Source organism: Homo sapiens, chromosome 11 (genome assembly GCF_000001405.40).
Source record: "Homo sapiens chromosome 11, GRCh38.p14 Primary Assembly".
Classification (NCBI taxonomy): domain Eukaryota; kingdom Metazoa; phylum Chordata; class Mammalia; order Primates; family Hominidae; genus Homo; species Homo sapiens.
Genome location: NC_000011.10, coordinates 130829992 through 130974170, shown reverse-complemented (window position 1 = coordinate 130974170; position 144179 = coordinate 130829992). Strand labels below are relative to the sequence as shown.

General features: G+C 41.4%; 1 protein-coding gene and 1 long non-coding RNA gene across 18 annotated transcripts, besides 6 other annotated features; both read left to right on the top strand.

Annotated features, from left to right (window-relative positions):
* Positions 57500–57779: a silencer, noted in NCBI's record as "silent region_4082". NCBI's record gives its function as "represses an Ori minimal core promoter by ATAC-STARR-seq in GM12878 lymphoblastoid cells {active_cell/tissue: GM12878}" and the evidence as "EXISTENCE:reporter gene assay evidence [ECO:0000049][PMID:35858748]".
* SNX19 (sorting nexin 19) lies at positions 57692–107921 on the top strand. 17 transcript variants are annotated; one of them, NR_144939.2, is made up of 12 exons: positions 57692–59905; positions 62400–62538; positions 63801–63901; positions 64034–64153; positions 65726–65810; positions 66088–66218; positions 67450–67546; positions 68038–68218; positions 70787–70916; positions 93365–93549; positions 94460–94547; positions 95617–107921. NR_144939.2 is itself a non-coding variant. In NM_001347925.2 (12 exons), the coding sequence occupies exons 6-12, from the start codon at positions 66088–66090 to the stop codon at positions 95747–95749; spliced, it is 945 nt and encodes a 314-aa protein (NP_001334854.1). In that variant the 5' UTR covers positions 57692–57891; positions 62400–62720; positions 63801–63901; positions 64034–64153; positions 65726–65810; the 3' UTR covers positions 95750–107921. The 17 variants fall into 17 exon arrangements, 16 of the variants coding, with proteins under 16 accessions (NP_001334854.1, NP_001334851.2, NP_001288018.1 ...); NM_001347925.2 differs by having other exon boundaries at positions 57692–57891; positions 62400–62720; NM_001347922.2 differs by lacking the exon at positions 65726–65810 and having other exon boundaries at positions 57692–57891; positions 59422–59477.
* Positions 57900–57949: an enhancer, noted in NCBI's record as "active region_5756". NCBI's record gives its function as "activates an Ori minimal core promoter by ATAC-STARR-seq in GM12878 lymphoblastoid cells {active_cell/tissue: GM12878}" and the evidence as "EXISTENCE:reporter gene assay evidence [ECO:0000049][PMID:35858748]".
* Positions 101649–102848: an enhancer, noted in NCBI's record as "BRD4-independent group 4 enhancer chr11:130741218-130742417 (GRCh37/hg19 assembly coordinates)". NCBI's record gives its function as "activates an origin of replication core promoter dependent on BRD2, P300/CBP, MED14 and CDK7 cofactors, and independent of BRD4, by STARR-seq in HCT116 cells {active_cell/tissue: HCT116}" and the evidence as "EXISTENCE:reporter gene assay evidence [ECO:0000049][PMID:35650434]".
* Positions 108166–108665: an enhancer, noted in NCBI's record as "H3K4me1 hESC enhancer chr11:130735401-130735900 (GRCh37/hg19 assembly coordinates)". NCBI's record gives its function as "activates a minimal SCP1, AML or CMV promoter by ChIP-STARR-seq in naive H9 embryonic stem cells {active_cell/tissue: H9 hESC(naive)}" and the evidence as "EXISTENCE:reporter gene assay evidence [ECO:0000049][PMID:30033119]".
* Positions 111699–112199: an enhancer, noted in NCBI's record as "H3K4me1 hESC enhancer chr11:130731867-130732367 (GRCh37/hg19 assembly coordinates)". NCBI's record gives its function as "activates a minimal SCP1, AML or CMV promoter by ChIP-STARR-seq in naive H9 embryonic stem cells {active_cell/tissue: H9 hESC(naive)}" and the evidence as "EXISTENCE:reporter gene assay evidence [ECO:0000049][PMID:30033119]".
* LINC02551 (long intergenic non-protein coding RNA 2551) lies at positions 112061–129978 on the top strand. The gene is made up of 6 exons (NR_125383.1): positions 112061–112205; positions 112343–112395; positions 119279–119444; positions 127129–127308; positions 127980–128044; positions 129135–129978. It is a non-coding gene; the product is annotated as a long intergenic non-protein coding RNA 2551 (long non-coding RNA).
* Positions 112200–112700: an enhancer, noted in NCBI's record as "H3K4me1 hESC enhancer chr11:130731366-130731866 (GRCh37/hg19 assembly coordinates)". NCBI's record gives its function as "activates a minimal SCP1, AML or CMV promoter by ChIP-STARR-seq in naive H9 embryonic stem cells {active_cell/tissue: H9 hESC(naive)}" and the evidence as "EXISTENCE:reporter gene assay evidence [ECO:0000049][PMID:30033119]".
* Positions 129979–144179: the final 14201 nt, after the last annotated feature.

Below are 144179 nucleotides of genomic sequence, written 5' to 3'. Positions count from 1 at the left end.
AATTAAAAGAACTAGAGAAGCAAGAGCAAACAAATTCAAAAGCTAGCAGAAGACAAGAAATAACTAAGATCAGAGCAGAACTGAAGGAGACACAAAAAACCCTTAAAAAAAATCAATGAATCCAGGAGCTGGTTTTTTGAAAAGATTAGCAAAATAGACAGACCACTAGCCAGAATAATAAATAATAATAAAGAAGAATAAAAAAGAATCAAATAGATTCAATAAGAAATGATAAAGGGGATATCACCACTTATCCCACAGAAATACAAACTACCATCATAGAATACTAAAAACCACCCCCTCTCAAATAAACTAGAAAATCTAGAAGAAATGGATAAATTCCTGGACATATACAGCCTCCCAAGACTAAACCAGGAAGAAGTCAAATCCCTGAATAGACCAATAACAAGTTCTGAAATTGAGGCAGCAATTAACAGCCTACCAACCAAAACAAAAAAGCCCAGGACCACACAGAGTCACAGCCGAATTCTACCAAAGGTATGAAGAGGAGTTAGTACCATTCCTTCTGAAACTATTCCAAACAATAGAAAAAGAGGGACTCCTCCCTAACTCATTTTATGAGGCCAGCATCATCCTGATAAGAAAACCGGGCAGAGACAAACACACACAAAAATTTCAGGCTAATATCCCTCATGAACATCAATGTGAAAATCCTCAACAAAATACTGGCAAAACAAATCCAACAGAACATCAAAAACTTATCCACCACGATCAAGTCAGCTTCATCCCTGGGTTGCAAGGCTGGCTCAACATATGCAAATCAGTAATTGTAATCCATCACATAAACACAACCAATGAAAAAAACCACATGATTATCTCAATAGATGCGGAAAAGGCCTTCAATAAAATTCACCACCTCTTCATTCTAAAAACTCTCAATAAACTAGGTAGTGATGGAACATATTTCTTTTCTTTCTTTTTTTTTTTTTTTTTTTTTTGAGACAAAGTCTCACTCTATCGCCCAGGCTGGAGTGCAGTGGCGCATACTCGGCTCACTGCAAGTACCGCCTTCTGGGTTCACACCGTTCTCCTGCCTCAGCCTCCTGAGTAGCTGGGACTACATGCGCCTGCCACCACAACCAGCTAATTTTTTGTATTTTTTTAGTAGAGATGGGGTTTTACCGTGTCAGCCAGGATGGTCTTGATCTCCTGACCTCGTGATCTGCCCACCTCGGCCTCCCAAAGTGCTGGGATTACAGGCATGAGCCACCACGCCCGGCCACTAGAACGTATTTCAACATAACAAGAGCTGTTTATGACAAACCTGCAGCCAATATCATACTGAATGGGCAAAAGCTGGAAGCATTCCCTTTGAAAACTGGCACAAGACAAGGATGCCCTCTCTCACCATTCTTATTCAACATAGAATTGGAAGTTCTGTCCATGGCAATCTGGCAAGAGAAAGAAAAAAAGGTATTCAAATAGTAAGAGAGAAAGTTAAATTGTTTCCATTTGCAGATGACATGATTGTATATTTAGAGAACCCCATTGTCTCAGCCCAAAATCTCCTTAAGCTGATAAGCAACTCCAGCAAAGTCTCAGGACACAAAATCAATGTGCAAAAATCACAAGCACTCTTATATACTAATAATAGACAAACAGAGAGACAAATCATCAATGAACTCCCATTCACAGTTGCTATAAAGAGAATAAAATACCTAGGAATACAAGTTACAAGGGATGTGAAGGACCTCTTCAAGGAGAACGACAAACCACTGCTCAAGGAAATAAGAGAGGACACAAACAAATGGAAAAACATTCCATGCTCATGGATAGGAAGAATCAATATCATGAAAATGGCCATACTGCCCAAAGTAATTTATAGATTCAATGCTATCCCCATCAAGCTACCATTGACTTTCTTCACAGAATTAGAAAAAACTACTTTTAATTTCATATGGAACCAATAAATGGCCCATATGGCCAAGACAATCCTAAGCAAAAAGAACAAAGCTGATGGCATCACGCTACCTGACTTCAAACTATACTACAAGGCTACAGTAACCAAAACGGTAAGGTACTGGTACCAAAACAGATATATAGACCAATGAAACAGAACAGAGGCCTCAGAAATAATGCCACACATTTACAGCCACCTGATCTTTGGCAAACCTGACAAAAACAAGCAATGGGGAAAGGATTCCCTACTGAATAAATGGTGTTGGGAAAATTGGCTAGCCATATGCAGAAAACTGGAACTGGAACCCTTCATTATACCTTATAGAAAAATTAACTCAAGATGGACTGAAGACCTAAACGTAAGACCTAAAACCACAAAAACCTCAGAAGAAAACCTAGGCAATACCATTCAGGACATAAGCATGGGCAAAGACTTCATGACTAAAACACAAAAAGCAATGGCAACAAAAGCCAAAATTGACAAATAGGATCTAATTAAACTAATGAGCTTCTGCACAGCAAAAGAAGCTATCATCAGAGTGAACAGGCAACCTACACAATGGGAGAAAAATTTTGCAATCTGTCCATCTGACAAAGGGCTAATATCCAGAATCTACAAGGAACTTAAACAAATTTACAAGAAAAAAACAAACAACCCCATCAAAAAGTGGGCAAAGGATATGAACAGACACTTCTCAAAAGAAGACATTTAAGCAACCAACAAACATATGAAAAAAAAGCTCATCATCACTGGTCATTAGAGAAATGCAAATCAAAACCACGATGAGATACCATCTCACACCAGTTAGAATGGCAATCATTCAAAAGTCAGGAAACAACAGATGCTGGAGAGGATGTGGAGAAATAGGAAAGCTTTTACATCATTGGTGGGAATGTAGATTAGTTCAACCATTGTGGAAGACACTGTGGCAATTCCTCAAGGATCTAGAACCAGAAATACCATTTGATCCAGCAATCCCATTACTGGGTATATACCCAAAGGATTATAAATCATGCTACTATAAAGACACATGCAGACATATGTTTATTGCAGCACTGTTCACAATAGCAAAGACTTGAAACCAACCCAAATGCCCATCAATGATTGACTGGATAAAGAAAATGTGGCACATATACACCATGGAATACTATGCAGCCATAAAAAAGGTGACTTCATGTCCTTTGCAGGGACATGGATGAATCTGGAAACAATCATTCTCAGCAAACTAACACAGGAACAGAAAACCAAACACCACATGTTCTTACTCATAAGTGGGCATTGAACAATGAGAACACATGGACACAGGGAGGGGAAGATCACACACCAGGGCCTGTAGGGGGCATGGGGGCTAGGGGAGGGATAGCATTAGGAGAAATAGCTAATTTAGATAACAGGTTAATGGGTGCAGCAAACCAACAAGTCGCATGTATACCTATGTAACAAACCTGTACGTTCTGTGCATGTATCCTAGAACTTAAAGTATAATAAAAAAGAGAAAAATTAATCAATAAAAACTGACAAAGTAATTAGAAATATAATAGAATTAGCAGACCCGAACATTAAAGTAGGTTTTGTGTGTGTGTGTGTGTGTGTGTGTGTGTGTGTTTAGTGTATCCCATGTTTAAGAAATTAGATAAAAAATTGATATGTTATGTAGAGACATGCAGATATTTTTAAAAACTTAAATTGAACTTCTGGCAATAAAAACCACAATGTCTGAAATGGAAAAGTCACAGAATGAATTCGTGATAAATTAGACATTGTATAAAGATTACTGAACTCGGCCAGGCACAGTGGCTCACACCTGTAATCCCAGCACTTTGGGAGGCCAAGGCGGGTGGATCACCTGAGGTCAGGAGTTCCATACCAGCCTGGCCAATATGGTGAAACTCCATCTCTACTACATTTACAAAAATTAGCCGGGAGTAGTGACGAGTGCCTATAGTCCCAGCTATTTGGGAGGCTGAGGCAGGAGAATCGCTTGAACCTGGGAGGCAGAGGTTGCAGTGGGACGAGATCACACCACTACACTCCAACCTGGATGACAGAGCAAGACTCTCTCAAAAAAAAAAAAAAAAAAAGTGAACTTGAATAAATTCAATAAATCTATGCCAAATGTAAAACAAAGAGAGAAAAAACTGGGGAAAATGAACATCAGTGAGCTGTGGAAACTTTTCAAGTGTTCTGATATATGTGTAATTGGAGGGGAGAAGAAATGGGAGAGACAGAAAAATATTTCTTAAAAATAATGGTGAAATATTTTCCAGAATTTATGAAAACTATAATTCTATAGATCCAAGAATTTCAACAAATCTCAAGCATTAAAAAAAAAACTATACCAACTCATATTGCTTAAAACCAGTGACAAAAAAGCCTAAAAGCACCCAGAAAGAAATAGACATTATATAAAGGATCAAAGTTAAGAATGGCAGCAGATTTTTTTAATTAAAAATAATGAAAGCAATAAGTATTTTAAAGCACTGGAAAAAACTATCTGACTAAAATTCTTTACCCAGTAAACATTTCTTTCAAAAATGAATGTAAAGTAAAAATATTTTCAGACATAAAAAAGAATTAATTAGCAGAAGACCTGCTCTGTCAGAAACAAATAAATTTCTTTCAGCAGTAAAAAAATATAAAAATAAAAAATATTCTAGATTCTATTCTCAAATTTACAAAAGAATAAAGAACACCAGAAATAAAAACTATGTAGGTATATGTCAATATTTTTTCTTATTAATCAAATATATTTAAGAGATAATTATCTATTTAAAGCAAAATAATATATTGTGGGTTTCATAACATAAAAAAGTAGAAAGTAAGTCAAAATTGCACAAAGACAGAGAGGGAAATGGAAATATATTGTTGTAAGATTCGTATACTATACACAAAGTAATATACTATTGCTGGAAAGTAGACTATGACTAGTTAAAGATTCATATTACCATACAACTAAAATCACACAACAAAGATATAGAGCTAATAAGTAACAAACAGATAAAATGGTATTGTAAGAAATAATCCAAAGGAAAATAGAAAAATATGAAAAAGGGGAACGAAGAACAGATAGGACAAATAGAAAACAAATAGTAAGATGGCAGACATAAACCCAGCCATTAATAATAATGCTAAATTTAAATAGTCTAAATACCCCAACTAAAAGGCAGTGGTTCGCAAACTGTAATTTGACAAAAAAAAAAAAACAAACAAACAAGAAATAACATACATACTATACTGTCTACAAGAAACCCATATTAAATATAAAAACAAAAATTCATTAAAATTAAAAGAATGAGAAAAGACATGACATTAATCAAAAGAAATTTGGATCAGCAATATTAACGTAAGATAAAGTAGATTTCAGAGACAAATCCACAATTATACTTAGAGATTCATTGCTTTCTTTCAGCAATTGATAAAACAAAAAAGAAAATAGTAAGGATAAAGAAGACATGAAAAACATTGTCAACGAATTTGACCTAATTGACATTTATAGAACACTCCACCAAACAACAGCAGAATAAACATTTCTTTTAAATACACACAGAACACAAGCCAAGATAGTCTATAGTCTGGGTCACAATATAGTATATTTGAAATATTTAAGTCATACAAAATATATGCTCTGACCACAATGAAAGTAATTAGAAATGAATCATATTGATCAAAGAAGAAATCAATAGCAAAATTAGAAAGTATTCTGAACTGAATATATATATATACACATATCTAGACACTATTACATTATATATAATAGTACACATATGTGAAATTATTACACATATATGGGGCATTGTGGAAGATAGATGTTAGATATCAAAATATATTGAAATTTGAAGGACATAGCTAATACAGTAGTAAAAAGGAAAATTATACCGCTAAATATCCAACTCAGTAAAAAAAGAAAGTTCTCAAATAATGACTTCGGCTCCCACCTTAAGAAAAAGAGCAAATAAATTGCCATGTAAGCAGAGAAAAGAAAATAATGAATATTAGAATGGAAATCAGTAAAACAGAAAATAGAGAAGCAATAAAGAAAATCAATGAAATCAAAATCTTATTTTATTGAAAAGATCAGTTGAATTCTATGGAATTTAAATGATAATAAGGCAATATTATGAACAACTTTGTGTAAATAAATTCAACATCCTAGACGAAATGGAAAAAAATCTTTAAATACACAAACTATCAAAGTTCACTCACGAAAAACAGATAATCAGGATAACCCTATATCTATTAAGGAACTGAATGCATAATTTCAAATCTTCCCACAAACCTTCCCACTTCAGGCCCAGATAGCTACACTGGAGAATTCTATCAAATGTTTAAGGAATAAATATTATAAATTGTAAAAACTCTTCTAGAATATTGAAAGGAGAAAACACTTCCCAACCTCATTCTAAGTTCAGCATTGCTCTGATACTAAAGCAAACATAGACATGACAAGAAAATAAACCTACAGATCAATATTCCTCAGGAACACTTAACAAAATGTTAGTAAACTCTTAACAATATTTTAGCCAAGAATCCAAAATTCTATTTTAAAAAGATTAATAAATCATAGACACGTGGGGTTAGTTAAACATCAATTAATTTAATTGACTATATTAACAGATGTTTTTCAAAATAGATCATCCTGGAAGTCCTACTCAGAACACTCAGGCAAGAGAAAGAAATAAACAGCATCCAAATTGAAAAACAAATCAAATTATCTCTCTTCACTGACAATATGATTCTATATGGAGAAAAACCCTAAAAACTCTTCCAAAAGACTCTACACCTGAATAAACAACTTTTGTAAATTTCAGAATACAAAATTCATGTATAAAAATCAGTAGCATTTCTTGTCTTTTCTTTTTTTTTTTTTTTTTTAATACAGGGTCTTGCTCTATCTCTGTTGCCCAGTCTGGAGTGCAGTGGTGGGATCATAGCTCACTGCAGTCTCCATTTCCTGGTCTCAAGTGATCTCCTGCCTCAGCCACCCGAGTATCTGGGACTACAGATGGCTGCCACCGTGCTGGGCTAATTTTTTAAAATATATTGTTAATATTTTTTAGTAGTGAGCTATGTTGCCCAGGCTGGTCTTGAACTCCTAAGCTCAAGAGATCCCTGCATCTAGCCTCCAAAGTGCTGAGATTACAGGCATGAGCCACTGAACCTGGCCACAAATCAGTAGCATTTTTATACACCAATAACATTCAAGCTGAGAGCCAAATGAAGAATAAATTCTCATTTACAATAGCCACAAAAAATAAAAGTAAACTAAAATACCTAGGAGTATATCTAATTAAGGAGGTGAAAGATCTCTACAAGGATACCAACAAAACACTACTGAAAGGAATCAGAGATGACACAAGCAAATGGGCAAAACATTCCATGCTCATGGATTGGAAGAAATAGTATCATGAAAATGGCCATACTGCCCAATGCAATCTACAGATTCAATGCTATTCCTATGAAACTACCAACATCATTTTTCACAGAATTAGAAAAAATATTGTAAAATTCATATGGAACCAAAAAAAAAAAAAAAAAGCTGGATAACCAAAGCAATTCTAAGCAAAAACAATAAAGCCAGGGCATCACATTACCTGACTTTAAACTATACTATAAGGCTATAATAATTAAAACAGCATGGTACTGGTACAAAAACAGACACATGCCAGTGGAACAGAATAGAGAGCCCAGAAGTAAAGCTGCACACCTACAACCATCTGATCATCAACAAAGTCAACAAAAATAAGCAATGGGGAAAGGACTATCTATTTAATAAATGGTGCTGGGATAACTGGCTAGCCATATGCAGGAGAATAAAATTGGACCCCTACCTTTCACCATATACAAAAATTAACTTAGGATGAATTAAAAATTTAAATGTAATACCTCAAGCTTTAAATATCCTAGAAGAAAGCCTAGAAAATACCACTTGGGACATTGGCCTTTGCAAATAATTTATGACTACGTTTTCAAAAGCAATTGCAACAAAAACAAAAATTAATAAATGGGACCTAATTAAGTGAAAGACTTTTTGCACAGTAAAAGAAACTATCAACACAGTAAACTGACAACCTAAGAGGGAGAAAATATTTGCAAACTATGTATCTGACAAAGGTCTAATATCCAGACTCTATAAGGAACTAGAATAAATCAACAAGCCTAAAATAAATAGTCCCATTAAAAAGTGGACAAAGGACATGAACAGACACTTCTCAAAAGAAGACACACAAGCAGCCAACAAACATATGAAAAAATGTTTATTATCACTAACCATCAGAGAAATGCAAATCAAAACCACAATGAGATATCATCTCATACCAGTCAGAATGGCTATTATTAAAAAGACAAAAAAATAAAATGCTGGAAAATTCGCAGAGAAAATGGAACCCTCATACACTATTATGGAAATATAAATTATTTCTGCCACTTTGGAAAACAGTTTGGAGATTTCTCAAAGAACTTAAAACAGAACTACCATTTGACTCAGCAATCCCATTACTAGATATATACCCAAAGAAAAATAAATTGTTCTACCAAAAAGGCACATGCGCTAATATGTGCATCACAGCACTATTCACAATAGCCAAGACATGGAATCAACTTAGGTGCCCATCAGTGGTGGACTGGATAACGAAAATGTGGTAAATATACACCATGGAATACTATGCCAGCCACAAAAAAGAATGAAATTATGTCCTTTGAAGCAACGTGCATGCAGCTGAAGGCCATCATCCTAAGGGAATTAACACAGGAACAGAAAACCAAATGTTGCATGTTCACTTATAAGTGAGAGCTAAACATTAGGTACATATAGACATAAAGATGGGAACAGTAGACACAGGGGACCACTAGAGAGGGAAGAGAAGGAGGAGTGAAGAGCTGATTGGGTACTGTGCTCACACCTGGGTGATGGGATCATTCATACCACAAACCTCAGTATCACACAATATACCCATGTAACAAACTTGCACATATACCCCCCTGAATCTAAAATAAAAGTTGAGGTGGATCATGGCAGATGGGACGCAGGACTAAATTGCAGCTCTGACTCAGATGGACAGAGCACCGTGTGGAGGTTCGCATAATGAATTTTTTGCTCCTGATTTTTTTGCAGGAATAAATCAGGAAACCTGAGAGGACCCACAGACCCTCTGAAGGAAGTGGATTGCTCCTGCAGGACCCAGGAGACACCCCAAATACTGGGAGTGCCCAAACTGTGGAAGTGGGAAAGGGAGATTGTCGGCTCCTGAAAACACACCCCCACTGGGGAAACTAAAGGTCTAGATTACAAGAGAAGATTCTGACCTTACCTGGAACTGAGGCAATTTAGAGAGCCGAGCGAAATACAGGGGTAGAGGAAGCAGCAGGAAAAGCCCTCTGAGTTTGCTGTGTCCCCTAGCAAACCATTTCTGCTTGGTCTCACAAAGGTCTTTTGGGAGGGTGGCCAGAGGCACTGGGAAAAGGTCACAGGGAGAAGAAAATCTCCAGCTGAACTTTGTAACAATTTGAACTAATCGAGAAGTCTCCTGGCCAGAACTCAGGGAAGTTCATGAATCTGTTGAGCAGACTCCACAGGCAGGGAAGTATAAAAGCCCTACTTGCTTTCACAGCTGGGAAGCTGGTAGCCTGGGGCAAGTTCTCAGCCCTGCTCACCCAGTGCCTGAAAACAGACTCAGCGCTGTTGGGTAGGGCACTGTGGGAGTGAGATTGCCTCTTCAGCTTCTGTGGGAGATGGGTGAGGCCTGTGACTACCAGCTTTCCCGTGCTTCCCTGACAACCTGCATGACACAGTAGAGACAGCCATAATCCTCCTAAGAACATAAATCCACAGACCTGGGAACCTCACCCCCATCTCCCACAGCAGCCGCAGCAAGACCCTCCCAAAGAGAGTCTGAGCTCAGATATGCCTAGCCCTGCCCCCACCCAGTGGTTCTTCCCTACCCACCCTGGTAGCTGAAGACAAAGAGCATATACTCTTGGGAGTTCTAGGGCCCCACCCACTGCCTGATCCCTCCCATACTACCACAGCTGATGCTCTCTGGAAAGTGCCACCTCCCTGCAGGAGGCCAACCAGCTCAAAAATAGTGTTATTAAATCACGAAAACTAAGGACCCTCACAGAGTCCATTTCACATCCACGCCCCCCACCCTCCCTGGCCACCTCACCATCTGTGGTTCACATCACAGGACTCTGTGCAGACAACCTCCAGTACCAGCCTGGAGCCTGGTAGACTTGCTGGGTAGCTAGATCCAGAAGAGGGATAACAGTCACTACAGCTCAGCTCTCAGGAAGGCATATCCATAGGAAAAGGGGGAGAGTACTACATCAAGGGAATGCCTTGTGGGTCAAAAGAATCAGAACAAGAGCCTTCAGCCCTAGACCTTCCCTCTGATAGAGACTACCTAAATGAGAAGGAACCAGAAAACCAACTCTGGTAATATGACAAAACAAGGTTGTGTAACTCCCTCAAAAAACCACACTAGCTCACCAGCAATGAATCCAAACCAAAAAGAAATGGCTGATTTACCCAAAAAACAATTCAGAAGATTAGTTATTAAATTAATCAGGGAGGCACCAGAGAAAGGCAAAGCCCAGTGTAAGGAAATAAAAATAAAAGATACAGTAAGTGAATGGAGACATATCCAATGAAATGGATAGCATAAATAAAAAAAAAAAATCAAAACTTCAGGAAACAATGGACACACATAAAAATGTAAAATGTTCTGGGAAGTCTCAGCAATAGAATCGAACAAGTAGAAGAAAGAAATTCAGAGCCCAAAGACCAGGTCTTTGAATTAACCAAATCCAACAAAGACAAAGAAAAAAAATAAGAAAATATGAACAAAGCCCCCAAGAAGTCTGGAATTATGTTAAATGACCAAACCTAAGAATAATTGGCGTTCCTGAGGAAGAAGAGAAATCCAAAAGTTTGGAAAACGTATTTGGGGGAATAATCCAGGAAAACTTCCCCAGCCTTGCTAGAAACCCAGGCATCCAAACACAAGAAGCATAAAGAACACCTGGGAAATGATCTCAAAAAGATCATCACCTGGGCACATTGTCATCAGGCTATCTAAAGTTAAGATGAAGGAAAGAACCTTAAGAGCTGTGAGACAAAAGCATGAGGTAACCTAAAAAGGAAAATCTATCAGATTAACAGCAGATTTCTCAGCAGAAACCCTGCAAGCTAGAAGGGATTTGGAGCCCTATCTTCAGCCTCCTCAAACAAAACAATTATCAGCCAAGAATTTTGTATCCTGAGAAACTAAGCTTCACATATGAAAGAAAGATACAGTCTTTTTCAGACAAACAAATTCTGAGAGAATTTGCCACTACCAAGCCACTACTACAAGAACTGCTAAAAGGAGCTCTAAATCTTGAAACAAATCCTGGTAACACATCAAAACAGAACCTATTTAAAGCATAAATCTCACAGGACCTATAAAACAAAAATACAATTTAAAAAACAAAAAGCAAAAATCCAACATGTACAGGCAACAAATAGCACGATGAATGGAATGGTACCTCACATCTCAATACCAACATTGAATGTAAATGGTCTAAATGCTCCACTTAAATGATACAGAATTGCAGAATGGATAAGAATTCACCAACCAACTATCTGCTGCCTTCAGGAGGCTCACCTAACACATAAGGACTCACATAAACTTACAATAAAGGGGTGGAAAAAGACATTTCATGCAAATGGACACAAAAAGCAAGCAGGAGTAGCTATTTTTATATCAGACAAAACAAACTTTAAAGCAACAGCAGTTTAAAAAGACAAAGAGGGTATTACATGATGATAAAAGGCCTTGTCCAACAGGAAAATATCACAGTCCTAAACATATACACATCTAACACTGGAGCTTCCAGATTTATAAAACAATTACTAGTAGACCTAAGGAATGAGATACACAGCAACACAATATTAGTGGGAGAATTTAATACTCCATTGACAGCACTAGACAAGTCATCAAGACAAAAAGTCAACAAAAAAACAATGGATTTAAACTATACCCTGGAACAAATGAACTTAACAGTTGTATATAGAACATTCCATCCAACAACTGCAGAATATACATTCTATTCAACAGTGCATGGAACTTTCTCCAAGATACACCATATGATAGGCCACAAAATGAGTATCAATAAATTTAAGAAAATTGAAATTATATCAAGCACTCTCTCAGACCACAGTAGTATAAAATTGGAAATCAAATCTAAAAGGAACCTTCAAATCCAAAAGGAACCTTCAAATCCAAAAGGAAACTTCATAACCTTCATATAAAATTGGAAATCAAATCCAAAAGGAACCTTCATTAAATAACCTGCTCCGAATGATCATTGAGTCAAAAATCAAATCAAAATGGAAATATAAAAATTATTCTAACTGAATGACACCAGTGACACAACCTATCAAAACATGTGGAATACACCAAAGGCAGTGCTAAGAGGAAAGTTCATAGCCCTAAATGTCTGCATCAAAAAGTCTGAAAGAGCACAAACAGACAATCTAACGTCACACCTCAGGGAACTAGAGAAACAAGAACAAACCAAACCCAAACCCAGCAGAAGAAAGGACATAACCAAGATCAGAGCAAAACTAAGTGAAATTGAAACAAAAAAATACAAAGATAAATGAAGCAAAAACCTGGTTCTTTGAAAAGATAAATAAAATTGATAGACCATTAGGAAGATTAACCAAGAAGAGAAGACAGAAAATCCAAATAAGCTCAATAAGCAACGAAATGGAAGATATTACAACTGACACCACAGAAATACAAAAGATCATTCAAGGTTACTATGAACACCTTTATGCACATAACCTAGAAAACCTAGAAGAAATGCATAAACTCCTGGAAAGATACAACCCTCCTAGCTTAAATTAGGAAGAATTAGATACCATGAACAAAGCAATAACAAGAATCAAGATGCAAGATTTAAATGGTAATTTAAAAATTATCAACAAAAAATGTTCGGGACCAGATGGATTCACAGCAGAATTCTACCAGCCATTCAAAGAAGAATTGGTACCAATCTTATTAACACTATTCCACAAGATAGAGAAAGAGAGAACCCTCCTTAAATAATTCTATGAAGCCAGTATCATCCTAATACCAAAACCAGGAAAGGACATAACCAAAAAAGAAAACTACAGACCAATATCCCTAATGAACATAGATGCTAAAATCCTTAACAAAATACTAGCTAACTGAATCCAACAACATGTTAAAAGGATAAATCACCATGATCAAGTGGGTTTCATACCAGGGATGCAGGGATGGTTTAACATACACAAGTCAATAAATGTGATACCCCACATAAACAGAATTTAAAACAAAAATCACATGATCCTCTCAATAGATGCAGAAAAAGCACTCAATGAAATCCAGCATGACTTTATGATTACAATTCTCAGCAAAATAGGCATACAAGGGACATATCTCAAGGTAATAAAAGCCATCTACGACAAACCCACAGCCAATATAATACTGAATGGGGAAAAGTTGAAAGCATTCCCTCTGAAAACTGGAAGAAGACAAGGATGCCCATTCTCAACACTCCTCTTCAACATAGTACTGGAAGTCCTAGCCAGAGCAATCAGACAAGAAAACGAAATAAAGGGCATCCAAATTGGTAAAGAGGAAGTCATACTCTTGCTGTTTGCTGATGATATTATTGTTTACCTAGAAAACCCCAAAGACTCCTCCAGAAAGCTCCCAGAACTGACAAAAGAATTCAGTGAAGTTTCCAGATACAAAATTAATGTACACAAATCAATAGCTCTTCTATACACCAACAGTGACCAAGCTGAAAATCAAATAAAAAAGTCAACCCCTTTTACAACAGCTGCAAAAAAAAAAAAAAAAAAAACTTAGAACTTTCCTAACTAAGGAGGTGAAAGACTTCTACAAGGAAAACTACAAAACACTGCTGAAAGAAATCATAGGCGACACAAACAAATGGAAACACATCCCACGCTCATGGATGGGTAGGATCAATATTGTGAAAATGACCATACTGGCAAAAGCAATCTACAAATTTAATGCAATTCCCATCAAAATACCACCATCATTCTTCACAGAATTAGAAACAAACAATTCTAAAATTCATATGGAACTGAAAAAGAGCCCACATAGCTAAAGCAAGACTAAGCAAAAAGAACAAATCTGGAGACATCACAGTACCTGACTTCAAACTATACTATAAGGCCATAGTCACCAAAACAGCATGGTACTTGTATAAAAATAGGCACTTAGACCAACGGAATAGAATAAAGTACCCAGAAATAAACCCAAATACTTACAGCCAACTGATCTTTGATGGAGCAAACAAAAACATAAAGTGGGGAAAGGACACCCTTTTCAAGAAATGGTGCTGGGATAGTTGGCTAGCCACATGTAGGAGAATGAAATTGGATCATCATCTCTCACCTTACACAAAAATCAACTCAAGATGGATTAAGGACTTAAATCTAAGACCTGAAACTATAAAAATTCTAGAAGATAACATTGGAAAAACCCTTCTAGATCTTGGCTTAGGCAAGGATTTCATGACCAAGAACACAAAAGCAAATGCAATAAATACAAAGATAAATAGCTGGGACTTAAGTAAAATCAAGAGCTTTTGCACAGCAAAAAGAACAATCAGCAGAGTAAACAGACAACCCACAGAGGAGGAGAAAGTCTTCACAATCTATACATCAGACAAAGGACTAATATCCAGAATCTACAACGAACCGAAACAAATCAGCAAGAAAAAACAAACAGTCCCATAAAAAAATGGGCTAAGGACACGAGTAGACAATTCTCTAAAGAAGATATACAAATAGCCAACAAACATGAAACAATGCTCAGCATCACTAATGATCAAGGAAATGCAAATCAAAACCACAATGTGACACCACCTTCCTCCTGCAAGAATGACCATAACTGAAAAATCAAAAAATAGTAGATGTTGGCGTGGATGTGTTGAACAGGGAACACTTCTACACTGCTGGTTGGAATGTAAACTAGTACAAGCACTATGGAAAACAGTGTGGAAATTCCTTAAAGAACTAAAAGTACCATTTGATCCAGCAATCCCACTACTGGATATCTACCCAGAGGAAAATAAATCATTATATGAAAAAAATACTTGCACATGGATGTTTACAGCAGCGCAAGTTGCAATTGCAAAAACGTGGAACCAACCCAAATGTCCATCATTCAATGAGTGGATAAAGAAACTGTGAGACACATATATAGATATACGTATATTATATATATATATTCCTATATTTTTTATATATATATATAATGGAATACTACTCAGCCATAAAAAGGAATGAATTAATGGTATTTGCAGTGACCTGGATGAGATTGGAGACTATTATTCTAAGCGAAGTAACTCAGGAATGGAAAACCAAACGTCGTATGTTCTCTCTCATAAGTGGGAGCTAAGCTGTGAGGATACAAACGCATAAGAATGACACAATGGACTTTGAAGACTCAGGGAAAAGGGTGGGAAGGGAAGGGAATTAAGGATAAAAGACTACAAATAGGGTGTGGTGTATACTGCTCGGGTGATGGGTGCACCAAAATCTCACAAATCACCACTAAAGAACTTACCCATGTAACCAAACACCACCTATTCCCCAATAACTTATAGAAATATAAATAAAATAAAAGTTGAAATTATTTTTAAAAAATAGATCATCCTGGCTGGGTATGGTGGCTCATGCCTGTAATCCCAGCACTTTGGGAGCCCGAGGTGGGAGGATCACTTAAGCCCAGGAGTTAGAGGCCACCCTGGGCAACGTAGTGAGAACTCGTCTCTACAAAACAAAATTTAAAAATTAGCTGAGCATGGTAGCATGTGCCTATAGTCCCAGCTATGCAGGAGGCTGAGGTGGGAGGATAACTTGAGCCTGGGACGTTGAGGCCGATCACACCTCTGCACTCCAGCCTGGGTAACTAAGTGAGACCCTGTCTTAAAAAAAAAAAAATCATCCTAATAGAGTTAGAAAAAAAGTTGGAGAAAATACAATATCTCTTTCTGAGAAAAAAAAAAAACGTAGTAGTAACATAGTAGGGAGAAACTTTCTCGACATGATATAGGGATCCACAATAAAACTAAAGCCCACATTGTGTTTAAAGATGAAAACCTGAATGTTCTTCCCCTAAGATTAGGAACAAGGCAAGGATTTTTACTCTCACCACTTATATTCAACATCAAACCAGAAGTACAATGAGTCAGGAAAAAGAAAAAGAAGATATCCATGTTTAAAATGGAAGAAGTGAAATTGTCTTTATATGCAGAAACCTGATTGTCTACCTATACAATCTGATGGAGTCTACGAAAAAAACTTATTAGAACTAGTAAAAGCAATAATTTATCAATGCTGCAAGATACAAGGTTAATACACAAAAACCAACTGTACATAAGCAACAAAAAAATTAAAACTACAAAAAATACCATTTATAATGGCATCAAAAATAAGAAATACCTAGAGACAAATCTGCTAAAAGATGTGCAAAACCCAAACACTGACAAATGCAAAATATTTCTGGCAGAAATTAAAGAAAACCTAAATAAATTGATAGGTACAAACTAAGTTCACGAATCAGAAGATGAAATATTGTTGAGATGTCAATTCTTCCAAAATTAATCTACAAATTTATTGCAATCTCGATCAAAATCCCACCAGGCATTACTTTGAAGAAATTGACAAGCTAATTCCAAAATTCATATGGAAATGCAAAGATTCTTTTTTTTTTCTTTTTTTATTATTATTATACTTTAAGTTTTAGGGTACATGTGCACAATGTGCAGGTTAGTTACATATGTATACATGTGCCATGCTGGTGTGCTGCACCCATTAACTCATCATTTAGCATTAGGTATATCTCCTAATGCTATCCCTCCCCCCTCACCCCCACCCCACAACCGTCCCCAGAGTGTGATGTTCCCCTTCCTGTGTCCACGTGTTCTCATTGTTCAATTCCCATCTATGAGTGAGAACATGCAGTGTTTGGTTTTTTGTCCTTGCGATAGTTTACTGAGAATGATGATTTCCAGTTTCATCCATGTCCCTACAAAGGACATGAACTCATCATTTTTTATGGCTGCATAGTATTCCATGGTGTATATGTGCCACAGTTTCTTAATCCAGTCTATCATTGTTGGACATTTGGGTTGGTTCCAAGTCTTTGCTATTGTGAATAGTGCCACAATAAACATATGTGTGCATGTGTCTTTATAGCAGCATGATTTATAGTCCTTTGGGTATATACCCAGTAATGGGATGGCTGGGTCAAATGGTATTTCTAGTTCTAGATCCCTGAGGAATTGCCACACTGACTTCCACAATGGTTGAACTAGTTTACAGTCCCACCAACAGTGTAAAAGTGTTCCTATTTGTCCACATCCTCTCCATCACCTGTTGTTTCCTGACTTTTTAATGATCACCATTCTAACTGGTGTGAGATGGTATCTCATTGTGGTTTTGATTTGCAAGAAATGCAAAGATTCTAGTATAGCCAAAACAGCATTGAAAAAGAACAAAGTTGGGCCAAGTGTGGCAGCTCACACATGTGATCCCGGCACTTTGGAAGGCCAAGGTGGGTGGATAACTTGAGGCCAACAGTTCAAGACTGTTGGCCAACATGGTGAGACTCCGTCTCTACTAAAAACTGCAAAAATTAGCCAGGTATGGTGGCACACTCCTGTAATCCCAGCTACTCAGGAGGCTGAGGTACGAGAATTGCTTGAACCCAGGTGGTGGAGGTTGCCGTGAGCCGAGATCGCACCACTGCACTCCAGCCTGGGCAACAGAGCAAGACTGTCTCAAAAAAAAAAAAATTTTTTTTTAAGTAAAAGAGCAAAGTTGGAAAGCTCATACTACCTGACCTCAGGAGTTATTTCGAAGCCGTAGTAACCAAGAGAATGTGATATTGACATCAAGAGAGACAGATCAATAGAACAGAATAACATGTATAGAAATAAATCCATGCATATCTTATTTGTTGATTTTTACAAAGGTGCAAAGGCAGTTTAGTAGACAAAAAATATATTTTTGCAAGATATGGTGAAACAGTTGAATAACTGTATACAAGAAAAAATTAAAAATAAACTTCAGTACATATCTTGCACCTTATACAAATTAACTAAAAACGGATACTACACGTAAGTGTAAAACTAGAACTATAAAACTTCTAGAAGAAAACATAAGAGAAAATTTTTGTGACCTCGGTTTGGGCAAAGGTTTCTTATACACAATACCAAGAGCATGATCCACACAAAATTAAAAATTAAAAAACTAAATTGAACTGCATCAAAATTAAGAACTTTTGCTCTGCAAAAGCTACTGTTAAGAGAATGAAGACAAGGTAAGCTATATACTAGGAGAAAATATTTGCAAATTACATTTCTGACAAAGAATGTGTATCCAGAATATATGTACAAAGAACCCTTAAAGCTAAATAATAAATGAAGTAAAAACAAATAAACAAACAACCCAATAAAAAATGGGCAAAGTACTTGAACAGATACATCAAAGATGGCTTTTGAATAGCAAATAAGCATGGGAAAGAATGTTGACTGAATTAGTCAATAGGAAAATGCAAATTAGAATCACAAGATATCACTACACATCTATTGGAATGTCTAAAATTAAGTGATTGACCATATCAAGTGCAAGGAAAGTTTTGGGGTGATGGACATGTTCTTTATCTCTATCGTGATGATAGTTTCACAGGTATAATCTCAAATTGAAATGTGCAATTTATTGTATGTCAATTATATCTCAGTAAAGCTGTTTAAAAGTAATAATAATGCTGCAAAGTGGTCTGGGGCTATGTGGCAAGAGAGCCTCCACTTCCATTTTGGAGTAGACTTGATCAGAGTGATATCAAAGCCCTGCTGCTTTCTTCATAGTTTTGGAAGACTGTAAGGAGGTGGCTCTTTCTATTTTTACTACTGTACACTCACTTGTCTTCCAAGAGCCCAGAACAGGAATTGGAGGTGAGGAGGGGCTGCTCTGTGCACACACAAACCTGAATGGCAGTCACCACATTGTACCCAGAATCCTTCTCCTTTCAGGCCCCACAGCTCTATTTTAATATAGGTCAAGCTGGTAGGCCTGGCTTCCTTTGCCTAAAGACAAGCATCCTCCTGGGAGTCTCCGTGTTTTTCTTACTCCATGCTAAACCTTGTAGATTTTTTACTAGCTTGCCAAACATCAAGTGACTTGTCTGAACCCAGCATAAGATGTCTACCCTCCATAGTTAAAGGGAAATGCAATTAAAGCAAAATTTTTTAAAAATAGAAATAATTACCCACTTAATTTATCAATCATTGCTTAATCTACCTCTGGTTTCCCCTGCAGACTCCAGTTGAATGATTTCTTCAGTTCAGCTAAATTTGTATACCTCTGTTAAAAGCCCCTTTGTGGATAAATGCACAATTCCGAATCTTCAGCATTTTCATCAGTTTTCTCTCTGCAGTCTTTCTTCTATAAAGCCTTTAATTCTCCCAACAAAAGTGTATAATTTTCAAAGGCTTTTGTTGAGGATCCTTTCCTAAGCACTCTGAGACCCAGTGTGTAGAAGGCTGGAATGGAATTCTGATACAGAATGAGGATGGCCCTTTGGGTGTGAAGGGAAGAGGTCAAGAGGACAGGCCACAAGGAATTATTGTCTTCAAATGCTGCTCTTTTCTCCCAAAGTCCTGATAAAATGAATAAAGATATATGCACTCCCATGGGAAATCTGCCTTACCTCAAAAACTATGGGGTATATGTAGCTAGCAGACAGCAAATATTCTTTGCTCCAGTTAACCACTTACTACATCTCTATTTCCATCTGAGGTTCTTTTTGGAACCCCCAAAAGACGCAGTAAGTTAACCACTTACTACGTCTCTATTTCCACCTGTTCACCACTTACTATGTCTCTATTTCCACCTCACTTTAGATTCAGGGGGAACATGTGTGGATTTGTTACATGGACACATTGCTTGAGGCTGAGGTTTAGGGTATGATTGATCCTGTCACCCAGGTAGTGAGCATAGTACCCATATCCAATAGCTAGCTTTTCAATCCTTCTCCTTTCCCTCCCTCCTTCTTTCTCAAGACCCCTTAGTCTTTTGCCATGGGCTGTTGACTTGCTCCGTTGTTAGCAAAGTTACCAAGTCTGTGTAATACCGTGGTGTGAACATGGCTGCATTTAGCTAGTTCAGACAAAGTTGAGAGACAATTCCCACGTGGGAAATGGAAACTGCTTCATAACCTCTGAAAGTCAGAAACACTTTAATGGAATTTTCCGTGGAAGCTCACTTCAATTAGTGCCTAAGCCTTTGACACACTGCATTTATCACTGCAGTTCGACAGACTGCACATACTCCCTTAGGTCTTCGAGATGTGTGAGTCTCTATAATGCATGTCACCTGATCTCAGGTGATCCTGAGGCAGCCTGCATTAAAGAGCTCTACCCAGAAGCAGTGACAGCAATTAAGAGAACCGATCAGACTTTCACTAAAGTTCACACTAGAGAATATGGAGAGCTTTAGTTGATAGCAGTGTGAGTCCAAAAGAAAAGCAGATTCTTTTCTCTTTTGAGAAAATGGCTGAGAGACCATGGAGCCCATGGAGCCCATGAGATCAGGTTGAAGAGAGCAGCCAGTTTCCTCCCCATCCCAACGCCTTCTCAATGCCTGTTCCCTTGCACCATGCAATTCTCTTTTTCTTACAGTAACCTAATTGAGCCTCTTTTAATTACAGTATGAACATGAAAAGATACTGATAGCATCATTATGATAGTTGATGTTTACTGAGAGCTTACTACCTGCCAAGCAAAATCTAAGTTATTTCTTCACAATAACTTATTGTTAACATCAACCATGTGACATAAGTACTTAAACATCAACCCTATTTGCAGGTGAGGAAATTGAGGCACAAAGAAGTTAAGGGGTTTTCCACGGTTATCTAGACATTAAATGAAGAAGCTGGGATTTAAGCCCAGATGCTTGTAAACTGGGATTGGAAGCCCACCACTTGCATATGTAATCTGTATGCTGAACTGCTTCTAGCAATGTGATGACCAAATTGTTCATGGTAAAGACATGAATCCAATGAAGAGAAAACATGAAGGAAAAAAAGAAAGGAAAAGACAGAAGGAGGAAGGAGGTCTAAGTTGGGGTTGAAAGGCTTCACAGATTAGGAATGATTTGTAAGGCCAGGAGTGGAAATCAGAAGTTATATATGAAGGACCAAGACCATTCAGGGTAACAATGCACAAAGACATAGAAGAAAATTCTGTAGAAGACATATCCCAGGGACAGAAGCAAAACCATCAAATTGGAGTGGAGCCTTCACTTAGAGTGAAGCTTGGCCTTGCCCATCAGGCTGAAGTATTCATGCTTCATCTTATCTTGTCCCCTCTACTCACCCACCATGCCCTAGAAATGTACACACCTCATTTCCCATGGGAGCTGCCCCACTGTGTTCACAGCTCACTGGTAATGAGAAGATTGCAAATAGCTAGTAAAGTGTAAGTTTAGGCCAGAAAGGTCCAACAGAGAATGGAGGCTAACTCATAACTCTCTGCTTCCACTTTAGCAAAAAAGCTGGATTCTGTCTCCCGTGTTATTGGCTAAGTGGTAGAGCTTAAATTTCTTTTCCATCTTCTGAATGTCCTGGGGCCTAGATTGTTGTTGACTTTTAATCTGGAACTGACAGTCAACAACCCTGGCTGCCATGTCATCACTGGGTCTAGGACAAGTATAACCAATGTTGTAAGAGAATGGGATTGACCTGGTCCACTCACTGAACGTGAGAGGGCAGAAAACTAACTGGTGAGAATTAAATAAAGTGAAATATTAAGTACTTGGTATAATTACTGGCACCTAGCAAGGGCTCAAAATTGGTAACTGCTATAATTAGCAATAGCAACAGTAGCTGAATAACTTGGTGCTATGTTCTAAATGTTTGTGTTTTCCCAAAATTTTTATGTTGAAATCCTATCCCTCAGAGGGATTTTGGAGGTGGGGACTCTGGGAGATGATTAGGCCATGGAGGTGAAGACCTTATAAGTGGGATTAGTGCCCTTTAAAAAAAGGTACTAGACAGCCCCTTCACTGTGTGCCATGTGAGGATGGAGTGAGAAGTGGGCCACCTGTGAACCAGAAAGCAGGCCCACGGCAACACCGAATTCGCTGGTGCCTTGATCTTAGACTTCCCAGCCTCCGGAACTATGAGAAATAAATTTCTCACAGTTCTTTGTTGCCAATAAGCCACTCATTTTATGGTATTTTTATAGTAGCCCAAATGGACTAAGACACTTGAGAAATTCAACTCATTAAATCAATGTCACCATATTATCGACATTTAACATCTAGGCCTAGAATGTTCATGTTCTTAAAGGAAAGTGACAGTCAGACCACTCTTAGAAGGAGACATAATTGCTCCTACCTTGGACACTCAATTCCTTTTCTTCTAGATCCTTTTTATGCCTACATTTGGAATGGCACTCATGACAGCAGCTTCCATGAACCCCTAAAGTTATATCTTGGTACTCTGGATCAACATCTCAGGACTATCTAGCACAGAGAGATGACTGTAAAAAAATCTATTTGATCCCCAGACCTGGGCAGTTCTCTCTTTCCTACCTGTTCCTTCTTTGACCATAGGATTCCTGATTTTCTTCTAATAAGAGACAGTGGAGAAAAGCATGAGCTTTCAAGTAAGGCAGATGTAAATAAGGAAATTACACCAAGGGGCATCAACATGAGCATGGGTGGGAGGGGCCAGTTTGCACCCAGCTGCTGCCATTGCTCACTTTATCAGCAATGTCATCACAGGAGGGGTTACCTGCTTCCATTTAAGATTCTAGAGCTTCAGAAAGAAACCAGCACTGCTTCTACTTCTAAAGCAATTAAGGGACTAAGGTGAGCTGACCTAAGAAACAGCTTTTGTTAGGCAAAATGGGCACACCCACAATCCTCTGATAGTGTTGTTTTTGGAATCCCAAGCCTGCAAAAGACTTCTCTCAAGTCTTCTGGAAGAGGGGGGCTCCAGAATCCCTAAGCTATGTTGTGCTGGCCTGGTCAGGGCCAAATTCCAGCTCCAACTTAGATTTTGGGCCCCAAGTTCTCTCTCTCTTCCTCAACCTCAAGACCAGCTCTCATAGTGCATAATTTGAAAGTGGCCAAATACCTACAACTGTCACACATAAGGCTGTGCTGACCACCACACATTCTATATTGAGGATTCCTGCCAGAAATCAGGTAATGAAAGGCAAATGATATTAAAGAAACATGAAGAAGAATCCCGTGATTTCCACATGGACAATGCAAGTGCTCAGCGGACACTTTCATCAGGACTTTATAAATCAGTCATCAGTATGAAGTCAGCAGACTTCGTGGGATGGCAAGTTATCATTCATGAAGTCTGTTAGATGCGCAGGCCTCTGACAGGTTAGAGAAGACAAGGTGAGATGGTGGGAAGATCAAGGACTATACAAGCAGGAAGGGATGGTGTATAGAAGACGAGCAGCTGCATCCCACTTCCTCCGAAGACAACATCAGAAGGTTCAGGCTGACTTTGCAACAGGAGTGGTCGGGTGAGTCCAGCCCAGCAACCCCACAAGCCTGCAGCTCCCATGTGCCTTGCTATGTTCACAGCTTCATTGGCTGCCACGCTCAATGCATCTCTCCTTGCAGTGAATCATGCTGGCAGGGGGATGAGAGGCATCCAGTACCAAGGATGTCAAGGAGAAATCTGCAATTTTCATATGAACAGTTTCCAGGGCTCTGGTGAAAGCATCCTCCAGATCCCATGAGTCCGTCCCAGCATGGATGGTTCCTCTTTGGAGATGCCCAGTCCCTGGTGGGCAGGGCTCAGTTGGAAGGTGCCTCAGCTCAACCCATCAGGATGATCAGTTCTCATGCATCCTCCACCACCGACCAGCCCTGCTCTACCTGAGAACTCCATGCTTAGGCCGTAATAACCAGCTGTCAGAGTGGATTTTATACTGGCTATAAATTAATCTGTTTTAATTGGTTTTATTCCCAGTCAAATATGGAGAATGGGGCAGGGATGGATTCCAGAAGGATTTCAGAAAAGCATTTTATTTCATTGTATCACAGCATCTACAAGAGTTACAGTAAAATAAAACTCAGATGCCCCCCTCCCTCAAACCCGCCTGTATCTCAGAGTAATAAGCTTTCCATTTCAGTGGGGAATGAAGCTATTTGTCAGTTCCAATGTCAAGAATGAATACAATTCGAATTCTCTAGCCATTTATTTCAACAATTCTCTATTCTTCAGCTAAAATAACTTAACATAAGAAATAGCTGTTCACTCAATGTAAAACTTGCAAACCTGGTTCCACAAGGCATATTTCTAAAAAAATAATGAATCTGGAGGGGCTGTTGGAAAAGAAGCTTCATCCATCTTGGTACAATGGTAATGCCCAAGCCCACTGGAGCACTTTCCTCCAGCAGCCTAGACTCAGGAGCAGCATCCCCACAGGCTGATCTTCTCGCTTCACTCTTCATTACCATCATTATAATTGCTACCATCTCCTCATAAACATTCACGATCCATCATCTTTCCTCTTTAAACCTGATGTTTTCATGACACCCAAATGGCCCTGAATGTGAAACTTTCAATGACTGAGACATCGAGAAAAATTAGAAATCATGATAAAATTTTTCATTTTACCCCTGACAAGTCCCTGTTGTAGACAGCTGCAGAAGACAACCCCAAGCTGCAGTCTGTAGCTGGAATTGGCTTTGCATGAATGCTGGAGGGGATGGAGACCCCTGGGAAACCTGTTGACATCAGCCCGAGCCTTCCATCTTCAATGTCTGTCCTGGGGCTGAACACAAAACCTCAAGGTTCAGTAGTATTTTGCCTTCTTCACCAAAGGTTCCTCCCATCATTTCCTGTCCCATTTCCTCCCTACCAAGGGAGAATTTATACATGTCAAAAGTCCCAAAGGCCTGAAAAATGTTGCCCAGTAAAAGCCCAAATGTTGAGCTTCTCATTAAAAATAACAAACATGTATATATTATGCAGCACTTACTGTGTATCAAACTCTATCATGCAGGTAAACATAAAATATTTTACATCTATTAACTTGGGTTAGCCCTTATAACAATCCTAGGAAGTAAACGCTGTCAGTGTTCCCATATGAGGAAACTGAAGCACAGAAAGTTTCGCTGGCCTGTCTGAAGGCACACAGTTTGCAAATCGTGGCCCTGGAATTGAATCTTGAGAACCTGCTCCAGAGTTTGTGCTCTTAACCACCACACTAAAAGTCCTCCCTCAAAATTGCATATTACTGAAATTTCTAAAGAATATTTTCTGAGAACTGGGTGTTCCTGGCAATGGTTTCAGTGAGTTTCTGCCTAAAGTTAGGAAATAATAAATTCACAAGACCTCTTCCAGCTTTAGTATACCTATACATGTTTAAAGCTGTTTTCCAAATACTACAAAGGAATAAAAGAATCATCTTTTTTTCTAGTATGCTTGTGTTCTTTAATTCCCTTCAGGTAAAATTAGGGAGGAACAAGCGGGACCAAGAGGGCTAAAGGCCGATGCAGAAGAAAGAGGCAGAAAGGGAAGGAAGGCATCATGCATGTCAGGAAGACAGAATGGAAGTCTCTGCAGGACAGGATGCATGCAGGGAAATAGAAGGAGATGTAGCTAGGTGGAAAGATTACTAGAACAAGATAGCTAGAGTCTTGGACTTCAGAATAAAGACTTAAAAGGCAAGGTTTATTTGCAGAACCAGTGGAGTGGGCAGGAAGAACGGACAGGAATCACACAAGAGCTATGTTCAGTCCTCCCTCCCTGATGCTTTGAAACTGTCCTCCCAAGGCCCTTTCTCTTTGCTCAATTAAGTGGCCTTTTCATTTCTTCCACTTCCCAAAGTAACCCAGAAGACATGCCTCAAGGCTCAGGGCTCCCCTCTTACAAGCTCGGGCAGCTCATTAAGGAAAATTCCCCGTAACTGTTTGCCTGGGCTCAGTCAGTGTACAGACCCAAACAGAGCCAAGGTCCACAGCCTCTTACCTGTCTGCCACCTAAGTTTCCTGTGCCCCTACAGGAAGAATTTACTTCAGTGGTTCTCCTCTCACATTTGAGGGAGCCCCGAGTGAAAATGCTAGGCACTTTCACATGACTCACTGGCTCACAGACTCACAGGCTCTCGCAATATCTTTCTCTCTCTCTCTCTCTCAATCCCTCTTTCTCTCTCTCTGTCTGTCTCTCTCTGTCTCTGTCTCTCTCTCTCTCCACTCCAAAGAAGTATTGTTTCCACCGTTCCACCAAATAATTACCTAAGAGACTGCCAAGGAGGAATATACGGTGCCTCTTGTCTCTGGTGATTCAAGCTCTGTCTCTATGTAGTTGTACACGTAGAAATCACCTTTTGGTGGTTATCAGTTGTTCAGAGAGCCTGGGGGATGTTGGGAGAGAGCAGAGGGCCTCATTGTCACTCTTACTCACCCAGGTGTTTGGATATCGGTGATTTGGCCGGATAAGGACAGATAGGGTGGGACCTGGCACAGAGATGGGGCGAGAGTGAGCGCATGACCATCTTTTTCTCTACCCACACTTAAGGGGTGGGGAAATAATGGGCATGTCGCTGCCTGCCAAAGCCAGAGATGAGAAAGCCTCAACCAATCAGAGCAATAGTAACCTAAATCCTCAACTAACTAGATTTTTTTTCTTTTCTTCCCTTTTGGCATGAAGAGGCAAATAATCAGATTTCAGATTTATAGCCAAGACTTTTTAAAACTATGTCAAGAGAATGAGAAGGGAAGCCATAGACTGAAAGAAAATATGTGCAAAAAACAAATTTAATAAAAGACTATTATTCAAAAATATACAAAAATAACCCTTAAAAAGTCAACAATTAAGAGAAACTAACAACCCAATTAAAAAATGGAAACCTGAACCAACACCTTACCAAAGAAGATATGCAGATGGCCAGTAAGCACGTGGACAGATGCTTCATATCACATGTCATCAGGGAAATGCAAATTAAAGCCACAGGGAGAGACTATGTACCTGTTAGAATAACCAAAATCCAGAAAATACACCACACCCCAGGCTCCCCTCTTACTGAGAGGAGCTCATTAAGGAGTTGCCTGGGCTCAGCCGGAGTACAAAAACAAACCAGTGCCCACGTCCACAGCCTCTTGCCTATCTGTCATCTAAGACTCCCATCCACCTATGTGAGAATTTACATCAGTGGGTCTCCTCTCACCTTCCAGGGAGCCCGAGGTGCAAATACAGAGCACTTTCACACAGCTCACTTGAAACACCAAATGCAGGCAAGGATGTGAAGCAACAGGAACTTTCATCCATTGCTGGTAAATATGCAAAATGGTACAGCCACTTTGAAAGAGTTTGGCAGTTTCTTACAAAACTAGACATATTCTTACTGCACAATTCAGCAATCATGCTTCTTTGTATTTACTCAAAGGGGCTGAAAGCATGTCCACAAGAAAAAACCCCAGCACACAAATGTTTATTTAAGCCTTATTCATAACTGCGAAAAGTTGGAAGCAACCGAGTTGTCCTTCAGTAGGTGAATGGATAAATAAACTGTAGTATATCTAGACAATAGAATATTATTCAATATTGAGAAGAAATAAGCTATCAAGCCATGAAAAGACATGAAGAAACCTTAAATGCATATTACCAGGTGAAATAATTCAATCTGGAAAGGCTACGTACTGTGTGATTCCAACTACAGTAAGTCCTCACTTAGTGTCATCGATAGGTTCTTGGAAATTGCAATTTTAAGCAAAATTCTGTACAATTAAACCAACTTTATATTGGTAATTGATATAAACAAGAGTTAAATTCCTATGGCTTATTTCTGGTTATAAAAACATCACCAAACTTCTAGGTAAAGACCAAAACACTTCTAAAATTTAACACTGAAATAAATGTGACCTATATGCACATTTAAGGAAGATTAGTAAAAACAAGTAAGATAATTATTTATCCAGTTATTTCAGTCAGGATAGTGGGTGGCTGGAGCCTGTCCCAGCAGCTCAAAGAGTCAGATGGAAGCCAGCCTTGGACAGGATGCTCTCCCACAGCAGGGTGACTCACACGCACGCCCACACTCACTCATTATGGGACCACGGAGACACACAAATCCACCTCACATGCACGGCTTTGGGATGTGGAAGGAAATCAGAGGACCCAGAGGAAACCCGCGAAGACATGGGGGAAAAGTACAAACTCAACATGGACACAGGCCAGGCAGGGAAACCACTTTTTTTTCCTTCTCCGCAGCATTATAACGAAACAATGTTGAACGTAAAAAACATTATTCAAGGGCTTGCTGTATATGACATTCTGGAAAAGACAAAACTATGGGAACAGTGGTTGCCAAGGTTGAGAGGATAGAAGCATGAATAGTTGGAGCACAGAGGATTTTTAGAGCCATGAAACTACTGTGTATGATGCTGTAATGGTAGACACAGGATATCATAGGTCTGTCAAAACCCTTAGACTGTGCAACATCAACAGTAAACTCGAACCAAAAAGATGGACTTTGGGTCATAAGGATGTGTCCACATAGGTTCACTGACTGTAACAAATGCATCACTCTGGTGGGAGGGTGTCAATAGTGGGGGGAGCTGTGTATGTGGGGAGCAGGGCACATTGTGGAACTCTGTATTTTCTGCTTAATTTTGCTGTGAAACTAAAACTTTTCTAATAAACAAAGTCCATTTAAAGAGAAAAATTATATGATGTATGTTGGGCTTACAACTAATTTAAGCCCATCTCTTCCCCTATGCATATCTGTAGAGCTTGAATGAGAGAACCTGTCTGCAGCCTGATGCTCTGGAAGTCCTGACTCCAGAAGGATCAAATTATGACCAGGGCTGAAGCAGCAAATGGTCATATCACACTGCAGAAAAGTTTCTGAAAATCATTTTGCCTACTGCTTTACTAAATAGTGATTGAGGCCCTGGGCTGAGTTCTGGGAGTCTAGGAGTAATACAACCTGACCCTGGCTTTGAGGAGCTCACAGCATTGCAGAGGACAGACCTGCAAATAAACGATTGCAATGAAAAGTAGCAGTGGCTTAATGGAGTCAATGTAAGCTGCTATGGGAGCCCAGAGGAGAGAGGGAAATTGGCCTGGAGGAGACATTTGGTTAATACTCAATGAGACAGTGCTCAGTCAACCAACATTCGTGGATACTTTCACATGTACATTAAGTGACAACCCTGCTGTGCATTGTACAAGATACCAGGGAAAAGTGAGCTATGCGATGTAGTCTCTATGGTCATGAAGATTATAGTTTGAAAACCCCTATCTTAATTACTAAAGGACATGATTTTAAGCTGAACCAGGAAACTCTTTTTAAGGAGTCCAGTTAATAAGAAAAAAAACATTGTGTATTCAATCACAGACTACTGGCATTAAGAGGGATGCAAGAGGTGCTATGTCATAGTGGTTCTCAAACCTCATTGCACATGACCACTGCATGGTGATCTTCTAGTGAGCACCAATATTCAGGTGTCAACTCAGAGAAATTAAATCAGAATATCTGCAGATTAGACGTAGGCACTGGTGTTTTTTAAAACTTTCTTAGGTGATTATGGTGCACAGTTAGAATTGAAAATGCCTACTAACCTCATCCTGTTTTGGTATAGATTATGAATCACTGTCAAAGGATGAGGTAGAGAATTGCAGGGCCAATTCACTTAATAAAAGAAAATTCATGATCCACCATACAATTTAAGAACAATAACACTACCAATAATTTGTATCAATCTAATAGAATGCACTCTCTCCCAGTCCCAATCCCCTGAATAGTAATGCCTATCCTGATTTTCTGATTGTCCTTTTTGTTAGTTTATGCCATATGTATTTACTGTACACCTAAATAACACCCTCTGTGGAGTAAATTGTTGTTGAGATCTATCAACACGGTATCTACCACTACCAGGTGTAACCTTTGGACTTGCTACTCAAAATGTGATCCGTCACCCAGCAGCAGAGGGTCATATCGGGAGATCTCCTTTTCAGATCACTTGAAAGCTTGCTAGGAATGCAGAATCTGAGGCATCAGCTCAGATCCCTTAATTGAAAATCTTTATTTTAACAGGATGCCCGTATACTAAAGTTTGAGACGCAAGACGCACTGTTCTAAATGTTTGTTTCATCACAGATTTATCCAAGTTGTTGTATGTAGGTGTAGTTCTGTGAATGAGTGTTTGATGTGTTTCCAGTTTTTTCTGATATTAGGAAAAATACCGCTCTGAACAATCTTATATGTCCCCTAGTGTACAGAGAAAGAGTTTTTGTAGGATATATAACTAGGAGTGGGATTGGTGGAAAATCAGTTACATAAACTTTGAATTTTGCAATGCCAAATTATTTTCTGAAGTGTTTTAAGATTCACATACCCCTAACTCATTTTATGAGGCCAGCATCATCCTGATACCAAAGCCGGGCAGAGACACAGCCAAAAAAGAGAATTTTAGAGCAATATCCTTGATGAATATTGATGCAAAAATCCTCAATAAAATACTGGCAAACCGAATCCAGCAGCACATCAAAAAGCTTATCCACCATGATCAAGTGGGCTTCATCCCTGGGATGCAAGGCTGGTTCAATAGACGCAAATCAATAAATGTAATCCAGCATATAAACAGAACCAAAGACAAAAACCACATCATTATCTCAATAGATGCAGAAAAGGCCTTTGACAAAATTCAACAACCCTTCATGCTAAAAACCCTCAATAAATTAGGTATTGATGGGACGTATCTCAAAATAATAAGAGCTATCTATGACAAACCCACAGCCAATATCATACTGAATGGGCAAAAACTGGAAGCATTCCCTTTGAAAACTGGCACAAGACAGGGATGCCCTCTCTCACCACTCCTATTCAACATAGTTTTGGAAGTTCTGGCCAGGGCAATTAGGCAGGAGAAGGAAATAAAGGGTATTCAATTAGGAAAAGAGGAAGTCAAATTGTCCCTGTTTGCAGATGACATGATTGTATATCTAGAAAACCCCATAGTCTCAGCCCAAAATCTCCTTAAGCTGATAAGCAACTTCAGCAAAGTCTCAGAATACAAAATCAATGTACAAAAATCACAAGCATTCTTATACACCAATAACAGAAAAACAGAGAGCCAAATCATGAGAGAACTTCCATTCACAATTGCTTCAAAGAGAATAAAATACCTAGGAATCCAACTTACAAGGGATGTGAAGGACCTCTTCAAGGAGAACTACAAACCACTGCTCAATGAAATAAAAGAGGATACAAACAAATGGAAGAACATTCCATGCTCATGGGTAGGAAGAATCAATATAATGAAAATGGCCATACTGCCCAAGGTAATTTATAGATTCAATGCCATCCCCATCAAGCTACCAATGACTTTCTTCACAGAATTGGAAAACACTAATTTAAAGTTCATATGGAACCAAAAAAGAGCCCGCATCGCCAAGTCAATCCTAAGCCAAAAGAACAAAGCTGGAGGCATCACGCTACCTGACTTCAAACTATACTACAAGGCTACAGTAACCAAAACAGCATGGTACTGGTACCAAAACAGAGATATAGATCAATGGAACAGAACAGAGCCCTCAGAAATAACGCCGCATATCTACAACTATCTGATCTTTGACAAACCTGAGAAAAACAAACAATGGGGAAAGGATTCCCTATTTAATAAATGGTGCTGGGAAAACTGGCTAGCCATATGTAGAAAGCTGAAACTGGATCCCTTCCTTACACCTTATACAAAAATTAATTCAAGATGGATTAAAGACTTAAACGTTAGACCTAAAACCATAAAAACCCTAGAAGAAAACCTAGGCATTACCATTCAGGACATAGGCATGGGCAAGGACTTCATGTCTAAATCACCAAAAACAATGGCAACAAAAGCCAAAATTGACAAATGGGATCTAATTAAACTGAAGAGCTTCTGCACAGCAAAATAAACTACCATCAGAATGAACAGGCAACCTACAAAATGGGAGAAAATTTTTGCAAGCTACTCATCTGACAAAGGGCTAATATCCAGAATCTACAATGAACTCAAACAAATTTACAAGAAAAAAACAAACAACCCCATCAAAAAGTGGGCAAAGGACGTGAACAGACACTTCTCAAAAGAAGACATTTATGCAGCCAAAAAACACATGAAAAAATGCTCACCATCACTGGCCATCAGAGAAATGCAAATCAAAACCACAATGGGATACCATCTCACACCAGTTAGAATGGCAATCATTAAAAAGTCAGGAAACAACAGGTGCTGGAGAGGATGTGGAGAAATAGGAACACTTTTACACTGTTGGTGGGACCGTAAACTAGTTCAACCATTGTGGAAGTCAGTGTGGCGATTCCTCAGGGATCTAGAACTAGAAATACCATTTGACCCAGCCATCCCATTACTGGGTATATACTCAAAGGACTATAAATCATGCTGCTATAAAGACACATGCACATGTATGTTTATTGTGGCACTATTCACAATAGCAAAGACTTGAAACCAACCCAAATGTCCATCAATGATAGACTGGATTAAGAAACTGTGGCACATATACACCATGGAATACTATGCAGCCATAGAAAATGATGAGTTCATGTCCTTTGTAGGGACATGGATGAAATTGGAAATCATCATTCTCAGTAAACTATCGCAAGGACAAAAAACCAAACACTCATAGGTGGGAACTGAACAATGAGAACACATGGACACAGGAAGGGGAACATCACACTCTGGGGACTGTTGTGGTGTGAGGGGAGGGGGGAGGGATAGCTTTAGGAGATATACCTAATGCTAGATGACGAGTTAATGGGTGCAGCACACCAGCATGGCACATGTATACATATGTAACTAACCTGCACATTGTGCACATGTACCCTAAATCTTAAAGTATAATAATAATAAAACAAAATAAAATAAAAAGATTCACATACCCACCTGCATGTGTGAGAGCTCCTATTCATTCACGTCTTCTCTAAAAGCCTTGTCAAACATCTTGTCTATTTAAGGGATGCATTTTTTTATTCTTGATTTACTTCATTCACGTCTTCTCTAAAAGCATTGTCAAACATCTTATCCATTTAAGGGATGCATTTTTTTATTCTTGATTTACTAATTATTTCCCTGATTTACTAATGAGCTTGGAAATAATTTTAAATGCTTATTCACTCTTCATATTTTTATTCTGTGGAATCCTATTCATTTATTTCATCAGTTTTCAAAATGGGTCATTTGAGTTTTTTTCTTATTGGCTAATTGTTATGTTTATAGATATAAATGTGTTTTCAATTATGTGTGTTGCAAATAACTTCTGCTGGCATGTAGCCTGTCTTTCTTTTTTCTTCATGGTGACTTACGATGCATAGAAATTATAAGCTCTACTGAGAACAAACTGTTAATCCTTCTATCTTGGTTAGTGATTTTTGCCTTTTTTGAGAGATAATTGTCTACCCTGAGGTTTGAAATATATTCTCTCACATTTCCTTCTAACAGTTTTAAAGTTTTGCTTTCACATTTACGTTCTTAATCCATTTAGAATTGATTTTTTTGCTCTTTGTACAGCAGGGATATAATGTCACTTTTTTAACGGAAAATCAGTTGTCCCAGAACTATTATTGAATAGTCTCTCCTTTTCTCCAGTAGCCCTGAAAGCCTTTCAGGTCATATGTATTCATCAGTGTGTTTTGGGCTCTCTGTCTTGTTTCATTGGGCAATTTGTCTATCCCAACCCCAATACCACATAGTTTTATTCATTACAACTTTAGCGTAAAACTTGATATCTAGTAGAGCAAGTCCTTCCACCTTGTTCTTCTCCTTTAGTATTTTGGCTATTCTTGACCCTTTTAGTTTCCATATAAATTACAAAATCAATGGGTCATTTTCTACTCAAAATGCTGTTGAAATTGTATTAGAATTGCATTATAAATCTATCTGGGGAAAATTGCTATCTTTATAGTATTGAGCATTTCTTTCCATGAACATTGAACATTAATATCTTTCAATCAAGTTTTATAATCTTCTCCACAAAGTTCTTATATATATTTGGTTAGATCTATACCTAAGTTATATATATTTGGTTAGATCTATACCTGTATTTTGCCATTTCATTGATAATATATAGAAATACAAATGATTTCTATTATTGTTCTGTAGCTAGTCATTTAGATAAATCCTATCAATATTTCTAATAATTTCTCAGTAAATTATAGACAAGTAATTGTATCTGAAAGAGATAAGAATGTTGTCTTTATTTGCAGTCTATATGTGTGGCAAAGACTGCTAACAATATGCAATATGTATTTTTCCAACTTTTTAATAATAGAACACTATCCATTTCAGCTGGAGTCATTGCTAACTTGCAGCAAGGTGTGACCAAATGGGTTAGTTGAGGACAGTAGGTTGTGAGTAGACATGATAGGTGAAACTTTCTCATGAGAACCTTAAAAATATGGTGAAATCTAATCTACTGAGACTAGGATTGGGGTCCGACAGTATTGGAAAAGCCAACAAATTCTGTAACCCCAAACAACAGGCAATGAGACTGATACTCAGAGGCATTTTCAAGAATACCCCATTAACTGTTCTCACCAACCGGAATGGAAGATAATTTAATGGCAAAGATCAGATCAAGAATGATGCCTTCACACCCCACAATATTTATGCAAATAGCCTCAATATAGCTATCATTAGCTGAGCGAGAGTTATGAGCTGAGCACAAAAGGTGTTAACTAAAAGAGATCTGACAGATGTAAAAACCAAAATATTAAGAGATCATTGGATGTTTATCTTACATGGAACTAATTACAAACACAGAGATCAAATGCTAGTTAGTTTGTGAAGCATTATATTAACACAAAAATCAAATTCCTGACACTTAGAAGCATGAGATTATTCAATGCCTGAAGCCACACTTGGGCCCCCCAAAACTGCACTAGCAGGAATTAGACTGTGAAGAGTGTGCAGCCCTGTAAGGCATATTTTCCCATTGACACATATACAGAGAATTGTGGAAAGAGGAAGAAAACTCAGAAGGACAAAAGTAACAATGGACAATGGATTTACTTCCAGAAAACAGGATTAAGGGTGGCCAGGTGTGCTAAGCAGAGAACCTGCTTTGCTGCCAGGGTATGGAGCCTTCGCAATTCATGCGCCCCAAGATTTGATGACTTTTCATGTTTCTCATTCTTTGCTTTCCAAGTGGTAGTTTTCTTTGTAATTATCTTTTTCATTGGTAAAGATATAGATAAAGCTGTTATAGCAAAAATATCCCAAAATGGAAGTTTATATTGTTCTGCATTAATTTTCCAAAGAAAGCAGATTCTAAGAGGCAACCCATGGCCTTATGGTGACAGGTCAGAGCTGTTATCCTTAATACATCACTGTTGCTTCTCTTTTTGTATCTGAGTTGTTGTCAATTCCAGCTTGCAAGTATCCTGTCCCCGAGGTGGTAACGGAAACTGTGCACACATTGCTTTTGCATATGTCGCATTGACCTAAATTTGTCACATGTCCACATCTAGCTGCAGGAAAGTTTAGATAATATGTTCTGTAGCTGAGTGCCCATGTGCTTGCCTAAAACTCTATTATTAAATGGAAGAGAGAACGAATTTCCAAAGACAATAGGCGGTCACATTAATCCACTATTTCATGATGAGTGTGAAGTATTGGGATGAATGTACTTTGCCATTTTTTATTAGTAAGCTATAAGAAGCTATAATAAGATATGATGGAAAGAAATAAGCATCATCCAAGTGACCTATATTTTGAACCAGATGCATTAGCTGAATGAGACTTTGAGTTATTAAAGAAGAGTTTTACTCTATGTGTGGGAAGAAGAGGACACTTAGATGCTATAAGAGTGAAACTGGCAGTTTTCTCACTCAGGTCTATAAGGGAAAGTGGACAAGGATATTAATCCCAATATTATTTTGTGATAGAATATTGAAGAAAAGCTGAGTGTTCGCTTCTAGGAGGAGAACTGCTTAGATATGGTAGATGCATACAATGGTTTACTGCATCAGAGAGCAGTGATAGACTACATGTATACATGGTAATATGAATGAACCTTAAAGACAGTGCTAAGTAATAAATCATTTTTAAAGAGTGATTACATATTAATGGCATTTTTATACATTTAAAATATACCCCGAAATCTGCAATATATATTTGTAAGACTCAATAAAAATATACATATAAACCCACTAAAATGATTACCTATGGTAAAGGAAAGAAATGAGAGTAGGGGTCAAAAGTAAAAACGGAAAATTAAAATGAGAGGATTTTTACATATGCCAAAGTTGACTAGCATGAACTGCAAAGAACGATTAACTCAATCCTGTACATCTGAGGCCTAACATACAGAAAGGGTGATTTATGCAAGAGTAGGAAGCAAACAGGACCTCCATGACTGATAAAAGTGGAGCAAGATCACCCTATTCTCATTCCTACAACAACCAGAAAATAATATACAAAACAATGCTTCCTGAGCCAATGGACATTAAACAACAAAACAAAATCATCCCTGTGGTACAAAAACAAACCAGGTGAATTCTAAAATTACCCTGCTAATGGCCTGAAGAGAGATTCCAGGTCACACTGCAAAGAGAAATAGGTAGTTTCCCTGAGTGAAGAAGATGGACTAAAGTCTGAAGGCCAAGATGGCTGCAGTTCACAGAGCACTGCAGAAGAGAAAGATTAACAGAAAGGACTCTGGATAGTTACAAATCTTCAACTGAGTACCAATCGGTGAATGCAAGAAAGAAACTACCATGCCCAGAGAGAAAAACACACTTGAAAGGATTATAGCTATAGGAAAACAGCCAATTGCATGGAAAGAGTCAAACCGTCTTGAAGTGAATTCACCATGATGAGCAATGTTAGACTGCTGCATTCCAAGGAATCCCCTAGGATAGAAAATCCCTCATGAAGAAACACTGCCTGAAGCATAGGTAACCCTTCATAAAGATATTTATCTAACCCCTCCAGTGGTCACAAGTTTTGCAAGAAAGTCTGAGGCATGACCAGCTGCAACATGTTTTACCCTAAAAGCTTACTGTAAAAAAAAAGATACTTTCTTCAGAGTGGGTGTGGGGACTCACCAACTCTCGGCTGTCTGAGAGGTAGTTTTTCTTTGTAAGTCCCTATGGAATGTTACTTCTTGAGAAGCTGGATTTGTCGGCCTCTTCCTTTGACCTCTCAGCTCCTTCCGTTGTTGGGGATAGGTTTGCGTCTACCTGCCCACCACAGAACAAAGGAAATGGTGCTGAGCCCTGACAGAAGGATGGGTATAGACAGAGTATCAGCGAGCTGCGTGGCAATGTCAAAGGCTCATATATGCATCTTTTGGAGTGTATGAAGGAGAGAATTTAGGGGACAGAAAAAGAGTTGAATAATAATGGTCCAAAAATTGCAAATCTGATAAAAACTCTAAAATCTCAGATCCAAGAAGCTTAATAAACCCTAAGCACAAGAAACAAGAAGAAAACTACATAAAGCCACATTATAATCAAATTACTAAAAACCAAATTTAAGAAAAAACTTAAAGCATATTTTATACAGAGTAATGAAGCTAAGGATGATAGCAGATTTCTAGTCAGAAACAATGAAAGCCAGAAGAATGTGAAGCAATATCTTTAAAGTACTAAGAGAGAAAACTTTCAACCTAGAATTCTACAGACAGAAAATATATATTTCACAGGTAAAGACTTTTTCAGGCATACAAAAGGTAAAAGTTTTTATTTCCAACAGAGCTGAGCTATAAAAAACATTCAGGAAGTCCTTTAGGCAGAAAGAAAATTATATCAGAAAGAAATGTGGATCCACACAAAGAAATTAAGAGCCTCTAGACATGGCAACCACATGGATAAATATAAAATCTATTTTTATTATTTGAATCTCTTTAAAGCAGAAAATAATAATAAATATATTCTAGGGCTCAGAAGATATGCTGACATTAAATGTAGAACGACAATATAACAACAGCCAAAAATAGAGAAATCCATAGATACTGTTATAATTCTCTTAAACTCTATGTAAAGTGGTATGACATTACATGATAGGAGATGTTATTTAGTTAAATATATATACTATAAACTCTAAAACTACACTAATAAATTATAGCAAATGAAGCAACACAGGAGACAATCTGGTATAGTTAAAATGCTCACAATCCAAGAAAATGAAACAGAAAACAAAGCATAGATGGAAAAAATGAAAAATAAATAGCAAGATGGCAGATTTAAAATCATCATATATGATTATAATAAATGTTAGTGGTTTAAACATCCTAATTAAAAGGCAGAGGTTGACATATTTGATTTAAAAAAGCAAGAACTAACTATAAACTACCTATGAAAACCCACTTTAGATATATTAACACAAATGTGTTAAGAGTAAATACATGGAACACTGCATAACATTCTAACACTAATCAAGAAAAAAAGCTGGAACACAATTTGAAAGGAGCACCATTAGGCAATTTTGGAGCAGGGCACCCAAGAGAATAATGGCACAAAATTGAAAATGAGGGACTTCTTCTCAACTCATTCTATAAGGATAGCATTACTCTGATTTCCAAACAAAAGACATTACAAGAAAAAAAAATAAAACACACACACACACACACACACACACACACACATATATACAATTGGTCTTCAACTTACAATGATTCAACTTACCATTTTTTTACTTTAAAATGGTGCCAATTTATGATGGGGTTATGTCCAGATAAACCAACCATAACCTGAAAACATCACATTGAAAATATACTTTTGAGGCCGGGTGCAGTGGCTCACGCCTGTAATCCCAGCACTTTGGGAGGCCGAGGTGGGTGGATCACAAGGTCAGGAGATCGAGACCATCCTGGCTAACACAGTGAAACCCCGTCTCTACTAAAAATACAAAAAATTAGCCAGATGTGGTGGTGGGCCCCTGTAGTCCCAGCTACTGGGGAGGCTGAGGCAGGAGAATAGTGTGAACCTGGGAGGCAGCGCTTGCAGTGAGCCGAGATCACGCCACTGCACTCCAGCCTGGGTGACAGAGCGAGATTCTGTCTCAAAAAAAAAATACACTTTTGACTTCATATTTTCAATTTATTATGGTTTTATTGGAACATAACCCCGTATCTTAAGTCAAGGAACGTGTGTGTGTGTGTGTGTGTGTGTCTGTGTGTGTATACACAAGATGAGGTATATACACACACACACATAATGAGGTTATAGCCATCCCTCATAAACACAAATGAAAGAAAATTATTTAAATTGTGGCCAATTAAATCTAGTAATATATTAAAAAAGGATAATACATTGTGACTGAAGGAGCCTTATCCCAAGAATCCAAGGTGGGGCTTGCACTGCAACATTAATCAATGTAATTCACCATATCAACAGACCATATGATTATCTCAATAGATGTAGAAAAAGTATTTAATGATGCTATGGTTAGTTTTATGCATCAATTTGGCTAGGTTATAGCACTCAGTTATTTAATCAAACACTAATCTAGGTGTCGCTGTGAAGGTATTTTGTAGATGCAGTTAGCATCTACAATCAACTGACTTTAGATAAAGGAGACTACCCTTGAAAATGCAGTTGCATCTCATCCACAGTCTTGAAAGACCTTAAGAACTTTGAAAGGTTTTCTGGAGAAGAAGAAATTCTGCCTCAAGACTGCAGCATCAACTCCTACCTAAGGCCTGCCCTACAGATTTCAAACTTGCCAGCCCCAAAACTCTGTGACATATTTCCTTCAATAAATCTCTAGACAGGTAGACAGATAATTTATATGTAAAAATATTTATCGACTTCTTTAGTCTCAACTACTCAAGAGGCTGAGATGGGAGGGAGGATCACTTGAGGCCAGCAGGTGGAGGTTGCAGTGAGCTGTGATACCACCACTGCACTCCATCCCGGATGACAGAGTGAGATTCTGTCTCAGATACATATACACACACACACACACATCAATTTTATATATTTATAGGTATTTTATATATTTGTTTTTATAAAAGTAATATTTTATATATAATATTACTGTCCTGTTTCATATATATAATAAAACATATATGTTTATATATGTGTATATATAAAAACATGTTTATATATGTTATATATATGACAGGACAGTAATATTTTATATATATAAACAGGATAGTAATATATATACATATATAAAACAGGACAGTAATATTATATATATAATATTATGTATGTATGTACATACATACTTACATCCTCCATCTCCTGGAGGCCTTTGACCTACCCAGTTCTCTTCCCCTTTTTTGCTTGTAGTTATCAAAAATGACTTTCAAGTGTGTTGAGAATGCAAGAACATGAGCTAAAAAAGAATTTGCCAGAACAGCCTGGGCTGTTCCTTTCCCTCCTAGAATAGGACGTCCTACAGTGATTTAGCCCAGCGTCTAATGTTGCCTCCAAGGTATGAAATCCATGTGGGCCCCAGGGTATAAACCCCAGAGTAGACTGCTTTCCAGGGTCCCTCAGCGGTGGTGCAAAGCTGAGCACACACAGAAAAGATTCCATCTTTTGGGCAGCTTTCTGAGGCATGGGAGAGCAGCGTGCCATAAATCCTAAGCTTCTGTGGCTTCATGCTGCCTACCGAAGAGTGATGAAGCTGCTTCACTGGGCTTGTTGTGTGATTTGTGCAAGCAGTAGAAACTGCAGGCCAGGATGCGGGGGGCTGAAGTCGTAACCAGTGCACAGGTTCCTGCTTTAATACAACTTTTGGTTCTGTTTCTGTGGAGAACCCTGACTGATATATATCTTAGTATCAAGAGTGAGTGGCTCTAGAGGAACGAAATCTTAATGGTGAGTTTTCTGAATTGTTCCTAGGGCTTCCGGAGTTGGTTGTCTTATCTAACACTATCTAAAGGCACTAATAACACTCCTATGGAAGAAGGGCACAGATAGTCCATGCCATGATGTGGCAACAGACAGATGCAAAATGCAAAATACCACCATTGGACACCTCAAATCACACACCTATAATAAAAGGTGAGATTCTGTGGGACCATGTATTAAAACCACGATTGCTTTTGCACCAACCTAATATTTGGTCCTTAGAACATTTTAGTTCAGCTAACTAGTATAATGAAGCTAGTTGTTTGCTCCTAACTGTGAGGAAAAGGATGAGCTTAATCTCAGGGCTCCAAATTCCCAGCTCAAGCTCAGCGTAAATGAACTTGAAGTGTTAATGTCAGTGGTCCCCAACATTTTTGGCACCAGAAACCTGTTTTGCAGAAGACAATTTTTCCCTGGACCCTTAGGGTGGGATGGTTTTGGGATGATTCAAGGGCATTACATTAATTAGGCACTTCATTTCTATTATTATTACATTGTGATATATAATGAAGTAATTACACAACTTACCATAATGTAGAAACAGTGGGAGCCCTGAGTGTGTTTTCCTGAAACCAGACAGTCCCACTGGGGATGACTGGAGACAGTCCCACTGGGGATGATTGGAGACAGTGACAGATCATCAGGCATTAGTTAGATTCTTATAAGAAGTGCTCAACCTGGATTCCTCACATGCGCAGTTCACAATGGGGTTCACACCCCTGTGAGAATCTAATGCCACTGACAGGAGGTGGAGCTCAGGCAGTAATGCAAGCAATGGGGAGCAGCTATAAATACAGATGAAGATTTGCTGGTTTGCCTACCACTCACCTCCTGCTGTGCAGCCTGGTTCCTAACAGGCCCATGAAGCTGGGGATATCTGACCCTTAAATTCCACTGAATCTTCTTTGCCAATAGAAGCAGCAGCCCTCCCACCTTTGTATGAGGAGGTTAGCCCTGCTTTTCCTGAGGGAGCTTAATGTCCTCCCCAGGCAATTGCCTTGTAAGACACTGCTGACTCTCCTCAGAACCGTCCCACCACCCTTCTTTGCTTCTAGGCCTTTAGCTAGATTCAAGTCCCAGCAGGCCTCAAAGGGTGCAATGCAAGGTATGACCCATGAGGTGGTATGCTACACTCCAAATGAAGCGGATGTGTTTTAAATTAATACACGCAGAAACCTGCAGAATACATGTGTGAATGAATACTAAACATGTGGGAAAATGGTAAAGGGAACATAAAGTTGCATCAGGCTAAATTTATTGATACGGGCTCTCTGAGCAGAATCTAGATTCAAAGCTATAGCTCAAGGGGTTAGACAAGGCTCTAAATGTTTGTTTGGTTGGTTGGCTGGAGCATGAGCCAAAAGTGGGCTAACACTAAGTGAAGGACTTCTTCCTTGCTATGCGGTACAGGAAGGTACCCAAAGGCTTGGGGAGATTAGAATTTCAGAGTGCATTTATCAAATAAGGCCTGCTTACCCACCCTGGGAAGGTCCAAGGGACATGATTTTCACAACTATGAGAAATAAATTGTGAAGGTAGCCCTAGCATCCTTCAAGAGGTCTGTAGTCACTCTTCTCTGCAGGCCAGAAATAACAGTAGGAACTGCTACCTCAGAGGCGGGATACTTACATGCAATGTAAGAGATTGCAAGATCCAGAGAGAACTGGATCACAGGGTAGAAGGGGCCAAGTGGTGGCACTTAATCACCAAAAATGAGGTCCATGTGGCTACCATTATGGATAGCAGAGTAAAAGCAGCAAGCAGAATAGTTTAACCCACAGAGACCTATGGTATCACTAGTTGATTGTTGTCCTTAAAAATAAAATAAAATAGATGGGCAGTCTACTAAATTAAGCAGAAGAGTTCTACAGCAAGTGAAGAGAAGTCTAATAACTTGAATCATGAGAACAGAGTTATGGCCCCTCAATCAATTCCCAAACTGACCCAGTTTTACCAGGGTAACTATGCATTGGGGAAAAGGAAATGATCAGACTTTTGGAGGATTACTAAACACTGGCTCTAAACTGTCACTAATTCCAGGAGACCCAAAATGTCACTGTGGCCCTTCAGTCAGAGTACAGGCTTATGGAGATCAGGTGATCAATGAAGTTTTAGCTAAGGTACATCTCACCATGGGTCCACACTGTAGTTATTTCTGCAGTCCGGGAATGCATACTTGGAATGGACATCTCAGCAGCTGGCAGGATCCCTGGGAAAATAGTCAAACAAAAGCAATACCACATCCCTTGAAGGATTTCAGAGATTGGTGCCACTTCAAGGACTTGAGTTTGGGGGCTGGGGGGTGATGTTCACCACATTCCCACTCTTCTGTTTGGAAAGTTGAAACAGACAGACCTTGGAGAATGCAGTGCGTTATTATAAACTCAGCCAGGTGCTGATCCCAATTGCACCTGCTATTCCAGATGTTATTTCCTTGCTTGAAAAAATTGACATAAACCCTGACACCTGGTATACAGTTATTAAGCTGGAAAATGTTTTTTTCTCCATACGTGTTACTAAAGACCACTAGCAGCCATTTACTTTCAACTTGCAATACACCTTCACTCTCTCATTTCAGGAGTGTATCAGCTCTCCAGTCCTACGTCATAATTTAGTCCACAGAGATCTTGATCACTTTTCCTTTCACCAAGACATTGCACAGGTCCCTTACATTGATGGCGTGATTATATTATGTTGATTGGATCTAGTAAGTTAGAAGTGGCAGCTACTGTGGATTAATTGCTAAGATACATTTGTATGTCAGAGGATGAGAAATAACTCTGATAAAAATTCAGATGTCTTCCCTATCCTTGAAATTTCTAGGAGTCTAGTTGTGTAACACATGTCAAAATATCCCTAAATATCTTATGCACAATGCCTAGTGACCCTCTAGATTTAGAAGAAAAAATATTTATCATATGGGTGTGTAACTCCAATCCATTTATTGAATCACCCAAACAGCTACTATTTCTTAGTGGGGCCTAGAACAAGAGAAGGCTCTGCGACAGGTCCAAACTGACATGAAAGCTGCCCTGCAAGTTAGGCCCAGTGATCCATCCGATCCAATGGTTGTTGGGGAGTCAATGTCAGACAAAGATGTTATCTGGAGTGTTTGGCTGGCATATCACAATGTTGACTCAGGACTTTATATTAAAGGTGTATCACAGTGTAGACTCGGGATTTTAAAGCAAAGCCCTGCCATCATATGCACATGAGTCTCCTTTTGAGGAACAGTTTTTGGCTTGAAACAGGTTTTTAGTAGAGACTGAATGCTCAGCCACGTTCACCTGCAATCTGAGTTGCCCATTATGAGCTGAGTATTTATGCTTTATGGCAGATGAACAAGCCATAAAGCTGGGTGTACAAAGTGGTACTCCATTACCAAATTGAAGTGGTATAAACATAATTGGGCCCAAGTAGACCCTGAAGTTGAAGGTATAAGTAAGTTACATGAAGAAGTGGCCCAAATGCCTATAGTTTCTCTCCTGCCACAGTGCCTTCTCTCTCCCAGCCTGTACTTATGGCCTCATGGGGAGTTACCCATAATCAGTTGATGGAGGAAGAGAAAACTCAGGCTTGGTTTACAGGCGATTCTGCCTGATACACAAGCACCATGCAGAATGGACAACTGCAGTACTAGAGCCCGTTTCTGAGACACCCCTGAAAATAGTGGTGAGGGGAAATCTTTCCATGGAGCAGAATTCAAGCTGTGCACGTAGTTGTTCATTTTGCTTGGAAGGTGTATTAATCAGAGTTTTCCAGAAAGACGGAACCAACAAGATATATATATAGAGTTGACACCCAAAATTAACCATCACAGAAGGAAAGTATCCAGACATGATTGTACATGAATAGGATAAAATCCATATGTATTCACACATATATATGTACGTATTACATATATACCCATATATGTGAGGGGCTTTATTTGGGGAACTGGCTCATGTGATTATGGAAACTGAGAAGTTTCATGAGAATTCATCTGCAAGCTGGAGACCCTGGGACTCTGAGAGCATGCCTCAATCCAAGTCCAAGAACCTCAGAACACAGGAAAGCCCATGGTGTAACTCTCAGTCCTAACAGAATGAAGGCCTGAGAACCTGGGAGGTGAGGGGTGCTGGTGTAAGTCCTAGAGTTCAAAGTCCAGAGAGCCTGGAGTTCTGATGTCCAAGGACAGGAGAAGAAAAGTGCACCCCAGCTCTAGCAGAGAGAAGAAACCACCGATTTGTTCTATTGGAGCCCCCAGCTGATTGGATGGTACCAGTCACATCGAGAGAGGACCTTCCCCACTCAGCTCATCGACTCATGTGCCAGTCTTCTCTGAGAACACCACCATGCACACACCCAGAAATCATGCATTACCAGTTCTCTACATAGTCCTTCATCCAGTCAAGTTGACAACCAAAATTAACCATCCCAGAAGGAAAGTGGCCAGTCGTGCAATTATATACCAACTCATGGGCTGTGGCCAATGGTGAGGCTAGATGGTCAGGGGCTTGGCTGGACCATGATTGGAAAGTTGGTGACAAAGAGGTGTGGGAAGAGGCGTGAAAAAGTGGGCTTCTTCAAAATTAAGAACTTTTGTTCTTCAAAAGATAATGTAAAGCAAGCCACAGGCTGGGAGAAGGTACTGGTAAAGCACTTGCATCTATAATATAAAAAGAACTTTTTCAACTCAGTAGTAATTTTAAAAATTCAATAAAAACAGGCAGAAGATTATAACACACATTTCATCAAAAATATATATACAGGTATCAATAAGCACATTGTAAGATGTTCAGCATTGTTATTCATTAGAATAATGCAAATAAAAACACAATTGCATATTAGAATGTTTAAAATAAAAAAGACCATATAAAAAAAGCCCCATACCAAGTGTGTGAAAGGCTGTGGAGTAACTGGGACCCTCATATACTCCTGGAGGGAATATAAAATGGTATAATTACTTTAGAAAACAGGTTATCAGCCTCTTAAATAGTTCAACATATGCCTATCACACAACCCTATCATATTACTGATAGGTACAGGTGAAGTATCCCTTATTCAAAATGCTTGAGACCAGAAGTGCTTCGGATTTTGAATTTTTTTGAATGTTTGAATATTTGCATATACATAATAAGAAATCTTTGGAGTAGGACTCAAATCTAAATACAAAATTCATTTATGTTTCATATACACCTTATACACATAGCCTAAAGTAATTTTACACAATATTTTCAATAATTATAAACAAAAACAAAATTTTGACTGTGTTATGACTAAGACCTGTCACGTGAGGTCACATATGGAATTTTCCACTTGTGGCATCATGTCAGTGCTTTGAAAGTTTTGGATTTGGGAGTATTTCAGATTTTGAATTTTTGGGTTAGGAATGCTTAACCTCTATTTTCCCAAGAGTAATGAAAGGACATCTCCAAAGGCTTGCACAGAAATGCTCACACCAGCTTTATTTGTAATAAACAAAAACAAAAAAGTGAGACAATATTCATCAACAGGTAAAGAATAAACTCATTATCATACATCCATACTATGGAATACTACTCAGCTATAAAAATATAAACTACTGATTCATACGACAACGTGGATGCACCTCAAAATAATTATGCATGCTGAGTGAGAGAAGTCAGACACGAAAAGGTACATTATATGTGATTTCATTTATGTAAAATTCTGGAAAAGACAAACTAGTCTAAAGTGACAGGAAGCAAATCAGTGGTTGCTTGGGAAAGGGGGCAGGGTGATGCTGGGAGAGCAGGAGGAAAGTTGAAGATGATGGATGTGTTAGTTACCTTTATTGTGGTGATGGTTTCATTGGCATATATTTATGTCAAAACTTATCAAAGTGTGCACTTTAAGTATTTGCAATTTATCTTATGTCAATTATACTTCAATAGAGCTGTTAAAATATTTAAATATAAGAAAATAACTGAACCGGGGAAACGCTTCTGATGTTTCCCATTCAGAATAATATTTTGAGGTAAGGAAATGCCTTCCTATAATTGTTACTTGAAATCATGAACGAATATTGAATATTGTCAAACGTTTCTACCACATCTACTGAGACAACGTGTAGATTTTCTCATTTAATGTAGGGGCTGATGATTACAGAGTTTTTTTGTTTTGTGGTTTTTGAGAGAGTCTCTCTCTGTCGCCCAGGCTGGAGCGCAGTGGCGTGATCTCGGCTCACTGCAGCCTCTGCCTCCTGGGTTCAAGCCATTCTCCCACCTCAGCCTCCCAAGCAGTTGGGATTACAGGCACCAGCCACCACACCTGACTAATTTTTATATTTTTGGTTGAGACGGGGTTTCACCATGTTCCCCAGCCTGGTCTCAAACTCCTGAGCTAAAGCCATCTGCCTGCCTCGGCCTCCTAAAGTGCTGGGATTACCGGAGTGAGTCACCATGCCTGGCCAATTACAGAGTTTTTAATGTTAAACCACCCTTGTGTTATCTTTTTTTTTTTTTTTTTTTTTTTTGAGACGGAGTCTCGTTCTGTCTCCCAGGCTGGAGTGCAGTGGCGCGATCTCGGCTCCCTGCAAGCTCCGCCTCCCGGGTTCACGCCATTCTCCTGCCTCGGCCTCCCGAGTAGCTGGGACTACAGGCGCCCGCCACCGCGCCCGGCTAATTTTTTGTATTTTTAGTAGAGACGGGGTTTCACCTAAGTACCCTGCTGGATTTAGTTGGCTAATATTTTGTTTAAGAAATGTTCGCATCTAGCTGGATGTGGTGGCTCACACATGTAATCCCAGCACTTCCGGAGGCTGAGGTGGGAGAATCGTTTGAGGCCAGGAGTTTGAGGCCAGCCTGGACAACATGGCGAGATCCCCTTCATCTCTACAAAAAAATTTAAAAATTAGTCCCTGGACATGGTGGTTTGTGCCTGTAGCCCCAGCTACTGAGGAGGTTGGGGTGGGAGGATCCCTTGAGCCTAGGAGGATGAGGAGGCAGCAGCGAGCTGAGATCGCGCCACCGCAATACAGCCTAGGTGACAGAGTAAGATTCTGTTTCAAAAAAAAAAAGAAAAAAAGAAAAGAAAAGAAAAAAGAAAGAAATGTTTACATTTAAAAGTTGATGAGAGAGGTTAACCCATACATTTTCTTTCTTTCTCTGTCTTGTCTAGTCTTGATTTCAAGGTTACACTATATTCGTGAGTTGCAAAGTATGTACTTTTAAGAAATCTTAAGGAGTTTATATAAGATTATATAAATTTGGAATGACCTATTCTATTTGGAATAGGTTGGGAGAATTGGCCTATAAAATTATCTGGTATTTGCTTTGAGAGAAACCTTAAAATGTTACTTAATTTCTCAATAGGCGTAGATTTATTCAAACATCCTATTTCTTCTTAGATTATTTTGTAATTTATATTTTTCTAAAACTTTTTCCATTTTGTTTTAGAGTTTAAATTTGCCGTCATTAAGTTATTCCTTTAATTCTACTGCATACATAATTATGTCTCCTTTATCAGGCTCCATATTATTTACTATTTATCTCTTTTTCATTCTCAATCAATTTACTTAAATTTTTTTCTTTTTTACTGGTCTTTTAAAACAATAAACTTTTGGCCTTTTGATCTACTTTATATTATTGATGCTTCCTGAATCTACGTTTTCATCCAGTTTTAGAACACTATCTGCCAAAATCTCTATAAATTTTTATCCTCCTCCATTCTCTTTATTATCTTCCTGGAACTCTTGATCATATAAATATTAGAATTTTTATTTTAGCATTCATTTCTCTTCATTTTTCTTTCATATATTCAGTTCCCTAGTTCTCTATGCTATAGCCTAAATAATTTCTTTCAACAAATACTGTAGGTCATTAATTTTTTCTTTGGCTATATATAATCAACTATTTAACACATACATTAAGTATTTTATTTCAGTAGTCCTATTTTTCATTTATAAAAGTTTCATTTGGCTATGTTTTGAAACTGTATGGGCATCTTTGACAATCTGTTATTGTTAGAACATACTTGTATTTCATTCATTTTGAGCTCATACATGGATCTTCTATCTTAAGCAGCAGACAATATTCATATCCACAGTCCTTGTGTTCTCAATCTGTTGTTTATTTTTTCTGATTCTCACTCATGTTAGCCTTCCTTCTCATAATTGATGGTCTTGGATTTAGAGTTCATAGTACTCTATATTAAATGTGTGCTTATTTCATGGTCTTACCATGAGAATATTTTCTTCCAGAATGGATTTCTTTTGTGTCTTCCAGAAGCTTGGAAATGCCACTGACCTGGAACTTCTTCAAACCTCTTCAAGGATTGTGGCTCCAAGTGGAGTCAGGGGCTCAGTTTCACCTCCTCCTGCTGGAACAAGGCTCAGAACCTGAATTACAGATCTGATAAGGACGTCTGTCCCTGGGGCCACCCTGCTCCTTTCATCTGCTCTCCACTGACAGTTCTATCCTCATCTCAGAGTTGTTTTCTGTTTCGTTTTGCTCTTATTTAATAGTTTTGTTTTTAGAGTGGGATGGGATAGTGTACCTTGGACTTCTCACCTATTTTGTGTCCTCATTTGAGCCCATTAACTCATCAATAACTGTTTCCTATTCAGTGTCTGGTTGTTCTGCAGAGGGAAGGGCTATTCGAGCATTTAGTATTGTATGCAGCCAGATGAGGAAGTTAAGCCTGGATCTCCTTAACTTGTAGTTCAGTGCTGTTTCCACTTTTGAATGAAATGAAAAAAAATATTGGGAACTATCAAGATTATTATCTTCCTTTTTAGTATCCTCATAATCAAAATATGACCATTCACATAACCCACAGATAGAAAAGAGGTAGTATGAACTGAACCCTGTCCCTTCAAAACTCATATGTTGAAGCCATAGCCCTCAGTATACCTCAGAATGTGGCTCTATTTGGAGATAGGCATGTAAAGAGGTAATTAGGATTAAATAAGGTCTTATGGGTGAGCCCTAATCGAATATGACTGTATCCCTATAAGAAGAGGAAGAGTCACCAGGGATGCGTGTGCACAGAGGGAAGACGCTGAAGAGGTGGCCTTCTGCTAGGCAAGAAGGGAGGCCTCAGGAGAAACCAAATCTGCCAACACCTTGATCTTAGACTTCCAGCCTCCAGAACTGTGAGAAATAAATTTCTGTTGTTTAAACCACCCAGCATGTAGTAGTTTGTTCTGAGCCGTAGCAAACAAGTATGGGAGCTTACTCAGTATTTCTCATGTCTCCCTTATTCCTAGTACGACCTGTTACTCTTGTCTTTTTTTTTTAACCTTTTTTTATTATTTATTTATTTATTTATTTATGTTTGAGACGGACTCTCACTCTGTCGCTATGCTGGAGTGCAGTGGCACGATCTCAGCTCACTGCAACTTCTGCCTCCCAGGTTCAAGCAATTCTCCTGCCTCAGCTTCCCGAGTAGCTGGGACTACAGGCGCGCCACCACACCCAGCTAATTTTTGTATTTTTAGTAGAGACGGGGTTTCACCATGTTGGCCAGGATGGTCTCGATCTCTTGACTTGGTGATCCACCCGCCTCGGCCTCCCAAAGTGCTGGGATTACAGGCGTGAGCCACCGCGCCGGGCCTGTTACTCTTGTCTTTATGGGAAATTCAACCCACCCTTTAAGGCCAGCTCAAAAGTCATCTCTTCTGTGCAACTGTTCCTAATTTTCTGCCTTCCCATATTTTGACATATTTTGATTATAGCACTTTTTACATTGTGTCAATATCCATCTCTTGCATTAGACTGTGAATTCTTTAAGAAGATAAACTATATAAAGACCATGTTTGAATTCCCAATATCTGGCTTAATCCTCGTGGGGTGAATGGATAGACATGGGACTGACAAATGAATAAGTAAGATGCAGTTTCTCCTTAAGATGCCATACTTTCTGCTGCCCTCTGGTGGCTATTTTGCTCCATCACCGCGCCTAAGGCAGGATGTGGAGATGCTCCTGCCAATATCCTAGTTCTTCATGGATGCTTTTAGATGATTCTTTCCCAAATTACACACAATTTCCTTCTTTTCTTTTGGTATCACCATACTTTCTTTACTCCTTGTATTACTCTGTTCTCATATTGCTATAAAGAACTACCTTAGACTGGGTAATTTAAGAAGAAAAGAGATTTAATTGACTCACAGTTCGGCATGGCTGGGGAGGCCTCAGGGAACTTAAAATCATGGCAGAAGGCAAAGGGGAAGGAAGCATATCTTCATAAGACAGCAGGAGAGAGAGAGTAAAGGGGGAGGCACTACACACTTTTAAACAACCAGATCCCACGAGAACTCTATCACGAAACAGCGCTAGGGTGACGGTGCTAACTCATTAGAAACCACCCCCATGATCCAATCACCTCCCACCAGGCCCCACCTCCAAAACTCAGGATCACAGTGCTACATGAGATTTGGGTGGGGACACAGAGCCAAACCATATCACTCCTCGTATTACATCACCTTCCAACTTCCTGGTCATTCTTCTCACTTACTGAGAACATTTGTACCAAGATCCTAGTCCTCTCTACCCTAACATTAGTGACTTCCTTGACCATGTAGATCATCCTTCTCCAAAACATAGACTCAAAATGTCTCCTTCAACCCTAGCCCTAGGTTATCCAGACCCTATTTCAGAAACTCATCTGGCCACACCCAGACTTTATTACCACAAAAACATTTTCATCTTTAGGCATGTAGCCTCTGTAGTAGGTCACATAATGCCCCCTTCCACCAAAATATGTTCACATCTGGACCCCCAGAACCTGTGGGTATGTTGTTTTACTTGGTAAAAGAAACAAAAGATAAGACTAAGTTAAGGGTCTTGAGATGGGAAGTTTCTCCTAGATAACTGCGGAGGCTCAAAGTAATCACAGGGCCATTTTAAGAAGAAGGCAGACCATCCTGGCCAACATGGTGAAACCCCATCTCTACTAAAAATGCAAAAATTAGCTGGGTGTGGTGGCACACGCCTGTAATCCCAGCTACTTGGGAGGCTGAGGCAGGAGAATCACTTGAACCCAGGAGGTGGAGGTTGCAGTGAGCCGAGATCGCCCCACTGCACTCCAGCCTGGTGACAGAGAGAGACTCCATCAAAAAAAAAAAAAAAAGGCAGGAGGGTCAAGGTGGGAGAAAGAGATGTGACCACAGAAGCAGAGGTTGGAGCATGTGGTGCCATAAGCCAAAGATCACAGGCAGCCTGTAGAAGCTGGAAAGGACAAAAAAGAGATTTTCCCTTAGAGCCTCCAACAGGAACAAGCCCTCTCAATCCATCTTAGACTCCTGACTTTCAGAAATGTAAGAGAATAAACATGTTTGCTGCAAGCTGCTAAGTTGATGGTCATTTGGTAGAGCAGCCATAAGAACAAACACAGGCTCTGATGGACCAATCTTGAGCCACAGGTCTTTTTCTTCTGGCTCTTACTCACTTGCTCCCAGTACAGCTCATCCTCTCCTCACAGCTGTTTGTCTCTCTCCTGGCTTCGTTTTCCTTCCCAGATACCTAGACTCCATGATTTTCCACTGTAACCACTCTCTTCCCAGGATGTGAAGGTCCTAATCTTTTCTCCTTTCACTTCATCTACCTTGATACCTCCTGCTTGCTTCTCTTTTATACCGAGGATACTTGATATGGCTTGGCTGGTTCCCCACCCAAATCTCATCTTGAATTCCCCCATGTTGTGGGAAGGACCCAGTGGGAGGCAATTGAATCATGGAGGTAAGTTTTTTTCCATGCTGTTCTCATGATAGTGAATAAGTCTCACAAGATCTGATGGTTTTATAAAGAAGAGTTCCCCTCCACAAGTTCATTTCTCTTTTTGCCTGCTGCCATCCATGGAAGACATGCTCTTCCTTGCCTTCCACCATGATTGTGAGGCTTCCCCAGCCACACGGAACTGTAAGTCCAATTAAACCTCTTTCTTCTGTAAATTGCCCAGTCTCAGGCATGTCTTTATTAGCAGCATGAAAAGGAACTAATACAGTAAATTGTTACCAGTAGAGTGGGGCTGCAGAAAAGATACCTGAAAATGTGGAAGCAGCTTTGGGACTGGGTAACTGGCAGAGGCTGGAACAGTTTGGAGGGCTCAGAAGAAGGCAGGGAAATGTGGAAAAGTTTGGAACTCCCTAGAGACTTGTAGAAAGGCTTTGGCCAAAATGCTGACAATGATATGGACAATGAAATCCAGACTGAGGTGGTCTCAGATGGAGATGAGGAACTTATTGGGAACTGGAGCAAAGGTGACTCTTGTTAAGTTTTAGTAAAGAGACTGGTGACATTTTGTCCCCGTTCTAGAGATTTTGGAACTTTGAACTTGAGAGAGATGATTTAGGATATCCGGCAGAAAAAAATTTCTAAGTAGCAAAGCGTTCAAGAAGTGATTTGGGTGCTGTTAAAAGCATTCAGTTTTATAAGGGAAGCATAGCATAAAAGTTTGGAAGATGTGCAGCCTGACAATGCAATAGAAAAGAAAATCCCATTTTCTGAGGAGAAATTCAAGCCCGCTGCAGAAATTTGCATAAGAAACGAGCAGCTGAATGTTAATCCCCAAGACAATGTGGAAAATGTCTCCAGGGCATGTCAGAGATCTTTCTTTGCGGCAGCCCATCCCATCACAGGCCTAGAGGTCTAGAAGGAAAATAGAGTTTCATAGGCCGGGTCCAGGGTCCTGGTGCTGTGTGTAGTCTAGGGACTTGGTGCCCTGCATCCCAGCTGCTCCAGCCATGGCTGAAAGGGCCCAACGTAGAGTTTAGGCTGTGGCTTCAGAGGGTGCAAGCCTCAAGGCTTGGCAGCTTCCACATGATGTTGAGCCTGTGGGTGCACAAAAGTCAAGAACTATGGTTTGGAAAACTCCATCTAGATTTCAAAGGATGTATGGAAATGCCTAGATGCCCGGGCAGAAGTTTGCTTCAGCAGCTTGGCCCTCATGAAGAACCTCTGCTGGTCAGTGAGGAAGGGAAATGTGGGGTGAAAGCCCCCACACAGAGTCCCTACTTGGGCACCACCTAGTGGATCTGTGAGAGGAGGGCCACTGTCCTCCAGACTGCAGAATGATAGATTGACCAACAGCTTGCACCATTCACCTTGAAAAGCCAGACACTCAATGCCAGCTCGTGAAAGTAGCTGGGAGAGAGGCTCTACCCTGCAAAGCCACAGGAGTGGAGCTGCCCAAGACCATGGGAACCCACTTTTTGAATCAATTTTGGAGTGTTAAGATTTGACTGCCCCACTGGATTTCGGACTTTCATGGGGCCTGCAGCCCCTTTGTTTTGGCCATTTATCCCATTTGAAATGGCTGTATTTACCCAATACCTGTACCCCCATAGTATCTAGGAAGTAACTAACTTGCTTTCGATTTTGGAAGCTCATGGGCAGAAGGGACTTGCCTTGTCTTGGATGAGACTTTGGACTGTGGAATTCTGAGATAATGCTGAAATGAGTTAAGACTTTGAGGGACTGTTGGGAAGGAATGATTGGTTTTGAAATGTGAGGATATGAAATTTGGGAGGGGCCAGGGGTGGAATGATATGGTTTGGTTCTGTGTCTCCACCCAAATCTCATCGTGAATTGTAACTCCCACAATTCCAATGTGTCATGGGAGGAACCCGGTAGGGGATAATTCAATCATGGGGGCAAGTCTTTCCCATTGTTCTCATGATAGTGAAGAAGTCTCATGAGACTGATGGTTTTATAAAGAAGAGTTCTCCCACACAAGTTCATTTCTCTTTTTGCCTGCTGCCATTCACGGAAGATGTGACTTGCTCCTCCTTGCCTTCTGCCATAATTGTGAGTCTTCTCCAGCCATGTGGAACTGCAAGTCCAATTAAGCCTCTTTCTTTTGTAAATTGCCCAGGCTCCGGTGTGTCTTTATCAGCAGCATGAAAATGGACTAATACAATACTAAACACCTCCAGAGAAAATAACTCAACCATATGTATTGGTGCCACTACAAAAAGGTCCCTCAGCCCCACCTTCTCTCTTTTTTTTTTTTTTTAGACGGAGTCTCGCACTGTTGCCCGGGCTACTGGAGTGCAATGGCACAATCTCGGATCACTGCAATCTCCACCTCCTGGATTCACGCGATTCTCCTGCCTCAGCCCTCCGAGTAGCTGGGATTACAGGAGCACACCATCACACCTGGCTAATTTTTTTGTATTTTTAGTAAAGACGGGGTTTCACTATGTTAGCCATACTGGTCTTGAACTCCTGATCTCGTGATCTGCCTGCCTCAGCTTCCCAAAGTGCTAGGATTACAGGCATGAGCCACTGCGCCCAGCCCCCACTTCATCTTTTTACCTGACCTTCGATAGCTCCCTTTCTATATCCCACAGCAATAATTCCATACCATCGCCTCTTCTCACTCACTTGCCCCATCACTGAGCTTCTCTTTAGGAAGCCTCCTGGTCTTCTATTTTGAGAGAAAATTCAAGTGGGGTGCGGGCTGGCTCTGGCAGGGCCTATGTCACGGGCCCCCCTGCTCTCATGGTCTCTGCCTGTTTCTTATGAGCAGGCCTCTGCCTGAAAGACCTTCCTTCTGTTTGCCCCTTGCTCTCGCTACCCAACATTTCCTAAAATACACTCAATTCTTTTTCATTTCCCAACTTAAGGGAAAACTGTCTATGAGCCACCCCCCTCCACAGCTGACCACCCGCTTTGTGTTTCGATTTTATTGTATGCACTTCTATTACAACACATCAGAACACATCACATTACACACGTGATCATGTTTCATTACGTTTATATATTTATGTGTCTCTCCTTTAACTAGACTGAGAGTCCCTTGAGGAGAATTATTGTATCTTATTTGTCTTGTTTTCTCCAACACTCTAGCACTATGCCTTTAATGTTTTGAGAAATAGGGAAAAGGAAAGAAGGAAGGACGTCTCCAGATGGTGAGTGGTGTGGCCAAGTCTCCCCACCCCACATACACACACCAGGGCACATCAGTCCTGACTCTCACCTCCTCCCAGTGATTAATCTGTTTGGAGACCAGGGTCTGCCCAGACCCCCAGGCAGGAGCTCACACCCGTCCAAATGACAAGTGCACGGGCATGTCCATCAAACCCGCTTCAGAATCAGGAAGGCACTCTTGGCTACCTTGATGCTCCAGACCATCTGGTCAGGTGGCATAGCGCCCACTTGCAAGGTCACTTCCTTACTGCCCTGAACACTCCAGATTATGCTGCCAAGTAAACTTTCTCTTTGAACTGCCACAGGAAGTCTTCAGCACCGTCGGTAGTCCCTTCATCATTCACATTTCTGTTTTAGCTCCCAACTAGGTGGCAGGGACTTTTCTCCAGAGCATTGTTGCCATTTTCTAAGTGCTCCTGAGGACATTAGAATGGTCTGGGAAGGTAGAGGGGCAGAGCCCACTTCTCGGGTTCCTTTTCTGCGGGAAGGCAGGCAGCAGTGAAAAGGTATGGACCGTGAAACCGTGGATTCACATTCTGCCATCTCACGGGAGTGCCCAGTCTGCTTAGTGGACACTGATCCTAAATCAAACCATTTGCTTTAGAAGTGATGAATCGTAAACTACGGGTCACATCTAAATGATGGCTTCTTTCGTATTCAAAGGAAGTCTCTGCCCCAACAGCAGCAATGGACGAGACAGGAAGCTGCAACGCACTTCTTGTTGGCAGAGTTTTGGGTTGGGATTTGTTTGAAGATTCCTTTAAACATCTAGGGAGTAGTCCATGATGATGAAAGACTGCTCACAGCACAGAGAAGGTGGACGAAGGGCAACCATGAGCAGCTCTGTGCAAACGATGCGAATCCTATGCCTAAATGGAAAGGAGACCCACCCTGCGGGCACAGCTCCTAGGGCCCAAGGTGGACATGGAAGCTGGCTTCACGCAAAACTGACACTAACACTTTTGACACCTGGTCAGTGCTTCCGGTATTTTGTCTTCCTATAGGTTCCTGTGTAGACAAGTGAAGTCTAATTTGCTAAAACCAAAAACAATCCAACATAGAGCATATTCCAAAGCAAATATATTACAGGATTATCTGAAAGGACACCTCTATCTCTGCTTTCCTTTTCTATGTTTTTGGGGAGGATAAGGCGAGAAGAGATAGAGGGAAATAGAAACCCTCATCCTTGAAGACTCAGCAGAAAGGCACCTTTTCTGTGAGCTTCTCCTTAACCATTGCAACCCACAGTGATCTCTCCTTCCCCTGAATTCCTATAAGATTTTGTATTTTACTATATCGCACGCTGACTGGCATTACTAGATAGCCAATCGCGTTCAAAGCGCTGGCATCCCCAGTTAGCAGGAGGTCCTGGAGGACAAGGTCTGCTTCTATTCGTCCACGCTGCCTCTCACATTGAAGACAGCAGATGCTCAAAATATTTGATTGTTTGTGTAATGCCACCAGCAAATAACCCTCAATCACAAATTTGATTTTGTGATACAGTATATGAAATGTACAACATAAATCTATCTCTGTATCGTTTCATGCCTTATATTCTGCAATTCCTGACAACAAATGAGGGTCTTTGTGCTGGGGACGCGGGGTACCGGCTCTAGGGGAAACCGGATAAATGTTAAGACACATCAGGCCAATGAAACTTCGCCTCCATGAAATTAAAATAAACCGGATTATTGACAGCGTGCCTAAGCAGTAAAGGACAGGCTTCATTTAATAACCAGAACTAGGACGCGTTTTAAAGCGCCTGGAAGTCTGGGTCTTAGCGGTGATTGCTGCGGCGGCTGTTTCGTGGCACTTCGGAAATCTGCGCCAGCTCTTGGCGAGCACGCGCCCCGTGCGCGCTCAGGCTCACGCTCAGGCTCAGAGACTACCTCGCGCAGGGCCGTCAGGGCGGCTCCTCGCCAGCAGAGGGCGCCGGGCAGCGCCGCTCCTCGGGGCGCGCGCGGACGCTCTCCCAGCATGCCTCGCTCCCGTCGACGTCGACCCGGAAGCTGTCGCCGGCGGCCGGCCGGCGGTCAGCCTTCACACAGGCCCGGCTGCGGAGCGCAGTCGCCCAGGTTTACGGCGGCAGAGGGCCGAGGCTCCCGGAGAGGACCGCGATGAGTCCACTTCAGGTCGGGGCTGAGTGTGGGCGCGCGGTTCCCGGCGGCGTGTGACCCAGTCTTCGCCGGCCGCTGCCCGCTGCGTGTGTAAGTGTCCGTGGGCCCCAGGGCCTTGCAGCGCCCGCCCCGAGGCCCCGAAGAGGCCTTCCGCCTGGGGCAGTGTGAAGGCCACAGAGTTTTCCTCCAAAGCCACACCTCAGCTGGAAGGGGCGAGTTGGAGGGCTCTGTTAGTGGTAGCCATGGGGAGACGCGGAGCTGCAGCTGTCGCTTTGCAGTGCCTGTAGGACTTTGAGGGCCTGGAGCCCCGGTTCCCTGAACAGCACCCAGATCGCCCCATATCTGAGACACAGTTCATGCCCCCCTTCCCTAACTCTGAAGTAAAATCTTGAGGGCTGTCATCTGGGGAAGCCACCTTGTCCGTTCAGCCATGAAGACAGAAACAGTGCCACCGTTCCAGGAAACTCCAGCTGGATCGAGCTGTCACCTCAATAACCTGTTGAGTAGCCGGAAGCTGATGGCTGTGGGGGTCTTGCTTGGCTGGCTCCTGGTCATACACCTTCTGGTCAACGTGTGGCTGCTGTGCCTTCTGTCGGCATTGCTAGTGGTGCTGGGAGGATGGCTGGGCTCCAGCCTCGCTGGAGTGGCTTCAGGTCGACTGCATCTGGAACGCTTCATCCCGTTGGCCACCTGTCCTCCATGCCCTGAGGCAGAAAGGCAGCTGGAACGGGAGATCAACCGCACCATCCAGATGATTATTCGAGATTTTGTGTTATCTTGGTACCGTTCCGTGAGCCAGGAGCCAGCCTTTGAGGAAGAAATGGAGGCAGCCATGAAAGGGTTGGTCCAGGAGCTTCGGAGAAGGATGAGCGTGATGGACAGTCATGCTGTTGCCCAGAGTGTTCTGACTCTCTGCGGTTGTCACCTGCAGAGCTACATTCAGGCAAAGGAGGCCACTGCAGGGAAGAATGGTCCAGTTGAGCCTTCCCACCTCTGGGAGGCTTACTGCCGGGCGACTGCCCCACATCCTGCTGTGCACAGCCCCAGTGCTGAAGTCACCTATACGCGTGGCGTTGTGAATTTGTTGCTTCAAGGGCTGGTGCCCAAGCCCCACTTGGAGACTCGTACCGGACGCCATGTAGTGGTCGAACTCATCACATGCAATGTAATCTTACCACTGATCAGCAGGCTGTCAGATCCTGACTGGATCCACCTTGTACTCGTGGGTATCTTTTCCAAGGCCAGAGATCCAGCACCCTGCCCAGCCAGTGCCCCCGAACAGCCCTCAGTGCCGACATCTCTGCCACTGATTGCTGAGGTAGAGCAGCTTCCAGAAGGGAGAGCTTCTCCAGTAGCAGCCCCAGTATTCCTAAGTTACAGTGAGCCAGAGGGTTCTGCAGGCCCCTCTCCAGAGGTTGAAGAAGGCCACGAAGCTGTAGAGGGAGATTTGGGTGGGATGTGTGAAGAAAGAAAAGTAGGAAACAACTCATCTCATTTCCTACAGCCAAATGTTCGAGGTCCCCTGTTCTTATGTGAAGACTCAGAGCTGGAGTCTCCGCTGTCTGAACTGGGCAAAGAAACCATCATGCTCATGACTCCAGGCAGCTTTCTCTCTGACAGGATTCAGGATGCCCTGTGTGCCCTAGAGAGTTCCCAGGCTCTGGAACCCAAAGATGGTGAGGCATCTGAAGGAGCAGAGGCTGAGGAGGGTCCAGGGACAGAAACAGAGACAGGCCTGCCGGTCTCCACACTGAATTCCTGCCCAGAGATCCATATTGACACAGCAGACAAGGAGATAGAACAAGGAGATGTTACCGCCTCTGTTACAGCTTTGCTGGAGGGGCCAGAAAAGACCTGCCCCTCACGGCCGTCATGCTTAGAGAAGGATCTCACCAATGATGTGAGCTCCCTTGATCCTACTCTGCCACCAGTTCTGCTTTCCTCCTCTCCACCTGGTCCTCTCAGCTCAGCCACCTTCAGCTTTGAGCCCCTAAGCAGTCCCGATGGTCCAGTTATCATCCAGAACCTTCGTATCACTGGCACCATTACAGCCCGAGAGCACAGTGGCACTGGATTCCACCCATACACACTCTATACTGTGAAGGTAACAGGATTAAAGCTGTGGGTGCTCACCCGGGCTAGGAGTGGGTTTGGAAAGCAGTCATGAAGCAAATGTTCTTGGGGGAGAGATGCTGTTAGTTTGAAGTGGTTCTTTCAATAGGCATCTATCTCTGTGAATGGTCTGAAGCTAATATGTAAGGCAGAGTAGCGTTTATCCTGTACTCACACAAGCAATCCTGGAACCTCAGGGCTGCTAGAATGCTGAGGGTTATATTTTCAGTGGTTCCCAAACTTGGCTGCACCTCAAAATCACTTGAGCTGCCTTTCAGATATACAGATTCTGACAGACTCTGTTGGATTCTGTATGAGAATTTCTAAGGAGGGGGTCCCTGGATTCTGTATTTTATTTATTTTCAAATAGAACTCTCCAGATAACATAGAGTCAGCCTGTCCTAAGGCCATCTTGGGGAATTGCCTCTCTAATCCAACCAACCCTCTTCATGTTATCTCTTGTCAAGTTGTTCCCAAGTCTGCTTACACACCTCCAAGAGTCAAAAACTTGCTATCTTCTGAGATAGACATAGGTAAATAACCTACCTTCCTAAAACAAAGTACAAAATGTACCAGTATTTTGAAAAAGAAATCAGCAGGGAAGAAGTTGAGAAAGAAAATTCTTGGACAAGATCCTACCCATTGGATTTTACTTGCCTTCCACACTTGAATTTCTCTCATTTGAGTCCACAAGCTACCACCAGGGACAGCCTGCTTGCTACACTCCTCCGAACTCCCAATCCAACTAAGAGGGAAAAGACCTTCCTTGATCTGCTCAACACAGCTGCATCATGACATAGCATTTTAGAAAGTAACATTATGACATTTTCAAGTAAGACGGAATGGAAGTAATTAGAAATGCATATGGGTGAACACACAGACACACACTCATTATAGGCAAATTGTAGAAGTACAGATGTCTGGTCATAAAATAACTGAGACTAGCCTCAAAGGACTGGTATAACTTTGTTAACATTTTCCTGCCTTTTTGTTCTAATTCTGGATGCCCCTATGCCATGCACCTTTCTCACATTTAAGTGTTGGCTTCTGGTTATTTCATCTTTTTTTAATGACTATTCCAATACTGACATAAAACAGCAGGTTTTTTCCCTCCTCATTAGCAGAAAAATTAAGTTGATGGATAGAATGTTTAAGTTCCCAGTCTTTCTCCCATTATTTGTTCTTTTTTGTTGTTGGCTAGATTTTGACATCTGCTACTGCTTCAATTAAGCATTAGAAAAGAGTAAAGTAAAAAATGAGAACGAAATAATATAGCCAATTATGAGTAGTTTGAAATTGGGTTTAGATTTTTATATGGACATATAACTGATTTTAAATTGTATATCAATATTATTATACTTTCTGATAGTAAATAGTTTTCGGTTTATGTGATGGAAGTAACCATAACGGTGTTGAAAATTGGCCCTCGAGGAGCAGCATATTCCACAGAAAGCCTCATAGTTCCAAATGCTCCAGGCTTGAGAGCCCCACCCTGAATGCCACCTGTTGCTCTTACTTGGTCTTTCCTTCTCAGTGCTGTTCTGAGGGACTGCTTTGCTCACATCAGCTCATAATGAATACCCTGTCTCCAGAAAATTGTAAAGCACCAGCCACAACTCCCACCAACGAGGAGGTAGTTTTTTCCACCTCTTGCCCACAGTATACCTCAACCGAAAAATAATAGCCCATTCCTAATGAGAAGGCGCACATATATACTTCTCCCACAGCGTTTCATTGTGTCTTAACTACCCTGTCAAGAAGTGTGCCCCCATGCTGAGTTGCAGATTCCATGCCATCCGTGGTATTCACTCTTTGGGGAACATGAGATATAAGTCGTCTTTTCCACATACCAGCCCTCTAAGCTTAGGAAGACAGTGGACTTTGACCCCTTATCACATCTCCAATTTTCATGTGACTTCTGTGATACAGATGATACGTACTTAGGAAAAATTCAGTTTAGCTCTAAGAATAACAATTAGGAAAATTAATCTGCGTGAAACAAAACAAATACCCTTTAATTTATTCCAGATAAACAAATGATTTATATCTGCTGTTTGGATTACTTCTTCTTCCCTTAACTAATATAAATAATCACGGGAGAGTATAATGGAAAAATGGTTTGCCCCTTATGATGTTTAGCCCTGTAATTTAAAGGTGATAGAGGCAGTATCATTTTTATGGATGTTATGCCTTCTATTCAAATATTCATTTGAAAAACAGTTATGTAGCCATTTTTATAAGTCAAGAAAGTATCTGGGAGAGGGAGCTTTCAGATGAAAGTAGTAGTGCGGAGGAGTGAAACTCATTTCTGACTTTCTAAGCAATTAGATATAGGAGGTTCTGGAACAGAATAGGAACATACTCCCTCCCTTTGTTCTTAGTTTCGTACTCTTGCTATGTGGCCATTGACCAAGTAGTCAGTAAAGCCAGAATAGAAGATTGCTGAAACCCGGCTGATTGAGTCAATCAATTTGTTCGTTGAACAGTACGAGACAGCCCTTGACGGTGAAAACAGCAGCGGCCTGCAGCAGCTGGCCTACCACACTGTGAATCGTCGCTATCGGGAGTTCTTGAATCTGCAGACCCGTCTGGAGGAGAAACCAGATCTACGAAAGTTCATCAAAAGTCAGGAGTTTCCCCAACCCCTACTGCCCGCTTGCTTCCCACGTCGAGCCACGCTGATTGGCCTGTTGGTTTATGGGAGGGATCGGGGAGGAGAATGCCGTTTCAAGGTTCTCTGCTCCCTGGATTTGCTTCAGGAGTTTTGAAGTTTAGTGCTGGACAGCAGCAATCACATTCTTTCAGAGGTAGTCCTTTACTGCCAACTGCTTTGTTCTGGAGCCCCATCTAGTTTAAGATTAAAAAATAAGTGTTCACATTTCCACCTGTGCCTGTAAGTTGGTGTGAGGAGTTAAATTAACTTTTCCAGATTCATAGATTGGTGGTTCTTAAATATTAAAATATTACACAGAAGTTGTTGCCACCTTCTTTCCTTAACACCCAGATCTTTTGTGTGCTGTTATGACAACTCTCAGGCATGGGGAACCTTTTTTTTTTTTTTTTGACATGGAGTCTCGCTCTGTCCCCCATGCTGGAGTGCAATGGTGCAATCTCGGCTCACTGCAACCTCCGCCTCCCAGGTTCAGGCGATTCTCCTGCCTCAGCCTCCAGAGTAGCTAGGATTACAGGCGCCCGCCACCACGCCTGGCTAATTTTTGTATTTTTAGTAGAGATGGGGTTTCACCATGTTGGTCAGGCTGGTCTTGAACTCCTGACCTCAAGCAATCTACCCACCTCGGCCTCCTAAAGTGCTGGGATTACAGATGTGAGCTACTACGCCCAGCCAAATATTTTTTAATGTAATAAAATTTCACTCTTAAGGATTAGTAACTGGTTACTTTGTTTTTTAAAAATGATTACCCAAATAGTTGAATAAGTTTGGGCATAAATTATGTATTTTCTTTCTTAACACAATAGCTAATACTGAGCCAAGCTTGAAAATATGCGCCAGGTTCTCTCCTAAGCACTTTACACGTATTAGCTCTTTTAATGCTCCCGTCAGCCTGTGAGATAGGTGCCCTCATTATCCTCATCTTGTAGAAGAGAAACAGAGTCAGAAAGATAACACAAATGGCCTAAGATCATCATTATAGTAGGGATTGAGCCCAGATTTAAACTTGGGTCTCTGGACTTCAGAGCCCTCTCTTGTAACAATTTAGTGTTATATGGATCATATGGATCGTATGTATATTTGGAAGTCCTGAAATTGTTTTTTTTAATCCAAGGAAATATATTCAATAGTTCTGTTTTCTTTATATGTTTTATATGGAATAGCTCTCTGTGAATGTTAAATGAGTGAATATTTTGATTTTTTTTTTTTTTGGAAGATGTGAAGGGTCCTAAAAAGCTCTTTCCAGATCTTCCATTGGGAAACATGGACAGTGACAGAGTAGAAGCCCGTAAGAGCCTCCTAGAATCATTCCTAAAGGTCAGCATCCTTCTCTTTTGGCCTTGTTCTCACTTTAACCTGGGTGTCTAACCCCAGAACACCCAAGCCAAGGTGGAGAGATTTGGGGACTGGAATTTCTCTTTAAAATGTGTGTGTGTTTTACTTTTGCAGCAACTCTGTGCCATTCCGGAGATCGCTAACAGTGAGGAGGTGCAGGAGTTCCTTGCTCTGAACACAGATGCTCGTATTGCCTTTGTCAAGAAACCATTTATGGTCTCTAGAATAGACAAGGTACCAGCAGGGCCACTGTGCTCAGCTTTAGTTTTGATCTATAAATGGGGAGGATTCATCAGAATGGAGGCAGTCCTTGAAAAATAAGAGCAGTAGGGTGTGGGAAGGGGCAGCACAGAGCCGTCAATAGAACATGGACTTAAATTGTCAAGACCTGTTGCCAAATATTGGTTGAATCATCAGCTTGCTGAATCACAGGAAACAGCTGCTGGGAAACAGTACCCCAACACTCTTAAGTGTACACATATCTCCTGGGGGTATCATTATATTGTTGTACTGTTGGAGGCATGTGAAGATTGATCTGTGTCTTCACAGATAGCTGGCATGAGGGGTGGTCTTTCAGAGGGTAAAGTTCATTTCCAGTGTTGGGTCACCCAGGAAAGAGAGCCTAAGACGACCTGAGGCTGGATTTAGAGTGGTGTCATGGTTCTCCGCTAGAGAACAGAGTATGGAGAGAATTGTATCTTTTTCAAGAGGTTATCTCAGCACCTATGGAGATGGTGGAAGAAGGACATTTGTGTAACATGTCAGAGCTTGTAAGCAGTGATTACCAACTGATATGAGCATCTCTGGGGCAGAAGTCTGAGGCTTATGTTTATCAAAAGTGATGTGTGTTTTATAGGGTTGGGAAACACTGACACATTGGCGGAAGAGTAGCCTCCCTCTTCTCATCTAGGCTTGGAGCAACAAATAAAATAGAATTTCATGTAGTAGGTGTTAGGGGATATCCACTGCTATGGAAAAAACTACAAACTAAAAAGGGATCAACTGGGTAAATGCCCAGAGTTCCATGCAGATATCATTCATCCATTATTTCCACATCTACTTACTGGATGCCTGTTTTCAGCCAGACACTCTACCAGCTGCTGTTCATACATCAGTGAATGAGACAGATGAGGACCTCCCCACCCTCACAGACTACAGTTCTGTGATCCTGGAGAACAAGTTGTATTTTCTAAGCTGCATTATCTAAATGCATGCATCCTCAAGTGTTCTTTCCCTGGTTTGTTCTCCCCCAGTCTTTACTGTAGTCTGCTGACCACTCTCTTCAGCCTTGTCTTGGCTATGCTAGCTTACTCCTTATGGAGGAATACCACAAGAATGAGTCAAAGAAGGCATGGTGCTGCTCTGAGCCAGCAGTGTTAGTTAGCAAGAAGCACCAGAGGAAGAGTAAATGTTTCGTTCTGTTTCTTTGATAGTTTAAGGTTTTGTTTGTACATTGTCCTTTTTAGCAAATATCTGTATGTCATTTTGCCATTCTGAAGAAATGGAGTTAATCTTTAGTGAGGATTATTTTATTTGGTCTTGTATGAGTAGATAAGTTATAACAACTCAACTCCAGATATCTTAGTTTTGACCTGAGTGATCTTTGTTATTCTTTCTGTACCTAAAGAAGAGAAATTGTTTGAATTGACTAGAAAAACTGATTGTTTGCTCTGTGTAAGTTACTCTAAGCATGTTAATATTACTATGCCCCTTAACTGTTATTTTTATTTTTGATCATCTTCTTCACTTTTCCTTTCTCTTTATACTCCTACCTATGTACTTCCACTGATGCACATCTTGATGAAGGTGTTACCGATTTGGAAACTAGAAATCACCTTTTTACTTAAAAAGAAAGAAATTGAAAAATACATCACCAGCCCGCAGAACTCAGGTTTTTATTTCTCTCACTATTGGTTTTGGCTTCTTTTCCCATGGCGTTGTTTGTTTTACTCCTCAAGGAAAAAGATTTTTATGGCCATGGAAAAAAGGAAAGATAGTTGGCACTAAGTCATTAGCTGGTATTCGACCTTCCTACTGGATAAGGCTTTGCTAGATAGCCTGGCCCCTCTCCTTGTCCTGTTGCATAAAGTGCTGTGAGGCGACTGCTTGCTTGGCGGTTTCCATCTGTGGATGTGGATGGACTGACCCTGCACCTCTGACCCCTGCAGATGGTGGTGAGTGCCATTGTGGACACCTTGAAGACAGCGTTTCCTCGCTCTGAACCCCAGAGCCCCACAGAGGAGCTGAGTGAGGCCGAGACCGAAAGCAAGCCCCAGACAGAAGGCAAGAAGGCTAGCAAGTGAGAAGCCCTCAGTTACCCAGGGACCTTTCCCCAGTTCTCAAATTGATCCCCAATCCTCAGCCAACACTCACCCTATTCTCAAGCCCTAGAGGAAAGGAGGTGGGTCAGACATACCAGTTTTTAGGCAAAGCTAGACCCCAGGCTCCTCAGTTTTCCACCCGGAGGAGCCTGCGGTGCTGCAGAGGCAGCACTGCTGAATGTTTGGTTTTGCCATGGGAACCTGGGGCCCAACTGACCAGGGATGTTTGACTAGGAAGAATATTCTCTTTTGACTAGGATATTCTCTTTCCTCTTTTCCTGGAAAATTGAGATGTTTCTTTCCTACTAAGAATTAAGGCTTATAACTGATCTCTGTTTGCCATCATTTCTGGAAATCTTGGCTCAGAAGTTGCATATATTAGCAATAAAGAGGAAAGGGTTAGAATGGAAACCTGCAGGGCCTATTTTAGTAACTGGTTGACTACTGCTACTCTTTCCTGCACTAGGGCCCTAGCTGTTCCCTGGCAGCATTCAAAGCCAACATGTGGCAAGCAAGGGCACCACATGTACCCTTACTGGAAATTTCATCTATATCTGGGTCCTTATGAAAAAAGAGAGAGCATGTGTGTATGTGTGTGTGTCTCTGTCTCTGTGCTTATGTTTCATGGGCCAGCAATAACAGACTCACAGTACCTAACCTTTTCTTAACTGGGCCCATATATTGAGGGATGACCATGATACCTCTGCTTATGAGTCTCTGTCCCTTGAAACATTGATGTTATCACTTGCAGTTCCTTTTCTGGTTTTATTTGGAACACAAGGGGAAAAAATGGATGTCCAAAAAGGATACACCATGAATAGCAATAATGAAAACTTGCTCTATGCCACCTGTCTGTTTAATCTTCAGCAAATTTTTAATGAGTGCCTATTATGTGTTAGCTAATCTATCCTGTGGGAATATAACCATAATACACACTGATGCCAGTTTTACTTAGCAGAAACCATTTCACAAGTGCACTGTAGACATAGCTTAGTGTATGCGTTAACATTATCTATCAAGAATTGCCAGAATATACATTGTTTGGGGGATTGCAGGGCCGAGTCTTTCCTGGCAGCTCTGACCACAGTAAGCTCCCCAGAATAAGTATGGATATTCTTGTTGTGTTTTATTATCAGTACTTGCCAGCCCTTAGTGTGAGGCTCAAGGCCATAAATTACAACCTGTTTCTGCTCTTTGTTTCTGTACCAGGTCTAGGCTGAGGTTCTCATCCAGTAAAATTTCTCCAGCACTAAGTGTGACTGAAGCACAAGACAAGATTCTTTATTGTCTCCAGGAAGGCAATGTGGTAAGAACCAAAACCCAGAGAATGTGAGGCAAAAATATCTGAGATGTTGGTCCTGCAGTTACAGGTAGTTGAGATATTCTCTGAAGTCAGAAATGTCCTGCTAAATGACTTAATCAACGTTTGGATCTCCAGCTTTTATGCTAAAAGTATTTTCTCTAAGTGGTTTGGAATTCCTACCAGTTCTGGGTTGGCAGGTTGGCTTCTCAACCATGGTGGGTTTCGGATAATGGATGACAAGATAAGAAAGAAAGCTAGTTCCTGGAAAAAAAAATGGATGACCAAAAATGGGTGCAGAAATGATAATCCCAGGGCAGGCCTGTTTTACTTGCAACTTCGGTAAAAAATAAAATCTTTCCTAAAGGAGTCATAGCATCAGTTGGGTTTTATACCCAAGGTACTTATGCAGGGGAGAGGCAGGGAAACCTAGAGTGCTGCATTTGCTCCCCTACTGTCAGCATTCCATATGTGATATGCCACTGACTATTTCTTAGGAGTCTGAGACTCTATCCATGTCTGCGATGGAATCTTTTATTGAAAAACAGACAAAGTTACTGGAAATGCAGCCAACAAAAGCCCCAGAAAAAGATCCTGAACAACCTCCCAAAGGACGTGTGGACAGTTGCGTGTCAGATGCAGCCGTGCCAGCCCAAGACCCCAGCAACAGCGATCCAGGTGAGTGGCGAGGTCTCTGCTCCCATGGAGAAGGGAGCCAGGGTGGCATCCACTTGGTACTTGGGGTAGTTGGAGTTTGTAACTTTGATTTCTGTTCCATTCAGCTGAGCATGCCATGTGTTGAACTCCAGTGTTGGAGGTGCTGTGTTGGGGCACAGAGATGAGTAGTACATAGTTGCCACAGCGGAATCAAGCAGCAGAACAGGGCACAAACACAGGAAGTTCTAATCCAGCAGGATGAGATCATGCTGATAATATTGATAACTCATTAAACTTATTTTTGGCATGCTTTGGCATATCAGACTCTTGCATTTCTTAGAAACTTTCTTCCCTTAGTGTCTCAGTTTCCTGGTTTCCTTCATGCCTTTTTCGTGGCTTCTTAGTCCACTCTGTTGGCTCCATGATCCACCTGCCAGAGCTTGATTTTTGGCTCGCTGTCCTTATTCTACACACTCTTCCAGGGTGACTCCAGCTGTAGTGTTGGCTTCAGCTCTAACATGTGTGTGGTGATGCCTTAAACATTGAATATTGTATATCTTCACTTGGATATACCACAGGGCAACTGAAATGTAACGTGTTCAAGATGGAAATTGTCTTTTTTCCCCAGATCTATTCTTTTTATCTTTATTTACTGCCATGGCAGATGATACCACCTAGTTACCCAACATAAAGTAGGGAGGGAGAAGAGGTGAAAGCTTTACTTTCTCCTTATATGCATTGGAGGCAGAGCAATTTTGCCTTCCAGGAGAAGAAGAGCAGATGTGTACTCTGTAGAAGAAAAATTCAAAGCCCTAGATATTAATCAGTATGGTTACTGAACAAGAACTTAAAATAAGTATATCAGTTCCATCAAGATAAAGCCCTCTGTTGAGAATAAAAGATCACAAAATCTTGGATTCAAAACTGGGGAAAAAGCTGATTTCACTATTCTTTCTGAGGTGCCCATGAACAAATCACCTGACATCTCTTCTGAGGGCCTCAATTTAAGTCTGTGAAAAATGGGGTTGACAGCCCCATCCCTTCACACATCTCACAGTTAACTAAATGAAGTGATATGACAGTGAAAGCATCAGAGAACTCTAAGAGACTGTAAAGATGGTGGGGGGCAGGGTCAGTGTGGTAAGAATATCATTCTAGGCAAAGTCCAGCCTGTACATGTTGAACATCATATCTCTAGAGGGATGGTTTAGGCCTGAAACCCTTCTTCTATCTCTGAGAGACTCAAAATGCTCATATGATTATAAAAAACAAAAAAAAATCTACCATTTTCTTTAAGGCAACTGACTTGGTGGTACCTTGTTTGCTTTCTTATTTTTCACTGCTGTAACTAATTGTTACCACATGGTGGCAGCTCCAAGCAAATGCTAAACCTGAGAGAATCATACAATTGAGGACTAAGGCTCAGGATGATGCTGTCTCCCAAGGAATGCAATATTCCATCTTTGAGAAGATGATTAGAAATCACACAACATATCAGCTCCCAATCCTTGCAATACAAACAGAAAAGAAAATATGTATTATATAGGGTTAAGAGGGAAGTATGATTCAGTTCTAGTAGATCTGTCCAAATCGGAAGTCATTCATGTTCAAGGAGAGCTTGGGCAAGGTGATCCAGAGAGTATCCGTTTGTCCTACACTAACAAAGTCATTGTTGATATTACTTATAATATTAATCACAGCAGTGGCACCAGATATCTCAGATCCATTCTGTAACATCACATACTTGGAGGCAAATCAGACGTGACATTGGAACCCCAGGACAGGTTTAAACAGCACGTGCTTCCTTCCACAAAATACATTTGTTCAGGAAACCTTAGTTTAGCATGGGTATAAGCTCATTTGTGGCCCTTACAGTCTTTGAAACAGGAAAGAACGTAGTAATTGTTATGGCATTTTACCAGAGGTGTGGTGTTCTTCCTAGAACCACATGTTATCTCAAAATCAGACTGAAGCCTCCTGAATCCTAACCCCACAGCTCTGTGTAATGGAGGTTTTTCAGGAAAGTGAATGCCAACTCTTTCCCCACTTCTGCCACGGTGTTTCCATAATGCTTTGTGGGGGCGAGTGGAATGCAAGGTTGGAAAGAGAGGAGGCCTTGCCAGTTACACTTAGTCACTAGTTGTGATTTTCTTTGGAACAGAAAGTATTCAGCATCCTGGGGAAATACAGAAGAAATAGAAACTAAGTAGGCAAAATAAGTGCGTGTGTGTGTGTGTGTGTGTGTGTGTGTGTGTGTATGTGTATATATATATATATGTATATATACACACATATATATATTTAGCAGATATATATATAATTAGAAGATATATATCTTTTAAAAACATAGAAACATTTATTAGGTTACAATATCAGGAACATTAATAAAAATTGTAAAGAAATGCTGAGCCTGTCACTGAACCTTCTAGATATGAGTTAAACCTCTTTTGATTTGAGTGTAGAGGGATTGCAAAAATACCAGATGATTGGCATGAAGGTAGAGAGACACAGGTGCCACCAGTACCTTGAAAGATGTTCCTCAAGTATGGGTCTCTTCTGAGTTACTCCTGATGCCATTTTATCCCTCAGGAACAGAGACAGAGTTAGCTGACACAGCCCTGGATCTGCTCCTCTTGCTACTAACAGAACAGTGGAAATGGCTATGTACCGAAAACATGCAAAAGTTTCTTCGTCTTATCTTTGGGACCCTAGTTCAAAGGTAAGACTGCTGAATTCTCCCTCACATCAGAATCTCAAGTTGCAGAGAAGGTGGATGTGATGCTGAATAGTGTCCAGGGAATCTGCAGCCGTAAGAGAAGATAGATTCTCTGTTACAGGGGTTACAGGGATGAAAAATGCCTTGAGAGTATCAGAAAGCTTTTATTGACTACCTTGTTGTCTACAATTTGAAAGTAAGACTGTAAGACTTCTGGCATAATGTACTGAGTTGCAGACACTGTGTGTGATCCTAAAATACTTAGCTGAACTCTTCCTCCTCTCAATTTTCCACCCAGTTATATCCTCCAGCCCTGCACCTCTCACTTGGTTATGGTGGACATTTGTCTCAACTGACATTATGTCATCACTGTGATGATAAACAGTGGGAAAGAAAAGGAGAAAACAGATCAGTGCTCTTGAAATAAAGATTGTTTTCTCTGAGAGGGGCATAAATATTCACAGCTGAAATACTTACTGACACAGGATGGTAAAGAATAGAGGGAAATTTGGATTTGCAAGTTGGCTTTTCTAATCCAGTCTTTGTAATCCTCACACCATTTGATCTCCTGAAAGATTTGTACACAGGTGGAGTTTTTAGCTGCTGACTTTCTAACTATGGAACTGATGTAAGCTTTGTTAACCTGAAGTAGGCCAGAAACACTCTCTCTGAGCCAGGCAGACACACGTAGTGCTTGGGTTTTGGCTACTCTTGTTTTGAACTCCCTCTTATGAGACGTCCTGGCACATCCCAAAGTAAGAGGAAGCCAAATGCTGACCTTCTCTTAGCATGAGGCTCATGCTAACAGGTCACTCAAAAAATACATCCTTATAAAAAAGAATTATGTATCTATTCTTTACCAAGTCGAAAAGTTATTAACAGCAAGCAATTAAATCTCCCTTTTCTAAGTTATGTAGGATCAAGGAGGTTTAATAAAATTGAATCATAAAGAGACCAAGTGAAAGAAGATGATGCACATCTATATTTGCTAAGCGCTTATCTATGCCAGCGCCCAATCTCCATTTACATGTACTTTTTTATAGTGGTCAAGTGAGGTAGGTAGCCCCATTTTACAGAATGAGAAAATAGAGCTTGGCAAAGTCAACTAACATGCCCAAGGTCGTCATTAGTAGCACACTTAGAATTTTAAACCAGATTTGTACAACTTCAAAGCCAATGTGCTTTTTTCATGTATCTTGTAGCCTTAAGACTGATGTCCAAGTGAAACCTACATATAAAATGCTGACTGGTCTTTGTCCCTTTAAGCTTTTCCCCTTGTTCCTACTCAGTATTCAGCCCTGCCACTAGAGTGCCTTTTTCTGAAAAACAAATCTGAACATATATTCTGCACTTAAAATCTTTCAGTAGTATCCTATTACCTACAAAAGTGGTTTTTCCATTATGTTTCCTAGAGTTCTAGGGTTCTGCAGAAGTGCTTCTGAAGCCAACTTAGAAGCTCAGGGAAAACTGAGTGGACCATGACCCAACCACAGAAGTTACACTTTGATCAGTTTAATATACTGGGGCTCTAGGTAACGCTTTGTTTGAAAAGGGGCTCCACTCTGTTTAAAATATGCATTTATTTCTTTATATTAAAATTCCACCTCCTTTCTTACTTGGCATGATCTGGTTTCAGTCTTATTTTTCATTTTCCACCGTGTAAACGTCCATCATTGCCTGAATATTCTGTGGTCTTTTACCCCCAGGCCTTTGCTCATCTTCCTGTATCTGCCTTCGAATGGTCTTTCTCTACCTGTTATTTCCCTGTTCCTTCCATGTGTTCCTAACTTTTCCTCTTCTTGTCTGCTTGGCCTACTGCAAAACATTTTTCATATATTAAGCATAAAATGTCATTTATTCTGTGAAACCTTCTGTAGCATCTGCTCTCTTTCCCCGAGAATTAAGGAGTCCTCTTCTCTAACTTGCAAAGTTTTGATAATAATACTTGTCACAGTGTGTTTATATAAATGATCTGCTTTTCCTACACTAGTGGTTGTCAACTGGGGTACACTTTTGTCCCCCAGGGGACACTTGCCATTATCTGGAGATATTTTTTGTTGTCACAACTGGGAAGGAGATGTGGGATGCCTACTGGCATCTAGTGGATGTAGGCCAAGGATGCTGCTAAACATCCTGCAGCTACACAGGACAGTCCACCATGCCAAACAACGTGAATTATCCTGCCCAAAATATCAGTGTTACCAAGCTTGAGAAATGCTGTGTAGACTATTAGTTCTTTAAGGACCGGAACTAGCTTTGTCTCCCCAGCAGCTTATACAGGGCCTGGACATAGTAGGTACTCATTAAATATTGAATAAAGAAATAAACATTTCCCTTCCCAGTACCTTTACACTTGAAAGTATAGTCTCTTTAGTTTTATTCTGTCACCTCTGGATGTCACTAATTAGGCCTTCATTTCTCTTCTTCTTTTTTTGGACTTCCCTTTGCTAATCTTCTAAGTGGTTTAAAAAAACAAAATGAGAAGATCCCAAAACTAGCTAGTGTGTGATCTAATATGACCCCTTCTCCTTGAGGTCATTTACATGACAGATTGGTTTCAGAACACGAGAAATTATTCAGTATGAGGATAAAAGTATAGATGAGTTAGGAGAAATTCAAAAAAGATTGAGATCCTTATATAAAAGGGGTAGGAAAAAGTTGACCTGAAGTTTGAATAACTCAGAGTGCTCAAGGGTTTGGGCTAGTCCAGATAAAGGAGAAATACCTATATTCTGGGAGTTAGAGAATGATCACAGAAGTACTTTTTCATGTGGCCGGGGCCCTGGGAGATCTAAGGCAGAAAAGTTAAATACGAGCGAAGCAAGCTCCAGCTGCGTGGCAGACATGGAAAAGACAGGGCTCATTTTAGAGTTCAGAGCAGAGGCTGTGAGACTTCTTTCTTTTTCATTTTTCATATATTGAGGATAAAATGTCAATATATGAAATATCAGTGAGATGGGATTTCATTCTGTCGCCCAGGCTGGAGTGCAGTGGCACTGCAATCATAGCTCACTGTAACCTCCTGGGCTCAAGCCATCCTCCCACCTCAGCCTCCCAGGTAGCTAGGACTACAGGCACACACCACCGTGCTTGGCTAATTTTTTAAATTTTTTGGTTGAGATGGGGTCTCACTATGTTGCCCAGGCAAGTTCCTCACCTTTCCATTCCTGTCCCTGACACTCCCCAACTACAACCACAACTCCAGTGAGCTGGGTAAAGTCTGGTGAATGCAGACTAGCAAAACCCAAATGTAGCTCATGCCATAAAGGAAATGAGGGAGAGGGCTTACAGCTGAATTTCCCTAGACTTTCTCCTCTTTTCACATTCTGACTTTTTGTTTTTTGGTTTTGTCTTATTCTGTTTTATGGAAAAGCATCACTATTGTGATGGGAAAAGTGGGAAAACTCTGAATATATTTGGTGAATTTGAATGAAGCCACTGTGAATATTGGGCAAGAACAGCATTTTGCGGCTAGTTACTTTTGAAAAACTTGTTGTAACTATGGCCTGTTATCTTTGGTTCATTGTACATATTTCCAGGTGAAGATGTTTTATACATGTTCAGTTACCTCATATCCCTTCCTGTCAACAAGTTCTTATATCTAAGAATACAACTTTATCCTTAGCCCATTTGGTTTTGTATTAGCTGCAATGAAAATAGGACCACATCTGGTTAGCAGTCTCCTCACCCAAGCTTCCACAGACTAGAATTAAATGAAGAATCTCATACTTCTCTGTTTGAGGCCATTCATGTATCCCTACAAATCATTTTTCCCATCTTTTTAATGACATTTTTGGCCCTCTTCTGAAGTACCTTATAGCTGGTTTCACAGTTTTCCTGAAGCCTCCTTAAGATAGGAAGCTAGAAGTCATGATATCTAAAGAAAGAACCGGTTCTTCCACTAGAGCTTCCAAAGATCTGGCACTGGTGGCCCATGGTCTCATACCTGGAAGCACCCTGTGCATTATAGACATGGAGCTAACACATTTTAGCATTCAGAGTGTAAACGTTGATAATCTCGTCAGCATCAGCACATTTGCTGTCCAGCAAATGTTTATCGAGAGTTGACTTAGTGCAAATACTGTACTGAACACTGTATGCACATGCTGTTCAAAAGCCACAGTTACTTTTGCACCAACTTAATACCATTTAATTCCTCCAAGTCCTGCGAAAGCGGTACTATGACCCTCATTTTAAAGACAAGGAAACTAAGGTTTACAAAGAATGTGGGTTATCTAGTCAAAATCACAGGGTTAATAAATATCACAAGCAGAATTTGAACCCAGGTTTTTCTGATTTATAGCTGTGATGATTGTCTAAATTTCAGGATCAGATCTTTGCCCTGCAATTCAGCAGGATAAAAGCCAACCCAAAAATCTCTGTCTCCAAGTACTGGAGATTATCAGGCAGTTTGTAGAATCCAAACTGCATCTCCGTATCTACACACTTGCAGCTAACCTAAGGGCAGTGCTGCAGTCTAAAGACAGCCCATGTTACTATCCCTGGGACAGTTGCAGGTTTTAATTTTAAAAAGTGGTGTATGCATTGCTGCATGCTTCAGCTTTATTTGCTTTGGTAAGCCAATATGCTGGAAACTTGACATCTCCAGAGCTGCAGCACCTCTCCACTGTACCCCCTGCATCTCCCACAAGAGGCATGATATGAGGTCCCGTTGCCTCCCATCCCCATGACTGCTGCCTAGGAGGCTACATGTTTGTCCTCCCTGAAACCACGGGTAGCTGAGCCATATGCTTTTGCAGGGTACTTGGGTTCTCTTCCTTTAAGTTCCGTGCTTAAAAGAGCAGGATAGTTGGTGTTGGTGCCACACGTGGTACTGCCACTTCTCTAGTTATTTAGAACTCACTGCAGTTTGACCATCAGGGATGCTGTAGTCACCAGATTTGAGTGCATCTCCTCCTTAAAATGTCCTCATGTTCCAACCTCCAGTATTATTATCCCCAAGCAGGCAAGTTTATTCCTCTGCTTCCAACTTTGTATACCCATCTTGCAACTTTAAAAGACCTGTGTACATTACTGCCTTGGACGCCATAGACTTCTGTCAAATTATAAGCACACTCTCTATCCTGCAAAGGAAAAAAAAAAAACAGAGTAAGTTCGACCTCATAACCCCTCCTTCTAAGCCAAAGTTGGAAGAGCTCTGATCTGAGCCAGGCTTATAAATCTCCGTTGATTGTTGATGATGTGGAGAGAAGTGGGAGGGGAGCTGAAGAGAAGTTAGATGCCCAAAAAAGGCATTGTTAAGTCAAAGGGAAGTCTTGCATGCATGTGCGCCTAACCTCATGTGTCAGCTTCTGTGCTGGGAACATCCAATTATGTAACAAGAAGCACTCCTTATTTGGAATGAGAGACAAAGGGAGGGGAAGGGGAGAGCGGGTAGCACTCTGAGCCAAGGAGCAAATCCGGCTTGTGCAAACTCTGCTCATGCCCGAAAACAGAAGAAACTTGAAAATATCTCTGCAAACATCAGAATCAGATTTAGCAAACTGGGCAAGTACTCAGAGTTAGACTGGGTTGGAGGGAAAGAGGAGAGATACACTGTGCTGCATTGATGGTAGGGGGTTTGGGGCAGGAAGATCCAGCCAAGGTAAGGGGTAGGATTGGTGTGGAGTCCTGATGGAAAGTGAAGGAATGAGAAGCTGGACCGGCGCCCTGCCTGGACACCCAGAGCAATGCCACGATAAAAATAGGAACCATGCCAGCAGCAGAATGCGTGAATGCCACGTCCGCGGCGCTGCCCTCCCCATGGCCCCAACGATGGCATCAGACCTGTGTCAAAAGGGCAGCAGACACATTCCTGGCATCTGCGTCAGGATTTCTCAGTTAAAAAGGGAGTGTGTGTGTGTGTGTCTGTGTGTGTGTGTGTAAGATAGAGACAGAGTGTGTGTGTGTGAGTGTTGGGGGCATGTGGGAATGGAATGGCTTGGCAGAAAGCCAGGGGGAAAGGTTCTGGCAGAGGGGAGCGTGAAGTGTGTAAAGTTAGGAAGTATCCAGAGAGGAAGAAGAAAAGAAAGGGTGTGCAGGTTTAAGGAGTCCAACAAGCAGGGCACCCAGGAGAAACTTGATGGCAAGCTCTAGACCTTACACCAGACCTTGGAATCACTTTCTTAGAGAAGATGTCTCTCTCTAAACCATCTCCTAGGAAAGGTCAGGAGAGCTGCGGCAGAGTCTGGGAGCACTGGAGAGTGCTGTGCTGCAAGGCGCAACGTCCACCTCCCCTAAGGACAGTTGGGAAAGGTTGACCATGAACCCTCTTGCTTCCACTGTTCTCTTAGAACGCTCCAGAATCAAGGCGCTTTCTGTGGAACTCTACTTCAAGGGCCTCTTTCTTGGTGGGCATGTCTAACTAGCAGGTGGATAACAGTTCTTTGTGACATTGGTTATTTCTTAAGAGAACCTCCAGGTCTGCCACCAAAAGTGCACGAGTAATTGCAATGGGAAAGGAACTGACGCTTATTACAATATTAATACCAGGAAAGCAGCTATGTACTGTTTATATTAATGTTCAATTCTATGAGATAGACATGTAGTTCTACATTTCATAAGTGAAGAAAATTACATTCAGATAAAATAACGTTCCCAAAATCATAAAAGTCGTAACAACCACACCTTAAGATTCCACTTAAGTCATCCTGGCCTCAGAGCTCATGTGTTTCCCACTGCTCTGCCATGCTTCCCCTCCATGCAAGCTTTCCCACAAAGCAGTGGCCACTAGAACTGGGTTCACCTGAAAGTTCCCTTGCCGTATTCCCATCTAGCCTCTCTTGCTTTCCATCCAGCTGGTCTCAGGGACACACGCATCTGATGGTAGCATATAAATTATTTTTGTCTGCATATTCTGATTTTATTTTTAAAGCACTTCTGAGCCAGAGATTGTCTCTTAGCTATCTCTATTTATATGCTATTCACAATCAGGAAAAGATTATCAACGTTAAGACTCAGAGTTTCTCAGGAAGCATAGATTACAGTTTTTTCCTTTGCTGTGTAACTTTTTCTTCCAGTTCAGCTCTGATGCCTGGCTATGTCTTATACCCCATCTCTTCCTATGCACAGCTTTTCTAGAAATACGCATACTTTTGCAAGACCCCCACATACAAAATTAACTCAAGCTCAGTCTTCAGAATTCTCGCTTATTTTCTGGCTCTCCAGTCATTGGCTTGGGCTGTTTTTAGAGGTGCTGAAATTAATTTTTCTCATTGATGGCTTTGCTCAGATTGTACTGTGGCTCCCTGGGAAGGAGTACTGCTTGTCCCAGGCCTCTTCCATTAGGCCATGCCAAAGGGAAGCTCTTGACTTCTATAGACTGGGCCAGGATGGGCCCTAGCAGTTTCCCCTGTCATATGAGTGGTCTGCCTGTCATATTTCTTGGGTATCACTTATTCTACACCCATCTTAGGATGAAGACATCATGGCTTTCCTGTCACATAGTGACAGTCTCTACTGGAATATATCTTTGAGATTGTAGCAGGTGGATGGCAGCTGACAGCCGTGTGCCTGAGCATTGCATTTGCATTTCTGTGTGTGTGTGCTCTTGAAGTCTCATATACTCAAATAGAGGTACAAAATTGCTCATTGTAAAAGTTAACAAAAAACAGAATATCATGAGGTATTTAAACCTCAGAGCCTTTTTTTCCAAGTCAGGTTCTTGGCATCTCTTGCCCATCTGTGACTGCAAACAGGAACCTAAGATTTTGACATTTTGATGACAGCTTTAGAATGTATGTCAGCATCCTGAGGGCAGGGACTGCGTCTTATTTACCATTATATCTTCAACACCCAGCCCCATGCATAGAAGGCACCTAGTAAATTTGTGTCAAATAAATGAACACAGAAGATCACACGTCATTCTACTGGAGGCAGTCCCTCTGCTTATCACTATTAAGAATCTTAGGGTTTCCTCAACAGTGCTGGGGGACCAGAAGCAAAATGGAAACTGAGTCTTTCATTCCCTCCACACAGGGCATACCCAGATCTTCAGTTAATTGGGGAATTCTGATTCCCAGAGCCATGGTACGGCCTAAGCAAAGAGGTTTGGGGGCCCTTCAGGCCATCTCCCATTCTAATGGCTCTCTCCTTTCCAAAGAGTGCAGCGCCCCTCCACAACCTGGGCCTCCCAGTATGAAGCCCCACCGAGCCTGCCCTCTCTGGAAGCATCTCCTGCTGTTGTACTTTCTCCACCTCTTTCCTTCCACATGGAAAGCAAGAACTTGGACTTTGAAGTCAGATCTGAAATCAGATCTTGCTTTGAGGCTATGTGACTTAGAACAAACCACTTAACTTCCTTTGTCTGTTACTGTCGAAATAGAAATCATAGCCTAGTGCATGAAGTTCTTTGGGGGGATAAGAGATAATTTAGAGGTAAATGTTAGAGAGGCTTTATAGAGGAAGGTATAACAGCTAGATCTTGTGAGATAGGTGTCATTTAGACTGGTTTAGGCTAAATAATATTCTAGACACTAAGACATTTTTAAAACAGGAGGAGGGGCATTCTACTTTCAAATAAAAAGCAACCTGGAATATTTTTAGCCAGCTTCTTTCTGAATGTGTGTTGCTTTTATTGTTTCAAATAGGTGACAAAAAGCCTACCAAACTGCTGCTGCATGGCGTGGGCACAGGAATTCTCTCTATGGGCACCAGGTGGCGCTGCAGGTTAAACAATACCATTCACTGTCCTTTGAGGAAGACCTGTTTGTTTTGCAGTTATAGGTCCCCTGCCGTGATGTTGATACAGTATATTGAAGCCATTCCCTGGCTTGCTCTACGGTTTAGAGGCCACTTATCTGCCTACTCCTTAGTGCCAGTGACTTTTAGATAAGCCCTGTTTCTTTGATCTTTCACCCTTCTTCCTTCTGCTCTAATGCGTCTTCAGCATATGCTTGCTTCTCTGAGTGGTGTGGATGACCAGAAGTTGCCCCTTTGAGTGGATCCCACCCGTTAAAAATTCAGTGCTGGAGCTGATTCATTCAGAACAGAGTGAGCAGAACAGAGTCTGTGGTGATGAGACCAGCTAGACATCTGAATTGCAAGAATTTTGTTAATATTCTGTATAAACTACTTGGACCTATATTCAGGGTCTCCTGTGATCCTAAAATCTTATACATTATGTATTCACTAAGATGGAGATTGTCAGTGCTGAATAGCCCCGATGTTAGGAATCTTATCAACCTGTTACATAATCAAGGACATTCCCTATTGCTTTCGGCCATGGATGGAGACCGTTTGGCTCTCCCCCATTAACTTGGTTTTGGAGAAGCAACCATATGTTATTGCTTACTTTTGATCTTTACCTCTGTCCTTGCAGGCTTCTCCAAGTGCCCTTTGGAGAAGTAGAGCTATTTGGTACTGGAGCAGGGAGGGAGTTGGGTAAATTGGTGGGAAATATACTTTAGCTCTAATATAATGCTGGCCCCGAAAGATTTCTCGGAGAGGATTCAGCCTTCCTGGGAGGGAGGCTGGTGTGCAAATGCAGCATCAAGGTAAGTTCCTCAACACCTGCCTCCTCTCTCCCCCAGGTTTCCTTTTTGTTGTTTTTCCAGTTTTATTTATTACTCCTCTGTGTTTTCTACCCATAGTCAGTGCTCCCAAAGTTCCTATTCTGTGGAGATTCTGGAGTTGCCACTTCGGTGTCCCTACGTCCTTCATAACGGGATAGATGGCCTTCTACTTGGAAAGGTTTTACATTTCAGCCTGTAGACAGGGAACTGGAAATACTTTTGGGTAGCTCTTCTACACCAAGGTGATGGTGTTAATGATAGTCACTTTTCCTTCTCCTCTACACCCCTCTCAGTGTTTTTTCTCTTTGTTTATCTTGGGCATCTGCTTCTCATATATGTATTCTTTATTCTCCTCAAGGCTGGTCTTTTCCAGCCTCCTGTAGCCATTTTCACAGCATAATTTGAAGTCCTCCCATGTCTGCTGATTTAAATAAATCCCTAATAATTTTCTTCCAAATCATGGCTGAGCACACTCTAAATCTGTTATCCGTAATATTTGCAGAAATTTGGAGGTCAGCCCCTTCTGCGAGCACATAATTACTTATCACTTCTGCCTCCTGCAACCCTTCCCTTCCCATCCTCCTTTCCTGTGGTGGGAGTTCTATGTGCAGAGCAGAACAGGGAGATCTCCCTGTGAGGTAAAGCCCCCATGAACAATAGGGACTCTGGTCGTCAAGACAACCACTAAATTACTGCCTTCTTCCCTCTTTTGTGTCTTGCCTTTCTTCCTGGTGCTTCAGCACTAAGGGTTTTGCTCCCTCTCCCTGCCCTTTCCCCTCCACGGACTCAATTTTCTTCTGAATGGGTGGCCATTTTAATTACCTTCCCCCTTCCCCACCCCACCTCTCTGCCCTTGCCCTTGCTGCTGAGAAAGGCAGGCTCAGGATAACTACCTGGGGACTGAGAATGAGCCAGGCTTGCTGTTCACACGGGGACAAGGAAAGAAGAGACAGAGACATTTGGATCCTATAGTCTCTGCAGTGAAAGTTTTATTGGTTGGTACATGGAGGTCTGGTTTTAGGAAGGATTCGGAAATAGAGTTTTCATATTATCCAAAACCCCCTGAGGCCTCGTCCCAATTTTCTTAACTGCTCAGTACCAAATGCTTTACTGGTTTCAGTATTTACTTCCCTGAGCCTGCCAGGAAGAGTAAGCTTTACAAGTGAGAAAACTGAGGCATGAAATGCAAAGCTTACTCCAGATCCTGCCATCATTAGTTCGCTGAACCTGGTTGAATTTTTACAGAAGGTCTGAAGTAGTCTTTTTCTCTTTTACATGTGCAAACACACAAGCACTTTTAGAAATACTTTTTATTTTTCTTATTTCATCTTGATGATAACTTTGTGAAAAAGGCAAGGCAAGAATTTGCCCATTTTATAATGAAGGAAGCCAGAGCTCAGAGAGTTTGTTCAACTTTTATGTGGTTAAGCCAGGTTCAAACCTGTCTGTCGCTTTTCAGTGTCATTTTTAAAGTCTGTCAGTCCTGATTTTCTCAGAACTGGATTATAGTATGTCGGTAGCAACATAGTATGGGGCCAAAAAAAGGTTGACTTGAAAGACTTCAGAGGCACACTAGATTTGTGCATAGAAAACTTTCAGATTGGCCGGGCGCAGTGGCTCATGCCTGTAATCCCAGCACTTTGGGAGGCCAAGGTGGGTGGATCATTTGAGGTCAGGAGTTTCAGACCAGCCTGATCAACATGGTGAAACCCCGTCTTTACTGAAAATACAAAAAAAATTTGCCGGGCATCGTGGCGCATGCCCTTAGTCCCAGGTACTCGGGAGGCTGAGGCAAGAGAATCACTTGAACCCAGGAGGTGGAGGTTTCAGTGAGCCGAGATTGCACCACTGCACTCCAGCCTGGGCGACAGAATGAGACTGTCTCAAAAAAAAAAAAAAGAAAAAACTTTCAGAATGAAATCTTAAACATGTCACAATACTCAAATATAGAAATTGTTAGAGCTTTCCCTTTACAATCAGTCTTATTTATCCTAAAAATACACAGACCCCAAGTGTCTTTTTCTCTTTCTACATTTGTTAGAAAGGTAACCTGACCTTTGCTTTTGGTCTTTCCTCCCCCATTCTGCTACCTTCCTCTCTTCTTTTCTTCTTACTAGTTTCAAATAATGGGTTGGAATCAATTCAATGCTGCTCCATCCGTCAGAGGCACTTCCCAAAATACAAGTGTGACTCATAGTCCTCATAACCCCCCTTTGCTTTTTGTTTGACTTTCAATCTCTTCTATCCTCTGGGCCTATTTCCCAGGAAAATTGACCAAACATAAGCTACTGGCAGCTGTCTCTCTCCTCCAGGATTTATAGTGTGAGATAAGGAGCATGGCTGACCCACTCCCTTGCCTTCCAGCTCTCTTCCCTTCCAGAGGAATGCATAGCCAGGTGTGAATGCCCATTTCATGGATTATTCTTAGTTCTAGACCACCTGACTTATTACCTAGCATACCCGTTACAACATCAGCTCTATCGCTGGTGTATTAGCCCACAGTTTCATTTTATTATTAGCCTAAACAAAAGATTATTAGGAAAGTAAATCTGTCAGACGTGTATATAAACATATATGGAATGCCAAATATAAAGGATTTTTATATTGTCCATGATTTTTTAAAATCTATAATTGTCTTCCTCTGTAAGCATGAATAATTAAGAGCTCAATGTTTTTGCTGTTGTAAGTATTGGGATGTATGCTTTCTGCAGAACCTATTTTGAACTGTGTGCCATGCTTTAAGACCAGTGTTTGTCCCATATACAGCATGAATTCACTTAGTAACCAATATTTATTGATTGCTTTCTCTGTGGTAGGCACTTCGTTAAGTGATCAAAATACAAAAAAAAAAAAAAGACCCAAATCCCTACCATAGGAAGTGTGATATCCAATTGGAGGTGCAAACTTATAAATAGGAGTTGTAGTATAAAATCAGTGCTTTGAAAAGAACTCTATATGTGATTCAGAGAAGGGATTTATCAATTATGAGAGGTGCAGGGAAGGCTTATAGTAGATGACATCAGAGATGAGATTTAAAGAATGTGGGGCGTTGCCAGCGGACAGTGAGAGAGAGAGAGAACATTCAAGGCAGAGCAGTAAAACAATATAGTGTATTTGTGGTACTCAAAGAAGTTAGTATGATTGATTAGGAATATATGATATGCAAGAATAATGGCTGATGATAACAGTGAAGAGTTTAAAGGGAGTCTGCTCATTCAGACTCCTGTGAGTCATTCCAAGAACAAAACATTTGTCACTCATTTGATAGGAAACAATTTTACAAAACATAAACAGATGATGACATGAGCAAATTTGCAATTGAGAAAAATCATTTAAATAGTGCTGTGGAGGATTAATTAATTGAAGGGGCCAAAGTTAGAAACAGGAAGACAAATTAGGGAGGAGTTTCATTGATAGAAAAGGTGATGAGGCATTCAGCTGAGATCATTGCTATAGAGATGGTAAAGGGGTAATAGATTCATGAGATATTGAGGAGGTAGGATCACCTATATTTAGTGACTATTTAAATGATTATGTGGTGTTGGATTAGGGTTGAGAAAAAGACAAATCAAGAATGACTCACACAGTTTTCCACCTTGCAGATTGAGAAGCATAACTAAAAAGATGGGGTAATATCTTTCTGAACAGCATATTGGGGTTGTGGTTAAAATCCTGTTGCTTACTAAAGTAATAGATTAGTATCTACTCTGATTTATATAAAAATCAATGATGCACCCAGAGAAGCCTGTACTGTATCTCTAATAATTTTGAGATTCTTTTTAGTAGAAAACTTAAGGCCCAGATTATATTTTCAACTTTTTTTCTATCTGTAAGTTTCTTTAGAAGAAAAATGAAAACAGAGAATGAATAGCTAACCTTGTAGCTGGTACCAAGGCAAGGTTTTTAAATTTTCTGTGCCATGACGTATGATTATTCACATGGTGAACTTCTGACCACAGACAGAATACAACTCAAAAATAGTAGAAAGAATGTGTTTGTCAGCAGACCATCAACCCAGTGAAGAGTAAGACATTGACAAAAAAATTCAGATAAAGTTAAAACTGGATATTGAGAAAAACAGCTGACACAGAAAGGAAAGCAGAGATAGATGAGAGTACTGGAATTCACAGGAGCGTAACAGAATGAGATAAAAACTGTTTTACATGCTGTAAGAACAGATTAACTTAAAATTCACGCCTGAAGGTATCACTCAAAGTTTTGCAACAGGATCGATTCATTCAGTAAATATTTGATTGTTTATTTGTGAATGACACTATTAAATGCTAAAGGAGATGTCAAAATGAATTACATAAGATTTCTGCCTTCAAAACCTTAAGAGTCTTTTTCTGGGGGGTCGGGGGGCATTTACAAGAAGCTCAACCAATGCTTTGAGTAAATGAATGAACAAATTAAACACCCATTTCCAATGAGGAAGAAAAAGAGTCAGCATCAAATGAAACCAGGGTAGTTAACTGCGATCAGATTCTAGGTGAACATATTTTAAAAACAGAAAGAGGGGACACATACTGAACAATGCAAAAATAGTAGTAATAGAACTAGTAAGAACAGGGTCCAGTAAGCTTCAACTCAGAAGGAGCTGAGGTTGTAGATAAATATTAAGGGAAAAGACTTAGGTGAAAAACACATACACGTGTCACATGTTACTAACAAGAAAAAATATATGTAGGTAATTGTTTGGGACAGATGCTGTAGTATCAACTGATTACATGGTGAAAGCATTTATTCATTCATTCAGCAGTGAATGAATGGGTCTATTATTTGCTAGGCTGTTTTCTATTTTCTTTGTCAAGGAAAATGGCCTAGCAAGAAGAATTGAACAGACATGATTAAAGTAGAATTGGCGACCAAAATAGAAATGAAAATAATAATAGAGCACGTAACCTATTTTAAAGTTTGTACATTTAAACCTGTACATGGCCTAGATGAATTATATCCCATGAAACTTAACAAATTTATATTTAACATTAAAGACCTAAGGTCATTAAGAAACATTGCCATTTGTCCATATGGGTTAGAGATGCACAGATATCTTGCCTTTTTAAAAAATGGTTAAAGGTTCTTGACCCCAACATTTATTTCTGGAAATTTCTGAAGCAGATGACGAAATAGATGTTTGTGAACATTTGGGAAGGGCAATGGGGAACCCTAGAAACCATTATGGGTTCAGTAGGAGTGTGCCCTGCCTGATTAGCATGCAGTTGTAGTTACATTGTGTATGGATTCCAACAAGTTTTTGCCATAATATCCATATGGACAGAATGGAATATGTTGCCTGCATTATAGTACATTTAAGTAATTTGTGGCTAGTCGAGTGTCTTTAGCCCAAGGGTATTAAATAATATCATAAACTGATGCCATCCTAGAGGGAAATTTCTAGTAATAGAGCACTGCTCTTCATCTTATCCTGATCAATTTTTTCATCAGAAAATTTGCAAGTAATTCTAATCTTAGAGGAGTAGTTAAAACTCTAGATGATGAAAATTAAGATTCAAAAACATTTAGAAAACTTAGAATGATAATCTAAAGCCAACAAGATGAACTATAATTTAGATTTTTTTTTAATTGCACAAATACAGAAGGGCAAGACTATACTTAACAGAGGGGCACACGATTTTTTTTTTTTTTGTAATGTACCTGTGTGGACTTAGGATTTTAGCTGGCTGAAAACTCAATATGAGTCAGTGCTTTTGACGTGTGTGCCAAAAAGCTAACACAATCTTCGGCTGTATGAGAAGTATAGTATCTAAATCTAAAGGAAGGCTCAATCCCCTATGTTCTTTGCTGGTCAGGTCACATCTCAGAGCTGTTTGGTTCTGGGCACATCATTTTAAAAGAAAAGCTAAGCAGCACACCCAGAGGATGGAGCCAGGTTGAGGAGTGGTTCATTTCTCTCCTTCTTTCATCAGACATTTATTGAGTGTCTTTGAGGTTGGCAAAATCACGGATGTATGGGATGTAGAAGAGACATAGGGGAGAAATAATAGCTGAATTTAAAAATGCAAAATGTTGTCTTTTGGAAGAGATTTAACCTAATATCTGGTAACTCCAGAGAGTAGAACTAGGACCAATGACTAGAATTCATTAACACAAGGAGGCCGATTTGGGTTGGCAAGGTTTAAGAAGCATCTTCAATGAATTTAGATTATGCTTTTAAGGAATTAAGCCACTTGCCTGAGGTCACATTGCTAATTGGGTAGCAGAACTAAGATAAAAGCCCAAGTTTCTGGATTCACAGGACCCAACCCTTGTCTATGCCGTTATATTACAGAGGAGGTTTCTGCTTTGGGAGGAGACTGGATAAAATAACCTCTAAGTTTCCTTCCAACTCTCAAGTTGTATGTTCTTATAAGCCACTTGATGTAAAATATTTCCTTTTGGTGCCCAATGCTTTCATATGTAGAGTTGGTGAGATTGGAAAAACCACTAAGGTTGAACAGATGATTTTTTGAAGTTCCTTCCTTAAGAATCCTTCCATTTTTTAATACATATTAATTTTATATCTGTGATGTGTACATTACTAATCAAAAACAAAAACTGTTTGTGGCTAGATATAAATGTATGGAACTCAGATTCTTATATTGTGGTATTTAGGAGAATGTCAAGTCTTCCCTTGAAGTACATGATTCAAAGATGTGGATCCATGATTTAAAACATGAAAGCAAAAATCAGAGAAGAAATTGTGCCAACTCTGAGCCATTTTAGATTTCACAGTAGTATTGGGAGAAAGAAGTGGTAGTTTCTTGCCCTCGGGGTTCATTTCCTCCTCATTCTTCCCCAGCACTGGGCAGGAAAGGATGGTGACCTAGATACACAGTCAGAGGGCAGCAGTGTTGAACTTTCTCAGACACAGCTGAGTAACTTGGGTCTGGATAGTTACAGGACAGAAGCCTAGAGCTGAGAGCTGACAGGGGAAACTGTCTATAAACACAAGAAGGGGCCATGGCAGGAAGACAGAGGCCTGGGAACGGCATCAGAGAGAAAAGAAGTATAACTTTTATCAGGTGTGAAATGGGCAAAAACATTTTGTTTAATGGATAATGTCCTGAATCTACACCATCACCTCCAAGACCTCCTTTCTCTCCCACCCTATAGATTGCTGCTACTGATTGGATGAGCCAATACTCATACTTATGTGCTAGGACTGGCAGTACAGAACACAGTGTTCATGGTTGAGGCCCCTGCAAACATTTTACAGGGTGCTTGGGTGGGTGGAGATGGGGAGCATTTCCAGGAAGCTAAAAATGTGGCTTGGGCTTCTCCTACTTTCTCTCGGAACTCCTAATTCTTGACACTGCATGAGTGTTTTTCAAACTTTTTTTAAAACTTCAACCTACAGTAAAAAATGCATTGTACGTTGCAGCCCACTGTGAGCATGCACATAGGCACAGGCGCATACACACATATGCATGCACGCAGATCTGATATATACATATATATGTACATACATACGAAACAAGTGTCTCCAAACATGAGATGCCTTTTTATGTTATCACAAACAACAAAACAGATGATATGACCTCTAATGATGTCCAGCCCACAGGTCGAAAAACATTGCGCTACAACCATGAGGTTTAAAATGACTGTGAAAGTAGCCTGATACAATTATATCCAAAAGTCCCTGGGTCTAAGGCAGTAATTCTCAACTGGAGCAATTTTGTCCTCAGGGGACATGCCGCAATGTTTGGAGACATGTTTGGTTGGCAAAACTAGCATCTAGTTTGAGGGGAGGAGGGGCAAGGATGTTGTGGAATGTTTTATAATGCACAGGAAAGCCCCTATGACAAAGATTTCGCAGTCCAAAATATCAGTAGTACCAACGTTGAAAACCCTGCTCTCAGGGTAATAAAATAAGTCAATACTTCTAATTTACTGAAGGTGTACTTAGGATGATAGAAGCTTTAACTTGATCTTCCTTTTCTTTCTCTTTTCCTTTGAACTGTATTTGGTATCTTAAGGTTGGAGCATAATTGCCCTTGGATTGTCTATAGAGGTACAGCCAATAGATAAATAGGCTGGAAGGAATGGACCTGTTATTTTCCTTATATTTAGACTGCACCAGGCATTTTTGTTTAGAATATTGTTGTGGATCTTATGAATATTTTCTGTTTTATGATTTTAGTATCTTCTTCCCTTTCTCCTCTTCATTAAGCCATACTGATTCAAGACCCTTTCTCACTCAGCCATAGCTGCTGTCTTAGAAAAGAAATGAAGGGGATTTGGCTAATTGGATTAGACATGGTCTCTAAAGCCTTCTCCTTACTCATGAGATTTGATTCTGCTGTTTTGATGGGAAATGACCTTCTACTAACCTTGAAGTGCCATCTTAAGCCCTAGTATTAAACTGTCTCCTTTTTAGTCATTGCTTCATTCCCCTATCTGCGGCTATTTCAGACCAGGTTCCCTTGAACATGGAGTGGATGTGCAGTCCCAGCTACTGACAAGCCCTGATCTCCACATCCTTTCTTCTCCCCTGTCTGGCATAAGGGAAGCTCTTGAATGTCTTGGGGTCAAAATGTGGTTGTGGAGTGGGGTTTTTTGGCCATTTTACTGGCTATTTCTAGGCCCCCTATTAAGGCTCTGAATCATTCAGAGATGGCTTGACACAAGAGACCTGGTTTGGGTTCTTTTTTCTTCTCTTCTTTGGGATGAAGGCAGGATAATAGAAAGAGATATCTCTAAATCAAATATCAGACCTGGAATAGTAGTGGAAAATAAAACCAGTGCTATCTGAGGCTATTCTCTACCATATTTATTTTAGCATATTTACTTCATGCATCTTGTATTACATGAACAAGAGCATTTGTATTTAGTAAATGATTTATTATAAGTAATTTTTTTTTTTTTTTTTTTTTTGAGATGGAGTCTCCCTCTGTCACCCAGGCTGGAGTACAGTGGCGTGATCTTGGCTCACTGCAGCCTCTGCCTCCTGGGTTCAAGCGAGTCTCCTGCCTCAGCCTCCCCGAGTAGCTGGAGACTACAGGCGTGCGCCACCGTGCCCAGCTAATTTTTTTTGTATTTTTAGTAGAGACGAGGCTTCACCATGTTGGCCAGGCTGGTCTAAACTCTTGACCTCAGGTGATCTGCCCGCCTCAGCCTTCCAAAGTGCTGGGATTACAGGTGTGAGCCACTATGCCCGGCCTATTATAAGTAATTTCTAATGAATAGTAAGAGAAACGTGTGTGTGTGTTGACCTTGAAGCTTTAGATTTCTGTCAGCCTAATAGTAAATGGTACCAGCAAAGTCCAGAAACTGATGCTGGAAAACCTCCTATGATGTATTAGAGTTCAGACACATAAATTCCATCCCTTCCACTTAAAGAGAGCTCTATAGGGTTACGAATCTCTTTTTAACCTTCCCACTCCTATGATAAGAATAGAAAGATGCAGTGTAGAAATCGCGAGATGAAGAGAGTTAATGGAGAGGAGTTGAGACTTCTGCCCCTTTTAACAATCCTACACCTAATGTCTTTGTCTTCCGTGCTCTAGCCAGTTTCCAAATAAATCAAGCATGATTAGGGGAGTTAATAAAGTTAGATAATGAAATGGTGGTGTGTATGGAGCTTTACCTTAGAGAAGGATGATAGAACCAAAGGAAGGGAAGGTAGGGATGAAAGGGAGAGGAAAGATATTTGGATGAAGAAATCTCCACCTTCTTCATTGCTCTCAAGAACCAGTGGCAGTTGGTTCCATCCAGGTGTTGGGCAAGGCAAAGTATACCAAATCCCTGAATATACAGCCATTTACAACTTAAGAAAGGCATAGTGAGTGATAATAAAGTGTGTCTTAGAAATTGAATTACAGCTTAAAAAATTTAGAGATTGTATTGTGTGAGGGCAGTGGCAGTTGTGGTGGTGATTTTTTTGGTTTGCTCTTTATCATGTTTTCCTTCCAGATTGGCGTGCTCATCATTTTTAACGAGACACCATCGCTCAGAAGTTCTGTGAACAAGAAAGATTTGTTGCACTTGGTCTTCTACACAGGCTGCCTGGGACTAGGAAATAAGACCATGCTGAGCCCAAAGGCCTAGGATAAAGCCTCTGTTTGCTGACAGGGGGAAGGGTGGGCAGAACGTAGGCAAGAGGAGAATCCAGGAAAGAGAGCAAATGTTTAAACCATGCGTGGTGCAAGTGTGTGGTTTGTGTCTTTTATCTTCAGAGTGTGGAGAAGAATAAGGAAAGCTGGCACTCTGCAGCTCCCAGGGACTAGAAGTCACTTTCCAAACTCTGTCCCTCTTTGTAGGCCTGGAGGGAGTTTATTTCTGCCAGTTTGTGAAAGTCCTGTTTCTTATATTCCTGGGCCTGACTTTTTCCAGGGCCTCCTGTTGGCCAGTTCTGTGCCTTGTATGTACAGTGCTTGACAGTGTCTTTGTCTCATCAGCAGCTGATACTTACTCAGAGATGGCACTCCTTTTCTTCGGTGAGTTGTGCTTATTAGCTTCCACAAATTTATTTGACTCATAGACTCATCTTCATCATCAGGTGCTTATTTTTACTTTTCCTACTTTTATGTCTCTCCCCAACATTTCCATTTAGAGTCTGAAAAGCTGTCTTATAGATTTGTATAAGTTTATAAATTTATATTTTGCCACATGATAAAATTCATTTTGCATCCCACACATGTACATGAGACACTTAATCACCATGCAAGAGAACAAGGAGGATATCCTTGTCCTAATGCCATGTGAGGTCCTGTCCCCATCAGATAAATTAATGTTCATTCAAAAGAATGTAACTCTTGCTTTGTAAGACATGCCAGAAGATGGCTGAGGTACCTAGGCTTGCTGGCATGTTACAACATGTTCAGTCTAGGAAGGATCATGTGGCTAAAGATTTTAGTTTGCAAGACTTTGCCCCTCTCCCTCAAGACAGTTAGATGAGACCCTAAGACACATCATTCTCCTCAGCAAAAATTGCAGAAGTATACATGGCTTGAGGTGAAGAAAGGAGACCTTGGGTCACTTAATCCCCTGCAGAGAAGCCGATCAGGTCATTGCAGCCACCTCCCTCTAGTGACCCTCTTACATAAACAGGAACAGGAATTCTTGCTACTGGATTCCTTTCATCAGGCATCTTAGGCTCACTGAATGAAAAGCCCTATAAAAAGGAGATGCGGCCCTAATAATAACAAATACGATCGTGTTGGCTATTTTGGACAAGAACAGCTTTGTGCCACTCTTGATCTCCATCGATGGCTGCCATTCTTGCCCTGCTATTACCTTACACACTTCCTATTCTTAGAATCAGTTGTGAGCCTTGGGCTTGGGGGATTGCAGCCCTCATGGCTGGAATGCCCAGCTTGAGTGGAATGCAGACTGTCTGGCAGAGTGGAGGTTAAATAAAGTTTGCCTTGGCAGCCCCCTCTGCTCTTGGATGAGTGACAAGTGACTCGAGTATAGGAGCGAGGAGTGATGGCATGAGCTGCCATGTGGTGCAGGATCAAACGAGTCTTCCGTGCATGAATAGAAGTGGTTGATTGTCCATCCATGACCCACACAGCTATGTCAGTCTTAAATGAGGTGGGTGAAGGGGAGGCCTCAACAGCCTTGAACCTCACTTCTGACCATATCACTTTGAAAAAAATTCAGGAACAGATCAAGAATAACGTTGAACCACTTTCTAGGTTTCCAGCTGAACTCCAGATTTGGTATATCTTCCCCCTCATTTTTGACTCATTTTTGAAAGTAAGATAAAGGGAAAATTTTGACTCATTTTCGAAAGTAAGACAAAGGGAAAATTTTTCATTGAAATAAGAACAGTTATCAGTCAGTCAACCATTTCTTGAGCACCAAGCACGGCGGGGAGTTTTTTTAAAGTACAAGACACAGAACTCTTACAGCTTATAATTTAGTTGAAGAAGTAAAGCTATAAACACCTTTAAAAAGATGCATATTCCAAAGTAATTGTTCCAGAGCTACCTGCCAAAGGAGGTCTATGGAGAAGGAGAGCACTTCCAGCTGTGATGGTCAAGGATTTCATGGAGGAAGTAGGGTTGAAACAGGTCTTGCCAGAAGGGCAGACTTGAGACTTGCTCTTCAGGCAAGGCGAGAAGAGGCCCTTGTTAGTGAGAGAACTATTATGAACAAAGGGCAGATGTAGGAAATCCCTAAGACAGTCATGAGGACCAGAAGATATGGCTGGGGAGGTAGAGAGAGGAATTTGTTTAAAGATCGCTAAGTCCGTAGCTGTGAAGTCTGTGTGTACATGTTACCAAGAAGGTTATAATGCTTCCCATCAGAGGAGAGCTAGAAAGATAATAGGTGCAGCCTTGCCAGAGGAGAGTTGGGAAGGTATAGGTGCAGGCTCACCCAGAGACGGAGGCCCTTTTAGTGTTCTGTTCTGTAAAACTTCTTGTACGGTAGATGGCACATAGTGAACGCTCCATAAATAACACGATTCTTATTGTTACTCATCTTCAAATTCTGTTATCCCAGGCTGTTGAATTGTCTTGGTTTCCTTTGCAAGAGTCAGTGCTGACTTTGTCCTGTTCTGATTGCTCATGTAATTCATGGTATCTTAGTCTGTTTGGGCTGCTATAACAAAATACCATAAACTGAATGGCTTATAAACAACAGAAATTTATTTCTCACAGTTTCTAAAGGCCGGGAGGTTCAAGATCAAGGTACCAGCAGAACTGGTGTCTGGCAAGGGCCCTTTTCCTTGTTCATAGACAGCTGTCTTCTCCCTGTGTCCTCATATGGCAAAAGGGGTGAGAAGTCTCTCTCAGGTTTCTTTTATAAGGGCATTTACCTTTGCCCCCATGACCTAATCACCTCCCCAAAGGCCCCACCTCCTACTGCCATCACCTTGAGGGTTAGGATTTTGACACACGAATCTGCAGGGGAACATAAACAGTCAGTCCGCTGCCTTGTTATTTCCTTTCCTTCAGCTTTATCTAAGCTTTCGTCTCTCTTCTACCACAGGTGGCTAGAGGTGCAGGTAGCTAATTTAACAAGTCCACAGCGCTGGGTGCAGTACCTCCTGCTTCTTCAGGAGTCCATCTGGCCTGGTGGAGTTTTGCCTAAGTTTCCACGGCCCGTAAGGACCCAAGAGCAGAAACTGGCTGCTGAGAAACAGGCTTTGCAGAGCCTGATGGGAGTCCTCCCAGGTAATTGGACCAATGAGATCAATTATACCAATCACATTTCTCTTCCATTCTGCTTTGCCACCATTACCCCTGCACCTTTTCCTGTTTGTAAAAGGGCCCTGAATGTGGCTAGATTCAAAACTCTGTTGACCCATCATTTCCCAGGCTAATAGGAAAATGAACAGGGCTGCAATTCTTTTATCCATTGCTCAGCTGATGCCAAGGGAATGGAAAGGAACTCTACAGCTGCACCCTAAATACTAGGTGACAATCCTGCAGATATTTAGGTTAATAACTTTCTCTCTACCTGCTGGCAGGTCTGGGGAAGCTCTGCCTGCAGGGACAGGTCTCAGAGCCATTTCCAGGAGATGAAGACTTCAGATTCTCTACCAATTCATAGCATTTTGGGACCAAGGAAGAAAATCACATGTCTCACAGAAGCTCCAACTTAATAAATTGCAGCCATTGAGTATGGTACATGGCCTTTAGCAATAAGTTAAAACAAAATCTGAGAAGGTTGTTTTTCCTTGCATTGTGTTTTTAGAGGGCCAGGAAGGCAGTTTGTTGCCTATGGCTGTGATAACCAGGAAACAATTGTGAACTTAGCTCTGGACAATCAGTTTTATTTACCCTTATTATTATAACTCTGTTTGCCAACCTAAACTGTTACATTGGAAGGAGTACCTGCATTTGAGTGACAGGTTACAAAATAATTTTTGAAGCCCATTCTTATGTAGACACCTAACTTGAGAAACATATTTTTCTCAGGTTTTTCCTGTTTTGTGAGGATTTTAGTTTGGCTGTATGGTTTAGAGGTAGGCCTGAAATACCTAACCTATGTAAAAACGGCAGAGATCCTGGGGAGAGACTGTCCTTAGAATCTAAAACTTCAGTGATAACACGCAAATTCCATCTGTTTTTTCCTCCTCAGATCTCGTAGTAGAAATTCTTGGGGTGAACAAATGCCGGCTGAGCTGGGGTCTAGTCCTGGAGTCACTACAACAACCCCTCATCAACAGGTAAGTGGGAAAATGTTATTCCAACATCAGCATAGTTACAGCCACCTCTGGTCTCAGAGGTATCCAAGGTTTCTGAGTGAAAAGCCCACATTCCAAAGAATAGGATTGTAGTCTTTACTTGCTCTGGGCACTGACTACAGAGTTTGACGTCCAGATCCACACACTCTAAGTAAAATCCACACCATCAGGCTTCTGAGCAGGTCGTCATGTGCTAGGAAATCACTCTTGGACCACCCACCATTTGTGTTTGGAAGAACTCTATGCAGGCCCCCACATGAGCTGCTGAAAATGACCTCTTATCCTCCAGGCTTGTTCAGCATACTTGCTCAGTGCTCTTTCCAACATCTGCCAGCCCCTGTGAATGCTCCAAGAGCGTACCCTGGCCTGTGTATCACAGACCATGTAAAGATGTTCACCATGAGCCCTGGCCTTATAGCAAAGCTGTGATTCATGTCAAGACCAGGAGTTGTCTTTGCTTCATATCAGGTAGACAAGATAGTAAGGTTGGAATTTCATAAAGGGACCAGAAATGCTGGGTGAAGAGTCCTAGAATAATCCAGAAGAGGTAGATTCCATCCCTTGGGCTGTTACTCTTCTGGAAGTATTGAGTAACCTTGCACTCAAACCCTACCCCAAAGTAGACTGTGTTCGTTAACTTCCTCAAGGATCCTGGCTTTACCTCACTGCCTGTAAGGCAGCCTATAAATTTAAGGTAATTAATTATGAGAAACAGCAGTAGTCAGGAGCTCTGAAAGTGTCTAGTAACCTGACATCTCAAGGATTTGTTATCACAGTTCTTCAGAGCAGTGCTAATGTAACTATGTAAAGAGAAATGGAATTTTATAAAACTTAGTCTTATATAAAACTAGTCTTATATAAAAACTGTTCTTGCCTTTATTAGGGTCAGAGGCTTTATTAGTTCAAAAAACATTAATTTCATGGCAGAGGTTTCATCAAGCTATTGAAGTTTAGGGTGTCGGTGATGGGGGAGGAGAAAATAAATGTCATAAACAGGATCTTGTGTTTCCTGATTGAGCCAGACCCTAAGTTTTTTGTCCATTCGTTTCAGGCATTTGATTTACTGCCTTGGGGACATCATCCTGGAATTCTTGGATCTCAGTGCCTCTGTTGAGGAGTCTGCTGCTACCACCTCTGCCTCAGATACCCCAGGCAACTCTAAGAGGATGGGTGTCTCCTCTTAGCTGGTTATTCACGCCTTCTTCCCAGGTCAGGGAAGTAGAGTTACTCGGCCACCAGAGACCAGTCAGGAAGCCCGTGCCCTCTTCAAGTAGGCTACAGCTAAGAAGGCCTAGGTTCTCGGTGGCTCACTTCTCTCCCACTTCTGCTCCATTTGTAGCAGGTGACAGGGGTCTGTGTGTCCCAGTTGTATGCACGTTTATTTCCCTGTTCCTTTTGTGATGTTGGGATTGTTGCTGGTGAGTAGATCCTGTTTCCTTTGGGAAAAGAAGCTGTGAGGTAGAGGAATGAACCCCTTTTGCTTCTCCTTTTGCCATCCTCCCTGAGATTGTTTGCCAGAATCCTGGCCCTGTGCACACATGTGCTTAATCCACCAGCACACAAGCTCTAGATAGAACAGGAAAAAAACTGTGGCCAGATTTCCTTGGAGGAGAAAACAACCTTCTCAGCTCTCTGTTCCTACCCGGAAACTAAAAATTCATTCAGGGCCATTCTCAAAAACCAGACTCCTGGGTCTAATCTAGTTTCCCAACAGTTCCAGAAGAAGAAGGAGGGAAGAAAATTTTTCAAGGAACTTCTTGCTCATGTGTTGCTGTTTCCCAACACATCAGCCTTATGGAAGATGTCATGAGGCTGCTTGCCTGGGAGGCTACACTTTCCTTTCCAGAAGACTTCAAAGCTGACTGCCAAAGCTTCTGGTAAATCCACCCCACCCTTCACACCCTTTCCTGAAAGGCATTTATACCACCCATTTTATTTATTGGCTTTGCTCCCAACCCCCTGCCCTAGAGCAATTGAGTTTTTGAATTTTTGACCCTCTCTCTGTCTTCAGCAAAACTGCATGACAAGCTGCATATTCAGCCTCAGTTTTTCCAAGGAGAATGGAAAGCACTTGCCTCCTGTCTTAAGAATGCACAAAGAGTAGGACTAGCAAGGCTGGGGGATGAAATCTCCCTTCCTAAGTCTTTGACAGAGAACTTTTATTATTCTGAACAGATAAGATTAGCAAACTTACAAGGAATAGCTTCTTATTTCCCATTCCTTACGGTTATAATCAGTCCTTTAACAACACCAGCATGAAGGCAAAGGTGTTTTGTCAGACTGCAACATCTATTAGAAAGGCAAGGCAACTGGGAATTGCTGGAGAAGGATAAATCAGGAGGAATTGCTGGTAGAAAAGGCTGCAGACAGTCACAGGGAAGTGCTGTATATTAAATGCATGTGAATAGCTGGCAAAAAGATGTCAAGGATGTCACTGGGAGCCCTTTGGCTTCACACTCGCCTGTTAGCGCCTTGCTTTCGCTGAATTACCAGAGCCTACCACTCGGAGGAAGGTCTTGGAGTTAGACTGATGAGAAGGCAATGGGGTGTCAAAAACAAGTGTCAAAGTTCTCTTAGATTCTGAAGTCGGTGATGAGCACACAATTAAAGTGGTTTGTGGAAGAAAGTTGTAAAATCTTTTTACTTTTTTGCCCCTCTGGAGGCTTTTAACCCTAAATTGTGTCTGATGTATTCGGGAGGCTTAGGTGTGCAATTCTTGCCCAAAGGCAAGGAGATGAATGAGATGTCTCATGGCCTCTTCTAGCCTTAAAAGTTGACCATTACAGTGACTTTATGGCTCCAAAGTTCTTGAAGCATCTCCAGCCCTAGACTTTGACAAGAAAAGGTAGCTCAGCATCTCTACTTTCCGTGAGTACCTGCAGGAGTCCAGCCAATGTATTAGAGCTGATCATTAAGCTCCTTCAGTGAGGGCTAAGATCCTATTCTCGATGAGCATAGGGGGACAGCCTTGTTTTATGCCACTTTTCTCTCCCCATACCTACCTTCCCCTCATGTGTACTTAGCCACCTGTGTTGCTTTGAATCTGCTGCCAGTTCTGGCTCAAATGTGGCACAAAATCAGTACATCAGACACACCATGAAATCCCTGTGGCTATAAATTCTAAGGAATCTTTTGACACTTCCAGCCCAAAGAACTTATTTTTATTTCGTATTATATAAGAGTCCCCACCTCTACTCCACGTACCCCAAAAAGATAAGCTGTCCTCAGATCCTCCTTCTACCCAGGAGGGAAATAATGGATATTGCCAAGGGAACAATCAGAACTCATCTGGCTTTGAAAACGACCTGCCAAGTTTGGCTAGCAGGTTCAGACAACAAGAGAGTAACAATTGGTAGAGAGCCACAGGTAGAAAAGATACTCCCAGCTGACAGGGTGATAAAAGGCAGGGAAGAATTGGGCCTGTGCTGATCCAGGAAGGTTTTATTGTTTGCTTGTTTTTTGTATTTACTCGTGACTAAATTTTATTCATTTAAGTCAGAATTTTGATATTTGAAATAAGACTACTTTCCCTTTTCTTACTATCTATAAAAAAGACGAGGCAGGGATGCTGTGTTCTTTCTGTCAAATTCTAAATGTGATCTTTGCCATTGCTTATTTGAATTCAAGAAAGCTATACTTTTTCATCACATATAACTCACAGTTTCATTTTTGCATTGTTGGATTAGACTTAATAAAACCTAAATGGAAAATAAATTCCTAAATCTGAGCCTAGGAGCATGTATAAATTTTATTTTTATTATTATTATACATTAAGTTCTAGGGAACATGTGCACAACATGCAGGTTTGTTGCATATGTATACATGTGCCGTGTTGGTGTGCTGCACCCGTTAACTCGTCATTTACATTAGGTATATCTCCTGATGCTATCCCTTCCCCCTCCCCCGACCTCACAACAGGCCCCAGTGTGTGATGTTCACCTTCCTGTGTCCAAGTGTTCTCATTGTTCAATTCCCACCTATGAGTGAGAGCATGTATAAATTTTAAAATCAATACAAGCTACTCCAATTTCCATTTTGGAAATTTCCAGTTTACAAGGTGATTTTCTTATTGTTGTAAAGAAACACATAATGTGAGATCTACCCTCTTAAGTGTACAGTACATTATTTATTTATTTTGAGACGGTACATTATTAACTAGAAGCAGCACAGTGCTTTGTAGCAGACTGCTACAAGTTTTTCATCTTGCATAACCAAAAGTTTATACCCATTGAACAGCCACTCCTCGTTTCCCCTCCCACCAGCCTCTGGCAATCACTGTTCTACTTTCTGCTTCTGTGAGTTTGACTACTTTGAACGCCTCATATAAGTGGAATCATGCAGTGTTTGTCCTTTGACTGGCTTATTTCACTTAGCATAATGTCCTCCAGGTTCATCCACGTTACAGCATGTGACAGAATTTTCTTTTTAAGGCTGAAAACATTCCATTGTATGGCTATGCCACATTTTCTTTGTTCATTCATTGAGGGACATTTAGGTTGGCTCCGCGCCTTGATTGTTGAAAACAATGCTGCAGTGAACATGGGAGTGTGACTGTTTCTTCGAGGCCCTGCTTTTAATTATTTTAGATAAATACCCAGAAGTAGGATTGCTGGATCATATATTGTTCTGTTTTTAATTCTTTGAAGACCTTCATACTGTTTTCCATAGTGACTAGACCATTTTACATTCCCACCAACAATGTACAAGGGTTCCAGTTTCTCCACATCCTCTCCAACACTTGTAATGTTTTGTTTTTTCATAATGGCATCTTAAAAGGTATTAGGTGATATTACTATCTCATGGTTTTGATTTGCATAGCCTAGAACATTTTTGAGTCTTCCTGTGTCCTACCCAGGTTATTCATTTCCAGCTACTGCTCTTCCTTTGCTCATAGCACACAACACCAGTTGTTAGGTCCTGGAGGAAGTAAAAATATGTGTAACTATGGTCCCTGGCTATATGAATCAGGATGCTCTGGACAAGAATTAAATTATGAGGAAAATTTATTTTATTTCATAACATTAGTACGTGAGTAGGTAAGCCCAGGAGTTTGGTGATTCAGCAACTCTGAGACCTCTTAAGGGGCCTGAATTCTTTCCATCTTTCTTCCTTGCCATTCTAATTAGGTCAGCTGTGCTCTCAGACTGCCTGCCTTCCTGCTGCTGCAGTTTCAGGCATCACACCCAGAGATAACATTCATAAAAGAACAGGAGCATCTCTTCTGTGTTTTCTTCTAAGGAATGAAGGAACCATTTCCCAGAAGTCCTTCAAGAATCCTCTTCTAGGCCGGGCACAGCGGCTCACACCTATAATCTCAACACTTTGGGAGGCCAAGGTTGGGGGATTGTTTGAGTCCAGGAGTTTAAGACCAGCCTGGAACATAGCAAGACCCTGTCTCTACAAAAAATATAAAAAATGAGCGGGGCATGGTGGCTCTCGCCTGTGGTTCCACCTACTAGGGAGGCTGAGGCAGGAGGATCACTTGAGCCCAGGAATTTGAGGCTGCAGTGAGCTACGATCACACCACTGCATTCTAGCCTTAAGTGACAGAGTGAGACCCCAAATAAAAAAAAAAAAAACAAAAAACCTCTTATGACTCATTGGCTAGAACCACCCACCTCATGCCAATCCACTGACACTGAGAATGGCATTGTGATTGGCTTTCAATAGTATTTTCCCCCAGAGATGAGGTCATCTTCCATGAAGGTCAGATATCTACAGAAATAATTGATGTTAGCAAGGAAGAAGCAGAGAATGGGTATTGATAGACAATGTCTGCTCTAGGGATGGGTCATTCTGCCAACATTCAGCAGATCCCCTATCTACTCCCAAAATGCCTGGTACCAGCTAATAGTTAACATCTTCTGAGAGCATTACTTAAAGTCTTTACATATCTTCACTTATTTAACCCACAAATCAACCCTTAAAGGTAGGTTCTGATGTAGTGGGTTGGTGCAAAAGTAATTGGAGTTTTGCCATTTTAATGCAATTACTTTTGCACCAATCTAATATATCCCCATTTTCTAGGTGGGGAACATGAGGCACAGAGTGGTTATGTCTTACCCACAGTCATTTGCAAGGGAGTGGCAGAGCCTAGATACAAACCATGTCAATCTGCCTCTGAGTCTACGTAGTATATCCACTATACTAAACTGCCCTTCTACCTTACAAAGCAGAACAAGATCAGGTTCTCACTTTTAAGGAGTCTACAGTCTAGTATAGGAGCCAGCAAACTTTCTCTGTAAAGGTCTGGAGACTAAATACTAGGTTTTGCAGCAGTATGGTCTCTGTTGTAACTACTCAGCTTTTCCACTGTAGCGTAAAAACAGTTGTAGACAATTCATAAACAAGTGTGGCTGTGTTCCAATAAAACTTGATTTACAAAAATAGGCAGCTGGCCGGGTTTGTCCCATGAGTCAGTTTGTGGACCTGCGGTCTAGTGAGTTAGAATACTGCTTACCAAATTTTAATGTGTGTGTGATTCACGTGGGATCGGGTTAAAATGCAAATTTTGATTCAATAGGTCCGGAGTGAGGCCTAGTAAAAGTGTAAGTGCTATGCTCTAAAAATGTTGACAGCATGATTATCACACTCCTCTGCTGTTTGAGGGGCAGGGAGCATTTGGAGATGCCTTGTTTCAGGAACCCATTCAGCCAAGTTGTCCTGGCAAGCCGTACCTCCCACAGCCCCCTCCACACCGGCTGTTTGTCCAATCTAACTTTGCACTGGAGCAAGATGTGTTTTCCCAGGATGAGGAAAGGAAGGTTAGCCCACACTGCTGGATGTGGAAGGGGATGGGAACCAGGGAAAGAATGGTAACTGGGGAGGAAGGGAAACCATGATACTTTTGTAGTCGAAGGCCTAACTGGGCGCACTCTGCCATAACTTGGCCCCTCTGCTTCCTTTCCACTGGGAGTGCCAGAAATCACAGGGCAGCAGTCGCTCACCCTGCCTTTGTAGACAAGAAAATGAAACCATCGAAGGGTGAATTTCAGCTAGCATATTGCCATCACTCTTTTATGGTATAAAGGATGAGAGAGGCGGTGAGGGAGACATTGCCCCAAACATGATGTCCACATCCTAAGACTTACCTGATATTTCTTATTACACAAAGACAACATTGACTGGTTTAAGAGAGAAAAAAAAAAAGGAAATCCAGAAGAATGTTTTAATTGTCAAGCGTGAAACAAGTGAAAATCATCAGAATCTTTTTCCTTCTGTGACTTGGTAGCAACAGTGTGTAAAGCCAAGGCCACCGTGAAGCGGTGGGGGAAATTTGGGCACCCGCAGACCTTGGCAGACACACTATGCTATTTTCAGACTTGCGGAGCCTTTGCACTGCCTCCCTGTCATCCTCACCTGTCTCTGGTCTGAAAGTCCATTTTAACTCTGCTTTCTTGGAGGCAGAAACAAGCATGTGACAGGATGCAGAGAATTACTCCTGGCTTTGATGTCTCTTCAACAGCTTGATGAAACCTGGTTTTTCCACCTGTCTTCACTTCTCCAAGCCTTACCTGCAAGCGCTTCCGTGAAAGCCCCCAGCACACCATCTCTGGGATGTGGAAGCTTAGGAGGGGAGAATTAAAAAAACAAAACGAAGGTAACAGTAATCAAGATCCAAACTTAGAAAACATTTCTTGAAGTGACATTATCTGCTCCTTTTAACCCAATCCCTTTGTCACCAGTCAGTGTTTGTTTAGGAAGTGTAAGCTAATTTTAATATTAAAGTGTTGTAGTGATTAAGAAGGTAAGTTTGTGAATAATGTATGAATCATCCACACTTTTGTCTTTTTTCCCACCTTATGTTCCATGTTACTGCTGCACCCTGTTATAAGCAAAGAAGAGTTGGCTGTGATTACTTCCAGAAACTTTGATTAACCCATGAGAGTAAAGATGTAGCTAGATAAACACAGAACTCCCTGATTGCAGACAAAAGGACTCAAATGTCGACAGAAGCAATGGCTTGTTTATACTGTGTTGAACTGGATTTGGTGACTTGTGAGCATAGGTAATCAGCCCTTTTGCCCGTGCCCCTGGGTGAAGAATCATCCTGCTCCTGTAACTATCAAAAAGATTAACCATGAACGTTGATATGAAATACTGCTTTTCATACCTTGACACCAAGAAGAATAGACCTTATTAAGGGAGGAAAAACACTTTTGGAGTTTACCTCCTTTACACATCCTGCTTGCATGGAATCCAAATTCAGTGAGCTGACGGCAGGCCAGTTCCTTGCCACTTTATGCAGTTGTGTTTAAAGTTTACCCTCTGTTATCTATAAATGCAAGTGGCTTTTTCAAGAATAGTGAGGGCAGCTTTCATTAAGGACTCATGCATCTCTAGGAGAATCACATGGGCTTAGTTGGCAGTAGAGCATTTTCTTGGGGACAGAATGTATTATAGATGGTTTAGGCAGGAGGTTAGACGAGAAACTTCCAAAAAAATCTAGGGATTTTTTATTCTGCCCAAACCAGCATGTTCCTTCCTGCTTTCATTTTTTTGTTCATGTCCTTCCTTCCACGTGGTAGATTACCTTCTCTTCTCCAGCTGGGCAAGTAGGCTACCTCTGCCCATAAGGACCAATTCAAGTTCCATTTTCAAGAAGCACTGTCTGATTGCACCAGCCAAAACTCTTCCCACTTTCTTTTCAGTTATTTACACTGCCTCTCTAGTCAATGTGCATGTATATGAAGTCCTCAGTAAGAGACTATAATTCTTCAAGGGCAACGAACATATCTTTTATCTTTTTTAGTCCTATTATGTCCTTATGCCCCCCCCCCAACTATATGTATATACCTAGTGCATGATAGGTACAAAATAAATATTAAAGTTTACTTAATTAAAGATTATGTTTATTTAAGAGGCAAAATTTGTGAATAAGTCTGGATCTTGATACTGTTACTTTCATTTTGTTGATTCCTTTCTCCCAACCTTCCACATCCCAGAGACAGGGTGCTGGTGACTTTTATGGAAAGGCTTGAAGGGTGAAGATATGTGGAGAAACCACCGTAAACCTCTTTGAGATTAACCACTTATTCCAGTGGAGGGCACTGGCTAGTCTGTACCAGACCTGCCCCAGACAGCTTTGTACATCTTGCGTGTGGGTGGGAACCCAAAAAGTTTCCTTTTCAGTGGATCTGTTTAGGTGAGGTAAAGAAATCCATTACTCAAATGTTTCATCAGAGGCTACCCCCTGTTCAGGTGTGCACCCTGCACCCATGTGGGTTTGCGGATGGCATATAACACTTGCAGCAGCAGAGCTCGTTGCCACACATCCAAGGGAAGTAAGTGTGCATATGTGGATGCGGCGGGAATACCTGCGGTCTTTCTGCTGAAGAGCAGGGTTATACACCTCCTTTTAGCAATCTGGAGAGGACTGAGGCAAGAGCTTGTATTGAAACACAAGCAAGCTCCACGTATGGTTTTGGACATGGAAGAAAGAGTACTGTTGGGGTGGAATGACCTAAGTTTTTAATAGGATTAGGATTTCTGTGGATTTTTCCCAAGTGATAGAAGTTTTCTTCATCTAGCAGGGAGCCTCACCCAATTGCTTCTCTATGTTCATTTCTGAAACTCCTTTGTTAAAACTAAATAGCAACAGAGAAGAAACTTTCTTCAAAAAACTCTTCATATCTGTCATTTCTCCTATTCTTATGGAACTTCACAATTGCTTTTTCTTTATTCCTTTTTTTTTTTCTATATCAGCTCATCAGTCTTTGTGGGTGACTTGGCTACCCCACTAATCTAATTGCCTTTTTGATAGTTAAATCAATATGGACATCAACTTAAGGCTATATGTGAACCTTAAATGCATGATATTCCCTATACTTGATTCCACAATTGATATTCTGTGAGGAAAGTTGGCCAGATATTCCCTTCTGTGAAGTCAGAATAACTACCGACCCTAAGAATAAACATTTTGACCAATTCTTTATATGTTGCAAACTATTCACACAACTAGAAAGTTTAGCCATTCACATCTCTTCCCCTGATTTTAAGTCCCAGATTCTGAGACTCAGAAAGTTTAGTGACTTGTTGAGCTTTCTGTGGAAAATCTGTTGTAAAAACAGTTCAGACATTGGAAAATATAAAATAGCCCCTAGAGATCCCAATAAAGCTTCCTCTCCCCAAATCCCTCTACAAGTTTATCCTCGAAAAACTTTCTGAAAACTGATGAGAAAATACTGAGTAATTAATGCTCAAATGGGAAAGATGACATGTAAAAGCAAAAACCTGTTAATGGCATCTGTTCATATAGTTCCATGTGCCTTTTTACTTAACTGCACTGATAGGCAATGTAATGAAGAAGTTTCCTTTTAAAACGTAAAATGTAATTAAACAGAGTTTATCTTAAATTGGCTGGACCCGCACAGCTTGACTGAGACATACACAGCTGTCTTCATTTTGAAGCACCTACACTAGTCAAGCTTCTTTCTAACCCGCCCTTAGGGTTTGCCTGTTGGTCTGTCTTCCCTACTGGGCTGTTAATCCCTTGGAGGCAGATTGTCTTGTTTCCCAGAGTTTTTCCAGCATATACCATGGCAGACAATTTTCACCTTATCTATTCTAACTCGTAAGCCTCAGCTAGTGCCTCCATCCTCGGGTGCATAGCCCAGTGACAGGCATGTAACAGACTTTGCCTACAAGCAGTTGCTGATCCATAAATGACGTTGGCAACCTTCTTGTGGCAGTGAGTAACATATTTCTTTCCTCCTGATAGGCTTGGAATCCTCATCCCCATCTGGCAATTTTCTTTCCATCTTTCCTACACTCACAATGGAGCCCACACGCCTCACAACCCCCTTGACTAAACCAGATGACAGCAAGAATGCCTAGTTCCAAGTGAGCAAGGGTGAAGCCTTAGGCCCTTGTCTCCTCCAGACCTCCTCTCTGCTCTAAGAGTATACTGGGCATGGGGTGTGGTCGGGGGGTTGGGGGCGGAGGAGTACTTAACCTCAAACTGAGAAAAAGGGTGTCCTGAGCAAGTTTCATAGCGTAGCAGCTTCCATTTGAAATGTGAAGCTTTGAAGGCCTGTTGCTACAGTAACCAGCTAGCTCCTGACTCCAATGCCTGTCTAATCTAAGGTGGAAATGTCCCAGAAACAGACCCCAGGCTGGCAGCTCTTAACTATGACCCATCTCATAAGCACATATCCAGCTGTAGCCTCTTGGTTGCTGGGGTGAAGGGGCCTCTGTATCGCCACAGGAAAAAAAATCTGATAAATTACGGGCTCAAGAAGGGTGTTGCTTTTTTTTCCACTAACAGACTTTGCAACCCAGTTCCTGGTGAAAGGGCTCCGCACCCACCCGTTTTGTGTGTATAATGCTGAGCTAAAGTGGGAAGGAGCAGTAACACCAAAGGAGGCTAATTCTCTTCCTGTCAGTAGGAGAGAGTGTCTGCCCCCAGTGTGTGAAAAGGGAAGGCATGAGAAGTGAAAAATCAGCCTTCTGGAAGCACCTTCTTACCACGAGAAAACAGGTGATTCTTACTATCTTTGAGACTCATCCAGATTGTGTCTGTTTAACTCTTCAGGCAATATGAAGGCAGAGAAGCCATTTCAGAGAAGAGATTTTTTAAAAAATCATTTCGTTCTTTGGCATTGTCACAGGATTATGATGTGGGTTCTCATAAAAATTTCACTCCCCCCAAAGCCACCCAAAGGAAAGGCAGTGAAATGGGGAGGAACACACATTTGCCTGGCATCGCAAGAGCTGCCTTGTAGTCATGGGTTCCAGTGATCTTGGACCGATCTCTTCACTTCCCTGGACCTCAGTTTCTTCCATACAAAGAAGTTGAACTGGATCATAGAAAAGATGCTGTCCAGCTTGGTAATATCAGATAGGGAGCAGAAGCTGTCTCTTAGCACATGGCCAGATTCCGGAACAACGATGATGGTCTCCATGTTTGTCCTAAAAATGCATCTCATCTCAGTAGAGATTTTCTTCCACCTCATTTGGGTCTCAATTTAAGGAAGGAAGAAAGGAAAGAAACCCGGGGATTCTCTTCTTGAAAGGAATATACTTCACTTTCTCTAGGCTTCTAGGATAAAAACTTCCTATCCTTCATTTTTCCTCTTTAAACCTGCCAAAATCAAGTTGAGTAAAGATACCATACAGATATGAAAAAGAAGCCACATCCTTAAATTTTCATGGAGTCCAAGAGCCTGCTCACCGCCAGTTAGCTTTTCCCAGGATGGTGGTGGCACTGATCATCTAGGTTGCACTTTTATGTTCATGTCCCAGAGCGTTTCCCATCAGCCATCTCATTTCATCTTTTCATCATTCCTCTGAGGAAAAGACTTCACACATGTATAGGACTTTCTATATCACAAAGTATTTCATATCCAATGTCTTATTTAGATCTTGACAATCACTGTTTAAGGTAATTTGGCAAGTTATTAATACTCATGTCCTCATTTTACTGAAGAGGAAACTGAAATGCAGAGAGCTTGTCTTTTGCCCAGGATCACTCACCCAGTTTATTGGGAGGCAGCAGCACGGGGATTAAGAACATGGGTTATGCCGACAACCAACCAGGCAGAATTCCAGCTCTGTCAGTAGTTAGCTGTCTGGCCTTAGGAAAGGGATTTCACACCTCTGTGGCTTAGTTTCCTTGTCCATTAAATGCTCATAAGAATAGAGCTTTCCTCACAGAGATTGGGTGGGCACGGGAGCTAAATGAGCTCATACGTTTAAGAACAACCTCTAGCACACAGTGCATAATAAATGTCATTATTATTAGCAAAGCCAGGACCTGGGTCTTCCAGCTTCTAGCTCAGTGGCATTTCTGCTGCCCCACACCAGGACTATCCTTCGTATACAGGTATGAACCTAAAGCCTTCAGTGTTTCAATGAAAAGTTCACCCAAGGTCTTTCTGTTCAGTAAGTCTAGAGCTAAGGGCTCCTGGCACTCTGTTCAGTCCTTTCGCTGGTAAACCACGCTGCCCTCCGTTGCTCTGGGCAGAATGTCAAACCTTCTTATGTTTTTAAAATTTATAAATCAAGCACTCTTATTTAATATTACTGACAGCCCGAAGGCAGACGCTCCCACTCTCCTGGGGAAGAGGGTCTTCTAATCTGCCATCTTAAGGAGGTAAAAGGGCTTGATTGGGTAACTCATTGCAATGGGCACGTATTTATTACTGTCTCCCGGCCTTTTCTCATGCTGTTTGTCTGCTGGAATTACCACTAGTGCCAGGCCATTTGAATATTTGACCATTTGTCTTAGAATTCTCTGAATACAAATGTTTTTCATACCTTTACTATGTACTTTTTAAGAATGAAGACTATGTTGCATGTTGGTTTGTACTCTCTCCTGCACATAAAAAATGCTTAGTAAATAGATACACAAATGTTTCTTGATTCCTAAATTGATTGACTGTTCGGGGAACTAATGGTCACTTCTAAGTGGTTGACAGTTGTCTCTTCCCACCTCTTAGTCGCAAGTTTCAGATGATCAAAGAATGCCTAGGTGGCATTCAACAGTATATGCCTCCGTAAAGGTAGAAGGTTTAGGAGTCGTATGTGCAAGAGTGGAAGAAGTTCTCCCTGCACACACAGGAGGCCATCTGCTACAAAGCCTCAGAACCTGGCCTCTGCCCTGTCAGCCTGCATGCTGCGTGCATGGAAAAACAGGCCTGAGCCAGGGCTTACCCTGTCACCCAAAGTCCACTCCATGTAGTATGCCCGAAGCAAACATGACCTTGTTCTACAGTTAAAAACAAATGAAAGTCATCTGCCGGGGTCACTTGGTAATAAAGTCCTGCGACAGAAGGGGCTCTGCTTAAAGGGCAGCTCAGATCCAGGCATTAAAATAACCTAAATGGTGTCGTTTTCTGATCAAATTCCTTTCCCTGTCGGGTTTGTGATTTTTGAGCCTGAGAATGTCCCTCGCGGCTCAGGTTTCTCTGCTGTCACACTGATCTCAGGCCTGGAATGCAAGCACTGGCCATTGAGGTCTGATGTAACTATGTCACAATCCCAAAATGGAGAGACATTATCTCATAGATGGTGCAGCAGGCGGGCACCAGTGTGCGGCTGGCAGGCACGGCTGAGAATGCAGTCCTGGGCATATTCCACATCCACAGTTCTCAGTGGACACAGGGTCTGATGCCCGAGGCTCCAAGCCGTGCTCCAGTAAGTTAGGGTCTTGCACATCTTCATACTCAGGAGTAGGGACAGGAAGACACAGGCTGGGATGGAGATGGGCTCACTCCTGGGCCAGTCAGGTTGGCTTTCAGAAAGGTGATTTCTGGTCACAAGGCCCTTGAGCAGCTGGAGGACTTAGGCAGAGTGCGGAGAGCAGCCATTCACATGAGAAGACTCCACCCTGGAGGCAGCGCTAAGCAGCCATCCTTCCTTAACTGGGCCTCTGGGGCAGGTGGGGCCTAGTGGCCTGTGAGGTATACAGCCCTTTCAGCACTTAGAGAATGACGCCTCAAGGGGAAACCATTAACCCTTTCCTAGAATAATAGCATCAAAGTCCTGACCATGTTGATCATGGAGTCTCATTTGAATTCAGAGGAGCGCCTTCTTATCCAGCCTCGAGGAATCAGGCCACTTCCTTCCTCCTGGGTTAGCTTCCTCACACCTCTTATTTCCCATGGCTCTGCTGTGAGATGCTTTTGTTCCAACCAAGCCATTGCCAATTAGGCCATGCCCACTTCTGCCGACTCCCTCTGCTCACTCCTTCCTTGCCTGAACAGTCTGCCTCTCAGTTTGCCTGGTCCTTTCCTCCAGGTCCACATTAAACTCCCCTTGCTCGCCCAGGCATCTCTCAGTGCCCGAGTCCCCATCTCTGGAGCTCCTTCAGAACTAGTGTCTGCGCCACGCATTGGATGCTTGGCACATGCGTCCTTCCACCGTCAGTACCTTCTCTTGTGTAGATGAGTGCATGTCCCTTAGGAGTGTCCTCTAGCACTAGACTAGTGTTTTATCTCTGGGTACTCCCAGGGCCTAGCAGTGAGCCTTGCACACAACACTGACTCTTGAGAATGCTCTTAAACTCTAAAGCCATCTTAGAATCAAAACCTAAGACCACATCCAGGAATACAGCCTCGTTCCCCTGGTCTACCAGTGCCCTTACACACCAAGCACATGCCTGAATATGAGGCCTTCTCATTTGCTCTTTCCTCTACCCGGCATGGTTCACTCCCCTACTCCACTGTCTCTGCACAAATGCCACCTTCTCAGGCTTTCCTGACCACCCTGTCTAAAAAATAACATTCCTTATCCCATAATCCCTATCCTGCTGATTTTTCTTCATAGCACTTACTATTGATTTATATTCTATTATTATACTATATTACATTACACTATATTTGTTTTAATTGACAAAATTATATAGATTTATTGGGTACAGCATAACATTTTGATATATGTTTACATTGTGGAATGACTAAATCAAGCTATTTAAAATATGTCTTATCTCACATATGATTTTTTGTGGTGAGAACACTTAAAATATACTCTGAGCAATTTTCAAATATACAATATGTTGTTAACTGTAATCACCATGTTATACAATAGATCTTTGAACTTCTTCCTCCTAACTGAAATTTTGTGTCCTTTGACCAACATCTCCCCAATCCTCCAACCCTTCAGCCTGTTAGCCACTATTTTATTCAGTGTTTCTATGAATTCAGCTCTTTAGAGTTCACATGTAAGTGAGACCATGTGGTATTTGTCTTTCTGTGCCTGGCTTACATCACTTCAGGTTACACTATATATGTTTAAATCTTTCACTGTGTGTGGTTCCCATAAGAATGCAAGCCCCATGAGGGCCAGGACCTTGCTTTATTCACAGCTCACCCTACAGCTCTGCCTTTAGCAGTGTGAGGAATATCGTAGGTGCTCACTGTTTGTGGAATGAGTGGATAGGTGAATGAATGAGCAAATGAATATTTTTCTGTAAAGCAAGGACCACTCTGTGTGATAATGTGACATGCAGCCCACCATGGGATGATGTAAGGCTTCTTTTCACAGAACCGAAGAGCGTTTGAACTATAAAGGTCCTTGAAAGTAGGTCACCGTCCCAATTGTACAGAGTAGGAAACTGAGTCCCAGAGAGGGAAAACAGATGGAAATGAACACTTGGAAAGTTAATATCTTTGATTTTTAATACTTCTTCCTAGAGCGTAGTCCGATGTAACAGTTCATCTGGCGAGATTCTGAGTTACCAATTTTTTATGGGTTTTGCGTTAGAATAATTTTATAATAATCAAAAGTAAATGAGAACAAGGCCAATAGCATAAAATTTCACTCCTTCACACTCCTAAGTGTTTTTCGAGGCACTGCGGAAAAGGAAGCATCTATCGTGGTTGGTCCAGCATCCCTTCAGTAGCTTAGATCTGCAGAAATACTGTTGGAACATCGTTTCTTTATTCTTCCCATCCTTTGTGTGTTAGGCCAAACCCTGAGGACTGTCTGCCTTGGAATAGAGAGGAAATCCAAGCATATGTGCAAAGTTGAGCTGCACTTTCAGCCCCAGGTCTTCAATGGGCCTTCTCCACAGGCACCTGTGAAATGCCAGCAGGGTCGTTGCATGTAGAGGGATCCCACTCAGTGCACCCCTGGGAATGGCTCAGCCGCACTGTGGGTGTAAGCATTAATCACACAACAGCCATTCTACATATTCCTTTTTTATTCTCCAGAGAGTGCCAGGAAAAGTCCTGCCCAGTCAAAAGTCTTCTCTTGCAGCTGGGTGTTGAGGGTGATTGCCCCTCTCTCTCCTTGTAAGATTATGTTTGACAGCAGTGAAAACCAACAGTTTAACAGCAGTAATCTCTTGGCAGGACAGATTGATATGAGCCTTGTCCCAAAACAAAGTAATCCTTTCAGGGAAGTGTATTTCAAGTTGAGCTCACGTTCCCAAGATGCTGAGATTCTTATGTAGCTGACACCGGAGCTGAGGCTGAGCCCCAGCCAGGGATATCCAACGATTGCCAGTAACACCACGGAACTGAGTGAAGATTCAGGGGCTGAGTGTGTTCCTGAGTGCTTCAAACCGGGGGACCTGGAAACCAGAGGACTCCTGGGGAAAGGCTGTCAACTCCAGCCTGCTCTTCCTAAATGGCCTTGTTAGTAGTGACTTCAGCCCTGGCGGTGAGGCATGTGGGTCAGAATAACATTCCCTTTCTTTTCCCTTCACCTCTTTTTTCTCCACGGTTCCTTTTCATAACTTCTTTATTTGCTGCCTAGAGGAGCTTTCTGGACATTTTGTCTCCAGGGAGCGTGACATGTCACCTGTTTCTCACCTCATATGCCTCTGATCTTCTACACCAAGGTAGCTATAAAGGCTTGCTTTCTAGGCTGGGTTTCCCTGCACAGGCCCACTGAACCACTCAAACCTCAGAGGTGGAAGTGCCCAGCGGGCCTCATGGTCAGCTGGGGATAACGGAGTCATTTTCGCAGCCCAACTTCTGAAATTCCACAAGAGGGCGCCCAAGGTCTCCCAAGTCCGGCCACGCCCGGTGGCCTTGAGGCCGGAAGGTGGCGCTGTTGCTTTAGCCATCAAGAAAGGCAAGGCTGGGGACGCCGCATCCCCGGGTGCGGAGGGCGATGCCTAGGGGCGATGCTGTGCCTGTGGCGGCCAAACAGTGCCACCCACTCCGGGAAACAAAGCCAAGCGCCGGACGCTAGGTATGGGAGAGAAGAGCCACCCTGACCCAAGGGAGGGCTCTAGGTGAGGAGCCAGCGTCCTCCGGCTCCGGTTCCCGCTGCACTGCTGCTTTGCCAGGAGGCCTTGAAGAAAGTCATTCATTCTTTCTCCCCCACAGCTTCCTAGGTCTTCCACGTGTTCAACGGAAATTCACAAATTCTCTAGTAGCAGGTAAGCTTCGGATTCAGGAATGAAAAAGACAAAGCCCTGTCCTGGGTGAATTCATTATCCATGGACAGGGGAGGCAGGCGCATCATCGGAAAGTCACCGTGTGAGGAGGGACGTGGAGGCACAGAGGTGCACACGGAAGCCCCCAGAAGAAGGACTTCCCCCAGCCTGGGGAAGCTGGGCGGGCAGGGGTGGGCCAGCGAAGCCTTCCCGGTGATTCTAGGCAGTCTTAAAAGGTGTTAGGAGTCAACTTGGGAAAGATTAGGAAAAGGCAGTGTAGGCCAAGGGACGGCCGGAGCAGAGGCCGCGCGGCAGTGCTGGCATGTGGGTGGGCGGTGGTAAGGAAGGCGGTGGATGAGGATGCAGGGAGCAGATGGGCTGCGTTGCAGGCTGGGCCCCTATGGCCCTCAATAGGTTTTGTGGTCAACATGCTTTGTGGAGTTACAACAAGCAATGGTGGCCCTAACACATATATTCATTTATAGGTCCATAAATCTGCATTCATAGAGATAAATGAGTAATCCCCAGGGTGAAGGAGAACTGGAAGAGACACTGGAGCCAGGTCCACCCTTGGCCAGGTTTTACCTTGACTTGGCGTCATCACTAGGCACTGGTTTTTTTCTCTCTCCTTCTTCCCTGACCAAGAAATACAACAAATTCGTTATGATATCGACTTGTCATGATCCGAAATTGAAGAGCAACCATATATTTATTTGGCAAGATAAATACACACATTCTTTACATAAGATTAGTAGCCACCAGTTTCTAAAAGCATATATTGTCATTTATTTGCCAAAACAAAGGTACATGCCCACATGTTATAGATGGGAAAGATGAGGCCCAGAGCTCGGGTGCATGGCTGAGGTCACCCAATTAGTGGATGGTGGTGCTGGCACTTCTGTCTGGGCTGCTTCACCTTGTCACACACTCTCCACTCCATGCAGGCCGCACCTCTCTAGCAGGGTTTATCACCCAGCTTAGTATCACTAGTACCCAGCACACTCACTCTGTGAAAGACACTGCACTGTGATCTGTAGGGTCTAAAGCTAGGGGTCCATGTCACATACAGAATGGCACTTTTCACAGAAAGAGAGGACAGATGCTGCATGGCTGGTCTCAGTGTTCATTCCGAACCCCCACACTCCAGCGTGAGTACCAAATGGTCATGAGCATTGACGGAGCACACAGTGTACCCTGAGTTCTAAAGACGCAGGACTGTGTCTGAGCTGCCATAACAGAATACCATATCAGGTAGCTGACAAAAAAAAACAAAACAAAACACATTTCTCACAGTCCAGAGAGCAAGGTTCAGTGTCAAATGATGGCCTGTTTCCTCATAGACCCTATCTTCTCACTGTAACTTCACATGTCAGAAGGGACAAACAAGCTCCCTTAGGCCCCTCTTATGAGGGCACTCATCCCATGCGTGTGGCCTCTACCCTCAAGACCAAGTCACCTTCCGAAGGCTCCGCCTCCTGGTATCATCACCTTGGTGTTGAGGATTTTAATCTGTCAATTTTGGATGGAGACAAATGTTCAGACCAAGGATAGGATGGGTTCTCAAATGCACTACTTTATATGATTAGCAACCAGAGCACATGGCTACAGCAGTAAGATGCTTGTTGGCATTTGTGACTATGTTGCAGGAAGGGCCATCCAAGAGCGTCTATGACTTGGTGCACCCTTAGTTCAAATGGCATCTTTCCCAGATGCTTGGTCTCCAAACAGAAAGCAGCCTGCAGTTTCATGTTTTAAAGTTTCTGCTACAGAGATCCTTTGCCAGTGTATTGAAGTTTGTAGAGAGAATGTTTTTAATCAACAAAATGTACTGAAGTAGTGTGCAAAGTTCCAGGAAGGAATAAAGCCCACCAGTGAGGCAGAGAGAAATGGAAGTCTAGCAAAGACAAATGAAAGATCCCATGCTCAACTTCACTGGAAAGAAGCTAAATCCAGCAAGAGGACTGTGAAAAAACACAATTCCTGAGGAGAGAACAAATGACAAGCAAATGGTCCACAGAATAACATATAAATTAGCCTCAGACTTCCTGAGAGAAGCTAAAGAGACCATGCCTCCAAAGCTCACAATCGCTGGACAACAGTATGAAATCCCAAAAAGGGGAAATAACTTGCTCTAATAGCAATAGCTAACATCAGAGAGGGCTCACAACATGTCAAGGCCTGGTTTCCGTGCTCTATGTGGATTAACTCACTTAATTCTCCCAAAGATTGCATGAAGTATGAGGATCCCCACCCCCATGTACAGATGGAGGAGTTGAAGCTTAGAGAGAGAAGTAATTCACCCCACTTATCCAGTTAGTAAAGGTCAGAGCTGGGATTCAAACCCAGGCAGCCTAGCTCCCAATGGATCCTTGCAACCACTTTATTTATTGCCAGCTCCAAGTACAGCAGCAAATCAACACTGGAGCCAAGATTAAAACCCTGATAATAACCCAGCTCCTAGTGTCTGTTCTTTCCACCATTTCACTCTTTCCCCATATAGGCCCAGAAGACTCTCCCCTCAGAGCAATGGCCCTTGCTGGTCACTCTGTGAATGCTCCTCTCTTAGATTTGCACAGAGCCTGCCCCTTCTATTGCTTTTCTGACCACCCCCAACAAAATAGCAACAGCCTCCCACTCTCTGTAACCCTTGCATGTCTACCCCCTACTCTGCTTCATTCATTGATAACCGTATCACCACCTACTATACTATTACTATATTTACTCTCTTTTTTTTGGTTGAGTGTCTTCTCCTACTAAAATGCACGCTTCACAAAGAGAAACATCTTTGCCTTCTTCCACGCTAATATCTCCAGTGCCTGGCACATATAAACATTTGGTAAACATTTGATGAATAACTAAATGAATAAACAAATGGGCAAATCATAAATAAATAAATTGCATGCGCAAAGCAAAGAACTCAGGCACTCTGTGCCATGCGTCGGAAGTCCTACCTGATAGCTTGTTACTGAGATGCTACCGAAACATCCAAATCCAGTTCAAATTCTACCTCCTTCAGAAAACTTCCCAAATCTTTCCACTAACTGAGTTACTGGCTGAGAATTGAGTCACTCCAGGAATTTCTATTAAGCTGTAGGAACTTCTGAAAGGGAGGACGTAATATATCAATTACCAGCAATTAACACTTTTGAATATATTAAACAATACATGTACAGCATTTTATAGATAACAGATCTGAACTAAAATACAGCTGGCGTGGAGTGGCACAAAAAACATGCCAGTCATAGTGCTAGGTACTTTGCATGCTGTACTAATTGCCAAATATTCCCAGCTTTGTGCCTTCCTGGCACCTGTGAGAATTGTACTTCCCAGACTCTTCCTGGTTGAATGATACCATGTGACCAGTTCTAGCCAATCAGACATGAGCAAACCTACTACCCACTTAAAAGTGCTGAGACATCCTTCAGAGCTCTCTTTTCCTTTTGGCTCAACCAACCAGTAACCTTCAAAAAAGTGGTTACGGGGCTGCTTACTCAGCCTTAGTCCCTGAAGACCCCCATGTCTCCAGTCTTATCCCAGCTGAACTGCACAGCAATCTTTTGAGGTAATCTGTGCTGTCATTGTTCTACACATAAAGGAGAGGGCTCTGAGATAAAAAATGATTTGCCCAAGTCACACAGGTAGTAAGCAAGAGCCAGGAGTGGAGGACAGGTCTGATGCTAGAACCTGTAACTTTTACCTACTTGTACTGTCTCTCCCACTCTTACAGAATAAAAATAAGGAATACGACAATGGGAATATCAGCTGTTTCCTGGAAAACAGAAGCTTTGTTTGGGCACCACAGCTTTGGGCTGTTGGGGGTTAAAAAGAGTCAATAGGACACTGGGATCATGGGAAATAATTATAAAAGCTGGTGGTGTAAGGGAGGAAGTGCCACAGACAACATTCTCCCTGTTTGTATTTTTGCTTGTTGGAGAGTTATAATCCTTGGTCTTTGGTAGACAAAAACTACGTGATTATCTCAATAGATGCAGAAAAGGCCTTCAACACAATTCAACAGCCCTTCATGCTAAAAACTCTCAATAAACTAGGTATTCATGGAACGTATCTCAAAATAATAAGAGCCCTTTATGACAAACCCACAACCAATATCATATTGAATGGGCAAAAACTGGAAGCATTCCCTTTGAAAACTGGCACAAGACAGGGATGCCATCTCTCACCACTCCTATTCAACATAGTGTTGGAAGTTCTGGCCAGGGCAATCAGGCAAGAGAAAGAAATAAAGCATATTCAATTAGGAAAAGAGGAAGTCAAATTGTCCCTGTTTGCAGATGACATGAATTTATATTTAGAAAACCCCATCGTCTCAGCCCAAAATCCCCTTAAGCTGATAAGCAACTTCAGCAAAGTCTCAGGATACAAAATAAATGTGCAAAAATCACAAGCATTCTTATACACCAATAACAGACAGAGCGCCAAATCATGAGTGAACTCCCATTCGCAATTGCTACGAAGAGAATAAAATACCTAGGAATCCAACTTACAAGGGATGTGAAGGACCTCTTCAAGGAGAACTACAAACCACTGCTCAATGAAATAAAAGAGGACACAAGTGGAAGAACATTCCATGCTCATGGATAGGAAGAATCAACATCGTGAAAATGGCCATACTGCCCAAGGTAGTTTATAGATTACCCCATCAAGCTAACAATGAGTTAATTCACAGAATTGGAAAAAACTACTTTAAAGTTCATATGGAACCAAAAAAGAGCCCACATTGTCAAGACAATCCAAAGCAAAAATAACAAACCTGGAGGCATCGTGCTACCTGACTTCAAACTATACTACAAGGCTACAGTAACCAAAACAGCATGGTACTGGTACCAAAACAGAGATGTAGACCAATGGAACAGAACAGAGGCCTAAGAAATAACACCACACATCTACAACCATCTGATCTTTGACAAACCTAACAAAAACAAGAAATGGGGAAAGGATTCCCTATTTAATAAATGGTGCTGGGAAAACTGGCTAGCCATATGTAAAAAGCTGAAACTGGATCCTTTCCTTACACCTTATACAAAATTAATTCAAGATGGATTAAAGACTTAAATGTAAGACCTAAAACCATAAAAACCCTAGAAGAAAACCTAGGCAATACCATTTAGGACATAGGCATGGGCAAGGACTTCATGACTAAAACACCAAAAGCAACGGCAACAAAAGCCAAAATAGACAAATGGGTTCTAACTAAACTAAAGAGCTTCTGCACAGCAAAAGAAACTACCATCAGAGTGAACAGCCAACCTACAGAATGAGAGAAAATTTCTGCAATCTGCCCATCTGACAAAGGGCTAATATCCAGAATCTACAAAGAACATAAACAAATTTACAAGAAAAAAACCAAACAGCCCCATCAAAAAGTGGGCAAAAGATATGAACAGATACTTCTCAAAAGAAGACATTTATGCATCCAACAGAGACATGAAAAAAATGCTCATCATCACTGGTCATCAGAGAAATGCAAATCAAAACCACAATGATACCATCTCACACCACTCAGAATGGCGATCATTAAAAAGTCAGGAAACAACAGGTGCTGGAGAGGATGTGGAGAAATAGGAACATTTTTACACTATTGGTGGGAGTGTAAACTGGTTCAACCATTGTGGAAGACAGTGTGGTGATTCCTCAAGGATCTAGAACTAGAAATACCATTTGACCCAGCAATCCCATTACTGGGTATATATCCAAAGGATTATAAATCATGCTAGTATAAAGACATATGCACATGTATGTTTATTGCGGCACTATTCACAATAGCAAAGACTTGGAACCAACCCAAATGTCCATTAATGATAGACTGGATTAAGAAAATGTGGCACATATACACCATGGAATACTATGCAGCCACGAAAAAGGATGAGTTTATGTCCTTTGTAGGGACATGGATGAAGCTGGAAACCATCATTCTGAGCAAACTATCACAAGGACAGAAAACCAAACACCACATGTTCTCACTCATAGGTGGGAACTGAACAATGAGAATACTTGGGCACAGGGCAGGGAACATCACACACTGGGGCCTGTCAGGGGCTGGGGGAGGGATAGCATTAGGAGAAACACCTAATGTAAATGACGAGTTAATGGGTGCAGCAAACCAGTATGGCACATGTATACATATGTAACAAACCTGCACATTGTACACATGTACCCTAGAACTTAAAGCATTATTTTTTTAAAAAAGTATGTAAAAAAAGAATTATTGGTCTTTGGTTTGATTCCTTCTCACTGCATACACATCAATCAGGAAGTCAACACATATAGAGTGAGCTCTTCCTTTGGGTGGGCACTGTGCTGAGGGCATCTTGATGGACCCAGCACTCACAGCCCCACTTTCAAGGACCTGCAGGCTGTTCAGCTGACCCCCACTTCTGTTTTAAGCTTTTAAACTTCTGTGTGGTTCCATTCCTTGTCCACCCAAAGTTCTACTTGTTCATGTGGTTGTTAGGTATAGAGATGGGAAAATGCATATGAATATACAATACAGAGATGTGTTACATATGTGAACTTGGAAGACTGGGACTAGGATGCCGTCTGTCTCTAGTGTCATATTCCATTTTTAAAGGAGGGAAGGTATAAATGTATTTCTACCAACATGGAGATTCATTAGGAGAAAGGGGCAGAGAATCAGATTCTGAAAAGGAGCCACTATAAATACTGTAACCAAACAGAATCCGCCAGACTAGAGGGAATTGCACCTCCTCACTGCACAAGATTAGCTAATGCGGGTGAAGCTATTGGAGTGCTTCTGAAGAAATCAAAATTTTGTTATTATGATTATACTGTTAGATATTTCTTTCTTGAGATTCTAAATGAATTTGTTTAATGCCTTATTGGTCCATTCCTGCATCTCTGCTTCCAGAAGCCAAGAACAAGTTCTCTGGATCACATAGGCTCCTCTGCTGCTTCCTCAGAAACAGAGATGGTACTTGGTGCCGAAGAAAGAGACAGAGACTGGGAAGGAGAAGGAAGTCAGCAGAAAGAAGAAAGACGCACAGGAAAGAGAGAAGGGTAGCTAAAAGAAAGAGGTAAGAACAGATCTCAGTTCTTCATTTCTGCTTGAGGACTCATTGAAGCATTGCATTGGTTTAGGAGAGCAAATGAGGTGTGACGTGTTATAGAAAGTGGATCTTAAAGCTCTTACTATAAATAACCCATAATAAGTAAAACTTTTGCTAGGCAAGAAAAAAGTATCTAAAGAGAAAAGAGACATTGACTACGTAGAACAGATCATTATTGTAGAAATGGGAAGGGCCAAACCATTCTCATCCTTAGCATACATTTCCCCCTCTCTAAGGTGATTGACCATGAGTTTGTTTGGGAACTGTTTGGTTTTAGCGGTGAAAGTCTTGGATCCCCAGCAACTCCCTCAGGCCCAAGCAAACCAGGATGGTAGGTCACCCTACCCCTGCCTGAAATGTCCTCCTCCCATGCCACCCCTGTCCCCTCACCTCTTAGTGAAGGTGTCCAGCTGCGAGTTTAAACTCAGTCTCCTCCACAGAACGTTCCATGATCCTCAAGCAGAACTTGTTCTTGTCTCTGTGTTCCACGGGGCCTTTTACATAACTCAACAATAGCGCTTACTGATTGTACACTGTTTCCCACTAAAATGTCTTTCTCTCTGATACAGTATAAACTCTTTAAAAGTAATAATCTCATATTTGAATCTTTGATACCCAAATAAACATTTGCTGATTATATGAATGAATAAACAAAGGAGCAAAGGAAGTTTGAGAAAACCATAAATTATTCACCAGTAAATATTAAACATTACTTGAGATATTCCCACCCGCACTGAACTACCTGGACGTGATAACAAATTCTGAAGGTCTGGATCACAGGCAGACAAACAGGAATGCTTGGAAGGCAGAAGCCTCCCACACAAAATTTTTCACCTGCTGCTAATATGCTACCCATAGTTTCCACCATTAAAAATCTATTATTTTGGGTTAAGCCAAATTTCTCCCTTGCATAGGACCTGCCAAGACTATTGTTTAAAATCTTATTTTGCTATTCACCCAGGTGACTGGCTTAACATTCATAGCAATCACCCCAGCATTGAGGTCTTGCTCAAATAGCCCCAGGTACCTGGCAACATAGAAACAGCTATATTTCCAGATGATAAATACCTCAATTACAAGGATTAAAATGTTCTCTGGGGTATTCTATTTTTAAGTGGTTTGGTCCCAAAAGACCCCGAGCAAAGACTTTGCTATTATTTTTTTGCTTACAATTGGGCTAGGAGGAGGACTGGGTCTCATCTGCTCCTGGGAGCTAAGTGGCTTCCCTAAGCTTGGACTTAAAGTGTTCTGTGGGAAGTGTGTTTCTTTCCAGAAGTGGGTGGAAGGTGGAGGGGTAGGAACCATGTTGGGCACATTTATGAAGAGAGAGTGTGACAGACCTCTGTAAGTGCTGGCAATGAAAAGGTCTGGAAAGCAATGTAGTCTGAGAGGGAACATTACATGATCAGAGGGAAAGAGGTTTCTTTGTGGGCAAAAGGAGGTAAGACATAAGAAGTCAGAGAGAATGGTCTTCAGAATAAATATCCAGAACCTCACTTGAAAACACCAGGAAGATAACACGGTGGCCCCGAGCAGAGAGGAGAGGCAACACAAGATTACATTTGCAGACTTAGTCATGAAATTGTATAATTTGAGGCCTAATTTGTTTTGAATGTCCCTGCCTTTTTGGTCTCTTTAGTTTATAATCTAAAACCATCTTGTGAAATAGTTTGAACCTGGATGTAAGTTGAACATGAAACACAGCTAAGTGTGAAAGAGAGTAAGTGTGCCACAAATCTGAATGAGAAATAGCTTAAGACCATTCAATAATTCCCTAACTGGAACACTAAGTGAAGGGCGTGGAGCAAACTTTCACAGCTCCATTCACCTGGCAGCCTGGGGTACAGAGGGGCTAGGGAGGGTATGGGGCAGAGCTCTGCCTGCTGTGGTGAGAACTCGCCGTGGGGACTGCGCAGGCCCAGCGCTGGACCAGGCGGACGGATTCCTGCTCTGTGTGTGCTTACAGTCTGTCTGACCTAAAATAGGAGCCACTGGAGACTAGTTTCTCTCGGTTGTAAACCTTACACATGACAACTGGCCAATGACATGAGGCTGACAGGTATAATATTAGATTATATGTGAAATTTTACAGTAAATAGAGGATGAGCTCTGGAGCCATGCAGACCTGGACTTGAATCTCAGTTCTGTCATTCACCCCTCTGTGATGCAGGGAGTGGATGTCAACCACTGAACCTTATAGAGCCTCAATTACCTATGATTAAAATGAAGATGACTATCCCTCTAACATCAGGCTTTGATAGGCACATAAAGGAATGATGAGAGTGAAGTGTCCAGTGCAGAACTCAGCTCATGGTAGGTAATCACATTAATTCCTTTTCCCTTCTTAGGAAAGAGGTGAGATTCACAAAGACACTGAGGCGTTTACTGATTTCTACACCCACTCAGGCCACTGTCCTCTCATCTGGATGACCTCAATAGCCTCGTCTGGCCACACTGACTCTGACTGGAATCAGAGACTAGCCGTTGACTACTGGCTCTAGTCAATTAGCTACTCGGTGACCAGAGTGCATGCACTACATCATAAATCTCATTTCAAATCTCTGTTTGGAATCCTTCAATAGTTTCACACTTCCAGCTCTTTAGCAGGCCTTCAGGAGACCTTCCTGGGCTGGCCCTTGCATCCTGCTCCCCTTCGTGCTCACAGACTTCAAACGCACCCTTCCTGCCCTCCAGCACACTGAGGAAGCACTCAGATCTATTCCTACAGTTCCCCAACGGGCTCTGCCTTTGCACAGTTTGCCTCTGTGCCTGAACAGCTTCCCATATCTCTCTTCCATAAGCCATTTGTTTATTTGGATAGCTCCACTCCATCTTTGGGATTCAGTTTCCATGTCACTTCCAGTTTTCTCCAGCCAATAGCCCTGCTGTTTGCTCTTTCTGGCACTGTATGCATACACCCATCATAACAAGTAGTACATGACTGCTTGGCCTTCTGCAAAGTCTACTGTGAGCCTCTGAAAGCAGAGCTTGTGTCTTGTTTACTGCTCTCCTCCCAGCACAGAGAGTGGCACAGAGGAGGGACCCAATAAATACAATTTGTAAACTTCTAGTTTAAAGTAATGATGATAGACTCAAAGAAAAATTGCAAAAACCTTTCCTAGCTTTCTCTTACATTGACATCTTATAAAACCTTAGTAAAATTATTAAAACCAGGAAATTATCATTTATACAATACTCTTAGCTAATCTACAGACCTTATTTGAATTTCACCAATTTTCCCACCAGTGGCCTTTTTCTTATCCACATTGCATTTAGTCAGTATGTCTTCTTAATCTCCTCCAATCTGTGAGCTAGGTCCTCAGTCTTTCTTCTCTTTAATGACATTGATATACTTTTATTTTATAGAATGTTCCACCATCTGGGTGTGTGTCTGGTGTTTTCTCAAGGTTCGATGGAGGTTGTGCCTTTTTAGCAATACTCACAGTGGTGTTATGTCCTTCTCAGTGCATAGTATCCAGAGGCACATGATGCCACTGTACCTTACACCGGTCATTTGCTTATGGGGAAGGCTGTCAAGTTTCCCCTCTGTAAAGTTAACTGTTTTTCTTTTTGCAATTAATAAGCATCATGTGAGGAGATACTTTAAGAGCGATTAATATATTTTAATACATCAAAGGACAGAATCTGAAAGAAAGAGGTAAGTATGAGTTCCGTGCCTGCATTTAAAAAGCATACAGAAAGGATAAAATAGAGAAAGTGAGACACCAAATGAGATAGCAGGATGGATTTAGGCTACCAGCATCACTGCACTTTCAGGAAACATTCAGAGAACTACAGTTTCTGGGTCCTGGGGTTGAGAGTCCTCTTCCTTTTGCTCAGGAGACCACCCTGGGATAGCATGTTCAGATCTGGGCACCATCCTTTAAGTTGAGTACAGTCACATTACGTCAAAAGTGCATTTACGTTACCCAAATTCTACCATGCAACCTCAGCAAAAAAGAAAGACAACCATCTAAATTGTGTTTACAAGAGAGTAATCCTAGTTATATGTTTGTGCATCCAACCCTTCTTTATCCTACTGATCTCATATTTTATATTTACATTTTAAGAACAACCAAACAGGTTTTCAAGAGTGAGGTGGCTTAACACAATTTCCACTTATGCTCAATGTTCTCCACGGAGAACAATTCCTGTGAAAAGTGTGACTCCAATATGTAACAAACTAGAGCCTGTCCAGAGAGGTGAGCAAACAGATTTTGGTCTGCTGCGGAGGATTAAAGGAATGGCAGGTGCTCACATTTAGAAAGGCAACACTCACGGAAGTGCAGAGTAGTCATCTTACTCAGCTCAGGCTGACTAACAAAATGCCATAGCAGACTGGCTTTAACAACAGACATTTATTTTCTCACGATTCTGAAGGTTGGGAAGTCCAAGATCCAGGTGCCAGCCAATTTAGTTCTGTTGAGGACCCTCTTCCTAACTTACAGATGTCCTCCTTCTCACTGTGTCCTCACATGGTGGAGAGAGAAGGGCACATGAGAGAGAAAGGGAATTAAGAATAAGGATGCAAATTCTGCCAGATCAGGTCCCTACCCTTATAGTCTAATTTAACCTTAATTACCTGCATAAAGGCCCTATCTCCAAACATAGCCACATTGGAAGTTAGGAGTTCAACACATGAATTTGTGGGGGACACAAACATTGAATCCATAGCTGTAGTTATCCTCAAATGTTTCTTAGTCCATTACTTGTATAACAGGATGTTCAAGTGGGACTTCTCTTTATTGTCTCACTGTCTGCTAAAGCCCTAACACTAACCACAATAGGTGCCAACTACCTTCAAATTTAGAGAAAGGGGCAAGACCAATAATTTGTTCTGCTTGCGTTGGTCTATCACTCATCTCCAGATGATATAAGAAAAGACTAAGTATCCGTTAAGGAGGAGCAACAAATGGTAAGCTTTCTTCAGGAAGAAAGTTGTAGCCTGGGCAACAAAGCGAGACCCCATCTCTCCAAAAAAAAAAAAAAAAAAAAAAATCAGCCAGGTGTGGTGGTACATGCCTTTGGTCCCAGCTACTCAGGACCTGAGATGGGAAGGCTGAGATGGGAAGACTGCTTGAGTCTAGAAGATTGAGGCTGCAGTGAGCCATGATTGCACCATTGCACTCCAGCCTGGGCAACAGAGCAAAATTCTGCCTAAAAAAAAAAGTAAAGAAAGTTGTATGCTGAAATGCCCTCCTAATCCTCCACTACTCAGGCCAACTGAGATGAGTTTCAAAGAACCTCTAACAGGCTTGCCATATATTCCTTGGAATTGGGGCAGATTCTGGAACTGGTATCTGAGTCACACTTACTTGGAAGAAAATCTGAAGGAGGGAGTTTCTGGCTGTGGGCAGGGAGTAGAAGCTGTGCTGGCAGACTGAAGGGAGCTATGCAAACGGCAGCGCAAAAACACATGTTTCTCAAGGTCCACATGTGAATCCTGAGGAAGAGACCAGCATGAGGCAGTTTGAAAACTCTATCCAAGAGGACCACTGGAATTAGGGAGGGAGTGCAGGGTGGATGACCCCAGCAGAAGGAGACTGCAGTGAACCACCAGCCATGGGCTGGGCGAATGTCATCAACTTCTAGCCAAAGGAGGCATCCCTGCACCAGAAAACCGCAGTTGAGAGTCCCCAGAGGAGGAGCTTAGAAGAACCCAGAGATGTACCCATGAAAGAAAAGAGGAGCACTTGAGTGCTCAGCTCAGAGAGCCCTTAAACGCCGGATCACACCTGGGCCTACCAAGTAAGGAAGACCTTTCCCATCCACTGCCCTTCTCCTTCTACCCCTGGCCAGCCCTGAAGGAGCCAACAGCAACATGAAGAGTGGGAGGTAGATCAGCCAGGAGAACAAAGAAAAGAAGCAAGTCTCTGCAAGTTTCCCAGCCCCAGCCAGGGCAAAGGTAGTGATTGACAGCTTGGAGTTTAATAAAATATTGAACTGGGCTTTTAATATATGCAAAAGACCAGAATATTCCATGGGATCTGCAGGAAGGAAGAAGGAATTGAAAAAGAGTTATAACACAAAGTGGAGGAAAAATAGTTTCCTTCTATTAACACTGTACCAAATCCAGTCATTCAGAAACAAAACAGAAAGTTCCCTACGCCGCCAACTTTCTGGGTTGCTTACCTGTAAAGCCACACAGAGCTCTGCAGTTAGAAGGGTTCCACCCTTGGCTTAATGCTCTGTTACCATCTTGAAATTCTTAGTAATTTTTAACATGGGCCCCACATTCTCATTTTGCACTGGGCCCTGCAAATTACATAGCCAGTCCTAGTAACATATGTAACAGGGACTTAGCCTTGTTCTATGTGACCCCAGTTGGTAGAATGGAACCAATTAGTGGGAGGTTAAAAAAACAAACAAACAAAAAAAAAAAACAGATTTTAGCTCAATGCAGTAGTCCCCACTTATTCACAGGGAATATGTTCCAAGACACCCAGTGGATGCCTGAAACCTAGGATAGTACCAACCCCAACTATGTTTTTTTCCTATACATACATATCTATGATAAAGTTTGGGGTGCAACAGCAAAACTATATGAATTTTTTTCTTCTTCACAATTTCACAGGTAAAAAAATTCATTCTCACTGTAGATCTCAGCAACTTTAATATTGCAATTTTTATTCTTTCGTTATTAAGTCAAGAGCTCTCACCTTTTCACTTAACGAAAGCACTTCCCAGCTTCTCCTAGGCATGTTCAAATGGCCAGCATCACTACTTTTGTTCTTTGGAGCCACTGTTCAGTAAAATAAGGGTCACTTGAACACAAGCACTGCAAAACAAATGACAGTCAATCTAATAACCAAGACGGCTCCTATGTGACTCATGGGTGAGTAGCGCAGACAGCATGGACATGCCAGACAACGGGATGATTCACGTCCTGGGTGAGATGGAGTAGGACTGCATGAGATTTTTATCATGCCATTCAGAAGGGCATGCAATTTAAAACTTACGTGTATTTCTGAGATTTGCCATTTACTATTTCTGGACTGCGGTTAAGCACAGGTAACTAAAACTGTAGAAAGTGAAACTGCAGATAAGGGAGACTACTGTATCGGGACAAGTTTGTTAATACTCATAGCTACCCAGATTGGGATAGGCAGTGTAAAGGAGTCAGAGCTTCTGTTCATCAGAATCCATACGGCAGAGGTGGGTCAGCCTTTTGGCACTCTAGGGCCTCCAAAATCCTTTTCAGCCCTGGGATTATCTGATTCTTTGATTAATGAATGTCTTTCAAGATGCCTACCTTACCAACTTAACCAGGAAATGAATTCACTAGTACTGTGACCAGGTAAGAGTATTTCCAAGGGCAGCCTATGAGCCCTCAATGGATGGAGTTTCACTAATTCCCTCTGTTTCTGTCTAAGTTGTGAGGTATTTTCCTTTAATGAGAACATTATTGCCATTACTCACTGTATTTTTTTTGTTCGTTGTTAGTTGGATCTTATTATGGCTGGCACATCATGGCTCCTTTATTCCAAGAAGAAGTCTTTTAAAACATCCCAGAAAGTATCTAGGGCTTAAAGCCACTTTCATTAATCATTATTTTGACAATGAAGCATAAACAAACTGACAAATATTGTTTAAATTTAACATTAAAATTCAATGTGTATGTCTCAGTTATTGTTGTCATTCTTATTTTCAGTCAGGGAGATGGTTCCAGGAGAAGAAAAGAAAGTCAGTTGCTTTCTGAGATCAGGTGGGAAGTTTATCCTGTCAACTCCACCTTTAGAGTGCTAGTCTCTGGAGCCACAAGGACTGAAACTCTGCTTCAGAGACCCACCACTGATGACAACCATCAGGCTCAGGAACTGAAAAGAAATGGGTATGCTTGATCATGCTTAGTAAACACGTTTCACTACTGACTCACTTCTCCTGTGTGTTGGAAAACGTTGAGCTTCTTTCATACCATATTTTGGCCTTGACCTTTGTAGCATTTAGCCTCCCTACAATGGGGTCTATGTGTTTCCACACCCTCAGAGCAGGCCCCTAATTATAGCCATCCATTAAACTGTCAGAAAGAAATCCTCAACTCAATCATGTCTTTATCAAACTCTGGCTGTCAGTGGGGTCAAGTGAGGCGTCAAGTCTGACCTGCCCGGAGCCCCTGTCATGTGCTCATCTCACACTCACTGGGGTCTTTGTGACCAGGCAGGCTAGACAGCCACCTGGCCACCCCCAGCCCAGTCCCCTCTCCCACTGCATTGCCCAGACAGGGCGGAGCCAAGGGAGGCTCTCAAGCTCAGATAATGGGGCTGACATAATGTAAGGCCTTCTCCTTGACCTTATCTTGGGGTATTTTGTGCAAAGAAGTTGTATGGGGTTGGCAAAGTCCTAAATTGGAAATGGGGACTCTACTAAACAGGGAGGAATCTAGTTTCAGGGGAAAAAAATTATTCGGTTTGGACCTGCTTTTGGAGATTATGCAATAGAATCAGAGGATTTTATCACTACAAAGGAAATTGTACCTGTCTAACCCTTTATTTTACATTTCAGTGCAAATGTGGCCGAGGGACTTGGGTTTTACATTTATTGCCGAGTCTGGTTTTCTTGAGTTTCAGGTGAGTAATATTTTAAAGGGAGCTCCATAAGAATGAGGTTAATCCAAGGTTGTCATATGTGGCTTTATATTATTCTCTAGTTGGTTCACACAAATTTGTTTTGTCTCCCATACAAGATCATAAAATTCTTCAAGGATAAAGGTTATTTCTCCTCTGTAGCCCATAGTGTTAAGAAAGAACTTAAAGTATTTGTTGAGAGTTAGCAATGCTCTTTACTCATTTGTTCTGTATTTGAGTGTGTGTGTGTATGTATGTGTGTGTGTGTGTGTTCCTGTGTGTCTCCCCAGATAACTTATAAACACTACCTGCAAATTAAAATAGAACCACCGTGTTTTATTGCTAGTCCTATCACCGCATTTAAAAGACGAGGACATTGAGATCCAGGGAAGTTAAGTTACTTGCACAAGAATATTCAACAAGAATATGATTTAAACTCGGATCCACTTACAGCCCATTCAGTATTCTCCCCACAGTACCAAGTCCCCTTCTTGTTCTAACACATTGGTAGATAAATGTTGACGGGTACAAAAAAAGAAGACATCAGAAATAGGTGGGGTGAATCAGCCCTTAACTATTAACATTACTATTGTTATTAGCAATACCTTAAATATTACCCTGCCCATACAGCTGTTAAACTATTAAGATAAACACTCTTAACAGTTTCATGTATACCCCCACATAAACAATAACTGAAAGCAAGTTTGTGCCATATATATATGTGCATTTATATATAAATATATATGCATTTTCAGTTACACACACACACATATATGCATTTTCAATTACACAAGAGGAATTTTGCCATATATGTTGCTCTGTACTTTACTCTTTTCAATTGATGATATTCCTTAGAGATCTTTCTGTATCAGCACATGCAGATCTAATTCACACTTTTCAAAGGGCATTTATGGTTGGATATACCATAACTTATTTAACCACTCCCCTACTCATGGGCACTTCGGTTGTTTCCAGATTTATGCTAAGAAATGTGTACCTTTAACAACCTCTCCTGGAGGGGTTTTAAGTCACTAGCTTGACATGAGATCGGTATTTTGAAATCACCAATAGTCGTATGCCTTTATTTTTACAGATGATAAAATTGAAGCCCAGAGAAGCTTGGGAGCCTCAACTATTAATGGAAAAACCATAACTAGAACTGAGTTTTCCTGAGACATTTTTTACTATTCATTCCCCTGCTCTTGGGCCACTCCAGGGCACTGAGCACACTTGCTTTGGCTATTTGGAGAAGAGGCCAATAGACACAACTGGCTTCATCTTCAGGGACACCCAATATCTGGCAGCCCTCAGCCCCAGCGGAGTCTTTATTGAAAGAACTGATTCATAGACCAGGCGCGGTGGCTCACGCCTATAATCCCAACACTTTGGGAAGCTGAGGTGGGCGGATCTCAGTCAGGAGATCGAGACCATCCTGGCTAACACGGTGAAACCCCATCTCTACTAAAAATACAAAAATAAAAAAAAAAAATAGCTGGGTGTGGTGGCAGGCGCCTGTAGTCCCAGCACTTTGGGAGGCCGAGGTGGGCAGATCACAAGGTCAGGAGTTCAAGACCAGCCTGACCAACATGGTGAAACCCCATCTCTACTAAAAAAATACAAAAATTAGCTGGGTGTGGTGGTGCGCACCTGTAATCCCAGCCACTCAGAAGGCTGAGGCAGGAGAATTGCTTGAACCTAGGAGGGGAAGGTTGCAGTGAGCCGAGATTGCGCCACTGCACTCCAGCCTGGTTGACAGAGCAAGACTCTGTCTCAAGAAAAAAAAAAAGAAAAAGAAAAAAAAAGAAAGAAAGAACTGATTTATGAAAAGATTCTTATCATGATTTTCATTTTACTAGTCCAAAGATCACTGAGTTAAACTGCCTATTTTAGTAGATGAACAAAAGTGCCTTGAATAAAGACGTAATTCAATAAAAACTTAATCCTGTCATAAAATTGAATATTCTCTGGTTCCCCAATGAACCCCAAAACTTATTAGATTTCTTCTGCAGATGATGTGAGATGGGTTGTTTTACTTAACTAACCCCGTTATGCCTTTAAAAATACATTATTATTTAAATGTTTACATTTCTTTTATCCTGCAAATGTACAAAACAGCAAGCCTAGTGTTTCTGGGAAAGCAAGAGCTGGTAGAGGGAGTGATCACATGGGGAATTTTCAGTTGCTCATTCAGGAATTAGGAACAAAAAGCAGATTGGGGTAGTCCACATGCAGCTCACGGATCATCCCGCGCAGTCAGTTCCTGCACGTAGCTGCATAAGGAATTTCTCACAGAGCAAGGAGGAGGGAGCAGCCAGGACAAGAGCTTTCTAGGGGTGAGGATCTGAAAGCTGTGCTGACTTCTCAGGTTAGGTGCTTTTTGGTTGTTTGTTTTTAAAAAACAAATAGAATTTATTTGCTAAACAGCAAAAAACAAAGTTTTCAGTTTGGTTTCAACCGTAAAAATAATAACAATGTGTTTGTTAATTTACTTGTCAACCTGACTGAGCTAAGGGATGCCCAGATAGCTGGTGAAACATTATTTCTAAATATGTCTGTGAGGGTGTCTCTGGAAGAGATTAGCATTTGAGTCAATAGGCTAAATAAAGAAAATCTGCCTTTACCAGTGTTGGGTAGGTATCATCCAGTCCACTGAGGACAACAAAATGGTAGAGGAAGGGTGAATTTTCCCTCTCTTTGGGGGCTGGTACATCCATCTTCTCTGCCCTTGAATATCAGAACTCCAAGTTCTTGAGCCTTTGAACTCTAGGAATTGTATCAGCACCTCCTCTTTTCATCCCCCACCAGGGTTCTCTGACCTTTGAACTCAGATTGAATCATACCACCAGCTTCTCTGGTTCTCCAACCTACAGACAAGGCTATCATGGGACTCCTCAGCCTTCAGAATTGTGTGAGCCAATTCCCGTGGTAAATCCCCCCTTGTATATATCTATATCTAACATATTTGTTCTGTTTCCCTGAAAAAAAAACAACTAGCGATCATGCATTGAGCACTTGCCCTGCAAGCAGTATTTCCAGTGCTTTACATGATCACTGTTATACACCTTAGGACAAGCTAAGAGGCAAATGAGAAATGCTTGGGAACTTCTGCATATCAATTTCTTAACATCCTCCTAACCATTACTATGTTCCACAGGGTGGATCCCACCACAGTCTTGGTTTGGGGGAGATCTACAGCTAACATCAACCCTGCACTGTCTTCCAGCCCCAGGACAGACACTGGGAACTGTTATTTCTACCTTACTTCAACCCTGCAGTAGCCCAGGTCCCACTCTCTGTTTATGCACACACACCCTTAGCCCCTAACGTGAGAATTATATGTGGTAGTTTGAAAAGAGATGAGCAAAGTTTAAGGGCACAAAGGGCCGTCCATCATTCCTTCTGGACAAGATCATCTAACATAGCCCCTTAGGCCAAGAGACACATGTCATGTGTTCGGGAAATGGTGGTGGGACCCTCACTCAACTCTCGTGTGGCTCACAAAGCCCCAGTGAAGGGTGGTGCTTGTGGCCTGAGGCCAGCCAACTTCTAATGCTATCACTAACCCTGTCCTTACGGTTCCCCTGGCCTCATGTTGAGCCATACCAACCCTTCTCTTTAGGCAGCTCCTCTCTCTTTCTTACCCTCTCTAGCTCATCTGCCCAGAGCAGTTTTTATCTAATCTTGAAAGCCTTGTGGGTTTTTTGACCCTTTTTAATTCTCTTTTCAATCTGTTGTCATCAACTGTAGTCACTCTTTCTTCCAAGTGGTTTTTTTCAGATTGTTTTCTCTACTATGAGTCTAAAAAGACAATTTTAGAAATACAGAGCAGGAATTCCACTTGCTCTGTATTTGACTATGTTAACTCTGAGGTTTAAAGAAAAAAAATTCCTGGGAACAAATAGCATATCTGTTATTATGTGCAAACACTTCCTGGCTATAAGTGCTCTCTGACCTTCTCCAGATTATGCCTCTGAACTCAGAAAAGGAATTTTTATTTCAATAAAATAACTTAAGACACACTCAAAATCCTTGGAAATGATTGTCCTCTAACTCATTAGGATTTCTCTGCTTGCTTCTGTGACTTTTCTATTAAGCCGAAAGATTCTAACTGTTCTTTCTCTTCAGGTAAAATGTTTAGGTTTAAAGATTCCCCATGTCTGTCTTAGCATGTGAGCATCTCTGCCTCTAGGCATATTTTTTAAATCTATGAAGAAAACATAATGTTTCATGCTTTAAGGGTTTATTCAAACCCTTCATCTAGTTTCTTCTAATCAAAGCTATGAGTTCCTGGTAATTTAAGCTCAGGAAACGCACAAACACATCCCTAGATTTTCTTCCTTCTAGAATAAGGATCAGCAGACTTTTTCTGTAAAGGACCAGATAGTAAATATTTTAGGCTTTGCGGGTCATATGGTCTCTATCACAACTACTCAACTCTGCCCTGTAGAATGAAAGCCACTGTAGAAAATACATAAACAAATGGACATGGCTGTGTTCCAATAAAACTTATTTACAAAAACTAGCAGTGGGCCCTAGTTTACCCACCCCTCTTCTAGATAATGAAGGAGAAGAGGAGGAGGATATTGATGACCAACTACAACTCACGTTCATTGCTTTCTCTGTGAAAAATACTGAGGTAGGTATTCTATAAGTATTATCTCACTTAATCACCAAACTTCCATAGATTAGGTACAGTTATTAAACCCACTTTATAACTGAAGAAACTTAGCTTTTACATAGGCTAAACCATTTTCCCAGTCGAATAACTAGTAAATGGTGGAGCCAGAACTCACATCTGACAGCAAAGCTCACGCTAAGCTATGCCATGAAGCAAACACATTCGTTGAATGACCCAAGCCTTTGGGTCAACTTGTTTAAGAAACCACTTAAAAACACAATGGGAAAGCTTAGTAAAGTCTCAGCCTTCAAATTCAATAGGAAAATTGAACATAATTTTAATTTTCTTAATCCACATAGAGTTTGGGTCATTGAAATATTTAGTTGAACAAACATTTATTATGCCTTTATGAGCTCCACCCTGCAATAGTGATTTGAGGAACATGAAAATAATAGAATTTAGCCGCCTTAATTCAGACACACTTGAAGTCTGTATGCGGGAGGGACTTTTCCTCCCCTTTCTTCTCTTACAGTTCATCTTGGTTTGAGAAAGCAGGCACACAGCTGGCATTGTTTAAGGAAGGCAACAAAATTTATTTGAAATTGTCCACAGCCACAAATGTCTTTGCCTTTCCAGCCTCCTATGATTAATATTTTCACATGGATTTTTTTGTTCCTTTTATGATAGCGCTGTAAGCAATTCCTAGGGAATTTCAAGTGATCTTACAAAAGTCTTCTCCCAAGATTTAAAGCCCCAAGTCCTCATATAATCTTTCCCAGGACATCTTTTAGCCAAGATGTTTACCAGTGAGTATCCCACTCAAAGAAGCATCCCAGTCTGTCTAATCAGTGCCTGTGGCTGTCTTAAAACACAGCTTCACCCCTCAACCCCTCTCCTTTCACATGTCTACACTTCTACAATTGCAGGGTCTCTCTGTGTTCTAGGGGGATGGGTTAGAAAATTGGGCATGTTTGTAATAAGCAAGTGTACTTAAACAGTACAGAATCACATAAAGGAAAAGTGAAAGTTCCTACTCTCATACAGCTAACAACCCATAATAGTTTTTACCTCTATCAGTTCCAGAAAAGCTTCCCTCAGCTATCATCCATGAAATTTCTTCTCTTTACCCACTCTTCTTACCCCACATAAAATGCCTTTTTAATTTCCTTCCCTTCCAAGTATATCTGCTTAATTGTTATTATGCCTCATTTGCACTAAGTCCAAATGGAAACCAGCCTATGGTGGTGGGATTTGGTGTTGTTTTCCCCAAGGTCAAACCTCACACAGCTGTTCAGACTGAGCCCTCTCCAGCTCCCAGCAGCTGCCCAACGTTTATGTTATGTTAGAGATGTTCTCTAGTTGCAGAGCCCAGAGAGCTTGCTGTTCAGCCAAGAGAAATCCTCAGGGAAAAGAGTCAGAATGAATGGTTGCACGTTATGTGCAGGGTTGCTGGGCACTTCCTTTGTGTTGCATTTCCCACACGTAAACTAATGCAAACCAGTGCAGATTAACCACTTGGACCCACAGCTTTTTGGAAAACCTTGAGTTCTTGCTTCCTCAACATATAGAAGGTTACCCTGAAAAGCCCAAGAATATACTAAGGACTGCTCTGTGGGATTGAAATATATATCTCTGGTTAATAACCACTGGGAAGCTAAGAAAACAAGGTGGTGGGGGGCCAACTTGTGTAACTGCAGTGGCTTGGAAAAGCATGGAATTCAGTTCTATATTATTATGGCGTGACTATTCTTTATAAATAGATGAAATTTGACAAGGAAAAAGTAGAGAAGGGAAATAGGAGAAAAAGAAAAGATGAGATTCTACATTTACACTGTTGAGTTCTGTTTGGTAGAGCACCTCATCTATACTTATGAGGCTGTCACCTGACTGCCATTCTATGGACATCTTGACTCTTCCCAACACACATCAGCATCCCCAGTTGCCACGGAGTATCACTTTAGCCAGCTCCCACACACCCTTGACCAGTGGCAGACTCCACTACTGCCCCACCTGCAGTGTAATACCTCAGAGACAGGTCCAGGTACATGTGCAGCTCAGAGGAAAATCAGAGAAGGAGTTAATTTCCCCAAGGGAAACCCTTGACAGTTAATAAATACTCTGGCTTCCCATCTGTTCTGTGGGCAATTCCTGGGGGTTGATGATTCTGTATGCTTCTCAGGAATATCAGCAAAATTTAGCTCTCAATGTGCATGGCAGCAGCATCAGTGCATCATTCTTATATTGGCCTCTTCTTCTTCTGTTTCTCATTCTCTTTCATCCCTCATTTCTGCAACTTGGAATCACCTCCCAGATAAACGACTTTGCTTTCAGGGGAACCCGAGCTAAGAAAGTTAGTATTTTCACAGCTGCCTATCCAGAACAGGATACGCTTTGGGATCAACCATGGCAAAATCACCTCAACCATGGCAAAATCAAAGTTCACATTAGGGTTATACAAGGATAGGGTTGTTTGATGTTTTGGAATAGCGGTTAAGATTTAAAGAGTTGGGGCTTTCCAAGGCCTCTGTTTATATATGCTCATTCTTTATAGCTTGTCATTCCTGAGTAGCATAGACACTGTTCACAGGAAAAATTCATCTGTTATGGCACATGAAAAGAGACATAGTTTTTGACTCTCTTGTCTGCCTTCGTTTTGGTCTGTTAAGGGTATCCAGCAGCCAGAAGGAGTCACAAAAATGATAATGGAGAGTGACATCAGCAAAATGGTACACTGGGGAGTATCAAGCCTTGTTCCCTCACAGAGACATAACAACAACAAAAAAACAACCAAACAAACAAAAAAACAAAAACAGGATAAAGTATTCTTATATGAGCTATGAAAAACAGTCAAAGGTCTACAGCAGTCAAGAAAATGCCCAATCAAAAATAAGTCAATTTTAAAATGGTAGAAAATTTTGTGGTATTTTTACTCACCCTTTCCCTCCTTCCTCTGACATGCCACCATCTTGGTCTGAAGGAGATGGCAGTTCTCAATCCCATTACTTGAATTGGAGGGAGCAGAGTGGACCTTATTCACAATGTCCTAACTTATCTGAGGGCTTCCTGAAGATTGGTCTCTTGCACCTAACTCAGAGCTGAGGCAGTGAGAAGTAGCAGGCACTGCTTGGGAAAGCTGCAGAGAGACTAAGACTTGTAGATACCTGGGCTGACAGATGGAAATGGAGAGTAGACAATTTAAGTCCCTAAGGAGAAACTGAGGTAAGACTCTGGGGAATTAAGACATGTATAAACAGCTGTGTATATGGGGTGATAGAAATGCCATGCACATCCGGGCAAGATGCACGCTCAGAAAAGACCTGAGGAGACCTTAACCTTTCTCCTCAGACAGATCCAAAGGCTCAGAACACAAGCCTGGCTAATTAGATGAGGATGGCCGTGGCACAAAGCCAGCCTGTGAAGACTGGGAGAAGTTTATGGGTTTTTTGTTTGTTTTTTTGTTTGTTTTTCAAACGCTCAATTTTCAACAAAACATCACAAGGTACACAAAAAAATCAGAAAACATAGCCCATTCAAAGAAATAAAATAAAAAGACAGAAACTATCCCTGAAGAAACACAAGGATCAGACATATGACAAAGAATTTAAAACAACTCTCTTAAATATGCTCAAAGAGCTAAAGAAAAACATAGATAAAGAATGAAGGGAGGCTGGGCACAGTGGCTTATGCCTGTAATCCTAGCACTTTGGGAGGCTGTAGTAAGGAGGATCGCTTGAGCTCAGCCTGGGCAATATGGCGAGACCCCTGTCTCTGTTAAAAAAAAAAAAAAAAATTAGCTCTGCATGGTGGCATGTGCCTGTAGTCCCAGCTACTCAGGAGGCTGAAGTGGGAGGATTGCTTGAGCCTAGAAAAATCAAGGCTTCAGTGAGCCATGATCCTGCCACTGCATTCCAGCATGGGCAACAGAATAAGACCCTGTCTCAAAAAAAAAGAAAAAAAGAATGAAAGAAAATCAGGAAAACAATATATGAACAAAATAAATGTATCAACAAAAAGATAGAAATTATAAAATCAGCCAAACAAATGATGGAGCTGAAAAATACAAAAACTGAAATGAAAAATAAATTAGAAGGTTTCAGTAGCAGACTTGAATAGGTAGAAGAAAGTATCAGTAAACTTGAAAATAGGACATTTGAAATTATCAAGTCTGAAGAGCAGAAAGAAAAAAGAATAAAGAAAAGTGAACAGAGCCTAAGGGATTTAGAGATACTATCAAGAGGATCAATATATGACTGTGAAAGTCCCAGAAAGAGAAGAGAGAAAGGGTAAGAGAGCTTATGTGAAGAAATAATGGCTGAAAACTTACCAAATTTGAGGAACGACATGAGTCTACAAATTCAAGAATCTCAATGAATTTCAAGTAGGATAAAACCAAAAAGACCCATGCTGAGACACATTGAAGACAAACTGCTGAAAGGCTAAAACAAAGAAAATCTTGAAAGAGCAAGAGAAAAGTTATTCATCATATATAGTAGATCCTCAGTAAGATTAGTTTCTCATCAGAAGCCTTAGAGACCAGAAGGCAATTGTACAATATTTAAAGTCCCAAAATAAAACACACACTCACACACACACACACACACACACACACACACACACACAACTGTATCTAGCAAAACTGTCCTTCAAAAATGAGGGAGAAATAAAGACAAAACGAAAACTGAGAAAATGCATTACTTCTAGTTCTGCCCTACGAGAAATGCTAACGTGAGTTCTTCAGGTTGAAAAGAAAGGATGCTATAAAGTAACTCAAAGAAGATATGAAGATCTCTGGTAAAAGTAAAGATATGGACAAATGTAAAGTCTGGCATTGTAATTCTGGTTTACAACCCCACTTTTTATTTTCTATGGTATTTAAAAAACCAGTGCATACAAATAACTATAAATCTATGTTAAGGTGTACACTATATATATAATTTGTGACCTGAATAACATAAAGTATTGGGAGTAGTTTCAAAGAAGTATAGTTTTTGTATGCAATTGAAGTAAATTTGGTATCAATTCAAAATAGAATGTTATAATTTTAGGATACTATATGTAATCCCCATGTAACCCCAAAGAAAATATGTATAGAATATACACAAAAGGAAAATAGAAGGAAATCAAAACTTGTCACTACAAGAAAATCAACTAAACCCAAATAATGAATGGAGGAAATAAGCAACAAAAAAGCTATAAGACTTACAGAAAAATAACAAAATGGCACAAGAAAGTTCTTCCCTATTACTAATTACTTTCAATGTAAATGGTTTAAACTTCCCAAACAAAAGGCACAGGTTGCCATAATGTATTTTGTAAAAAGCATAATCCAATTATATGCTGCCTATAAGACACTCACTTTAGATCTAAAGACACACATAGGTTGAAAGAAAATGGATAGTAAAAAATACTCTACGCAAATATCAGCAAAAAACCGTTAAGAATGGCTATACTAATACCAGACAACATACTATTAAAAACTTTACAGGAGACAAAGAAGGTTATTATATATTGATTAAAGAGTTAATTTACCAAGAAGATATAGCAAATATAAACATGTATGCATCAGATATCAGAGCTCCAAAATATATGAAGCAAACATTGACAGACTCGAAGGGAGAAGTACACATGCCTACAATAATAGAAGGTTTCAATACCCTACTTTCAAAAATTGATAAGACAACCAGACAGAAGATCAATAAGGAAATAGAGAACTTCAACAACTACAAACCAATTATACCTAACATACATATGCAGGATGCTTCACTCAACACCAGCAGGGTACATATTTTCTCAAGTGTTACCTGGAACATTTTTCAGGTCATAACAGATTTAAACAAGACATAACAGATTTAAAATTATTGAAGTCACACAACATATCTTTTTTAACCACAATAAGATAAAACTAGAAATCAATAGTAGAAGGAAAACTGGAAAGTTACAAATATGTGGAAATTAAACACACACTCTTAAACAACATATGTGTTAAAGACAAAATCACAAGAGAAATTAGAAAATACCTTGAGATAAATGAAAATGAAAATACAACATACCAAAACTTATAGGATGCCGTGAAGGCAGTGCAAAGAGAAAAATCTGTAGCCATAAGTATTCACATTTGAAAAAAGAAAGATCTCAAATCAACAACTGAATTTTATACCTTGAGTAACCAGAAAAAGAAAAATGATGAGAGTTTATCTTACAAGGCATCAAAGAGATTGTGCTTCTCCTGATGGCCTGACCTACTCTGGCTTCAATGATTCCCACAATGTTTCAACATCTGTAGCTGCAAACTTTCTCCAGCCCACACTTCCAACATTTTGCAAGATAGTATCACATGTGTATTATGTTCCACATGTTCAAAACTGAACCCTTCACCTTCCCATTGAAATTTACTTTGCCTTTTGTGGTTCAAATCCCAAGCCACAAAGTCTTCTCTGACTCTGCTCTCCTTCACCATCCTCCACTCCACAGCAAACTGGGGGCAGTGCCTCTACTATGTCATTCATACATGTTTTCTTTCTCTTTCTAAACCACTGTTTCCATTCAGCCCTCAGAACTTGTTACTGGATACTGAAATAGCTTCTAATTGCCTGCTTTCTGCTTCTTTGCTATGAGAGTGTTAAGTGTTAAGGGCATGGGGTCTGGGGCCAAAAATCAAGATCTGAATTCTGGTTCTATTGATTTCTGGCAGTTTGGACTTGGGAAGGTCACCCAGCCTATCTGTGCCTCATTTTACTCATCTGTAAAATGGGACATAATCTACCTCATAGATTGAAATGACAATGAAATGAATTAATTCATATAAATCAGTTAGAATGGTTGCTTGAATATAGCAGGTATTCAATAAAGGATGACTATTATTATTACACTGTGGCCTGGATGATCTTTCTATACCATAGTTCTGAAAAAGTCATTCCATAATAAAAAATAGTGATATAAAGTCTTAAGTCCTTAACTTCAAGCTCAAGCCTATCTTTCTGGCCTAATTTCTCACTGTTCCTTCCAGTAACTATACACTCCAGCCTGGTCTGTTTGATGTTCATAAAATATGCTCTGCACATGTCCACCTTATGAACTATGTTCAGGTGGTTATTCTCTTTGTCTGGAAGCTCTCTCTATTACCATCTGTCAAGTTCTAGCTGTATTTCAAAGTTCAGGTCAAATGTTACCACCTTTCCCCCATGAAGCCTTCCCAGATTAAACTGGTCATAGGTACTTTTCCCTCCTCTGTATCCATGCTTTGTTCCTTTGTTTTAGCAATTATCAGAATCTTCTCTGCCATGCAGTTAGCTGTGCCTCTTTATCTACAACCAATACTCAAAGGCAGGGATCTTTTCAATGCTTCTTTGCTGCCCCAAGACCTACAGTGACTAGCAGTCACACTTTGCTTTTTACATATCTAACATTCAATGACTCTGAATGTTGGATTTATATGGACCTATTTTTTATTTCTCCAAGGCTATGCTCATAGGTTATGGATTGAGAGAGAGTGTTGGATTGAGGACCAGTGTTGACAATAAAATCCTTCATAAAATGGGAAAAGACTTTCCTCTTTCCCATTACACATGATATACTTTAAAGAAGGAAATAGCTTGGAATTCTACTGTAGGACCTTGATATTTATTATTACATATGACCCTATGGGTTGGGTATCTCTAGTTTTGTCTCAAAAACTTGGGCGTGACCAAAGGAGCTGATATAGTTACTGAAGAAGTGTGCTGTTGCTACTGGTGGTTTTTGGAAGCTGCCCTCTAATTGGCATTAACAGTTCTTACAGAAAAAAGGAGAAATCTTACTAATTACTTTCTCCTTAGCCTCACTTCTTACAAAGCCAGGTGGAGTTAACCGGATTCATCCTGATTTCCCAAAAGAATTTATAGCATTGTATTCCCTTTGCTGTCTTTTTTTCTTATTTTCAACTATTATTGAGCCCCTCCATGAGCCAGACTCTGTCCATGTCTTTGGAAATACCAAGATGAATATAATTTTCCTGCCCTCAAGGAGATCTCAGTTTTATAAAGGGAAAATAGGGCTATATAAACAAATTGCTAACAAGTGATGAGTCGGAGGATAGAGACATGGGTAAGATGTTGCATGGACACAGGGGAGAGACTGACGGACTGTTCTTCGGGGGTCAAGGCTGATATACAAGGAAGATCTTAGACTATGTGATGTTTGGGTTGAGTCTCGATGTATTAATTGGAGTAAAGCGGACCCAAGGGATGACATATGAAGGAAAGGCTAGAGCAATGCATGGGCTTGTTTAGAGGAACCCCAGCTAATTCTATGACTCATGTTTTTATAACATCTTGAAGTACATTATTGCCATGACAGCCCTGTGATGTGGGGGTATTTTCATCCCCAGTTTACAGAGGAAAGACTGGAGGACCAAAAGGATTAAGTAATTTTCCCAAGGTTTCTTTGCTACTCAGAAGCGGCGTTCACTGAGTTTCCAACCTAAGGGAAGGAGTAAAAATATTTCCTGTCAAACCCATGCTCAGAGCGTAAATGAAATCTTTTAACACTCAAACCAAGCAGCTCTGCAAAAATAGTGCATTTCCTCTTAGGAACCAAAATGAGACTCAGACCTGAAACTAGAAGGTCTCTACTACAGCCACCCCAACACATGCCTTGACAAGACATAGTATCTTGTTTCTAAAGGCGAAAGAAGCACTTATAAACAAGACTGCAAAGGCATCTTAAGACAACAAATCACGCATTTAAAAAAAAGGAACATTCTGATGAGTTAAGTGTAAATGAATCAGAAACATATGGATTCAATCTACTTTAAAAGGCCCCATGGAGTTCAGAGTGAAGGGCAAAACCCTTGGAGGAGATTACATTTGGGGATTTTTCCAAACCTAGGGCCATGAGTTCTGCCAGGCCCAGAGCTGGGCTGGCATATAGATCTGCAAGGAAACCAGCAGACTGAGAATCTCAGAGAATGATAGGGGTCAATGTATCCTGAGTCCTCAAGCCCAGACTTGGACATTTTCAGAGCAACGTCCCTCCTAGAAACACCTTTCCTGAACATCTCATTCTGGACACAGGCTGGGACACTACGTCCAGCCAATAATTTCTCCTTAGAAACTCAACTTCTACAACTCTAAAAGGGTGTAGAGATTGAACTGAAACCCTTAATCTTTCCCAAAGATCCCCTCCCTTTGGATCGAAACTTTGTGAACGATGTCCACACCATGCTTTCTATCAACACATCTGGGTCCTTGGGCTCCAGAGCATTCGCCTTGGAAGATGAAATCGAGACCACAGTCATCTTTGGAAACATCAGATGGGAAATGAATGTGCACAGAAATATTGAACACGCTTAACTAAACAGGAAGCACTGTACGAAAAAGAGAAAGATCCAGACTCATCAGTCTGGTTGGGTTACATCAGCCATGAAAATAAACCCAAGCGGTAGGACTGGAGCCCAGAGAGATCAGGCAGGTTTAATGGAAACCAGGCAACGAGCAGGTGTGTCTCTCTGAGCATAAACATCCTTGATGGCACCCCGTGTTCCATGCCTTCTCCAGGGTCCGAGGTCCCACCATGGGATGCGAGCCCATCGCACTGTTTGCTGGGCCTCCATTTCTAAACCTACCCAAGTGCCCTCTTCCAGATAAAATTCTAGCCTGCTCTGTGGCTGATTTTTCTCTCTCACAGTGGGGTTGTCATGGAAACGGGCCTTTCCCATCCACCACTGATTGAATCAAGTTTCGGAGCAGGGGTGGGGGGAGTGCTAAGAAAAATGAGCAAGTGGAACAGGACTCTCCCCAAATGCTGCTTAAATTGAAATCATCTGTTCTCACAGCCCAGGCTCCCCTCCCCAGCCACACCCCGGCAGCTGTGAAGGTGGGCGGGGCAGCCGCCCTCACCAACAGGGTGGATCAGAGTAAGGTGATGTGCTGAGAAATGCACTGAGAAATGCACTTCGGGCTGCTTTTCCCCCCTCCCCCTGCACGCCTGCTGCCAGCTTTCACACTGGGCATGGGCCAGCCTCTGGGTCCCTTTCCTGGGGCCACAGAGATAATGAAGAAGTTCTAGGGACAGTTGGGGAGCTGAGCCTCACAGGCATTCTCTGTCTTCCCGAAGCTCCCATTGTCACCTCCTCCCCAAGACAGGCCTTCTTCTCCCTTGTCGATGCCTGAAATCATCCACCTTAGCGTTTTGTTTCTTTAGCTTAGGACTTTGATACTTAAGGCAAATAACCCAGGTGAAGAAGGAATAGCAACGCCTTAACGTGAAGAAAGGATGCTGGCCCTGCTGCAGAAAGTGGGCATTGTCAGCCTTAGTGAGACAAATTTGCTGAGAGCCTACTGTGTGCCAGGCATGGTCCTAGATACCAGGACACAGCAGCGGGAAGAACACAGTGGCCTGGGGGGCAGGAGAGACAGACACCGTCCAGAGGAGTTCAGGAGCCATGTGGAGCACCAGAGACCAAAGATGCTGCCGTCATCCCCTTGCCTGGCTCGCAGGCTGGAGTCCAGAGCCCCAGGACCCTGTCTAGCACTTCCTTCAGCTAGTCCTGCCCTTGCAGGGAACATTCAAAATATCTGAGGAACTTCTTCAGATGCAGCAGTGAGCTCTCTGGCCTGCAGAGCCTGAAGGGCTGCCTAGGGTGGATGGATAAATGGCTCACAGCCTTCCTTAGACATGCCTCAGTGTGCATATCTGTTACTTCAGCACCAAGAGTTCTGATGCCCAGAGGGCAGGGAGGACAAGTCCAGGAAAGGACACTGCTTAGCAACGTTACACAGATGGCCAGCACTTTGGCTGAATCTGGCCGAGCCTCCTGTGGGGGGAGATGCTTCCAGAATCCGGTTACCCCTTCCTCCCACACCCCAGGATCTCCAAATCCACAGGGTTGGGCGGGTGCCTCCAAAGCCAGCACACTGTCAGTGAATGTTCTCAGCAGGTTCGTGGATAGATAGAAAAGGTGACCCGGAAAGGGGTGAAGGAGAACAATGGGCAAGGGTGCAAAAAAGGGGGCAGGATTCGGTGGTGGGCTTCTTGCCCAGCTTAATTGTTTTCATCCTCAAAATGATTCCTAACAGCTGGGCCAGGGATCATCCTGCTCAGATTCCACAGACTGCGGAGGGAAGCCAAGGGACTTGGCAGGCGAGTCCTGAGGCCGGTGCACAGGCGAGCTCAGTGCGGGAAAGGAAGGGGTGAGAGAGGCCCAGCCATTCTGCTCTGTTACAGCTTTTTTGGTGGGTGCTTTGAAGAGAGAGGGGTTGGCTACAGCCCAAGCTGAGTCCAGGCTTTCCTGCCAGGGTGTCCTCCCTTCCCTCCACATGACACCCAGGGTGGTCACCTTCAGGCCTTTCCCTGGACACCTGACCTGTGACATAGCTTCCAATTTCCTGTTGTCTTGTGCCAGCTTTCTCAGGTGGCCAGAGCAGAGGGCCAGCAAGGCCAAGGGCTAAATGCAAATCCCCAAGGAGATAAGTGAGCAGCATTCTGGTCTGTGGCCCCAGGTGGCTGCCCTGACCCTAACAAACCATGGGATGTATGTTGGCC

What these genes read in the sequence shown, in the direction of transcription:
- SNX19 (NM_014758.3), top strand. Translation starts at nt 58,232, where the DNA reads ATGAAGACAGAAACAGTGCCACCGTTCCAGGAAACTCCAGCTGGATCG. An exon ending in TCCTAGAATCATTCCTAAAG is followed by an intron (nt 63,902 to 64,033) that starts GTCAGCATCCTT and finishes TTACTTTTGCAG; the next exon opens with CAACTCTGTGCCATTCCGGA. An exon ending in CAACAACCCCTCATCAACAG is followed by an intron (nt 94,548 to 95,616) that starts GTAAGTGGGAAA and finishes CATTCGTTTCAG; the next exon opens with GCATTTGATTTACTGCCTTG.